At 35.9% G+C, this 144179-nt stretch overlaps 2 protein-coding genes across 4 annotated transcripts; one reads left to right on the top strand and one right to left on the bottom strand.

Annotated features, from left to right (window-relative positions):
* Window positions 1–7056: 7056 nt before the first annotated feature.
* On the top strand, window positions 7057–81906 carry POF1B (POF1B actin binding protein). The gene is made up of 17 exons (XM_028133611.2): window positions 7057–7099; window positions 7239–7562; window positions 24414–24488; window positions 26780–26860; window positions 35357–35458; window positions 41472–41654; window positions 52857–52987; window positions 56572–56599; window positions 58192–58266; window positions 64212–64304; window positions 65133–65246; window positions 66071–66223; window positions 66579–66698; window positions 68233–68361; window positions 69189–69271; window positions 78331–78445; window positions 80135–81906. The coding sequence occupies exons 2-17, from the start codon at window positions 7278–7280 to the stop codon at window positions 80138–80140; spliced, it is 1773 nt and encodes a 590-aa protein (XP_027989412.2). The 5' UTR covers window positions 7057–7099; window positions 7239–7277; the 3' UTR covers window positions 80141–81906.
* A 14832-nt stretch (window positions 81907–96738) lies between these two features.
* Window positions 96739–136618, bottom strand: ZNF711 (zinc finger protein 711). 3 transcript variants are annotated; one of them, XM_054720991.1, is made up of 13 exons: window positions 136537–136618; window positions 136219–136298; window positions 135478–135576; window positions 134764–134888; window positions 133638–133897; window positions 133173–133280; window positions 123866–124417; window positions 106635–106787; window positions 105834–105971; window positions 103680–103817; window positions 102013–102084; window positions 99964–100107; window positions 96739–99461 (listed from the first exon to the last, which is right to left on the bottom strand). In XM_054720991.1, exons 6-13 carry the CDS (start codon window positions 133252–133254, stop codon window positions 98284–98286), a joined length of 2457 nt encoding a protein of 818 aa, XP_054576966.1. In that variant the 5' UTR covers window positions 133255–133280; window positions 133638–133897; window positions 134764–134888; window positions 135478–135576; window positions 136219–136298; window positions 136537–136618; the 3' UTR covers window positions 96739–98283. The 3 variants fall into 3 exon arrangements, 2 of the variants coding, with proteins under 2 accessions (XP_054576966.1, XP_054576965.1); XM_054720990.1 differs by lacking the exons at window positions 103680–103817; window positions 133638–133897; window positions 134764–134888; window positions 135478–135576 and having other exon boundaries at window positions 102013–102060; XR_008556977.1 differs by lacking the exons at window positions 96739–99461; window positions 99964–100107; window positions 102013–102084; ... (3 more) ...; window positions 123866–124417; window positions 133173–133280 and having other exon boundaries at window positions 133420–133897.
* Between the last annotated feature and the right edge of the window lie 7561 nt (window positions 136619–144179).

Here is a 144179-nt window from a genome sequence, read left to right on the forward strand (position 1 = left end):
TTGCTCCAGTCTTCACCCCCCTATTGCACTGTCCATGTGCTATGCATATAAGTATGTAAGTTCTTTGGTTTATATCTTCCTATTCCCACATTTCCACATAGAGGTATGTCAGTCTGTTCCAAGCCTCCATGTTTCATGTTTTATTTTGTTGGTCAATTCATTTTTTTTTTCATTAGATTCCACAAATAAGTGAGATCATGTGATATTTGTATTTCTCAGATTGGCTTATTTCACTTAGCACAATATTCTCCAGGTCTATCCAGGCTGTCCCAAAGAGTAAGAGATAGCTCTTTTTTTACAGCTGCACAGTATTCAGCTATGTAAATGTCCTATAGTTTTGTATCCATTCATCTATTGATGGGCACTTGGACTGTTTTCAAATCTTAGTTATTATAAATAACACTGCTATGAATATAGGGGTGCATGCATTCTTTCTAGTTGTTGCTTTGAGGGCTTTAGTATATATTCCCAGAAGTGGGATCACTGGGTCAAATGGAAATTCCATTTTTAATTTTTTGAGGAAACTCCATACTGTTTTCCATAGTGGCTGCACCAATCTCCATTCCCACCAGCAGTGCACTAGTGTTCCCTTTTCTCCACATCCTCGCCAGCACTTGTTGTTTGTTGATTTTTTATGATAGCCATTCTGACAGGTGTGAGATGATATTTCATTGTGGCTTTAATTTTAATTTCTCTGATGATTAGTGACTTTCAGCATTTTTTCATGTTTCTTGGCCATTTGTATGTTCTCTTTGAAGAAACTTCTATTGAGGTCTTCTGCCTATTTTTAATTGGATTGTTATGCTCCCTTTGGTGAGTTGTATGACTACTTTATACATTTTGGATATTAATCCTTATCAGATGTATCATTGGAAAATATCTTCTCCCATAAAGTGGGTTTCATTTTCATTTTGATGGTGGTTTCTTTTGATATGCAGAAGGTTTTTATTTTGATGCAGTACCATTTGTTTATTTTCTCCTTAGTTTCCTTTGCTCTAGGAGATGTATTAGCAAAAATTCTGCTATGTGAGATATCAGAAATTTTACTGCCTATGTTTTCTTCTAAGATTTTTATGGTTTTATAGCTTACATTTAAGTATTTTATCCATTTTGAATTTATTCTTGTGTATGATGTAAGTTGGTGGTCTAGTTGTATCTTTTTGCATGTGTCAGTCCAGTTTTCCAAACACCATTTGTTGAAGAGACTGTCTTTACTCCATTGTGTGTTCTTGCCTCCTTTGTCAAATATTAATTGATCATAATGGTGTGGGTCAATTTCTGGGGTCTCTGTTCTGATTCATTGGTCTATATGCCCATATATGCTCATTCTTGTGCCAGAACCAGGCTGTTTTGATTATAATGGCTTTGTAGTATAGTTTCATATTCACTATAGTGATCCTTCCAACTTTGTTCTTCTTTCTCAAGATTGCTGCAACTATTTGGGGGTATTTTATGGTTCCATATACATTTTTGGAGTATTTGTTTTAGTTCTGTGAGTTATGCTGTTGGTATTTTAACAAGGATTGTGTTGAATCTATAGATTACTTTAGGTAGTATAGACATTTTAATGATGTTAATTCTACCAATACATGAACATGGTATACATGTCCATTTGTTTGTATCTTCATTTCTTTTTTCAAAGTCCTATAATTTTCCAAGTACAGGTCTTTTACCTCCTTCATTAAGCTTATTCCTAAGTACCTTATTTTTTGTTGTTGTTGCAATGGTAAATGGGATTTTATTTTTAGTTCCTCTTTCTCAGAGATCATTTTTGGTGTATAAAAATACCATCAACCTTGTTTATCTTTTCAAGGAACCAACTCTTGGGTTTATTGATCGTTTGTACTGTTTTATTTTTGTCTCTATGTCATTTATTTCTGCTCTGATCTTTATTATTTCTTTCCTTCCACTTCCTCTGGGCTTTTTTTTTTTTTTTTTTTTGCTGTTTTCTTTTTATTTAATTTCATTGTAGGGTTAGATAGTTTATCAGTGCTTTTTCTTGCTTCTTGAGTTAGGCCTGTAATGCTATGAACTTCCTTCACAGGACTGCTTTCGCCATGTCCCATGGATTTTGGGTGGTTGTGTGTTCATTTTCATTTGTTTCCAAGAAGTTTTTAATTTATTGCTTGATCTCATTGGTAGCCCATTCATTGCTTAATAACATACTATTTAGCTTCCATGTATTTGAGTGTTTTTGAGGGTTGTTTTTTTTAATTGTAGTTGATTTATAACTTCATGCCATTGTGATCTGAGAAAATGCTTGGTATTATATCAATCTTCTTGAATTTGCATAGACTTGTTTTGTGTCCCAACATGTGGTTTATCTTTGAGAATGTCCCATGTGCACTTGAGAAGAATGTATATTCTATTGCTTTGGGGTGAACTGTTCTGTAAATATAGGTTAGATACATCTTATCTAGTGTGTCTTTTAAGGCCTCCATTTCCTTGTTGATTTTTTCTCTGGAAGATCTATCCAATGATGTCAGTGAGGCATTAAAGTCCCCTACTATGACTGTATTGCTCCCAGTCTTTCCCTTAAAGTTCATCAAGAAATTTTTTATGTACCTGAGTGTTCTTATATTGGATATATACACTGAGTGGCCAGATTATTATGATCGCTGAACACATAATAATCTGGCCACTCAGTGTATATCCTATATAATAAAAGGATAATATGCAAATTGTCCCCTTGACCAGGAGTTCGACCAGCAGGCAGGCCGGCCAACAGCCCATGTCCCTTCCCCCTGGCCAGGCTGGCTGGACCCCATCCATGCACGAATTCATGCACCAGGCCTCTAATATATATATACACATACACTGAGTGGCCAGATTACTATGCGTTCAGAGATCATAATAATCTGGCCACTCAGCGTATGTTTACAAGGGTTAAATTTTCTTGTTAAAGCATTCCCTTTAGTATTATGCAGTGGCCTTCTTTGTGTCTTATTATGGCCTTTGTTTTGAAGTCTATTTTGTCATGTATGAGTATTGATACCACAGGTTGTTTTTTTTCTTTTCCATTTGCATGGAATATTTTTCCATTCTCTCACTCTCAGTCTGTGTATATCTTTTGTTCTGAGGTGGGTCTCTTGTAGACAGCATATATATGGGTCATGTTTTCTTATCCACTCAGTCATCCTATCTCTTTCGAGTTGCATTCAATCCATTTACATTTAAGGTTATTATTGATAGGTATTTACTGGCATTTTTATTTTCTTTATACCTGTGATCCTTTCTCTCTGTTTGTCTTACCACAGTCCCTTTAGCATTTCTTGCAGTGCTGGTTTGGTGGTAATAAACTCTTTTAGCCTTTTTTTTTTTTTTTGTCTTCAAAGCTCTTTATTTCTCCTTTAATTTTTAATCATAGCTTTGCTGGATAGAGTTGTCTTGGATTCTATCCCTTGCTTTTTATTACTTTGTATACTTCATGTCACACCCTTCTGATCTGAAGTGTTTCTATAGAGAAGTCAGCTGACATTCTAATGGGAATTCCTTTGTAGGTAATGTTCTGTCTCCCTCCTTTGCTGTCTTTAAGGTTCTCTCTTTGCCTTTAATGTTTGCCATTTTAATTCTGATGTGTCTACATGTGGGTCTGTTTGGGTATATCTTGATTGGGTATATCTCTGTGCCTCCTGAACTTGTGTGACATTTTCCTTCACCAGGTTGGCAGAAGTTTTCTGTCATTATTTCTTTAAACAGGTTTTCTGTTCCTTGCTCACCTGCTTCCCATTCTCATATTCCTATAATGCAGATATTGTTAAGTTTCATGTTGTTCCAGAGCTCCCTTAAGCTATCTTCTTGCCTTTTTATTCTTTTTTCTATTCACTGCTCTAATTGGGTATTTATTTCTACCTTGTCTTCCGAATTGCTGATCTGATCTTCTGCTTCATCCAATCTACTTTTAATTCCTTCCAGTGTGTTCTCGATGTCAGATATGTTATTCTTCATTATGTCTGATTCTGGTACATGGTTTCTATTTCCTTTCTCATGATGCTATACTTCCCACTAGGTTCCGTACAATTTGTACTAAGCTCCTTAAACACCTTTAGAACCATTACTTTGAACTCTATAGCTGATAGTTTGCTTGCTTACATTTCATTTTGTTCTTTTCTTGGAGATTCCTTTTTCTTTCATGTGGGGGTTGTTTCTTTGTCTCCCCCATTTTAGCTATCTCTTTGTATTTTCTTCCATGTATTAGATAGCACTGTTATGCCTCTCAGTCTTTGTGGGATGGTCTTATGTAGAAAGTGTCTTGAGGGATCCAGTGGTGCAATCTCTTTGATCACCTGAACTTGATACTCTAGGAATGCTCCATTGTGTGTGTTATTCGGGCTCTCCTGCTGTAATCGGGGCTTGACTGTTGATGTCCCATTCATGGGAGGAATTTCCCCTCCAACTTGATGCCAGTGAGGCTCAACCCCAATGTCATGTGCCAGCTGACAGAACAAAAGACACAATAGAACCAAACAAACAAACAAAAAAAAAAACACCATGAAAATTAAACTATGCAATGCAACAACAATAGGAAAGACTAAGAAGGAAAAAGAAGACAAAGCAAAGCAAAGATAAAATAAAAAAATACTAAAAGACATGTGATCAAAGACTAAAAGGGATATAAAGAAAAAAGGAGAAAGAAGATGAAATGACTATATGAATGCAAGGAGGAAGCCAAAAGAAATAGTATAAGAAGAAAAAAGAAAAGGAAACATAACATAAATGAAATAATAATAATTAATTTAAAATTCAGTAATAATGGATATATTAAGATGTAGATAGGAAAAGTAAAATGGAAAAAATAGAAAAAAAGAAAATAAAATAAGAAAAATTAATAATAAGAATACACAAAAGTACAATAGAATCAAAGGAAAGAAATTAGAGATATGCAAGCAAAAAAAGAAATAAGAAAAAAAGGAAAAAAAAACCAACAAAACCAAAATAAATACACACACACACACACACACACACACACACACACACACACAACCACACACACATAGTCAAAAATCTTTGGGTCTGCTATTTGTGGAGCTCACTGGATTTTCTCTGATGTTATTGAATCTGGTCCCTTGGTGTGTCTATCCTCGGCCTCCTCAGAGCTTCTGTGGTGCAGGTCAATCGGAGTCACTGTCCCTTTCTGGCCCTGGGCCACCTTATTGAGATGTGAGAGTTTGAAGCCCCTAGTAGTCCAGCTGGCAGGTACTCCTTAACCCAGAGGTTGGGTCTGCCTCAAGTCTCACGCCTTGATTGTCCTTGTTTGGAGTTCTATTCCCTTGTCCCATGGAGCTGGGCTCTGGGGGCGGGGGGGTATCCTGGTCTTGGCTGGGATGGTTTGATCAGGCTTGTGTTGGGGCTGGTGCCAGTAGCTGGTGTCGGGGGGGGGGGGGGCAGGCCCTTCCTCTTCTTCTAAAGCCTCAGCTATGCCTGGTTTGCTGGAACCTCCTCTCTGTCACCTGCAGAGACACAGATTTCCTGCCCCAGGCTGTTCCTTTTTGCCTCAGGTTACTGCAAGTTGGGTCAGAAGCAGATGTTTTGCCAGCGGGAAAGAGGAGACCTCCCCTGCATTCCAGGTGGGCAGGGCTGATCCTCCTTCCTGGACTTATTTCCCAGTCCCCTTTCTGCTCACCATCATGACTTCCTCCAAGAAATAAAGGGCACCCTAGGTTCAATGTTGGGTGTATCCTGAGCTCAGTGTAAGCTCCAGTGTAGTCTGGCCCTGAGCTCAGTTACGTAGCCCTTCCCACTGATCAGAGGAGCTTCCCAGGCTGCATGTTGGTGGGGTACTAGTGTTACTCTATCCAGGGACTCAAACCTCAGGCTTCCACTGCTGCACCGACTCTGCAATTTCCACAGCCAGTGCCCTTGAGGCCTCCTCTCTCAGCCTCTTCAGTCTCCTCAGGTCCTCAATTCTAGTAGGTCCTGATCAGGGGAGGCTACATCTACCTCCTGGCCTTCAGCACAGTTCCTGCCTCTGAGACTTGGTGGTGGAGCCGAGCAGCTCTAGGGCAGCGGGCGCAGCACAGTGGCAGTGACAGTGGGTGAGTACATCGCAGGGGCGAGAGTTCTGCCGGGTCAATAGAAGTCACACAACAGTGGCACTGCATCCAGGACATGGGTTCAGGCTGGGTGCATGGCAGGCCTGCAGAGATTCTGCCTGTGTCTGCAGCTGGTGTGGGCAGGGTCTGGGTTGTCAGTGCTAAGCATATCAGGTAAGTCAACCCTCAGGACTTGCCAAACCCTTAACTAGATATTTTGAAAGTAATCAAACTCAGTGTTTCCTAGGGAAAAATACAATTGAGGTACATTATTTTGTAAAAAAAAAAACAAAACACACACACACACACACACACACACACACACACACACACACACGGCAAAAGAATCAATCTAAATGTTAAAATGCAAAGCATTTGTGGAATTGTTAGGTTTGTTTTTTTTTTTTTTACCACTCCCCATGTATAAACAGGCATACAATCATTTAGACAAATCTACTTTAATGTAAGTTAGAAAGTCATACTAGGCTCGGAGCAAGATAAACAGGTCCATAAATTACAAAGAGTTGCCAGATGGAGACCCCATAGTAATTTCCCTTAACTGCAATTATCAGCTGGATTTTACAAAGAATCCAAATTTATCTGTGAATTAGCATGTCCCTAGGCTAACATCATATTTTGGTCTGGGACTCTAATGACAATAATCACACCTTTGCTAAGCTTCAAAAGAACCAGGTCAAAGCCACTTCAGTGTCATGTTTGTGACTTTTTGTTCTCTAATAACTTTTGGCATGGGCATGCCTTTGTCTGCCTGTTTACAGTTAAAGTGAATTTCCAAGCCCGTGGACTTGGAAGCTTTGGCTTCAGCCCTGAAATTCCACATTTCTGCTCTTTCCAAATTCCCTTATCTACTGGGCAGCTTTGTAGCTATCTCCATGGCAATGCAGGGCCTCTCCTGGCAGGTTAACCTGTCTGGTGAATACGCCCATCAGAGGCGTGTCAGTACCATTTCCTGGAGCAATCTCACAGGGTGGCTCCACTTTCCATTAGTGTTCAAATACTTTGCTGCCTCCTCTACAGCTGCCAGACCTGCTCCTGCTGCTGCTCAGGTAACTCTCATTTCCCCCTGGCACCACTATAGACAGAGGTGGTTGGTAAAAGGCTTGTACATGTACCTGCCTGTCTGCCTTCCTATCTTTTCCTTTCATGATCTCTCTGTCTCTCTCCTTTTCCCTGTTTGTTCCTTAGGGAGAGCATCTGGTGTGTACCTTACTGACCACCGAGAAGATGATGAGTTCAAGCTATTGGAATGAGATGAACAGCAGCAGCTGTGGGATTCAGCAACTCCCAGAGGTGCTGCAGTGCCAGCCCCAGCATTACCACTGCTACCATCAGTCAAGTCAAGCCCAGCAGCCTCCAGAAAAAAATGTAGTGTATGAGCGAGTGAGGACCTACAGTGGACCCATGAATAAGGTGGTTCAAGCCTTGGATCCCATCGGCTCCCAGGAAGTGCTCTCCCCTCTCAAATCTTCCTCCTCCTACCAAAATTTGGTTTGGAGCGACCATTCCCAGGTAACACAAAGAGAGCTATGTCAGGCTAATAGAGAGGGGAAATCTTGAACCTCATTTCGTTTTTTTTCAATTTAAGTTCTTTATTGTTTAATGTATTACATAAGTCTCCTTTTCCCCCTGTTGATCTCTCCCCAGCTCCCCCCAACCCCCAGCACATTCCCTTACCCCCACCCCATCTGTGCCCATTGGGTATGCTCATATGCATACCAGTCCTTTGTCACTTCTTTTCTTTCTTTTTTCTGCCTCTGTTATAAATAATGTTACCTCTCAGTGGAATGCAGCTACATATCCAATGTACAGTAAGTCAAAATTTCACCTCTTGGTTGTTCTTTCATTTACTCAAGCCTATGGTTGTTTGTAACCAGTTCCCGTAATTTTCATAATTTAACTAGAGCATAGGTTGGCTCATTTTTTTGTTGCATTTGATTGGAATATCTGATCTGAGGTAGTCTTTTTGCTCCTACCACAAAGCAATCCTCAACTTGAATATGATAATTTTTATAGAATATGTTTTTGTTGATTCACTTCATATCAGAAATAGATTTTTTTGTATCAAATATGATGGCTCAGGGTCAATGGCATGTATGGTGTGACAAGCAAATATTTGTGTTCAGCAAATAGTATGCTGTTCTAGGATAAATGACAGGCACAAGTCCTTATTTGAATTGCCATATGTGTTTCAGATTCTGGAAATGACACATGGCTCTTGCACAGCTAAGGTGAATAATTTATGAATATTGGTAAAAGAGTATTGAAAGAGTGGATATAGGATTAAGGAAGGCAAGATGTAAGCAATTGTTTATCTGAAAGCTAAAAAGAGTGGAACTCTAAGACACCCTTTAAAATTAAATAAATGTGTTTGTAAAGGGGTTATTTCAGCATCAAGATCTGTACTAATAATCATACCAATGAATGTATAGAAACATTGCAAGACTATATAAAATTAACAACTCTATGTTTTCATTCTTTGACCTTCTTTACATTGAATTTCCATGTTTTTAAACTTTCTGGAAACTTCTGTCCAAACTGAAATTATGTTTTCAAGATACAATTTGTACTGTAAAAGCTCAAAAAGAAAGAGAGATAAAAGAATACAACCACTGGGATATTATCCTATGTTGCATTATCATACCAATCTGGAATAATATGAATTATTTTCCCTAAAACCTCAATTTCTTGTCAAATTGATAGAAAAAGCAAGATGAATAGATAAAAATTAAAAAGCTGAAATTTAGCAAATCATAAATATTAACTACAGAATTTTGAGAATACATTTTATGGCATGTTCTTTAGTTCAACTTACCTTTGTAATAATCCTGGGACCAATTTAAAGTCAGATATAAAGCAATATTTCTCAAGTGTATAATAAAACTATTTTTAAATAATTTTAGAGAAAATATAGATAACAACTACAGGGGTTACAGTCTTACTCTTCTTTTACCCCTAGTTTAATTTGAGGGAAAAATACGAAGAAAAACCCATGATCTACTGTTAGTAATTTCTTAGTTAAAAAAAACTCCACCTATGTTGAATTCAAAAGGCAGAAAAATATAAAGATTAAAAATACTAGTGTGTATAAGTGATAATAATGCAAATGTACATTCCAGTAATCTATATTAGATGCTGATTAACAACTAAGTGGGTGTCACCTGTGTTTTTAAGTAGCTCCAAAACAATGGGGTCAAAGACAACAGTCACCATTATCATAAGAATGCTAAAACCACCCTACCTGTCATAGTTTTTTACACAATTAACCTCTTTTCTTGTCAAATTGCTAGAAAAAAGCAAGATAAATAGATAAAAAGTGAAAAGCTGAAATTTGGCAAATCATAAATATTGACTACAGAACTTTAGGAATACATTTTATTGGATGCTCTTTAGTTCAACTTACCTTTGTAATAATCCCAGGGCCAAGCTAGTCTAGTTTTTTTACAAGACTTTCCTTTTTTTTGTCTGATATTTGTTTAAGTGATCTTTAGGAGACTATCTTCATCCAGAAATGTAGTTCTCCATAGGGGGCTCTATAAAGAACCTTAGGGACCAAAAATATGGCCACAGAAACTAGGATAAGAGATTGGAATGGAAGTTGTTGTAAAGTCTGAAATTATTTGCAATTGAAAGGAAAGAAAAGGCTGGATGAAAATGGTTGAGGTGAAATTCTAGATATGTGGTAAAGTAAAAAAAAAAAAAGTAGCTTCATTCTCTTAGTGAAACAAGAAAAGAGAAAATTTGACAAAAATATTTAAAATTGAGTTAGATATCAAAGGGGATTAACAACTCCACTAAAATATAATTTGTCAAAAAACTTTTAGATAGTTGCCACAAAGAATGTGATTAGGAAGCTTTTCTATTTTATTTTGTTCTCCCTATTTATTGGAAAGGTGGTGTTGTATAAAGTAGAACCTCAATTTGATCTGAAATTACCTTCATGCTAACAAAATGGTTAAGATATGGCTGGGTAATATGTGGTGATAGCTTTGTTATGAATTATGCCAAGCACACGCAAGCAGTACATATTACTCAAAATTATTTTTTGTTTGTTTTATGTTTTAATAAAGTCTCTGCTTAATATGCTATGTTTCAGAGACATTTTGAGTTGGTATATGGCAATTATTCTGATGCTAGAATTTGTGACCATGTCACCTAAGGAAATGGTTGGTCATCATAAATTCAATTAAATTTTTACTTTATTTTTAGCATTTTGGTGTTTAGGTGACATTCAGAGAATTCATATGATTTTTTTAAAATATATAATTGCCAGTAGTAAAATATGTTCTTTTTGAGAAACCAAAATTGATGCTACTCTGCTTTGCTTCCTGAATTTTAATTTTAGCTTATATTTTTAATTTTAGTTTTAACCAAATGTTTTTTTGCAAGATTTTAGTATTTTCTATATCTGGCTTTTTAGTATATGTTTTTCCTCTATCACCTTCTTGTGCACTAAAATGATGTTTATAGATGTAAATGTATTTTCAGTTTCTCCAGATATAATGTTGCTTTCTTTCTTGCCAATAATTGGTCAGCTATATTTTATGATTCTCTTGGTTATTATTTTGTCTGATAGACAGAGTGTTCCTCAGAGAAATTTTAATATAGAAACCAGTTACTGGTGAAATATTCAAAATTGATAGTAGAATTAAATTATCAGGTTTATTTATATGAACAAGTAAAATCAAACACGGGTGCAATAAAGGTCATAGATGCATTTAAAACTGAATATGATACTGTGAATAACTGTATTTCTAAAAAATTACATAAAACAAAATAAAAAAAAACTTCACAGCTCAACCTTTTTAAAAGCTTAAATATTAATCTACCATCACAACTCAAAATTACATACTGTCTCAAATTAGTAGCATTGATGTTAATTACTCACTAGACATGTATTTTTCCATTCCATTAATTTAATTTTTCATGAAGTTCAAGGTATTTTCCATGTATTCAGAGGAACTCCGTGGTATGAGAGAGAAATAGATGAAAATATATTTTTAATACTAGTTATTCATTGAACAGATATTTATTAAGTGTCTATTATGTAGAAAGCACTGTCATTATCAGGATAAATACCATTTGCTCATCTAGGGAGAGGCCATATTACAAACAGATATACAGGACCTAGACTTTAGGTATCCCATATATCTATATTTCATTTTTAAATATTATTTTGTGTTTTGGCCATCAATCATCTTATTGAATACACCAAGTTTGGGTGAAAGAAGGAACTTCTTTATGTATATGGTATATGGGTTACCGTTCTTTTGAATTTGAAACTTGTAAACAAATTCAACTCTAGAGAGTGGCCCAGGGGAGAACGGGTGTTTATAAATGGTCTCTGCTCTCAGTAATTATTCAGCTGGGCTTATTTTTGTTATATTATTTTTTCCCTTTTCTTTTGTTACAAAGATTGTGGATAGCTCACTTATTGTGCTGGGATTTCTATACTCTATCAGAATTTTTCCTGTTCTGTGGGGAGGGACATGGTGCTTTGATAAATTGTTGTTCAAGGGTGTGGTTTGTTCAAAGGTGTGGTCACTAAAGTGAATGATTGTTCAGGGAAGTAGGTTGCCTGAAAAAGGAATGAGGTCATAGGATAAAGAGGCACATGTTTTCAGCCTTGGTCATCCCCTTTGTGTTTACAATTAAATTAAGCTATAGAAATCGTGAGTGTACCTAGTTGTTGGATGAAATTGTCCATGCCAGTTGTCTTTGCCTTTTGTTTAAGGGAGGTCTGATAAATTTATAGGCCTGTTTTTAGTCAATGGCACTCACATATAAGCTGTTAGTGTGTGTGTGTGTGTGTGTGTGTGTGTGTGTGTGTGTGTGTGTGTGTGTGTGAAGGTGGGGGACTTGAGACAAGGGGAAGGGGGGTGAACTTGTCCTTTAACTGTCTAGATCCAAATTTATTTTCTTGATAATTCATGTTAAAACAACTGGGAGATTTGTCATGCTTTTAAACCCCATTTAAAAGTAAAAACCTTTCTTAATTAGTCTATTTGAGCTAACTTTTTCTTCATACCAGAAGCTATTTCAATAGCGATACTTTTTTGACTTCTAGTGGAGCATATATACTTCTCATTTTTTAAAGACAAAAAGCATGTACTGCATGTATTTTCTCTCCTAGTTTCCTGTAGGAAAAGAAGAGAAATTATCCTGGAATGAGTCTCTTAAATGAGAATTACTATTGGAGGAAAGGAATGAGGGGAAGTAGTTCTATTACTAGTATTCTAGTAATTTCTATTGCTTTCTTTACATGAGAACAGAATCACAGACTTTAAATAAGGAAGTGTTTGTTTCATCTACAGACAGATCATTGTAATTTACAAGTTTCTTCCTGTACAAAGTTCAGAATAACATCTCAACAATAACCTAAGGCAGGTGTTTAACCACATCACTGGCTTTGAAAGGTTCTAACAAAACATCTCCCATACTATTCAGGGAATTTATTCAAATGGAAGTTTATCTTGGCAAATTTTGTCAGCATAAATGTCAGGTGGTTTTTAAACATATTGCCTATTTGGAAACTGTTCAGCCTAGGATGTTCCCATTATTACTTTCAGTGACTCTCAGTCATTAGGACTAATGGCAGCATCCACAAGGCTCCCATGACTTTCTTCTTGGAACATTATGTTATTTACTAGTTTTCAAGTAAAGTTTTAAAATTTTAATTAGACAACATGAAAAAGTTCCATGTTCATTTCAATAAGCTTCCAAATATTTAGAGAACAAAGTCCTGCACTATGTATGTAATTTCCTCTGTTTCTTACCTAATTCTCATTCCCAGAGGTCTCACCATCTCTCCTGCATCTATTGCACCAAGGTCTTGAACTCTTAGATCAGAGCTATCAATAGGAAAATGAAAACCAAAAGTTATTTACTGAAGAGGTTCATATTTTGCAGAGACTACAGATCAGTCACAGATAACATTGTGTGTAGAAAATGCCCATACAAGTGAATCTATGTGAAATATGTCTCAACATGTGTCTCTGGAGAGCTGCAAATAATAAATGTTCAGTGGTGACTTTGGCAGAAGCAAACTATGACACTCTCTAGTGTAATGGCTAAGAGTGTAGGCTTAGGTTTTAAACTTTTTGGGTTTAATTCCTGGTTCGAGGGCTTGCTAGCTATATGCCTCAGTTGCCCCATCTATAATATGGGGAATTAATATCTAATTCATAGTTTTGTTGTTAGAGGCAAATTTAATAATGTATGGTGAATAACACGCAGCACAGTGCCCTGACACATAGTAAGTGTTAATGCTGCATTACCTAGAATAAATTACTTGACTTCTCAGGGCCTCAGTGTCCTCATTTGTAAGGTGAAGACAATAATACCTTCCTTCAGAGATGTAGTGAATATTGAAAAAGATAACATGTGAAGATGTCCAACACAATGACTGGCACAGAGTTGGCACTCAATAATTTTTCCATTGGTATTATCTTATAAAATATATCCAAAAAAGCCCCTACCTGCACAGGCAAAATAAGTTAATGAACTTAATGACTAGACTATAAAGTAAGAGTTCCTTTCACACTGGAAAGATGAGGCAAACATATATGCTTGAAAAGCTTATTAGGGCTCTACTAGCTAAGAAAGACTAATAAGGAAAAGCATTAAAGCAATTTTCTAAAATTCATGGTATATAATAAAAAGATTATAACAGTAGGAATGTATTTATAATATTTACTGGCATAAATATCCTTTAGAAAGAGTAATTTGGGAGTTCTCATACTCTTAAGAGTATGAGAACTTGAACCTTTATATTTGAAATAGAGTTTTTACATCTGTTTTTTTTTTCTTTTTTCCTTTTTAAATCGTAGTGACACTGAGCATGAAAGCTTGCTTGCAGTCTGCCTCTTACCTAATGTTTTCTGTAGAATTGGACTTCCAATAGGGTAGAATGTGACTATTTATATTTCAATTAATTAGCATCAAATAAATTTAAATAGTATTCAGTTCCTCAGTGGCACTAGCTACATTTTGAGTGCTCAACAACCACATATGGCTAGATGGACAGTACAGTTAAAGAAAATTACAGAGAGAGAAACCAAGATGGCGGCATAGGTAAACACCTAAGCTGCAGCCTCGCAAAACAATTTCAAAAATACAACTAAAAGTCAAAACGGACATCATCCAGAACCACTGGAAAGCTGGCTGACTGAAACGCCCACAACTAGAAGGAAAGAGAAAATCACAAGGAAAATCAGAGGAGCCATAAAAGCTTGAGGTACAGAGACACAGGCACGCGTACGTGCGGGGAGGATGGAGCCGGAGAGGACGGGCGGCTGAGTGCCTGGCTGGCGTTCTCTAGCGGGAAGGAGTTAAAAGCTCCAGATTGCTCTGAACCCCAGCTCTGACTGCACTGAACCCCAGTTCCGGGCAAGACCCTGGGAAGCCAGGCTCATACTGGGGGAATCTGGGCTGTAAGGCAGAAACTCAGGGGAGCGGCGAAAGGCAGAGCTCCGGAGGCGCGCATGGGAATGCACGCAGAGGACAGACTGTTGACTGTGCCGCTGAATTGCCTTAGCGGGAAGGAGACAAAAGCTCCGGACTGCACTGAGCCCCAATTCCGACTGCACTGAAACCCAGTTCTGGGCAAGAATCTGGGAATCCAGATTCATTTGGGGAGAGACTAGACTGTTTGGCAGCAGGCGAAACTCCAGGGCGCCTTTCTCTCAGAGGTGCTTGCAGGGAGTACAGAGGGACACTGAGACCCAGGAACCTCATAGGGCGGGGCTGTCGGGAAGCCAAGGCTGTAGGCCCCACCCTGAAACTCCGCCCCATCCAAGCTGAGCACAGAGACTTTTACAATTTTGCAAGTCTAGTTGAATAAGGCTGTCTCCTGGCGGAGACACAGCTGATCCTCACAGCCAATTGGACTGGAGGTCAAATCCTCTCAGTGTACCAACAGCAATCAAGGCTAAGCAATCAACCAACACTAAGACTTTGCACTCAGCCCACAAAGGGGGTTACCAAGAGCAACCACTTAGGGAGATTGGGGAAGCTGAGCTACCAGCCCCTATAGGTCACTGACCACACAAAGCCACTCCATCAACACAGGGAGGCAGCCAAAATGTGGAGACATTGAAGCAGGTCACGAATAGAAGAGATGGAGGAAAGTAAACTAATGGACGACACAGTGTTCAGAACCACATTTATAAGGTTACTCAAGAATCTTCTAAAAACCGCTGATAAACTTGAAGAGAACTTCAAGGACCTTAATGAGAATACCAAAAAAATGGAAAAGGACCAATCAGAAATTATGCATACACTGTCTGAAATAAAGAATATACAGAAACTCAACTGTAGATCACCGTACCCCAAGAGTCAAACCAAAGATCTGGAACATGGGGAAGCAAAAAACACCCAACCAGAGAGGCAGAAAGTAAGAAAAATCCAAAAGTGTGAGGATAGCGTAAGGAGCCTCTGGGATGGCTTTAAGCGTACCAACATCCGAATTTTTGGGGTGCCAGAAGAAGAGAGAGAGCAAGATACTGAAAACCTATTTGAAGAAATAATGACAGAAAACTTCCCCCACCTGGTGAAAGAAATAGACTTACAAGTCCAAGAAGCGCACAGAACCCCAAACAAGAGGAATCCAAAGAGGACCACACCAAGACACATCATAATTAAAATGCCAAGGGCAAAAGACAAAGAGAGAATCTTGAAAGCAGCAAGAGAAAAACAGTTAGTTACCTACAAGGGAGTACCCATATGACTGTCAGCTGATTTCTCAACAGAAACTATGCAGGCCAGCCGGGAGTGGCAAGAAATATTCAAAGTGATGAACAGCAAGAACCTACAACCAAGATTACTCTACCCAGCAAAGCTATCATTCAGAATTGAAGGTCAGACGAAGAGCTTCACAGACAAGAAAAAACTAAAGGAGTTCATCACCACCAAACCAGGATTACATGAAATGCTGAAGGGTATTCTTTAAGAAGAAGAAGAAGAAAAAGGTAAAGGTAAAAATTATGAACAACAAAAAGACATCAAATACATACTTACCAACAAGTGAATCTAAAAATCAAGTGAATAAAAAAATCTGAAGAACAGAATGGACTGGTGAATATAATAGAATCAGGGACATAGAAAGGGAGGCGACAGACAATTCTCAGGGGGAAGTGAGTCTAAGGGGTGCAGGAAGAGATTGGACAAAAATCTTACACCTATGGATGAAGACAGTGGCGGGGGGATAAGAGTATCGGATGGGGTGGGGAATCAAGTGGAGGGGAGCTATGGGGGTGGGGGAAGAGGAACACCTGTATAATCATCTGAACAATAAAGATTTAATGAATTAATTAATTAATTAATTAATTAAAAGAAAATTACAGAGAAGTCTACTGGACATGGCAGATCTATATATTCAAGCTGCTCATTTGAATATAAAAATGCCTCTAAGATAATCACATTCAAAGAAATTCATGGTGGTACAAATATGTGATCAAAGTGCTGCCAATTTACACAATCAGCTATAGTGGGCACATAGGAATGAAACAAAAAATGAAGGCACAAATTCTCAAAGTATAAGTTTAGAGCGACTATTTCAGTAGAGGAAGAATTAACTTAATAAACCTTCAATAAAAAGAACTTGAATGAAAGATTTTTATGTATGTATGCATATATCTATACTTTTGTCTGTCTGTGAATTTTTCCCAGAACCTCACTTTTTGACAGAGCAGATGGTTAAAAAGAGGTATAAAATTAAAAATATCCCCTCCTAAAAATTCATCTTTCTTTCTTTTCTGACTATGAAATGTGTTTCATAGTCTTTCTGAAATTGCCTATCTCCCTTAACCTATTGAATTTTTAAACTTCAGTAAAAGTTCAAATATCATAACCATTTTTATAAGATCAGGTAATCAAGGCACAGAGAAGTTATGTGACTTGCTCAAGTTCATACAACTACTGTATAGTAGAACTAGGATTTAAATCTAGCAGTCTAGTTACAGATATGTACTTGTAACCACAACAGTATACTGTGTATTCCTCGTCTACACATTTGACTTTTATCTATGTTATACAGTCTCCAAAATCTGATTCCTATTTATACTTCAGGATCATTTTCTTATAGGTGCTCCCATTATAAATCACTTAAAATCTTTTGGGACATAAGCTTGGGCATAAATAAATAATGTAAAAGAACATTTCAATTATTTTAAAATATTATGTTATTTACCAAAAAGGCAGATATTATTTTTGCTGTTCAGGATTTTTATATTATTCTCATACATTTTATTGATTATTTTGTATAAAAATATACAAAGCTCTATCACTGGATAATAACGTAAATCTCATAAATTCTTTGAATCTCATAAATTCAAAGCTCTATCACTGGATAGTTACGTAAATCTCATAAATTCTTTGGCAGCACTTTAATAGAAATAATATGAAGAAATAAAATTGGCTTGTACCTTATTGTAAAAATTATGATCTCAGTAATGGCATTTGGTTTGTAATTCAGAATCTTTAAAAATATTTGATAAAATTTAAAAATTTTGGTTCCTGCATACAATTATTTTCAATGAAAATGAAACTTGATCCCTCTTTCCTTTATGATCAGACCATGACATAAGAAAGATAATATGGACTGGGGAGAGCGGCTACAGCGTTCAGACAGGATCAAGCCTCAGACTGACTTGTGGCAAAGCCACATACAAGTCCCAGCTTGGAGGGCAAAGCCCTCCCAGCACAATTATAGCCAAAGGGCTATGGTTGTAAGCTTGACCTTGTAGTCCAAACCTGCAGTCCTAGGTAGCTAAGGGATGTGGGCTGCGGGGAGGGGGGGGGGCGCAGAAGAGGGATGGTGGTGGTGCAGCAAGTGCTGCCTAAACAAAGCTTGATAGAGTTCAGAGAATGGCAACAACAGGAAAGAAGCAGATTTGAAACTCTCAAGAACATTGTAAACATCTTGCTCTTGTTTTGCTTTGTGTGATCTGACTATAAAACAAAGCTTTGGCTTACAGGCTGTGTCACTGTTTCCTTATCCAGGCACAGTGATCCACCTGGTCCCCCGCCAAAAAAAAATCTTTGATGATCAAGTTCCAAAGTTAGGTTCAAACTCCTTACTTTGATGTTAAAGGACCTCTTTAGGATAGTTCCATCCTATTTTTACACTCTTCTCTCACAGTATCCAACTCCTCCTACCTGGTGCTCCAGATACACTATACTACTCTCAGTTTCATAAATAAACTGATGATTTTGTTTCCTTCCTACCCACCCCATTTTGTTCATTCAATCCCTTGCTCTGGCAACATTCACCCTTCCCTCATATTTCTGCTGGAATTCTACCTCTCCCTCAAAATCCATCTGGAAAACTGTCTACTTTAAGTTATCTTCTCCAACCCTGAATCTTCTCACCCTATCCTCAATGCAATACTCCACTTCCAAATTTATTCCAGGTGTGGTCTCCATTTTAAAGCGAGTATCACTTTTAAACATTTAACTATATGTACTTATATCAAGTATTATAATTTCTGTTGATATTTTTTAAAAATCAAAACACAAACACAAATCAAAATAAATGTTTGGAAGAATAGAATGGAAATTCTCCCTCTCTGCTTGTACCCCTCCCTTCCCTGCTCGCCCCCTCTCTTTGTGATTAAGGCTTGCAAAAATGTATGAATATGGCTATCAGCACTGGCTTTAATAAAGATATATGACAAGAATTATTTGTGGGTTTCACTCTTCAATTCCCTATTTTTGAACTGAAAATGGATAGTAGGACACAAATTGTCTCTTTATAAAAGTAAACAATACATTAAACATAAGGAGCTATTTAAAAGTCAATTAGTATTCTATTCTGGTTCTTGTGTTCCTTTAAGCATCTGGATTTGACTTGTTTATTTTTTATTTATATGTTCCTTATGGACAAATATTTATGATTACTTATTTTATCAATGCTTTAAAGCGTTAGTGATTCTGATTTCCCCTGGATTTGCTGTGATACTTCCTGTAAACAAATTAGCTTGAAGGTGTTAATTAATTTGCTTATAAAGACAGTCCCTCTACTTCCCCTGCTATTGAAATTCTAAGTGAAGTGTTTTTATTTATTGAATCTTAACTCAGTTATCCTGTAATTGATTTAGTTATGTGCTCCAAAATTCCCTCATAAAAACTACTAATACTGTTCAGTACTTGTTCACACACCAAAATACATTTAGAACTTTCCAAGGAAATATTTTTGTCCTCAAACATATTTATCTACCTATTTCTCTTCTAACACAGGCTTCAGCTTGTTGCATAGGTTCCTGCATACAATTATTTTAAAATCTTCACAAACGTAGTTACATCTAAGAATAGTTCTCTAGAAAACTATCTCTTAGCTCTCAGAACTTCCATAGTAAGTTCTGTATAGTTCTTTTATATCTCTTTCAATACCATTACATAAGAAATATTGAACAAATAACTTTGTTGCACATGTAACCAATCCAGTAAAAATAATGCCTTATATAAATAGATGTATGTTTTATTTTTCAAAATTCTTTTACATACATTTTTACTATAACTCCAAATATTAAGTAGAAAAAAGCATTATTACAGCCACTGTACAAATTGTACAGTATACAAATAAAAACACGCATTGTATGTTATTTGCCTTGGACAAATAAAGGAATCAAGGCTCAAATAGCTCAAAATAAATTTTCCAAGTTATACCAGCTAGTTAATGAATGCCCTGAGTTTAGAAACTAGCTCTTGATATTTCTACTGTATCAGCTATCTCACTTAACCTTACTAAAGTATTTTCAGTTTAAACAAGTTTATATTTATTCATTTCAGCAAATCATTTGATGATTACCCTTACTGTATATTTTTTTCCACACCAATGTTCCATTATTAGGGTAGAAAGTATAAAAAATATATTAGAGGACAAAAATAGTTTCTGATCTGACTTTTATGGTCTTACCCTGAAATAATCATGGCATTTAGAATATGTGCTGTTTTTAATATTTTAAAGGAGCATGTGGCTAAGTTTTTAAGGTGTGAGCTACTCAAAAGCTCTCTCACTGAGGTAAATAACAGGGAAACTTGCTCCATTTCCGTTTCATATGATTTTCTAACTCTGAAAAAAATAGCTGTTTTAGAAAACAGAATAGAGATAGTATTGTGACTAGTTGTGGTTTAGGGTATATCAAGGTATGGACAATTATCTCGAGTGACATAATGAAATTATCCCCAAAAGCAGACTGTTTTCAATCCATTTTGATCTTAGAATTAGTAATTCCATATGTAGTTTATACAAGGAGGAGGAGGAGGAGGAAGAGGAGCAAAAAGAGGAAGAGGGATGCTACAACTTTCCAAAGCTGAAAATCATTATTTTAGGCAGTATGGGAAAATAAGACCTGAATTTTATACTAAAGCTGAGCCCACCCAATTACAAACAAAATTATTTTTCACTATACCTCTACCAAAAGAAAGTTGCCAACAAGACAATATTTATGTGTTTAGCAAATCTGAGGCATGGGAATAAATAACTGAATGCTATGCTGAATATTCGATTTAAAAAAAGTAGGGCCTTACTGAAAAATGGAAGGACTTAAGTAATATGAGTACTAAGTAAATTTTTTTTAGTTTAGAGGCTTCAGAGTACCTGCTATAAATATATGGCACAGTTTATAAAATCTATTGGATTTGTAGTAGAAGTTAAAATATTTAATCAGAGCCATTCTCTCACACAGTCACTTTTGGATGGCTCTCTTGTTTTCAGGCATCCAAAAGTTGCCTTTGATAGTAAATAATAAAAAGGACAAATATCTACCCCCTATTATAAGCACTAGTCAAATTTAACAGTAGAATTATGTTCTATAATTTGAAAAGCAGAAAATATAATGACATATGCTATATATGCGGCAAAGTATAGTAATTAAGAGTGTGAGTTCTGGAGTCATGGTACTTGAGTTTCAGCTCCAGCACCTTAGTATTAACATTGTGATCTTCATCTGGTTACTTAAACAATCTCTGTCTAGCTCTATTCAGATATATAATAAGGGTATAGTAGTATCCTCCTCATGGGGTTGTTTTGAATATTAAGATAATCTGTGTAGCCCTAGCTGGTTTGGCTTAGTGGATAGAGTGTCGGCCTGTGGACTGAAGGGTCCAGGGTTTGATTCTGGACAAGGGCACATGCCCAGGTTGCAGGCTCGAACCCCAGTGAGGGTCGTGCAGGAGGCAGCCGGTCAATGATTCTCTCTCATCATTGTTTCTATCTCTCCCTTTCCCTTCCTCTCTGAAATCAATAAAAATATATTTTTTAAAAAGATAATCTGTGTAACATTTGTCACAGAAAGCTTTTAGTAGGTGTTAGTTGTCATCATCATCAAAAGAAAAGACTGACTAGTTTAAAGGATTTGAAATTGTTTTGTCTCTATGGAAAAATACATTGGGAATTATCTGTCTTCACAGAACATTAGAAATATAAAGGAGAGTTTAAGATCCTCTAATCCACACTAGCACACACCTACATACCATTTCTCACACGAGGAAACTGAAGCTCAGGGAGATGATGTGAGTTGTTTGATATCACACAATTAGCTAGTAGTATAACTAGAAGTAGAACCCAGGGCTCCTGACTCCATGTATAGGTCTCTTTCCACTATATTATGATAGTAATCACCACTCACCCCTTCCCCAAATTTTAATTATTTTGTTAATTAAATAAAAGGCACCCCAGAGGCTGTGTCACAGAAAGCATAAGAACAAAAGATATAACTTTTTTTTAATTTAATGATTTCAACATGAAGGATTTAGGTAAGCTATATACAGATCAGGGACACTTAAAATTAAACACACTGATACACGTTGTCAAGAGGGAGAGTTAAACTCCTATTCCTGTGGTACCTTTAAAACTAAGGCATCCTCTTCATTCACATTTTTATCAATTCCTATAGAATGGGCAATAGTTATTTGAGGGATGACTTGCTGCAATTCTGCCTAGAGCTAGATATCACTGAAGTGCCTTCCATTATCAAGACAATGCTCATTTTAGACATTTACTCAGACCATCATACCTAATTCTGTAGATTTCCAGGGAAAAGAATTTTCTTTAGCAAGTCTCTCTGGAATTAATAAACTTTATATTCAGATTGCTTTTCCACCTTATAATCAGCTTAATATTGCTACAGTTTTTCACACTGGTCAGCATCACATGTCTTAATGTTCTTTGATGTATATCAATCTACCACCTTTATATTTTACTTTTTGTAGCTTTCCCATTTGTCCTGTTTTTATGAGGATTGCAAGCCATATTTGCCTAGATCAATTCTAATAACAGACTCAAAATAATTAAGTTACAATCTATAGAATTAATGTGTCAGCTTTCTAAATATAATAAATTTGGATATTTTATTTTAGGATCAGGCTAGTCTTTGTGCAAATGTACCAATTCCCCTTTCAAATATTTACTAACTTAGCATCTGAATAAAGTAACCCTGCCTATGCTATGATAAATAAATGTCCTAAAGCTATGCTTTACACTAGTAGATAGATATAGATATGGATATTGATAGAGATGTGTATGTGGGGTTTGTTGTGTGTAGGCCTACTTGTGTTAATTTCTGAAAATTTATAAAACTTCACAGCACACTCTTTTATATTAACCGCTTGGCCAGTAAGTTTTGTTCTGTTTAATGTGCTGATGTCATCAGATTTGAATTGGTTAAAAAGAGGGGGAAATAACTACCATGAGTATAGCCATTTGGGATTTGAATTGGGCAGTATCTGTTAAAACAAATAGTACACATACTCTGTGCTCCAGCAATACCACTTCTTTGTGGGATTTAAGAGAAATAATCACACTGCACAAGAATGCTCATTGCAGTATAGAGAAAACCCAGAAATAATTTAAATTTTGATAAATAAGGTAACAAGCAAACATTATAGAACATTACATATTAAATTAAAATAATGAATTGGAAAAAAATAATGAATTGAGACATATATTTAATCTATAATACAAGATATATTGTTTGGTTAATGTTGCAGAATAATAAATTAATAAATGCAATATATATATATATATATATATATATATATATATATATATATATATAAACATGCACCTGACAATGATGGTTACTTTTGGGTAAGGGATTTGGACGCAGGGAGCATGGTTAAGGGAAGGTCTTTGACTTCATGGAGGAAGATCTGTATATAATTTTATGTTAGAATGTGTCCATGTACTATTGCATAACTAAAAAGTATCCCCTTTGCCCCCTATCTCTCAGAAGCTGCTTCTATTAGATCTGAGAGCCAAACCCACCTGAACTTAGCTGTATTTGTAACCATTTTCCCAAACTGAAGAACATGTACCTGCTTGATCTGCTATCTTAAATTTTCTGCCTTTTAAAGCAGTTTCCTCAGCAACCAACAGGAAATCTGGGAACACATTCAAAGGCTTCCTTGTAACATTAAGCTTGCATTATTGTTCTTGATATAGCAGGGAGAGGGAGAATGAAAATGTTGCAAGTTGAACCAAAGGAAAATAAAAAGAAAAACCATGGTTTGCAGAACATTTGGCAGATTGAGTAAACGCATAGATCTGTTTTAAGAACAGCATGTCACACCTAATATTATTGTACGTCCATATGATTCTGTCAGTATTTCCTCTGTAAGTCCATATTCTGATATTCAATAGCCTCCTTGTTCTAAAAAATACTTTTATCGTTATAGGAATGTATCCTGGAGTTGTGTCAATTGGTTGAAAATTATAGTAATATATGAAGAGATTAAGTAATACTATCAACTCTTTGCATATTAAGAAAGCTATGCATCCTTGCTGATTTGAGAAATATCAAGAATGTTGATATAATCAATAGTATGACTTTCATCTACTCATTATTAAAATCATATTCTCCACTTCCATGGATCCTTTTTAAACATTAGAACCTACTCTTTGAAATTAAACCAGAAGCAGACCAAATAAAACATAATTAAGGGTCAGCTAGAAGGAATCTAAGGGGAGTAGTCTTAGTTGAGTTTGCAAAGGGAGTTTCCTATATTGGTTTGAGAATTTTTACATTTAACATTTTTATTGATAAATTTTGCATATTGTTAATTGCAGACATAGTATACATTGGGATGTATATTAACTGAGTTTTTTAAAAAAAAGAATGCAACCTAAAAGTACAAGAAGAAGACATTATCATGAAAGCACTGTTGAAATTTTCTTATTAGGTTACATGCAAAGTTGACAAATGAATTCAGTAATGCGCTCTTTGGATAGCTAGACATCATCTAGGAAAGCATACATTCTTATTTCTGATAAATTGGGTTATAAAAATAAAGAAAATAATGCATTCAAATGACATGGATCAGTAACAATTTCTGAAATCCCCCCCACTTTTTTTCTCTCAACAGGAACTCCATTCTCCAACTCTAAAAATATCTACTTGTACCCCAAGCACTCTACACATGGCCCCAACTACTGAGCAGGTAAAAGATTTTATAGATTAGATTTTATTATTTTCTTTTAATGTAAGCCTTGCTCATATGTTTAAACAAACTTTAGACCCTCATAGGGTTTTACACATTCAAAAATGTCGGGAACATAAAACTAAAAAGGGAATTCTCACATATGAGCATCAGTTCAGCCCATCAAGGAATGTGAAGCAAGTGTTTAAATAATCTCTGTGAATTGGGATTTTTCAGTTTCATTGTCTACTCAATCTGATTGCTTTTAGTTTGAGTGCAGTTTATTTTTAGCCAAGGATCTCCTTTTGATTATGTATATTTTAAGGGTCCATGATTTGAGCACAAAAGAAGTACACAGATCTTGGATTGATTGAGGACCTAACTGTGTGAATGTTAGTACTATGAGTGTACATTCAGAGACAATAACTTATAGGTTCAAAACTAGCCCTTCTCAAAAGTTTGTGCTTTAAAAGACACACAAGGATCTAGATTCCTTAGTATTTATGACCTAATACCCATTTTTAAGATTGTTCTTGAGCCTAAGCATTAGATCTTTAAAAGACACTATAATAATAATGAAATGCCATATTAACAAATATATGTTTAATGAGCTAGTCACCATATCTCAAAAAGTAGATTCCAAGAGCATACAATATAAAGCATCCAAATTGTGTTACTACATAGTAGGGGAGTATAAAGTGTATGGGATTTTGAGGATAAGAGAGAAAGACGAGGTTTCAGGGTGTGAACTTGGACAGTATAGGCACAGATGGACAAAAACTGGTCCCTAGAACTTGGGTAAAGTAAGGAAAAGGTGATATTATGTAGAACTAAAAAGATTATCAAAGAAAAGTTTACCTACCTCATCCCAATTTGGCCTAACCTGGAGCTAGGTCATTTAGAGTCATGCATTTATTCAGTAAACATTTGCTTAGTGCCAAGTATGTACCAAATATTGCACAAAGAAATTAGACCCCATCATTATTCTCAAAGAGCTCACAGACTAACATGGGTCACATACATGACAAAACACAAGACAGTGGGATGACGGCTACAATTGAATTTAAAATGGAATCCTATGGGACCACCAAGATATAATTACCTCAGAAAAGTACTAAGTCCACTTAAATCACAGTGCTGTTCACTATATTCAAATCCTGTCAGAAAATTGCATTCACTGATATTTCTCATAATAAAAGGGCTTTAAAATTGAGTTTACTGTATGTTTTATTTCTGACAATAAAAATATGTTTATTGTAGAATTGTGGCACTATAAAAGAATATGAAGAAGAAAAAAATAAAGCTCATTCATGATCTCCTCCCCTACCCAAAGATATTACTCTGAGCATTTTGTTTCCTTCCATTCAAATAAAACATTGTGATCATGCCAAATATGCAGTTTTATAACTTCATTTTCACATAATCTTATATAATATTGTGAGCTCTTTTCATGTAAATTTTTATTACCCAAGGTGGTTATTTTGATGGCTACATATTTTTGCCTATATGTGATTATTTAATCTTTCCCCTCACCATAGGAAAGTGCTTCTGCTACTGCACCCTATCAACATTATTATTTTAAAAATTTCTCCAGTTAAAATATGGTGTTCTTTTGTTATGTTTATTGATTCCTAGTTTGGTTGAATACTTTTTGTTATTTAATAACCATTTGCTTTTCTTCTATTATATGCCGTTTGCTCATTTTTCTATTAGTGTGAAAATTTTCTTGTTACTGAGGTATAATAACTCTCATTGTATTAATAATATTGACTCTTTTTCCTTCAAAAGTTTGCAAATTACTTTGTTTTAGTGTTTTGTCTCCCTTTTAATGTTATTTATGGCCCTCCCCACCACTACACTAAACATTTAAGTGTTTAAGTACACACACACACACACACACACACACACACACACAGTTTTGTCTTTGCATCTCCTTCCATTTAAAAAAAAATATAGGATGTCTTTTCCAAACAGATATAATTAATAAATATTATGCTATATTTTTCAAATCATGTGGAAGCATTTACAATGAAAGAAATAGTTTGAAACTCTCATAAAATATAATTTAGAAGGTGTGATGAATTTACCATGAAATTAGTATAATAGAAATACATAGCACAGTGCTCAGCACATAAACATATGCTTTCACACATGTTTTTGAGACTGAAATTAACTACAACACTAAGTCAGATGTCATCATTTATGCAAGTGACTAAAAATTTTACTCTGAAAATTGCTCCCTATTATTATTGATGGTTCCAAGGTCACTAAATAACTATAATTATATGAATTTTTTTATCTTCTCTTTACAGGAACTTCATTCTCCAATAGTAAAAGTCACTACATATCCACAGACCACTATTAGGAGATATATAGTACAAAATCCTGAACAGGTAATCCATGTCACACAAAAATCTTATCTCAAACTATAATTCCTTAGAAGTGTGAGTCAGTTACCATATCCCTAAAATCAGATTGTTGGACTTTCTTCTGGTTATAAATTTAATTCCTAATCACCATAATTCTAGACAATCATGTGCCCATACATTCTGACTCAGAGCTGCAACAGTTCCAAGAAGTATATACAGTAAATCATTGGGTTATAAAGTCTTTCTACTTCAGCCCCACCCCTGTGACACAAAGGATTTTTGTGCACTTTGAACAAAAGAAAAAAGGGACAAAGTTCTTTCATAAGCTTCATATAAAAGCTATCAGTTGTTCCCTAGCCAGTTTGGCTCAGTGGATAGAGCATTGGCCTGCGGAATTAAGGATCCCAGGTTCAATTCTGGCCAAGGGCACATGCTCGGGTTACAGGCTCCATCCCCAGTGCGGGGGGGGGGGGGGGGTGCAGGAGGCAGCCAAACAATGATTATCTCTCATCATTGATGTTTCTATCTCCCTCTTCCTTCCTCTCTGAAATCAATAAAGGAATATATATATACCTATCAGTTGTTAATTCAGGGGTTGGAGTATTTAGTATATTTAAATATGCCATTGAGAAATGGGTTAGGAAGAAGAAAATGAAAATCAAAAGTTCAAAAGTGTCCCCATGCCTTCGTTGCATATGGTATATGAACTTTTGTTCCCATTGATAGGCTCTTGAAAACTACATAATTATATAATCTACTAAAACATATGACCTTATATTTTACAAACTAGGATATTGTTATCTGTCTATTTTGAGGATAAAATTAAGAAAACTTTACCCCCTCAGTAATAAGCCTTCCTCAAACACACCACACACACACACACACACACACACACACACGTGCGCACGCATACAGCCAGACATGGCCCTTTAGCTGCAACAGGAGGGTCTCTTATTGGGTTATAAATACAAAAGCATATAACACAGCTGTTCTTTGCTTTGCTCTTTATTGTGTATCTCCATTATTGAGGAAACAACCCTTCTCTTTTTCACAAAATAAATTTGATCACTTGCTTCAGCTGAGGTGAGCAAAGGGTTAAATTAGGTCAACATACTTGGTACTATTCTAGATAGTTTGTATCAATTTCTCCTCTTTTTTCTTTCTTTATTTTTAAATCATTTTCTCATGTTTCTTTAGCAAGGTAGGCTGTTAGTGTGTGTGTGTGTGTGTGTGTGTGTGTGTGTGTGTGTGTGTGTGTGTGTGAACCTGTGAGCATGCAGTCTCTGTGTTGGGGACGATTGTCAGGTATTTGCTTGAGTTTCCATATATTTGTGTAAATATCAAAAGAGAACTGCTTGTTCCTTCTTTAGCAGAATCAAATGTTTAAGCAACAAATCTGAAAATTGTGTCAGGGAGGAGGCCATAGGGATAGCGTGGAAGATGAGAGTGCGCCTCTTTTGCACACAAACTGGAGAATTTGCATATTAGGATGCATATTTTATTTGATAACTCTGGCTTTCAAATTATTAATTCCAGATAGTGCTTTTTTCATAATGTGAGAATTGCTGTGTTTGCCTAGGATATATTCACAGAGAGATTTAAAAAATGAAATCATTTGAATTCCACCCACTTTGCCAGCAATTCTTATGTGACTTAAAAAAATTATCTTTATTGTTGAAAGTACTAAAGATGTCCCCTTTGTTTTTTTCCCCATTGACCCCTTCCACCCTGCACCGCCCCTTCACCACACTGTTGTCTGTGTCCATGGGCTACGCATATAGGCATATAAGTTCCATGGTTAATCTCTTCCCCCACCCACTCATCCCTGCCTTCCCTCTGAGATTCATCAGTCTGTTCCACGCTTCAATGTATCTGGATCTATTTTGTTCATCAGTTTATTTTGTTCATTATATTCCAACATATGAGTGAGATCATATGATACTTATCTTTCTCTGACTGGCTCTTATGTGACTTTGGATAAATTATTTAGTTAATGGGGAAAGGGAAGAATTAATGTTTATTTGAAGTACACTCCCTGCTAGGCAATTTACATATTTTATCCCATTTAATCCTAAAAAGGTGAGAAAAAAGAAGCACAGATAAATTAGAAGTATGTACGTAAGTGTGTAACATATTTGTAACACAGCATCTGCTTATTATTATGGCTATGTTCAACTACAAAGAAGCAAATAATTTCTTTGTGAGAAGACACAATAGAGGGTTAAAGAAAAAATAATTTAATGCTTTTAACTATTTCCATTATTGAGGAATAAAACAAATTTCAATCTGATGCTTTGTAAACAAAAATAATCTAACCGGTTTTACAGAGCAGCTTGAAAATCCTGTCTAGATATATTCTGCATTTCATTTATCTAAATGTATGCTTTTCTGTTTGTTCTTTTAAATTTCCCCAGGAATAGATTCTGTCTTAATTACATTATTTATAATAAGCCGAGCCTCCTAAGTGGCAACTTTATCCTCTTTCACCTCCCAGTTTCTCTAATCTTTACTTATCCTCCCTGTAATTAAACTGATAACATTTCACTTTTCTCAATATGATTTCCTTCAAATTCTGGTCAGCTGTTTTATGTTTGGTTGTTCCTGACTTTCTTTACTCCTCATTTGTTGTCATAAGTCAAAGGATTTATGCATTATGGTATATAACTTGACCCAGAAATCAGATAAGTATTTTTGTTGCTTTAAGTAGTCAGAGTCCTATTGATATTACTCAGTTTCATTAATTTTCCAGTGTGTAGATCCTCCTGTGGAGAGGGCACTGTACGGCCTTCAAATAAAAAAAGGGAAATAAGACATGGTTCCCAAACCAATGTAGCTTACAGTTGTTCTCAGGAAGGGAAATAAGATATAGCCACAAACAGCTATGTAAAATACATGGTGATGTGCATGATAGATGCCATGAAAGAAATACAGATGAAGTCTTATTGAAGCTTAAAGTTTGGAGATAACGTATTTGTTTGGGGGGTGGGGGAGATCAGAGAAGGATTTATTGTGGTATTTAAGGCATTTTTACAATTAACATTGTTATTAGTATTATTTTACTAATGAGGGAACTAAAGCTTAAATAAGTGTGACTTGCTCAGGTTTTTTTTTTTACTCCAAATCTATCACTCATTATATTTTTTCACAGTTATTCTTGTCAAAGTAGTTTTGACAACATTTGATCATTTATATTGGATATGGGGTTAAAAGAAGAACAGTCAAACATGATCATAAGCTTTTCAATTTTAGATACTGGGAGTATGGTAGCCAATTTAAAAGATGAGAAGTTAGGGGAGAAGAAGCTGGTTTGGGAAAGGGGGAGATTTGATATTTGTTTGAACCAGTGGCATTTGAGGTGCATGGAATAGAAGATGCCCAACAGACAGTTAAAATGACTTGGAGAAAGGTCCCATTTGAAATAGAGAGTTATTCCTCTTAAAATTATTATTATTGTGGCTGTGGGAATGGGTGAGATAACTAAGGGGTAATGGAGAGGGTTGAGATTTTAACCTTGAGAAATTCCCACTTTGAGGGAATAAATGGAAGGAACCATTTACACAGGCAGAGGATCTGTGAACAGAGGGAGTGTGAACACAGAGTAACTGAAGCAAGTTCAGAAAGGAGGTGATCATCTGTCTCAAATGACAAAAAGGCCAAGGAGGAGGATGTTTAAGAATAGTTTGACCATTAAGACAGCAGTGGTGACATTTGAGAGAACATTTTTGGTGTACCTATGGAGGCAAAATCCAGATGTAATAAGTTAATGGGTGAATAGATCAAGAAGCAGGTGAGGATTATTATTCTGAAAAAGGTATTGGTCAGAGGAAGAAGAGAAGAGATAGTAGCTAAAGAAGAAAACAGAATTTTGGAGATATGAGAGATTTGTAGGCAGAGGGCAAGAACCAGTTAATAAGGAAGACTAAAGATGCATCAGAGAATGGGGACGATTGGGATAAGATTCTGGAAGAAACATGAGAAGATAGGATTCCAGGTAGATAGAGAAGTGAGTTCAGGGGTGGGGTGGGGAGGAAAGAGGAGTATGTCTTTCTCTATAATGAGAGGAAAATGAGTGAATCTCATTGGATAGATTATCTTGGTTTTCTCAATAAGTTTAAGGAAAATGAGGGATCATGAGCATAGAAGATTGAGGAAAATTAAAATATTTTAACCATAATTATAGATAATTTGAGAAATGCAAGTATGACCATAAAGGTTAGGAGGGTCTCTTAAATTTGGATAAATTGAATTTGTATTGAGCTTAATCAGCCAATCTTTTTTTTTTTTTTCTCCAGCAAGGTTTCATGACCTTGGAACAGTAGAGTAGATGTTGGGGATTATGGACTTTGTTAGATGTGAGAACTATTGCCAGAGGTCCTAAAAGTAACAATTATAATGATAAAATCAGCCATCTTTGAAAACACCTATTAATTTTTAGGGTGGATCTGGCACCAATTCAAATGTACAGGTAGAAAAAAAAAATAAGCTGACAAAACAGTAAAATTGTCCAGTAGCACATCTGTGAGAAATCTATGACTTTAAATTTATTTTGCTAACCTGTTTTACTCAGAATTATGTGTTCATAGTATCATTTGGTTTTACCTTCTTTTCCATTTGGGGAAAATAATAGTTCTCTAAATTTGAAAGTTTTTTTTTTTTTCAGTAACTCATTTAAAATAATAACACCAACACTTATTTCAGAGAGAATCAACACTGTCACCACCTAAACCATTTTTCTTCTTAAAATAATAATGGTTCAACATTGAAATTTAGTTCACATAGAACATTTCATTATTTTTGCTATATTTGTTTTTTGCCTCTTAGGAAGATGCATATATCCTTAAGATAAAGGTTCAGCTCATCCCTTCTCATTCAATCATCTGTTCATTCGCTATGTGGTATTCAAGATGGATAAAGTCCCTGTACTCAATAGGTCTACTTTAGTATATTTTTTAACTTGGTATCCTAGAAAAGTTTTAACAAGATTCTCATAAATTATTTTAAATCAGTATGGATTTTAAGTATTATATAATTGCTAGAGGCCCAGTACACAAATTTGTGCACCAGTGGAGTCCCTCAGCCTGGCCTGTGGGATCGGGCCAAAACCAGCTCTCTGACATCTCCCAAAGGGTCCCAGATTGCGAGAGGGTGCAGGCCAGGCTGAGAGACCCCACCAGTGCACCATTGATCAGGGCCAGGAAGGGACGAAAGAGGTTGGCCAACCGGGGAGGGACTGTGGGAGGGCTCCAGGGCATGTCCAGCCTGGTCTTGCTCAGTCCTGATTGGCAGGACCCCAGTAGCAAGCTAACCTACCAGTCAGAGCATCTGCTTCCTGGTGGTCAGTGCACGTTATAGCAAGCGGTTGAGCTGCCTTAACATATTATTAGCATATTATGCTTTGGTTGAACGGCCGACTGGACAACCAGACACTTAGCATATTAGGCTTTTATTATATAGAATAGTTTTTAAAACTATGTCATTTGTATATTAAAATTATGGATGAAAGGTTCTTTAAAATATATTATTTTGCTTGATATAAAGTACCCTGCATTATTATCCCTATGAGCCTCAGAGAAGGAAAATTACTTGCCTAAGTTTCCACAGCAAGTATGTAGTATATACAGGAATGAATACAGGTTTTATGACTCCATAATTTTTCCCATTACACTTGCTGCCACTAATTTTAGTACAAATTCAATCCACTTTGCAATTCTCACCTGTTAAGTTTCTGAATTTTTTATACCTTCATTCACCTTCCCACTGTTTCCCTTTTTGTTGTATATTAAATTTATTGGGGTGATATTAGTTAATAAGATTATATAGGTTTCAGGTGTACATTTCTATGATACATGGTCTGTATAGTGCATTCTCTTCTCTTGGTTTTATGACATTTTTCTTTTCTGATTCTCATACTCCTTAAGACTTGTCTAGTTATGTGTTTGATCTTCACTTACCTTTTCAACAATGGCATGCTTTTACTAGAACTTATAAGCATATGATTCTAAAATCTAAAACTGTAGCCATGAGATCCTTATTCAGTTCCAGACATGTTTTCAACTGTGTGCTGGACATCTATATCTGAATGCCCACCTGCACATTTTTGTAAAAGAGTCTCTTTGCTAGTTCTTTGTAATAATTTAACACATGCTTAATTGATTACTATGTACTTTATACCTTATTAAGTGCTATGAGAAACAAAACCATGAATCAGACCTGGATTCTTAGGAGCATATGAAACTCAAAATGTCTAAACTTTTTTCTGTTTTGTTTTTTTCATCACTGATTATATAATATATTCCTCATGTTCAAGATCAGAGTCATCTTTGAAAAGTACTGTCCTTAATGATTTAGGATAATCTGCTAACTGTTCTCCTCACATGTACCCTTTCCTTTCTCCAATTACTCTTCCCAAAGTTCACCTCACACCCAAGCTTCTCACTTCTCACTACTTGCTGAACCAAGCCCCATCTGCCAAGTATGTTCCCTAAATACAACTTACACTTTTCCAATGTTGGTGCCTTGACTTATTTCGTTTTCTTCACTTGGAATACTATTTCTTCCATTTCCTCATATCCAAAGCATACCTTAATCTTCTCTCAAATGCCATCTGATCCAAGTAATGTACCCAACCATCTATATATATAAAAGGCTAATATGCAAATTGTCCCCTGGGGAGATTGACAGGGAGACCAGGAGTTTGATCACTCTCTATGATGTGTGCTGACCACTAGGGGGTGGTGCAGAACAAAGGAAGGCCCTGGCTGGCAGCCAGCAGCCGGGGAAGGAAGGCCCTGGCCGGCAGCTGGAAGGCCCCGATCGGCCCTGATTGCCAGCCAGGTCTAGGGACCCTACCGTGCACAAATTTTGTGCACCGGGCCTCTAGTTGCTAAATGAAATTCCATTTTGTCTCTTCTGAATTCCATTCCATAAGTTATTTCTCTGTACCTCTTACACTTATGACTTTCTACCTTGTATTATAGATATTTATGTTCATATATCATCTAGACCAGATATTAGCAAAACTTTTCTGTAAAGGGCCATATAGTAAATATTTTAGGTTTTTCTGGCCACATAGGGTCTCAGTCCTTCCTTTTATTTACAGTCCTTTAAAAATCTAAATACCATTCTTAGCTTGAAGACATCACAAACATAGGCTGCTGGCTATAGTCTGATAAATTCTGATCAACATTTAATGCTCCTGGTAATAATCTAAGTATGATTCATGCTTTATAACACTGAGCAAAGAATATTCTGCATAGTAACCTCTTAAGCATGCTACAATTATTGCAAATAACCACCCCAAATGCTTTTTTTCCCAAAAACAAACAAGTATAAAATAGCTTTTAGAGGAATTTATCTAAATATATCCATCTTTACATTTAGTAACTCATCAGCTAGTCAAATTTAATTACTTATATGCTTTTCTACCAAAGTATCCCAGGAACATTTAGTTAAAGCACTCTTTATTTAAACATGAATATAAGAAGTATATAGCTTTGGGTTCAAAAGTGTCATGTGTTCTCAGCAACCAGGGTTTTAGTTCTATTATTCTAAAATATATTACAATAGCAGACTACAAAAATGCTAGAACCTTTTGTTGGTTTTGAAATGGTCCTAAACATGTTAACTGGTAACAGGCTTGGCCAATCCCTTTCTAAACTGTTCCCCTGTGTCCCAGAACAGATCAATGCAATTTTTGGTTTGTAACAAAACAACTCCAACTTCCCATCTACAAGTTAAAGACTCATGAAAACCAAAAGAAGGGAAAGAAATATATATAGTGCACATTACATTTATTTTAGACTCCAGATATGAATCTTATTAGCTCTTTCTTGGTTTCTTTTAGATCTTGAACATGTCACCAGCCTTTATTTCACTGGCTGACATCTTCTAAGATAATACTACATCAATTTAGTTGATTATATGGAGATACAGTGGCCCTTAAAACCTTTACTCTGTTCTCAGTATTCAAAACATATTGTACTGAGAGCCTTAGCTTTGATTATCATCACAAATAAGAACTGTACACTTCAAGGGTACCCAGATTGAGTTCCAGAAACAAAAATTATGTAATATAGTTCTACATACTTTATGGTTCAGTGGTGATGAATTATGTTTATTTTGCATTTCTCCAATAATACCTTTACATGGAGCGAAACCTGCCAGAGAACCAAATTTAAATGAGGTTGACCTCATGCCTGTCTACTTCAGAGAAAACTGAGAAAATTATACCTTGCCTTAGGAACAGAAAAAAATTCTCTTTTCCACCCCTTTATAATTTCCCCAAAACACTGTGTTAGGCCTAGTTAAATGTAGTAGGAGAGATTCAGATTTTTCTGTTTGAGAAAATAGGCTATCTTTATTACTATTTCTTTACATATCTCAGACCTTATTGAAATATCACTCCACTTCTATAGTTTGCCACTACCTCAGAGTTTATTAAAGACTGGATATTTACTTAAGTTAATATTTCACTGAAAAGGTACCTTTCAAAGCACAACACAGTTTTTACTGTCTTTATAGGAACCACTGTCTCCGTTCCTAAGAGGAGGCCATTTCTTCCCAGGAAACAATGTTATTTATGAAAAAACAATAAGAAAAGTGGAGAAGCTAAATATGGATCAGGTATGTAAAATTTATTTTAAGGCTTATTTTGTAAGTATACACTTTTGAATTATGAATATTTTAGTAGAGCTTAAATGACATTCAAATGTCAAGTGCTAGACAAGACCTCTATGAGTCATAATATCTTATTATGTCTGCAGCACTTCATATCATCCTTAACACTTTCATATCCATTTCCTCATGTGAAATATTATTGTCCCTGTTACACTGAATGGGAAACTGAAGTAAAGATGTCAACTCACATAGACAATTAATGGTAGAATCTGAACATAATATAGATATCCCGTTCTTTGTATGTTTCTCTTAAACTGGTCTCACAAAAATCATAATTTAAAACATTATAATTTTATCTTAATTCGTTTAACATAAAATAAAATGTTAAATTACTGTATATGGAAAATATTGTATACTGTAAAAATTCTAGAAAACGAAAGCTTCAAGTCACACTTTTAAAATTCTGTTAAACTTAATTGAGAGATGAAGTACAGCAAGCATGTCAAACTCTCAGCCTGCGGGCCGCAGGCAGCCCACAATGAATATTTTTGCGGCCCAGCCAATATAACGGTATGTAAGAAACGCTTTAATAAAAATTTTGTAACTTAATTTTTACAATATCCTGTTATACATAATTATTAATAACGAACTACAAGATTCGCTAATGATTGATTACTATAATCGTGTTGCATTCATTTCCCTTATGCACCTTATGCGCAGGCGCACCATTTCTCTCCACTAATACTAGCAGCGAATATTTTAGCAGCCAATTGCCACATCTACAGTCTTAGACTGACTTGTTTGGTGTGCGCAACAGGAAATATTTCGCTTTCAGAGAACAAGAAAAATAGTTGTTGTTTTTGCGTTATGCTTATTAATTTGTACAGTTATCCAGTGTCTGATAAGTTAATGTTCAAGAAAAAATATTAATTTTTATTAAAATGTTCTATTTTATGTTAATGATTACTCATTTATTTCAGCCCTTTGTATTCAGCATGTCTCTATCGAAATAAACCTACGTTTCTATGAAAATTGAAGCTTTTGGTTTTTTGCAGCCCATGTACCATAAACTTAAACCTTGTTTATTTGGCCCGTGTTAGCCTTTGAGTTTGACATGCTTGAAGTACAGGGTACAAAACTGCAGCTTTGAAGGTCCAGTCCTTCAAAGCAGAGTTGTTACTGTAACCTACAGAGGTTTCCACATGACCTGCTTGGTGGATTCAAGCATGCCTAGCCCACACAAAGCCTGAGTATCTCCTGGACATTCTTGAACTAAACAGTGTGTTAATTTCTTAGGGTTGCTGTAACAAACTACTAAACTATGGATGGCTTAAAACAGAAATTTATTTTATCACAGTTCTGAATGTTATAGAGTTAGGATATCTCAGTGTCGGCAGGTGTCAGGGCCAACCTGACGGGTTGAACCGGGCTGAGGTAGGGAGGTGGGATTTGAGAAAAGAAAGAAAGACAGGACAGCGGGATCGCGGAGGTCTACAAGTCATCGAGAGATTGTAGCGTGTTTTATTAACTCTGTAATGCCTTTTATACACAAATACTGAATAGGAGGTCTGTGAAGAGGAATGTACTCTTTGTTCCTCCTAATCTCTAAGGGAGAGACAGAGCAGAAGGACAAATTTTCGGTACAGTAAATCAGGCAGATTCTCAGTAAATAGTTACAGATTTCTTGGCAAGCCATGAAAGGGTTGCTCTCATTCTATTGATAACCGCCATCTAAATAAGTCTGGGAAAACTGTGTGGGTAGGGGGCCAGCCTTGCTAGCCCCTTCAGGTGTCAGCTTACACCCGGTCTCCAACAGGCAGGGCCATGCTCCCTTTGAAAACTTTAGGGAAGAAACTTCCATACCTATCTTCTAGATTCTGGAGGTAAATGTTCCTACACTTATAGATGTATAACTTTAATCCTCGATCCTTAAGCGGCATCTTCCCTGTCTGTCTTCAAATCCTTTTCCCTTTGTGCATGTCTGTCCCTTTATATGAGGCACTAGTCATGTTGGATTAAGATCCATCCTAATGACTTCACTTTAACTTGATTATACCTCTGTTTCTTAATAATATCACATTCTAAGACTTTAGCATATCTTTTAGGGGGAGCAAGGAGCACAATTCAGCCAAAAAACAGACAGTTAAATAATACTGAATGAATTTCAATCACAAAATATTTTTTTCATATATGAATGAAACATTAAAATATACCAAATTTTTCTTTTTAATTTTCTTGGTATGAGAACACATATTATTTTTCTGAGCATTTATGGGCAGTTGTTACCATATTTATAGGAACTAATGCATATTACTTAGAACTAATGCATATTACTTATTGTAATGCATATTACAATAAAAATGAGATAGAGTAAACTCAGATTTATAAACATTTAAATCTTTAAAATTCTGGGCTGCTTGTAAAACTGGATGTAGTCCAAAGGGTATAGTACACATATCTTCCAAAGAAACAAGCAAAATATTTCTGAACATTATGATTTCAAATAGAAAAATTTCATCAACTATGTCAGTTCTTCAAGGGGTACTTTCCTCAAGCTATCAAATTATATCATTTTTCTTTTATCCAACTGAACTGCCAAAAAAATAAGTTTGGCACATTTTCAACAGCAAGGAATGGTTGAGGAACATCATTTCATGCTGCATCCAAGTTCTTGTTTCAAAGAGAATAAATAAACGTTTTCTAAATTTTTGTCCCTAGAGGAAAGTATTGAACACGTTGTACATATTATTGCTTTGCACCTGGATTAATTAAAGAAGAACCCCTTTAAGAGAACACTGCTACTACTTACTATTAACTTATATATTTATATTTATAGTTCCACTTTTCTTATGAATGACTTAAATGATTTGGGAGTTTTGGAACTACCATGGAGATTGCCCAAGGTAAAAGGAGCCATTCATATAGGACAAACTACAACTGCTTTGTCGTAGTTGAGTTTCCTCAGTGATAGAAATACAGTGAGATGAACTGGATAAAGCCAGAATCTGTACAAACCTGTTTAATATGACATGAGACTAATTCAAATAAGACTAGCTCTTAGGAGATGGGACCTGTCCAAGAAAGAGGTCTTTGCATTAGAAGGTTGTTAAAATGGTACCAGTTGCAAGATATTATCCAATTCATGTGAATTGTATTCTATGCTTTTCCTTCTATCAAAGAAGACAAAATATATGATAAATCAAAAGTGTTTGATCTCTTGTAGGTTAAAAACTCAGCTTATAGTATGCTTCAAAAGTATGAGTGATATATGAATATCTTGCCTTGGAACAACAATTTTAGTAGTCATGTGTGAGAATTGAAAACTGAGTACCTGCTAAGACTTCAGTGGTTCCAATGAGTGGGTAAGAGGACAAATAGGTTCAGGGAAACCACAAGGCACCCCAGATGGAGAGGCTATTCCCATCCTATTCAAGAGGCAACAGATACTTTAATAAAGGAAGATGAGTGAGAAATGGGTTTTGTTTTATTATTCTTTATTGATATGTCCTTTCAAAGTGTTTCCTAACTTGTTTTTTGAAGAAACACATATTTTTTTCAGGAGAAATTCTATTTCAGTAGTGTACGAGCTTCCCACTGAGTGAAAGTTTTCCCAGAGTTCAGACTTTCACCCTGACTTTATCTTAATCCAATATATGAAGGTATTTTGTAACATAAAAGAACAGATAATACATTTATCCCCTGAATTTGTGTAAGAGTTCCTGATTAGCATACAGCCAGACTTCTAAACTATAGACATCTTAGTGCTGGTATATTTGTAAAGTAAGTCATATTGAAAAAGAGCCTATAGAAAATGATTCTATGAACTGATTCTATGATCTTTATTATCTATATGTCTACCAAGGCAGTTTCTATCTGTAAAATGTGTTTCTTTAAATATTTTCTTTCTTACAAAATACTTTTTCTATAATGAGATAATTTATACACATAGTTAAAAACATCAAAGCATAAAATGTATTAAGAGGCACAAAAAAAGTATAAAAAGAGAATAAAAATGCATACGGTGAATAAATAGCCTATCTATCCTGATCCTCTTGTCCCTCAGTTCATTTTCCCTGGCAGCCACTCTTAAAAGTGTTTTGCTCTGTGCATTTCAAAGCCTTCATATATATTTGTAAATATACATATGTGTACATTTTAAAAAATGTTATACAAAGGGAGCATACTATCTTCATTCTTACACATCTTGCTTTTTCCATTTAACATAGTTTAAAATTGTTCCATACAAAAATTGAAGATCTGAAATGTTTTCTTTTATTAATACAGGTGAGCTTTCCACAGTCAAAGGAAATAGAGCACTGAATTTATACTTTTACAGTTCATTGTATGTGCATGAATATATCACTATAAGTCAAAAAGTATTATTTTTTTTCTTTGAAAATTGCCTGTTGTCAAAGTAGAACATTCACAAAAAATGCAGGAAATTTAAATAAACCTGAAAGCTCTCAAACTGAAATAACCAGATATCTTTTTTTATTCTGTGCTCTATACTTATGAGGGTGAAAAAACTCCATGACAAATGAACAAGCAGATAGCAAAGATTTAATTAAAAAACAAGTTCCAGAACATTTTAAGGGCAGTAAAAATTTAACTTAATGTTCTGAAAGAACTCTGATATAGAAATCATGAGTTCCAGTCCTAATTTTGCCACTGATTAGTTGTGTAATTTTAAGATAATCATCCATTAGTTCATTTATTCTTCATAGCAACCCAATGTGACACATATTGTTTCCACTTTTACAAAGGAGGAAACTGAGGTTAATATAGATTGCATATACAGTTTTTCAAGATCACACAGTAAGTGATAAAGTCAGACTTAGAATCCATATTTCCTGGATCTGAATTTTCAGTCACTGTTTTTGAATATTTTTCTTAATTCATACTCAATTTTCAGAAGCGTAAGAACTTTCTCCACCCCCACTGTAATTTCTAACATTGAAAATCACTACATTATATTATTTTCTAATTTTATAATCCATCTACAGTTTCAGAACTATAGTATTATTAGGTAATTATGTGCTGAAGTATCTGTTGAATCATCAAAAAAGTGGATTTAACAGGCAGAGAAACATCGATCAGAACCTCAAACCTCAGGGAAGGTAGGGTAGGGTGGGGGAACCTCAAACCTCAGGGAAGGTAGGGTAGGGTGGGGGTAAGGGGGAGAGATCAACCAAAAGACTTATATGCATGCATATAAGCCTAATCAATGGACACAGACAACAGGGGTGTAAGGGCATAAATGGGGGGGTTGGGGGTAATGGGGGAATAAGGATACATGTGTAATACCACAATCAATAAAGAAATTTTAAAAAGAGGATTTAATATTAATATTCATGATAGTTTTAGTGATAACTATTAGTGGAATATTAATTTAATCAGAACATGCAAGTCCCTGACCCATTTAGGTAAGTATTTGGATAGTCACAGCCACCTGATCAAATAAAAATAGAATTCAATAAAATTTCCCACAATGGAATACTTTGAAATTGATCAAAATAAATAAAATAGAAACAGACCCATAGGCACAGAGGAGAGGAGTGTTGGGGAACTGAGTGAAAAGGGTGAAGAGATTATGTAAAAAACAAAACAAAACAAAAAAAAACAACAAACAACATCACAGACACAGACAGCAGTATGGTGATTGCCAGAGAGAAAGGGGTGGGTGAGGTTGAAGGGGGTAATGGAGGGATAAGTGGTGACAGAAGAGACTTGACTTGGAATGGTGAACACACAATACAATATACAGATGATGTATTATAGAATTGTATACCTAAATCCTATATAATTGTATTAACCAATGTTACCTCAATAAATTCAATAAAATTTAAAACATAAAAGAAAAGAAACAGAAAAAAAATCACTTAGTAAACCTACAAATCCTAAGGCTTCAAATATCTTGTGAAAGAACACATTAAAATTTTAAAATAGTTTCAGTTGTGTTTTTCTTGATCAGTAATTTTTATTCTCAATTACTCTTTTTTGGCATATGTATGTGTTTTAGGAATTCTATCCTCAGGTTCAGTGCCATCATCACATTGTCCAACAGCCCCAGATCATCCACTCTCCGCACTGTCAACAATCCCATTCTAGCCAGCAAATCCAAACTATCACAGGAGGTGACTCAATATCTACAAGCATTGGAAATGAACTTTGCCATGGTGAATCAAGCCATATACATGAACAGGTAAGTTCAATTAACTGATACCTTACAAAATTGAAATAATACCCTTAAACACTTCTGTACAAGTACCCATATTAAATTTTCATCAAAATATTGAAGAATTATGTAAGTAGTATTTGTATTTTGCTACAGTATTTTTAAAACTAAATTTCCTTTTCCTCTCAGAAGACAAAATATTTCAGGTCTATTAATGAATTAAATTTATGAAGGAAGTCATGAATTGATTAATAAACTCCTGATTTATAGCTGATCCTCAGGTCTAAATTGGGTCTAATGGTTGTAAAACATTAAATATTTTTAAACATAAAATACTTTCATGAGATATGGTATTTAAATGAACAGTAATTTGCAAATGGTATTATTGAAGATTATTATAATGGTTTCATTTCACAGGCTGGTAATTACTTCTTATATGTCTTCTTTGAAAATATGGTATATTAATGGACACAGATAACAGGAGGGTGAAGGCATGAGTGGGGGGGTATTGGGGGTAATGGGGGAATAAGGACACATATGTAACACCTTAATCAATAAAGAAATTAAAAAAAGAAAATATGGTATATTAAGTCAAGTTAGAATGTATACATTTTATTGTATATTACATAAACAAAATAGAAACTAAAATTTAGTTGCTAAGCATTAATCTCTTGGAATATAATTGTCAGTGACTAATTTATGTTCTGAAAACTTTGGAATCTTGTAAACATCTGTTATGTAAGTGTTAAAGGAAAAAGTATTTGGATGGTCACAGCAACCTGATCAAATAAAAATAGAATTCAATAAAATTTTCCCCAAAGGAAAAAAGATTTTCTTGTATCTTGATAAAGTTAACAATAACAACTGGAACAATGAAGAATCATCATCATTTCTATGTTTTCAGATGTCTTTTCTAGTAAAGAATAACTTGCTCAAATTGACCCTTTCATAGGCAATTCTTAGTAAAAGACAAAAGGAAATGAATAAGAAAAAATAAAGGAACCTGTCCACATAAGAATTTGATTGTTTTATATTAAATATACATGATATTAATTCTAAGGGCTGTGAATTTGAAATATGCACTTTATCTGTATTTGTCAAAAAGAACCGCAATTAATTTAAAAATCCATCTTTTTTCAATCTATAAAGGCCTAGAATTATATTTTCTCTGAACTATCTTATTAGATTAAGTCACTTGAAATATAGTTAAATCTTATAATTTGCTTCAGTTTCTTCATTTTAAAATAAAGATTTTACATCATCCATTTCTTACAAGCTATTCTAAGAATAAATTATATTTTGTATGTTAAGCACTTACCATAGTTGAGTGCCATTGGTAAGTACTTAACAAAACAGTAGTTCTTAGTTTTTAGTAGCAATTATTATTTATAAACATTAAATCTTCATGCCAGGTACTATGAAAAATATTAAAGTGGGTAAAGCATTATCACATTTCTTATAGGTGTTTACTATCTAATAGAGAAATGGCAAAGTTAAAACATAACACAAAACTAAGTGTCTTCTGTCATAAAAAAAGGAACAAGCAATGTGCTTTGAGAACAGAAAAGAGAAAAAATTAATTTCAGCTAGAAGGTCAAGGAAAGCTTTGTTGTGGAGGCAGGAATTGAACTGGGCTTTGAAGAGTGAGCCAATTTTTATATGTGGTATTATGGTGTGGCATAGAGTTGACATCGTAAGAGGGAATTACATGCAAAAGGTTATAAGTTTGGGAATTTACATTTTGGGCTTCAGGAATCGGTTTTCATTTAGTGGTTTGGTTTGTATGGAAAGGAAGACAGAATGAGGAGTACTAGATCATGAGGCTCAAATGTTAAGTTTAAAATGTTGAACTTTATTTGGTAGGCAGTGCAGAGTGAGTGAAGGTTATTACGTAGGAAAATACTGATAGGTGTGCTTTAGGAGGTTAATCCTAGCAGCTTTGTACAAGACAGATTGGCATACTGATTAATTTTATTCTCACAGTGATCAGATGAAGAAGGTGTCATGACAGTAGGAAGGGAGTGAGGAGCAGTTATCAGAGATGGGAATAATATGCTAGGATTAAGAATCTTGACTAGTGGCAATGGTGATGCTATATTCTTTCATTAGCTCAGTACAACTAATAATGTATTTGACCAGACCAGATATTGTCTATTTTAAAAATGGGTAGAGTTGGGTAACTAATATATTACTTTCTATTTTATTATTCATACTTCAGTTTGAGATTTGTCAAATGCTGGTGGCTTTTTGGTATAGATAGCATTTTTCTAGTTTTTCAATAGCTTCTGATGATCAAGTTGAAGTGCTGCTAAAAATAGAACAGTGCCCTAAGAATCTTAGATGTGGTAATTCTACTTGTATGGGGTTACATAGGATTGGATCCATTCTTGGTCAGAGTGAAGAGTAACTTGGCTGTGCAGATCCCATGGACAAGGGATGATAGGGAGTAAGTTGTCTCACCTAGGTTCCTTGGTGTTTATATGTCTCTTCCACATGGCAGAAGAGTCTCTTTAAGGATTAATAGAGCAGAAGTAAGTTAGGCTCTTTTAAAACTAAAAGTTGGCCCATTTTTAGTTTGTGTTTAGAGTTCAATTATAATTGGAGGTAGCATAATAAATTATGGACTTTAAATTCAATTATTTGGCGTTATAAAAGCCTGCGCTGTATGATCTTAGGTGTTTGATTTAACTGGACTGAAGTAACTGACTTAACTAAACTGAACCTCAGTTTCCCCATCTATACAAGAGGGAGAATCATACTTAATGTGTAGTATATCTACAATACAGTTCAATGAGATAAAATATCTAAAGTACCTGGCTTAGTGTCAAGCACAAAGTGTACTCAAATGAATGTCCAATTTTCTATCTTCTCCCTCCCCAAACCCTATGCCACAAATCTTTCCAAGCATAAATATAAGAAATTATATTGATATTTTCTCATTTTAATGATATTTTAAAATAAAACTAAAGTGCTTTCCACAAAGCAAAATATATTAAAATATTTTTGACAATAAGATGCGCAAAAACCTGGTTTCAAAATATTTTTTAGAAAACTAATCTATGTATGTTTTCCCTAGAAGCATCATCATTTTGGTTTCAAATTCAAAACATTACTGATCACATTTCTTTCCTGAGGACATTAAGAATAACACACTGTGATAATTTCCCTGCCATTTGCAAGAAATAGATAATTTCACACATGTTAGTGACAGGGGAAAACTCAGCTGAACTCATTTTACAAGTTGTCATACAGGTGGTGGTTATTAGGAAGACTCAAATAATTATGTATATCATATGTGCAACTCTTTTCCACTTGGCTCAAGGCTTCCAAGAAACCTTTAAGAGTCATGGGAGGATACACAAAGAACAGTCCTGATTACTTGGATAGTGTTATTGCCAAAGGAAAATACTCCAACTTGGATGCTTTTCATCTGAAAATTCAGTTTTTATCAATATCAAGACAGCATAGATCTTAGTGTCAGGTGTGTTTTGTTTTGTTTTCTGGAAAGTGTCCAAGCAGCTTTCCACAGTGCTTATTTAACATAAGTCCTTCACTAATGATGGAATCTCTGGGCTGTTTAGCTCTATAAACTCAGCAGCTCCCTTACTTATTAACATGTGACTCATATTCCTCTCCATATTAATTGCCTTCTTCACCCCTATTATTGAAAATAAATGTCTTTTGTCCAGACCTCTGTCCCCTCCTATTGTTTCCAAAAATTTAATTCCTATCTATGTTGAGCCCATCTTTTCCAAACACCACCCTTATCTGTCTCCTCCTACTTCCTGCTCTGGTGCTCCTTTGAACTCTTGTTTTATGGCAAACAAGAATTGTTATTTAATAGCTCTTTAAAATAGCTTTTATTTTTTTTTAATTAGAGTAATCCCTATAATGCTTAAAAGGTCAAATAGTAAAAGATATATAAGAAACAGCAATTTCCTGTTCCAACCTTCTTCATGCACACCTGATTCCCCCAGAGGCAATCATTTTCAACTCTTAGCTTTTTCTTCTGGTATTTAACTCCATACACCTAAATAGTATGCATATACTTATGCTGCTATTTCTTGATTTTTTGATGTTGTATGTTATCTCTTAATAACTCTGATACATAGAATTTAGTTCTATAAATCCCAATTTTTATCTAAATCAATATTCTGTGTTTGTTATTATTGACATGAAAGTATTGTTTGTTGCTGAACAATTTTGTGGTTCTTTTATTATTATAACTATTTTTTGCTGGTATTAATATTTTCCTATTTTTTATTTGTTTGGTTTTCTATGTAGCTTCTGCTAATTCTTTTCTCAATGCAATTTTATACTTGTTCTGGTTTTTGTTGATCAATTATCTCCTCTGTTTAAAACCCTGCAATCCATATACATGAGCCCTCTTGACTTGTATTACCACTATCTACTGACCTTCTAGCCACTCTCCCTATCTTTTCATAGTTTCATTGGCAAGCTTGCAATTTTCTCCATTTCCCAGTGACCCCTGACCTGGAATTATCTATGAGAACGTCACCACTCATATCAGTGGTATTTCCCATACTCTGTCCTCATGGTTCTTCATTACCTTCATTTTTTTTATTTCTACTACATCTTCAGCCCTCATAGACTGATACCAATCTTTTAAATATTTTTCTATCATTATTCCAATAACAAATTGTCCATATGCCTTAAGTTAAATAAGACCATTGCTTATATGATGGTTTAACATTTTACCTAAAGAAAAAAATAGTAGGTATTAAGTTACCTACATTTTCTAGTTGAGAAAACTGAAGTTCAGAAAGTTTAAGCAATATACTTAATATAAAACTAGGAAGTGGGAACTCCACTTTCGGCTCCAATTTCCATTCTTTTTTCACTTAAGCGCCTTGCTGCCTAGGTTTATTCATATAGAAAATTAAATTAGGGTTTTATTTCAAGTACAGAGCTGTTGTTAGGAGTAAAATCTTCATTTTAGAATTGTGATTGTTATACAGTACATTCAATTCAGTGACAACATTTGTTGAAAATCTGTGTACCATGTACCGTATAATGCAACATAGTTTTACTAAAATGTCTATAGCAGTGAAAATTTTCAGAACCTAAAATTCTGACATTTTCTCTAGCCACGATTTCTTCTTGTGGTACAAAATAGGACACTATTTTTTTTTACCCTATTAGCCAAATGACATTGTACCTAAAATGTATTTAATTTCACAGGGATTAATGTCTACTCGATTAACCATGATCTCAGTCAGTCTAACAGTTATTAACTGTCCCAAATCTAAGCAAAATAAATGAAGCAGTAACCTTATTTATCTAAAATGTTATCATATCATAGTGTGGTGAAAGCCTGGGAGGGGCGGGTGCAGGGTGGAGAGGTTCAGTGGGGGAAAAGGGGGACATCTATAATACTTTCAACAATAAAGATAAATTTTAAAATAAATAAATAAAATAAAATGTTACCATATCATTATGAGCTTTGGGGGGGATAATAAATCTATACATTGTAAATCTTTTATTAATACTGATGTTTTTTGTTTTTATGTAACAAAAAGTTACTACCCACTAAGGTCTAAGCAGAACAAACTTTGTTACTTAACATGTCCATGACCTTTAAGAGGAGTAGGCATTTATGTATGATACCTTTTCTATAACATGGCATTTTAAGCACTTTATAATCTGCTGAGCAACCCTTCTAAATAGGTGAAAAATGCACACACTTAAGCCAGTTACCTAGTGGTAATAAATTTAATTAAGCCAACACCCTATACTACTGGGTTGTGACTGTATCTTGCTTACAAACTATCCCTAGTGCTGAGCAACATTTCTCACAAATGTGTGCCATTAAGTTTGAGAGGAAGGAGCAGGCAAGAATATTTAGATAGCTCAGCCAAAACCTGTAACTATTCTGTACCTACTATCTGCAGGCCTCAATTATCACTACCATTAAACTTTGTAAATATGGTTGGTCAAAAGTATCATCTTTAAATATCAAAGTTAATATAAAGTAAATGGTAGCAAGAAATTCCACTCCTGGAATATCATAGACCACAAATAAGAAATAAAACCCCAAACTGGAACCAGGACAAGAACTTCCAAGGCAATAGTGAGGTGAGGCCCAAGTTTTCTCTTTACAAAGTACTTCCTTTCTACAAATTATCTGAGAAATGATCACTAATTTATGTCTGCTTTCATACCTAAATATTGTTGCCTTGCCTTAGGTTTGTGGCAGCAATTCTAATCAAAATTTTTTGAGGGTTGTTTTTTTTTTTTTTTTACCTACAATCAGAGACAAGATGTTGGATTGCTTGGCCATTATTATAGTCAAATAATTATCTAATTAAATAATCTTTAGTTTGTTGTAATGTTTTGAGAAATATCACATTTTGCATATTTGGAAACAACTGTTCTTCAATACAGTTTGTACCTCTTTCCTGTTTATATATAAAAAGTTAAATCTATTATCCAAAATTGACATTCAAAATAGCTCTCATTCCTTAGGCAGAAGAGTAGATATGTGGTATGCACATATCTCAAATACCTTATCAACTCACTATTATCACAGAAAGAAAACCTCTACCCATTTTTCTACCATTATTCTGACCCCAAACTCAAGTTGGCTTGGGAGGCTCCCTATATTGGCTTTTTAAAGGTAACCAGAGGATGGCTCTTATTACTCTCAGTTTGTAGATTACATTTTCATGGTGTCATGTTATTTTATTATAAATTTTTCATTATTCCTCTTTGAGAATTAAAAAATGTGTTAATATATATATGAGCATGACTTTGAGCAAATTCTAAAAGACATCTCAAAACATACCTACAAACAGTTAAAATAAAACTAAGAAGCTCTAAAGACCTGTGATTTAGTAAATGGAAAATATTGTGAACTGGCACATCACAGTTCATGGTTAGAAAATGTCATCTTATTGTTGAGCATAGTCCAGTCAAAGATTTAACAGTAGATTAGAAGCTGACTTCTGCCTGTCCTCTCTCCTCCAAACTTTTGAACTCAGCTGTTTTTTGGATTTTACTGAGTGTTATTCAAATGTTATTGTAAAGTGTAAGTTGTACAAAACTGAGAATGAATATATACACAAAGGAGTGAAATTGTGTTCTCTTCTTTTCCACCTTGACATGTCTTTTGCCAAAAGAACTAATTATTTAATTCTAATGCTCTTACCTTTTCTCTAGCTGATTAAAATTTATTATTTGAATTTCAGGCATACTTAGCATAGTTTCAAACTAATAAAATCAAACAACTAACCTCCAAAATAACGCAGTTAGGAAGATTGGAATTGCAATGAAAATAAACAGAAGAGGTCATCTGGGGAGGCAATATTGTTTAGTGGTTACAAGACAGCATTACTTCGTTTAATATTTACACAAAGTTTACAGCACAATGCCTGGCACATGGTAAGAGATTAATAAACAGTAGTTATTAATATAATTTCTCAAAATAAAATCACTTACCTTTAGTAACTTTTAACACTGCTTTCTAAATATGAAACAAACACAATGTTAATGTAAATCATTCCTTGTCCTGAGCTCTGTGATTCTCTATTTAGGTACCTACATTTTCCACCACATCGAAGTCACATTGAGTAAAAGTTTTAGTAATGGCATTAAGATTCATGTGGGTGAAGACTTATGTACATAAAAGGTCTACTAGTATGAAGTGCAATGCTAGGAAAATATTTGTGCAAAAAGAAATAAATATTTCAAGACAATTTGAAATGATGGAAGTACTATGTCAAATGAATCAAACTTGAAGGAAAAAAGGAAGAATTTTCACATTATGATGAAGGGATTATAATCCCCTATTAGAAAAAAATGTGCAAAACACTAAACATATCAAATTAGTTGTTTGGAGATTCTAACAGGGGAGCTCAGTACTTCAATATCCTTGGCTAAATAAAATCCTTCTACTTGGAAAACTTAGTTTTAGAAGGGGTAGGAAAATGGTATCTATTTGGCCAGCAACACCAAGGATCAATGGAATGACATTGACATGATAGCTAGATTTTCCTCTTATCCAGCTAAGCTTGATTTTTTTTTCTTTTAAAAAATGCTTTTTCATTGATTTCAGAGAGAGGGAGGGAGAGGGCAAGATAGAAAAATCAATGATGAGAATCACTGATCGGCTGCCCCCTGCAGGCCCTCAACTGGGGATGAAGCCTTCGACCTGGGCTTGTGCCCTGACTAGGATTTGAACCTCGACTTCCTGGTTCATGGGTCCATGCTCAACCACTGAATCACAGCGGCCGGACTTGACTTTTTTTTTTTCAATTACAGTTTACTTTCAATATTATTTTGTATTGGTTTCCTGTGTATAGCATACTGGTTGGTTAGACAATCATATACTTTACAAAATGTTTCTCCTGATATTTCAAGTACCCATCTGGCCCCATACATAGTTATCACAATATTATTGACTATTCCCTATGCTGTACTTTACATCTTGTGACTATTTTTATAACTACCAATTAGTACTCCTTTATCTCTTCATTTTTTTCACCCAGTTCCCCAAGCCCCTTTGGCAACCACCAAACAAAATTGCAACAGAAACATAGAGAGCAGACTCAGTTTGGTGACTATATAGATGGTCCATAAGGGAGAAATGTATGAATGAAATATAAAATCAGAAGTATTCATGATTACTCTGAATACAGATTTGCTTAATTAGACCTTTGTTTCCCGTGGGGGCCTGTTGTTAAGAATCTGTCTCCCAAGATCTAGAAACCTAGGTAGAACTCAAATATCAGTTTCCAACTCTACAAGGAGTTCAGGTTAGTTGCTATAATTACTGAACTTAGGGAAATGGGTAAAAGGGATTACTATGATATTGTTGAGGAAATGTTGCCTATGCTCTTTTATGCCTTTTTTCTTTATCTTTTCTTTTATTCTTAATCATTCTTAGTTAGCTGCTTTAAGAGAGAAACCTGCAAAAAAAAAAAAAAAAGAACTTTTTCCAGAATCAGCTAGTATCTGGGGTCACTTCTAACCAGGTAGATGACTTTCAATTTAATAAGTACTTAATGAGCAACTATAGAGTGTTCAATAAGTATTGTGCTAGATACTATGGGATATACCAAAAATATGATTCATTCTTTTACTCTTAAGTTTGCTTATTTCTTTTAGGTAGGGAGAGGGTGCTGGGAGAATAAGATTTACATGTGTAAAATAATATGAAAAAATTCATAACAAAAACAGATCCAGAGACAGAGAAACATTGATCAGACAGTCAAACCTCAGAGGGAAGGTAGGGGAGGGTGGGGGGTAACGGGGAGAGATCAACCAAAGGACTTGTATGCATGCATATAAGCCCAACCAATGGACACAGACAATGGGGGGGGGTGAGGGCATAAGTGGGGGGGATGGGGAGGCTAATGGAGGGATGAGGACACATATGTAATAACTTAATCAATAAAGAAATTTAAAAAAAAATTCAAGATATTTGAGTACAAAGAGCTAAATTGAATTATCTTGTTGGCTAGAATAGTTTCAGTTTTCATGGTGGCAGTGGATCTTGAGATGCATTTCAAAGGATGGGTAAGATTTGGATACACAGCAATTGTTGAAGAGTATTCAAAGTAGCAAAAATGTAAGTCTAGAAGCCACAATAATGTGATGTATGCCCTGGAAAGTGTAATCTACTATTGCTGGAACAGAGAACATGTTGGGAAATAGAATATATTATTATGGTCATGTAAACTTTTAAAGGTTTTATATTGAATACATATAACTTATTAATTCTATGACATTTTAATATACTGTGTAATGAAGACTACTCTGTTTAGGAAATAATCATTACTTCTCTAAGAAAGTAACTTGAAAGGGTACATGGACAAGATAACATTGTAATGTATTCATTCAGACCTTTAAAAATGTGAAAAATGTATATCTTAATACAAACATGATCATACTATACTGTGTATTGAGTATGGCTTTTTCCCATTTATCTTTATTTTATAAATGGATTATAATATCACAGACATAATTATGAATGCTCATCTTTGTTTATTTTGCAATCTTTCCAATTGCCTCAGCATGCATGATTTTTTAGGGTCTGCATCCAGAGGATGGGTTGAAAAGAAAATATCATTGGTCAAACCTGAAGTATATTTATCATACATATACTTAGGAATATGTGTGTTTATAGGGCACCTTTGGTCCCACATGCAATATCAAAGATAGTCTGAAATGCAGCCTAAGTTATTAACATCCAAGTAGTGTTGTTTTAGAGGTCAGAGGCAAGGTGGATAAAAATGTAGAAAAGATTGGGACCAAACAACATAAAGTTATTAAAATAGATCTTATTTAGGATATTACTCAGAGTATTTTGTGTTTAGGATTTCAAAAGTGTCCTGGGTCCAAGAATTCTCTACATTTGGCCCTATGTTACTCTTTCCAACGTCAAATTGATTGGCTTTTCAATCCAAATAATAAATGGAGGGACTCCAATAAGAAATACATAAAAACACATTACATTGAGCCGAAACCGGTTTGGCTCAGTGGATAGAGCGTCGGTCTGCAGACTGAAAGGTCCCAGGTTCGATTCCGGTCAAGGGCATGTACCTTGGTTGCGAGCACATCCCCAGTAGGAGGTGTGCAGGAGGCAGCTGGTCGATGTTTCTCTCTCATCGATGTTTCTGGCTCTCTATCCCTCTCCCTTCCTCTCTGTAAAAAATCAATAAAATATATTTAAAAAAAAAAAAAAAAAAAAACACATTACATTGAAAAGGCTTATTTAATCTAACTTTAAGATATACTAACAAATCAAACTTTCACTGAGAAGATGCAATTCCAAATGAAATTAATTCTTCCATAGTCAGTATAATTCAAATAGTTCACATTTTCTTTTCCAAAATGGGACAGATAGGTAAGCCATGTGGTGATAATGTGCAATTCAGAGATTTTTATTTACTTGTTTTACTGCTTTACTTAAGCATCTATGTTCCAGAATTTTTATATAAATTATCCAAGTTTTGCATTTATTAGGTCACTTAGACTTGTATGAAATGAAATTTAAAATGTTATCACAATGTTGCTTTACTTTAAATTCATCCTATATTTAAAAATGTATACCCCAGTGCAAAAAAAATTGTGGCTTGATTCATGAGATGACTTTGTAATTAGTTACTTGTATTAATAGTTATTTCATGTTTTTCATTTCATATCAAAACATCTGTGAATTTAGAAATACTTAATATTGTTTATAATTGAGGTTGATGTTTTCTTCAGGTGATAATTCAGGACGATGGCCCTGAAAAATTGGATCCCAAATATTTTGGAGAGTTACTTGCTGATCTAAACCGCAAAAATGCAGATCTATATCACTGCCTGTTAGAACATTTGCAGAGAATTGGAGGAAGGTATGGTTAATATATTATTTGCCTTGATAATGTACCTAATCAAACATTTATAATACTCTAGTATTTTTAACAGACTATTTTTAGAGCATTTTTAGGTCCACAGCAAAACTCTAGTACTTTTAATGGAGAAACAGCACAATTATATATGCAGATATAGCAAATGTTTCATTTTAAGAGTTAATTTACTTTATGAAAATCATCAAAGAGATCACATAAGCCCTTCTAGGATCAGTAAAAAATTCTATATATGTTCTTTTGTAATGTATTTTGATGGCAAATGCAGCCTCTTGGGCAAGCAGCTCAAAAAATTCATGATAAACTATAACTTATTTTAAGATATTACATTGATGGTACAAGATCCAATCCTACTGCTAGCACATGATTCCCATCTTCAAAGCTATGTGTTCATTACTGTTTATACTAATCAGCACATTCTCTGATTACCCAAACTACTGTTTCACAGATTCATCCATTTTTATAAGTCACATACCTTAAAACCTTCCCCTTCACTCTGAGTAGTTAATTATTTATTGTCTACTATGTACTACACTCTGTGCTTTTTAAATATTATCTAATTGACACAATTACCCTAGAAAGTTTCAAATGAAGACTCAAAGAGAGAAAGTTATTGACTTAAGGTCACATACCTTCTAAGTGCTTGAGATGAATTAAAACATTTTGAGTACTCTTTAGCTATAAATTATGACTTAGCTTTTCTACAAAGTCTTCCTTAGATATTCATTTTGGTTTTGGTGCTCCCCTTCTGTACATTAATAATGTCCTGTGAATGTTTGTATCAAAGCATCACATTATCAAATCAAGAGCATATAGAGACATAATCTTAAGTACCCTGATTCTAGATCCAGAGTTCATAGGTTGAGCTCACATCCCAGCTTTTGTTACATATTAAATGTGTAATAACAGGTAATATGTTTAACCTCTGTTTCTTGGTTTCTTCATTGGTAAAATGGGAGTTATAATAAATAATTCTTATCGCATAGATTTCTTATAAGCAATAAATGATGCAAGACATATACTTACAAGCAGCATCTGCATCATGTGAGAGCTTGGAAACAGACCTACAGAATGAGAAACTCTGAGGGTAGTGCCCAGCAACAAGCACCCCAGAGGATTCTGATACATTCTCAAGTTTGAGAAGCATTTGACCTGGGGCAGCATTTTCAACCAGTATGCCGCAAGAATTTTCAAAACATGCAATACCTGACTGTTTAGTCAGGAGCACTGACCTCTTTCCCTTATATTGTCAAAGAAACACATATGTAATACCTTAATCAATAAAGAATAAAATAATTTAAAAAATGACAACAACCAACACAACAGTAGCCATCCAGTGTGAATGAATCAAAATTATACCTATATTTTTGTCGGAAAGGCAGAAAATAGAATATATATTTTTGGTGTGCCACAGAATTTTAGTAATTAGTTTATGTGTGCAATGAGATTAAAAAGATTGAAAATCGCTGACCTAGGGCTACAAAAGTGGCAAAATCTGGGACTAGTACCTATACTCTGAGAGCCTTTCTCTTTGGGCAAATCACTTAACTTTTCAATACTAGATATGTATTCCAAAATGTTTAAAATATTGCTGAGAATTTTAAGAAATTATAAAAAATTTGAATCATCAAATTTCAAATGTCACAGAATTTAGACCAATTTTATGTTGTGCAAATTTTGTCTTGAAACAATTATGTTTGTATAAACTACAAGATAATACTTGTGTTTTGTATTGCCCCAAAAGAGTTCAGAGCATGTGGCCTTGACAAAGTCTCTACTAAATAAAGATTTACAGAATTAGAGTTCAATATATTCTAAATTTATTAGTCTCATACTAAATATAAGTAGAAGAAGTAGCTAGACAAGGAAAGTTCAGTTATTTCATAATAATCATCCAGGTAAATTTTAATCTGAGGTCTTTAAAGAACTTTCATAAATATACGTGGATGACCTAAATGTGTAATTAAAGACTGCAAAACTTTTAATTTAATTCCTAGAGTAGCTAAAAATAACAAAAACAAAATTGAAAGCTAGCATCCACAACATTAATAAACTCTCCAAGATGGAGAGGTGTTTATATGTTTCTGTTTATCTTAAGGTTGTCAGTTTCTTTCTCTTCGTTCTTTCCCTCTTTTCTTCCTTCCTTTCTCTCTCTCTCTCTTTTTTTTGTTGTTGTTTATTTTTCCATGTTACATTTCTTTCTACTTAGGAGATGAGATGGTATAAAGTGAGTGCCATTCTATTCCCCCCACCCCCCGCCAGTGTAATTCTAGACACCAACTCCCAGTGCTGAATAGAGATGTAATCCACAGTGACCTTTCCACCTCCCTGCTCTGCTCTTTTTCCTTTCTCCCTCCCTCCCCTTTTGTCTCCACTTTTCTTTCCAAATTACAATTCAGCAAGGAGTGGGCTCCAGGGTCAAAATTAAGGAAAGCTGTCTCATGAAACCATTCTGGTTACTGTTTAATATTCCAGTGCTTCTTGCTTTATTTCTTTGTATTATTTTCTTATTTGTAGAAAAAAGTAAGGGACTAGAGACCTGTGTACTAGTTCGGCATTGGAATTGCAATTTTAATAAAGTGGTGATTCCAGTTATCAGTAGTGCAAGACTACTAAAACTGCATTGTGATTCATATTTTAACTTGTTTTACCTTCCAATATATGCATGTGATTATTTTAGCAAAACATTAAATAAGTAGAAGATACTTCATTTTGTTTGGCTATGGCCTCCCCACAATTTCTATTTTGGAGGGCAACAAAGGAAATACCACATGCATACATGTATACATACATGCATATGATTGCACATATGCAGTCATGTCTTGGGAAATGGAATCTTCAGTTCTTCTCCACATTAGCTTGCATATTTTTCTAAACGCATGTAAGAGGTTTTGCCCAATGAGTGACCCATTTATTTCAATTAGCAATATATTACTCATAAGCTAATGTGAGTAGTTGTAATATAAAATTTTAACTTTAATATATTAATTTTAATATATTAAAATATAATAATTTTAATTATAAAATTTTGGTCATGTTGCTTAAGGTCTGTCCCTATGAAAATATTCAAATACCCTTTAAACTTTGTCTCTGCCATTTATACTGTAATGTATATTGAATAAATTTCTCAATCTTGTTTTGCAAGTCTGGATTTTGATAAAACTTGAAATCACTGGAATCAGCATTGAAAAGGAGCAATACAAAGAGAAAGGGGAGGTTTAAATAGAGAACAATTATTATCATTATTTATTCATTCAGGCAGTATTTATTGCCATCCAAACTCAAACAGACTGGTGTTAATGATGGTAGTAACCAATTCTGCATATTCTATTGGTTTGTTATTTGGGTATTGTTTATTTTTAACAGATTAGCTAGTTACAAGAAAATTATCTTTACATTTGTGAAGTGACGTTTCAGTTATTTAAAAAAAATTTATTTGGACTATAAATTGAATTGGTACTATTATGATATATTGAAAAGTGAGATAAAGTAATTAAAATATTAGCATTTATGTATGATCAGTGTATATATTTCCCTAAGGTTGTCCATCATTTTTTTCATTCTTGCAGCAAACAAGACTTTGAGTCCACAGATGAGGTAAGTGTAAAAAGAGTTAAACATCAAATATGGAACAAGAAATAATGATAATTTTGCTTTTAACATGAAATAGTCATTTATATCTTTGTAATGGCTGTCAAAGCAATAATCTTAAATAATTCACACAAAAATGTTTTATCAGCTGTCACTTTATGATTTAATTTGTCTTTGCTTATCAGAATATTTAAAATTTAATTGACCACATATTCTCTGCTTTATAAAACTAAAATCTACATTAACTAAATAAATAGCAAATTCAGTTTTAATGTACTTTGAAACCTTGTATGTTATATGACAAATAGCAGCTAAAAGCATTTTTTCAAATATTACTTCTCTTATATATGCACATTTTGTTAATAATTACTTTTAATAGAATAAATCATAAAATAGAGAACGAATAGATTTCAATGTAACAAAGCACAATGGCCTCCTTTGTGCTAATTTTTATCTTTGTTTCCAATTTATTGATATACTGTATTTATTTCATTTTTTTTTTAGTTAGCTTTAAATTGCCTTTAAAAATACCTACTTTAATACAGCCTCTCACTTAAAATTAGTTGAAGATTCTCATTGTTGCTGTGGCAACGTCATCTTTCAAAAATCACCACAGCTCTGTGTAAATTTTCATCAACCCTTAATATTATTTTATTTCTCCAAATTTTCATTGTTTAAAATTACCCTCTAAAATGTCATATCTAACACACAACAAAACTTCCAGAAGGTTTTAGAGAGGTACTGAAGTAAAGTGTTTAATGGGATTTAAGAAGCCATCCTCTTATTCTGATTTTTTAAATTTTTTTATTTTTTAATCTCTCACCCTAAGATATGTTTCTACTGATTTGAGAGAGAGAGAGGAAGGGGGAGAGCGAGAGAGAGAGCGAGCGTGAGAGAGAGAGAGAGAGAGAGAGAGAGAGAGAGAGAGAGAGAGAGAGAGAGAGAGAGAGAGAGAGAGAATGAGAGATGAAAGAGAAAAATAGATTGGTTGCGTCCCATATGTGCCCCAACCAGGGATCGAACCCGCAAACTTTTGGTGTACAGGACAATGCTCCAACCAACTGAGACCAGGACCATCATCTTGTTTTTAAATTGCTCTTTTGAAAAAATAACAATGGACCATTTGGTTGCCCAAAGCTTTTCCCTAAAGTGCCTGAAATTGAGGATTCTTCCCATGGTGTGTGTAGTATAATCTATTTTTAAAAATATTTTTATTGATATCAAAGAGGGAAGGAGAGGGAGAGATAGATACATCAATGATGAGAGAGAATCATTGATTGGCTACCTCCTGCACCCTCCGCCCCCGCACTGGGGATGGAGCCCACAACCCGGGCATGTGCCTTTGACCAAAATTGAATCCGGGACCCTTCAGTCTGCAGGCCAATGCTCTATCCACTGAGCAAAACTGGCTAGGGCTATTTTTTAAAAGTAAGAACTGATAAGGCTAGAAATGAAATTTGTAGCAACTATTACATGAAAAGTGAAGTTTTTTGATGTCCCTAAAAATAAGCCCAATGCACAAGTCTGTGGACTGCTGACCCTAAGATTAAAATAATAATGTGTAACTGTTCAATGGATAAGATTCTCTTTTCTTACAGTCAGAAGACATTGAATCCTTGATTCCTAAAGGATTGTCAGAGTTTACAAAACAGCAAATTCGCTATATTTTGCAGGTGAGATGGTGTCAAGAGTGGGTATGAGAACAACACTAACAAACCTTTAGGTTAGAATGGTTCTCTTAATTAATAACAGAAATTTTCGAATAAAAATCCTTTTTCACAAGAATTGATTATACTGTATTTTTATTTTAAAAGGATTATATTATATTTTGATCAGATCACAAACGCGAGTAGAATATGACTAACATATAGGAAAGCATTCAAGAAATACAGGGTGGGGCAAAAGTAGGTTTACAGTTGTGAGTATGTGAAACACAGAGTTTATTCTTATATTATTATTTATTTATTTATTTATTACTGTATTATTTTGCATACGAACAACTGTAAACTTACTTTTGCCCCATCCTGTATTACTCCTCAATGTGGAATGCCTTTAGTCTCTCCTCAGTGCTGTAGCAAAACCTGACTTATATCTGTTGCCCTCCTCTTCTCCATTCTGCTTTCTATTCCTCCCCACTTTACTCCTTCCAGTGAGAGATGGAAAAGCAAGTGCCATGCTTTTCTTAAATTGTGGAAGGCTGGAGACCACTGGAGTAGTAAATTCCAATACAATGAAGGGAGAGAGAGACCAAGATAGATGCTGTGGGACTATGACTAAAAAGAATACATGTGTTTACAAAAATGGGTTCTGAAGACAATATCTAAATTTGATAGTTGGTCTCAAACTTTTGTTTATCCAAATTTTGGACCTGATGTTATATTTGTAAAAATTAAACGAAATATTATTTTTAGTGGTACACATTCTGTATAATAGACAGTGGTATGGGGAACACAGATGCTCTGCAGAACCTGAATCTTGGAGACATTCTTAATATTATCTCTGGAGGTGAGATGCTCATCTAAAGTGCATTCATGATCTATTTCTGAAAGAAAAAAAAAAACACAAAAAACAACTAAACCCCTTCTGTGAATTTTTGCATCTAAGATTATGAGAGACATTGGTCTGTAGTTTTCCTTTCCTGTATTATCTTTAGTTTTGTCGTCAGGATAATAATAAGACTAGCTTCATAAAATGAAATGAGGAGGGGTTCTTCCTTTTCTATTTTCTAGAAGATAGTTATAGACTTGGTATCAAGTTTTATTCTATTTATTTTTTTAATTTATTGTTGAAAGTATTACAGATGTCCCATTTGTTTGTTTTCCCCACTGACCCCCTCCACCCCACACCCGCCCTTCTCAGGCCTTACCTACTCTATTGTCTGTGTCCATTTATGCATATAAGTTCCCCAGTAAATCACTCCCCACCCCCCAACTCCACCTTCCCTCTGAAATTCATTAGTCTGTTCCATGCTTCTATGACTCTGGGTCTATTTTTGATCATCAGTTTATTTGGTTTATTAGATTCCATATATGAGTGAGATCATGTAACACTTATCTTTCTTTGACTGGCTTATATCACTTAGCATAATACCCTCCAGTCCCATCCATGCTGTTACAAATGGTAAGAGTTCTTTCTTTTTTTGCAGCTGCATAGTATTCCAAATGTGCCACAGCTTTTTCATCAACTCATCTGCTGATGGGCACTTAGGCTGTTTCCAAATCTTAGCTACTGTAAATTGTGCTACTATGAGCATAGGGGTGCATATATTCTTTCTTTTTTCATTCTTTATTGATTAAAGTGTTACATGTCTCCTTTTTCCCCCATTGACTTCTCCCCAGCCACTCCCACCCCCAAGCACATGACCTCACCCTCTACTGTCTGTATCAATTAGTTAAGCTTATATGCATGCATACAAGTCCTTTGGTTGATCTCTTACTCCTCCCCATCCCCTGCCTTTCCTCTGAGGTTTGAGGGTCTGTTCCATGCTTCTCTGTCTCTGAATCTATTTTTGTTCATCAGTTTATGTTGTTCATTATATTCCACAAATGACTGAGGTCATGTGATATTTATCTTTCTCTGACTGGCTTATTTCACTTAGCATAATGCTCTCCACATCCACCATGTTGTTGTGAATGGTAAGAGTTCCTTCTTTTTTATAGCAGCATGGTATTCCATTGTGTAGATGTACCACAGTTTTCTAATCCACTCATCTGCTGATGGGCACTTAGGCTGTTTCCAAATCTTAGCTATGGTAAATTGTGTTGCTATCAATATAGCGGTGCATATATTCTTTCTGATTGGTGTTTTGAGTTTCTTAGAATATAGTCCTAGAATAGGGATCACTGGGTCAAATGGCAGGTCCATTTTTAATTTTTTGAGAAAGCTCCATACTGTTTTCCACAGTCGCTACACCAGTCAGCATTCCCACCAGCAGTGCATGAGGGTTCCTCTATCTCCCCATCTTCGCCAGCACTTGTCGTTTGTTGATTTGTTGATGATAGCCATTCTGACAGGTGTAGGGTGATACCTCATTGTTGTTTTAATTTGCATCTCCCAGGTGATTAGTGACTTTGAGCATTATTTTTTCATATGTCTCTTGGACTTCTGTATGCCCACTTTGGAGAAAAGTCTATTTAGATCCTTTGCCGATTTTTTATTGGATTGTTTGTTTTCCTTTTTTAAAGTTGTATGAGTTCCTTATATATTTTGGAAATTAGCTCCTTATATCAGATATGTAATTGGCAAATATATTCTCCCATGCAGTAGCTCTCTTTCTTATTTTGATGTAGTCCCATTTGTTTATTTTCTCCTTAGTTTCCTTTCCCTTAGGTCCTAGGAAATGTATCAGTAAACATATTGCTATGAGAGATGTCTGAGATTTTGCTGCCCATGGCTGCTTCTAAGATTTTTATTGTTTCATGACTTACATTTAAGTATTTTATCCATTTTGAGGTTATCCTTGTGTATGGTGTAAGTTGGTGGTTTGGTTTCATTTTTTTTTTTTTTTGCATGTATCTGTCCAATTTTCCCGACACCATTTATTGAAGAGACTCTCTTGACCCCATTGTATGCTCTTGGCTCCTTTGTCAAATATTAATTGAACATAATGGTTTGGGTTGATTTCTGGGTTCTCTCTTTTTTCAAACATTTGGTAGAATCCTTCAGTGAAAATATCTGGACCTGAATATTTGTTTAGCAGGAGTTTTTAAAACTCTAAATTCAATGCCTTAATAGTTATAGGTCTATTCAAATGATCTATTTCATATTGGTTTAGTTGTGGTAACATGATTGTCAAGGAAATAGTCTATTTCATCTAAATTGTCGAATTTATATTATTATAGTTGTTCACAGTATTCCCTTATTAGCCTCTTGATGTCTGCAGGGTCTGTATTACTATCCCTTATTTAATTTCTGATACTAGTAATTGGTGTCTTTTCCCTTTTTTCATTGTTAGTCTTGCTGGAGGTTTATCATGCTTATTGATTTTCCCCCCAAATAACTAGGTTTTAGTTTTTTATCTCTTCTACTATTTTCCTATTTATGCTTCAATCGATTTTTGCTCTTGTCTTTATTATTTACTTCCTTTGCTTGCTTTTGCTTTATTTTGCTCTTTTATATCCAATATCTTGATATAGGAAGTTAAATTATTGATTTGAGACCTTTCCTATGTTCTTTTTTTAAAAAAAATATTGGGGTGACATTGGTTAATAGGATCATATAGGTTTCAGGTGTAGCTCTCTATGACACAAATGTATATATTATACTGTGTGCCCACCACCCAAAGTCAAATCATCTTCCCTCACCATATATTTGACCCCCTTTACCCCTCACTCATTTCCCTCCTGCAAGTATTTAGTGCTATAAATATCCTGTCATTAAGGCTTTAGCTATGTCCCACAAATTATGATATATACTTTTATTTTCTTTCAATATATTTTATTGGGGTGACATTGATTAATAAAATTATATAGCTTTCAGGATTTTTAAGTTTATCTTTAGTTTTAAGAAATCTGACCAATTTATCTGGGCATGGGTTTCTTTGGATTTATTGTATTTGGACTTTTCTCAGCTTCTTTAATATGTATGTTTCTGGCTTTTGCTAATTTGGGGCAGTTTTCAGACATTATTTCTTCAAATATATTTTCAGCTCCACTCTTTCTTCTTTTTTTCTAGGACTTTGATGACATGAATGTCAGATATGTTTTATACTCCAACAGGTCTCTGAGGCTTTATTCAAATTTTTTAAAATCTATTTTCTCTATGATGTTCAGATTCAGTACTTTCTACCTTCAAGTTTGCTGATTCTTTGCTCTGTACTTCCCTTTATTTTCAGTCCATCCACTGAGGTTTTTATTTTTTAGTTACTGAGCTTTTCAATTCTAAAATTTCCATTCATTTATTATTTATATTTTCTATTTCTTTTCTAAATGTTTTTTATATTATTGCTAAGACTTTCTATTTTTTTTTAATTTGTGTTAAGCTTGTAATTTCTTGTTGAAGCATTGTTATTATGTTTGTTTTCAAATTCTTTTTAGACAATTCTAACATTTCTATTATCTTGATGTTGACATCTATTACAGTTTTTCTTATCAACTTGAGATTTTCCTGATTCTTGGCATGATGAGTGATTGTTTAAAATTTAAACTTGGACATTTTGGTATTATGTTATATCTTTGGATCTTATTCAAATCTTCTGTAGTAGCAGCCTTCCTCTGATATGGAAACAACAGGGGAAGTGAGGGTACTGTCTGTTACTGCCAGTTGGGGGTGGAAGTCCAAGTTTCCCACTTAGTCTTTGTTGACACTGATCAGGAAAATTGCTTCTTCTTACTCCAAAGCAGGGGTAAGAATTGTGACCCTCTCCTAGGCACCCACCTTTTTAGGACCTGGTATAGGTAGGAAGGAGTACCTCATCACTGTTCCCACTTGGCTTCCACTGACACTGCAAGTTAAGTGGTATCATTTCCTTACTCTCTACTAAGCATCCTCATACATCACCCTAGTAAGGACGTGGAGCAGTATCTCATTACTGCTGAATAAGGTGAGAGCCTAGGTTCCTTGCATAGTCTTAATTGATACCACAGTGCTTATGATCTCATTTTTGCCCATTGGGGATGAAAGTTCCATCTTTCCACCCTACCTTTTCTCACACCAATCTGGTGTTGCACCTTTTTACGGCCTGGTGAGGGGGAAAGTGTAGGTTTCCTTCCTGGCTTTTGATGGTTTGGGTAGGAGTAGAGTTGTAGGTTTTTTTCTATGGCATTTAGCTGGAGTAGAGTTATTATTATTTAAAAGTTCTTCACCTCACTAGGCTGCCCTTTTCATGGTCCGTTGGCTACAGAGAACAGACTTTTCTAAGGACTTTTGTTATTTGTACCCATTTGTGTTTCTGGGTTATTGATTTTCACAAAACCAATCTGTGATATATGAAGCAAGAAGAAAACCCAGGAACTCATTTCTGTATCATTCTTCAGGTCCCAATGTTCCTAACCAGACTTCTTTCTTTTGTCTTTTTAGGGTCTTTTTGTACATAATGGCCAGGGCTTTAGTTATACTTAGCAGGAAAAAATAGGGAAAAGTATTTCTATGTCATCTTTCCAGAAATGACAATTTCATTAAACATTTTTTTTCCTTTGAAGAAAGTAATTTCTCCTAGTAAAAGGGCTTTTCTACAACTTCTTTAAAATTTGAGATGTTTCTATACTTTAAGGTTAAACTTAACTAGCATTATTTTCTTCTCATCTTAGACAAAATCCATGCATTTGGCAGCACACTTAGGAAGGTGTATTTTATTATTTGAAGGTTGACTTGCCTAATCTTTTCTAATCTTTAAGTAAAGAATAAAAGTAAATTTGAGAATTTTCTGATAAATTTCTGTCTTATGAAAAGGGTGATACTTCATCATGGAAAAAAATAATAGACCCTGTTCTAATTACATAGCTATGATTGCTTCAGGAGACTTGCTTGAATTATTTATGCATGTTATTAACAATATTGCCATATCAAAAATAAAGCTGTTAATAAGTTTGCTTATAAGAAAAGAAAACTAGGATCACTATCACTGATATTGCTTATTTTTAAATGCTAGTAAAAATAAATTATTGTTTTCTTCCTCCAGATGAGGGGTATGTCTGATAAATCACTCCGGCTGGTGCTGTCCACATTCAGCAACATACGGGAGGAGCTTGGACATCTTCAAAATGACTTGACAGTAACATTTATTTTGATTTTTCTTTCCGAAGTTTTTCTAGTTCCTACCTTCCTAACTTAGAAATCAAGGCACTCAGTCTACCTTTTAAAATTTAGTAGAACACAACATTATACTTATCCAAAAGTAGTTATTTTCTGGAAACACTTAACTGAGTCTGAGAGGAGAAAAGAATTGCCCCACTAAAAAGGAAGAAAGTTGGGAATGCACTTATTAATTAGTTTACCACTAAAGTAATTTACTGCTTAAAGCCAGGGAGTAGCTTGTAAAATTAGAATAAACTGACTCATTGAATGGGAATTTCCCCATTTTCTGTAATAATAAAGCATACTATGAATTTCTTTGAATACTTGAAAACTTCTTTTTCCAAGCATTTAGCCTTTTCTATTTTAATTTGTGTTCTTGGTGCCATCAGCTAGATACATTCACAATGCTTTTCATACAATGAATAACTGCTTGAGGACTTTGAAATGGAATTTTTTGTTTCTGGGTTCCGAGGAAAACATTTAAACTTTACTTTGAAAATTCACCACCTGCTAGGATTAATAAGAATTCTTTTTAGATTAAGGCAAAACATTAAAATCATTCAGAAGTTTTTGTTTCCTTGCACTTTGAATTATCCAATCCATCAAGTTGTCTCTTTCAATATGCAGGTTTTTAAAGTTTCAATAATTTTGTATCTATATTTTGCTTAACTTTTAAGAATTCTGTTTATTAAGTAACTACAAATGAAAAGTATTTATTTAAACCTGCAATGTAAATAAGTCTTTGTATTATGTAACTTGGAAAAGTTTTTGTAATTCTGGATCATAACACATAATTTTGTTTTAGTCGCTGGAAAATGACAAGTTAAGACTTGAAAAGGACTTGGTTTTCAAAGAAACTCAAATAAAAGAATATGAAGATCTCTTGGCATCAGTGAGAGCAAATAACCGTCAGCAGCTGGTAAATAGACATTTTTATTGATGATAAACTAGATTGAAGCCTTTTCCTATTACTGGCACATTGGAGTTATGAGGTCAATCCAGACACAATTAAAATCTGATGGAATAATTTGTTCCTATAAGGATTGAATAGATTTGGCTAATTCTAATGACTAAAAGCCTCTCAGAAAAAGATAACTGTATGTATTTTAGATATAAAGTTTATACAGTCCACATTTATCTATGCTGGTGGGTGACAAGAACTGCATAAATATTGAAAATCCAAGTTCACTCATTGATTTAATATACAAACATGTCATTAAAAACATGTGGGTTTTTTTTATATCTTAACATGTGTTTGTTCAATGAATAAAAGAAAGAGTCAACTCTAGAAGTGTTTTCCAGATGTCTGAGCAGAGTTGATTCCTAGGAAATTGTAAGGAGTCTCTAAGGCTAATCCCTTCCTAATCTTTACTCCCATGACAGTCCCAAATTTTTGTTCAGCTTCCATTTGTCACATAAATAATTAGGCATATGGTTATTTTTGGCATCTACTAGTTCGCAGGTATAGTGCTGTCAAAGAGTAGGAAGTGTCAGATTGCTAAATTGGTACAATGAAATTTCATCTAGTCTTGATTCCTTCTCACTCAAGACAGGTAAGTCAGAATAAGGGCAATAATCTAGTATTTTACATGGCTGATTTAACTTACAATTTAAGGACCAATATTTAAGAAAACTAGACATGGAAAAATATTTGCTTTATTTAATAGAATTAATCAAGTAAAAGAGCACTCTTTCCCCCAAAGTAGAAACCATTTGTCTTATTTACTTGTATATTCTTTACAGCAAGGACTTCAAGACTCCACTTCAAAATGCCAAGCATTGGAAGAAAGCAATCTCTCTCTTCGACATACACTATCAGACATAGAATATAGATTAAAAGAACTGGAATACTGTAAACATAATTTAGAACAAGAGAATAAAAATCTTAGAATTCAGGTATTAAAACTTTGTTCTAAATATATGTTATTACCTTAGTTATACTATTGTGATCTTAGCATTGGCAAACATATATATTATATATATTTGTAATTATATTGTGTATATTATATACTAATATATATATATATATATTCCTATTAATTTTGAGAAAATACATGGACTGCTTTCTGATGTTCTTGTGTGCAGTTAGGTCTTATCTCACTGCCATTTGGGCTGTATAATGCAATTCTTAAAAATGCTCTCATTTCAATTTTTCACTTAATCATGTGATTTTCATGTAATAAACCTTGTAATATAATATCTATTTCCTTCATAACAATCCAATTACAGAAAATTATGTTGTCTTGGGTAGGTTTCTGAGACATGCACAGGCCCTATGCTACAGGCTAAAATGGATGAGATTGGCAACCATTACATGGAAATGGTAAAAAACTTAAGAATGGAGAAAGATAGAGAGATCTGTAAGCTAAGGGTAAGTTGATGCTACATTGCATAAATTCACAGATCAACACAACATTTCTAATAAGATAATGATGGTTTCACATTGAAAGCTACAAGGAAAAATCAAGTGAAGGTAGAGTTTTAAGAATATGCCATAGAATCTTTTGTTTAAATACATATCACTGTGTATAGAACATTGCTAAATTGTTCTCTAATTTAGCTTAATCTTCTCTAGGAAATAAAAAAATATATTAAGTTTAGGCTTTTTGTTTTTAATTTTTATCTATTTTTTATTTGATAGCAGGAAGACAGGACACTTTGTGAGCTTGCCTACAGCATGCTTATGCAGGCAAGAACAAATTTGAGATTATCTAGCAAAGCCACAGTGGGATTCATAAAAATCCTCACTTCACTTTGAGTAACGATACATAGCAAGACCCTTGTTAAGCACAAACATAAAAGCAGTGTTGAATTATGTACGTGTAACTGGCATAAAAATTATGATATTATGATGATATTTATGAGAATAAATATACATGACCTTATCTTGTAATTTTAGGTCAAGTTGACTAACTCTTAATTTAGTGATTCCTAAATGTAGCTAAATATACTTAAATATTTTAATAAAAAACTGACCACAGGTCTTTCTCTTCAAATATCACTGTACAATCCTGACCAAAAATCAAAATGAAACAAAATATAATTTGTTCAAAAGTCTAATGATTTATCTAGCAAATTTCCTCAACTAGTTTCTTTTTCATCTCAGCATTACTAATAACACTTCAACCTAATAGCCATCTATGCAGACATAATATACTAAAGAGGAAAACAGGCAGGATTTGGAGTCAAAAGATCTGTATTAGAGTTAGTTGCAGCTATGTTTCTTATTAGCTGTATAACTGTGTCATTTAACCTCTCTGGATCTCATATCTCTATTTTGTAAATAAATATTATAATAATACTTATTTCACAGGGCTGCTGTGAGAATTGAGATAAGTCATGCAGGAGGAATATTTTGTGAATTGCAGATAATGATGTAATATTCACTATTATTTTTGAATTTTCCTTAATTGGAATTTGAAGCTTTATTTTAATAATTGTAGCCTAAAAATGCTACTTACATAATGCCTAGCCCTAAATTTAAAGGCACTTTTAAAAAGACAAGAAATCTGCCCTGGCCGGTGTTGCTCAGTGGATAGAGCGTCGGCCTGCGGACTGGGGGGTCCTGGGTTCAATTCCGGTCAAGGGCATGTACCTTGGTTGTGGGCACATCCCCAGTAGGGTGTGTGCAGGAGGCAGCCGATCCATGATTCTCTCTCATCGATGTTTCTGACTCTCTATCCCTCTCCCTTCTTCTCTAAAATGAATAAAATATATTTAAAATAAATAAATAAATAAAAAGACGAGAAATTTCTAATTTGCATTTTAATTCATATTTTATATTCATAAAGCTCTTCATTTCATAGCTAGCTATATGATTTTATGTCACTTAACCTCTCTAGAATTCAGTTACCTATTTTGTAAATGAGAATTATAATCGTTCTTATTTCTTTTTAAATTATTAGACTCAATTAAATCAGTATCAAAAAGATGTTTCAAGAAGAGAAGGAAGTTGCAGTGATTTCCAATTCAAGATTCATGAACTGACAAGCTTGCTGGAAGAAAAGGATTCCCTTATAAAGCGTCAGTCAGAGGTAAGAAAGGAAGGGATAGGGTACAGAGGAACAATGCAACTCAGTCCTGTAGGATAAATACTTCCCATGCATTAGAGAAGGACACATTTCTAAGACTCACTTTATTAATGAAGTAGAATGTGAGTGCAAAGAGGTAGAAAATTCATATTTCAGGAGAAATAATTCAATGAAAGCTAGAATTGAAGCACAAATAAGTGCCATTGTGCATTTAATATTAAGACATTGATTTTATTATCTTGTTAGCAGTAAAACTCCCAATAAGACTGTGAGCTCCTTACTAGATTATTAGTTGCTTCAGCAAGGGACTGTGTTATATTTTTATCTGTATCTGTAGCATATAGCCAGGATCTGTTATAAAATCAGTACCAAAGGAAGGAACTACCAAAAATGGTGGCTAATGTATTGTTGTTATTGAACAAATGGTACTTGTAGTAACGTTCAGTGATTTACTTTCTGTTAGAAAACAATACCTGCTTCCATATCAAGGTTTCAGTACTTTCTCTTGTGGCTATACTTGTCAAGCATTTTAGGGCAAAAACTTTCACATCATCTTGAGAACTATGTCCATTCAATCTCATGTTATCCCTCAAATATAGAAATCCTCTACCAGTTAGTGGATTGCTACATGGACATATAATGTACCTTATTGGGTACCATGAAGCAAGAATCTGTAGTATTCAACAAATGGGATTAAAACATTTCACCTAAAAGTTAACAAGGAAGAAGAACAAGTAATTATTCTTAGTAACCTTGTTAAATGATCGAGCATACTTCTTACCTCATGTTTCTACTGTTTTCAAATGATTATACTACCTTTTATTTGTAAGGAACTCTCGAAGTTGAGACAAGAGATATATTCATCACATAATCAATCCTCCAGTGGTGGAAGGACTACAATTACTACTAAAAAGTAATGTATTTTAATGAAATTTAATATGACTTTGGTTATTTATAATCCAAGTTATAGCATTATAATTTATATATAAATTACATATGCATATCCCTATCTCTATTATCTATCTACCTATCTATCTACCTATCTATCTATCTATCTATCTATCTATCTATAATTTACCTATCTATCTAATCTATCTATCTCTATATCCCTAGACAGAGTTTGGTGTCTTCTGCAGGCCAGTAATTCTACTAAAGAGTAAATATTCACAAAACGATATCACTATTATAGTTAATAAAATTCTGTAGAACACCTTTCCTGTATTTACAATATATTAAGTACAATGGGAGTGAAAAGAAAATAATTGGTTGTTTAACAAACTATATGAGTCAAGACTCTTTCAGTTGCACATGCCAGAAACCCAACTTAAACTGGGAGTTAGTTAATTCATTTAATTGGTATTGCTTGGTGTTTACATAGATTCTTGTGTTGAAAATACATTTTTAGAAAGCTTTCTCTGTCTCTTGGCTGTGCTCTTTCTTGTGTAGATGTCATTCTTAGGCAGTGTCTTCCTTCATAGTAGCAATATGACCATAGCATACATCCCAACAATTTAGCATTACCAAATAGAAACTGATCTTTTTTGAATAAACTAGGGGCCCAGTGCACGAATTCATGCACCTTGAAAGGAACTGTGGGCCACAAGACTGCGGTGGGCACAGGGGCAGGCCTCAGCCCATCCTCCATTCCCCCTCCTGCCATGGCCCCTGGTCCCCTCTCTGCCGGCAGCCCTGCTCCCACAGCCACCACTCCTATGTGCTGATGGCACTGGCCCTGCTCGCACCTGCTGATAGCACAGAGCGATTGGGACCAGTGCCTGCAGTAGATGCGAGTGGTGGCTCATGCCCCAATTACCCCTCAGGAGCAGGGGGAGGTGGAGAAACCCTCAGGGGAGATTGGGGCTGGCAGCCGCCAAGCAATTGAAACCAGCGCCAGGCACTGGCAGTGAGTGCGAGTGGGGCTGGCACCAGCAGTGGGTGCGAGAGGCGGCTGCCGGCCCAATCGCCCTCAGGAGCAGGGGGAGGTGGAGAAGCCCTGAGGGGTGATTGGGGCCAGCAGCTGCCACTTGCACCTGCTGATGGTGCCAAGTGATTGGGGCCAGCGCTGGGTGCCAGCAGCAGGTACAAGTGGGACTGGCACCAGCAACAGGTGCAAGTGCCGGGCAGGACCATGGCACATGGGAGCAAAGAATTTTCAGTAATCACCAGAGACTCACCCTGATGACAGCGACCTGTGCCCCGCCTTGGTCTGGTGCCCCCACTCACCTGCTCCACCATCCTGCCGTGGCCAACGCCCACCATGTTTCACGCTCTGCTGCCTGCTGCCGAAGCCCACCATATTCTGCAATGCCCCCCTGGTGGTCAGAGCACACCATAGTGACTGCCGTTCAGTCTATTTGCATATTAGGGTTTTATATATATAGATAGTTTCAGCAAAAGTTTATTTTGGATATTTCATATAAATGGAATGATACAAAATCTGGTATTTTATGAATGGATTCTTTCACTTTGCATAATGTTTCTAGGTTCAACCATATTTTATTATGTGTTTGTACTTCATTGCTTTTTGTTACTAAATAATATCCCATCTAATGAATATACATTTTATTTATCCACTTATCAATTTATGGACATTTGGGCTGTTGAAAATTGGGGGCTATTACAAATTTGTGTGGACATATATGCTCATTTTTTCTTTTTTAGTATAAACCTAGGAGTGAAAATGCTGGGTCACCTGGTAACTATGTTTACTTTCTGAAGAACTGCTAAACTGTTTTACAAAGTAGCTGTGCCATTTTACATTCCCACCAGGAGGATATGAGGACTCCAATTTCTCTCTATCTTCCCAAACTCTTATTGTCCATCTCTTAAATTATAGCCATCCTAAGGAGTAAGAAGTGGTATTTCATTGTGATTTTGAGCTTTATTTCTCTAATAATTAATGTTGTTTAATATTTTTCATGTGCTTACTGGTCATTTGTATATCTTCTTTGGAGAATGACTACTTAAATTCTTTCTCCATTTTAAACTTAGATTATTTGCTTCTTATTGTTGAATTCCAAGAGATATTTATATACTCTAGATTAAAAAAACCCTTATCAGAGATATAATTTGCAATGATAATTTCTCATTTCATGAGTTGTCTTTTCACAATCTTGATATTATTTTCATCACAAGTTTTTATTTTAATGAAGTCCAATTTACCTATTATTTTTCATTTCTTACTTGTGCTTTTGTTTTCATATGTAAGAAATCATTGCCTAATCTAAGGTCATGAAGATTTAAACCCACGTTTTCTTCTAAAAGTTTTCTAGTTTTATCTACTACATTTAGTTCTATGATCTATTTTGAGTTAATTTTTTATACGGTGTAAAGTAGGGGTCCAAGTTCATTCTTGTGCGTGGGGAGATCTAGTTGTCCCAGCATCATTTGTAGAATATGCTACTATTTCCCCTATTGAACTGCCTTGGTACCCTTGTCACAAATCAAATGATCATAAATGTAAGAGCAAATTTGTAGACTCTCAAGGAGATTATCAATTTTACTCCATTGATCTATTTGTCGGTCTGCATGCCTATATCAAACTGTCTTGATTACTATAGCTTTTTGTTAAGTTTTGAAATTAAGAATGATAGCCTTCAAACTGTTCTTTCAAGATTGCTCCAGCTATATTTGATCTTTATATTTTTCCATATGAATTTTAAGATAAGTTTGAAATAACTGTAAAAAATTCCATTGAGATTCCTACAGGAATTTAATTGAATATATAGAAAAGTTTGGGAATTACTGCCATAATAACAATATTAAGTTTTCTGACCCAGGAGCATGAGATTCTTTTCCATTTAGGTGCTCTTTAATTTACTTAAAAAGTATTGTGTAATTTTCATTGCACAAGTCTTGCACTAATTTTGTTAAATTTATTTCTAAGTACCATATTCTTTTTGATGTTATGCAAATACAACTGTTTTCTTAATTTCATTTTCAGATTGTACATTGCAAGTGTATAGAATTAAAATTTATTTTTGTGTATTGACTTAGTATTCTTTAACCTTGTTGAACTCATTTATTAATTATAATAATTTTATTAGATTTCTTTAAAATGTCTATATACAAGATCAGACCATTTGCAAATAGAGATAATTTTACTTTTTCATTTACAATCTTGATGCATTTTGTTTCAATTTCTTACCTAATTGCCCTAGTACCTCCAGTAATGTGAAAAAGAAGTGGCAAGACTGAATGTTCTTGTCTTGTAGTTTGTGTCTCTCAAGGAATTTGTGCATTTTATCTAAGTTATCACACTTTGGGGCATAAAATTGTCACAATTTCCTTTATTATGCTTTCAAGACAAAGGATGTCTCTTTTTAAAAATTCATTTAGATATGATTGACATAAAACATTATATTAGTTTCAGGTGTACAACATTATTCATTATCTGTATATACTACAAAATGTATAAATCTAAGTCTAGTTAACATCTTTCATCACACAGTTATAAATTTTTTTTCTTGAGATAATAAATTTTTAAAATATGATTTTATTGATTTTTTTATTTTACAGTAGTATTTTATTTATTTATTATTTTTTAAATTTCTTTATTGATTAAGGTATCACATATTTGTCATCATCCCCCCATTCCCATCCCACACCCCTCCCCACACATGCCCCCACCCCTTTGTTGTCCTTAACCGCTGGTTAGGCTCATATGCTTGCACACAAGTCCTTTGGTTGATCTCTCCCCTTTACCCCTACCCTTCTCTACCCTCCCTTTGAGGCCCGACAGTCTGACCCATGCCTCCTTGTAACCATTATTGCTTGTCTCATTTTCGGCTTTTATTGATTTTTAGAGAGAGAGGAAAGGAGAGGGATAGAGAGATAGAAACATCGATGAAAGAGAAACATCATCAATCTGCTGCCTCCTGCATACCCCTACTGGGGATCAAGCCTGCAACCTGGGCATGTGCCCTGACCGGGAATCAAACCACTGAACTCTGGTTCCTGGGTCAACTTGCAACCACTGAGCCACAATGGCTGGGCAAGATAAGAAATTTTAAGATCTACTTTTTTTAGCAACTTTCAAATATACAATACAGTGTTATTAACTATAGTCACCATGCTATACATCATATCCCTAGGACTGATTTATTTTATAACTGGAAGTTTATACCATCTTCACCCATTTCAGAGTCCACCCCTTAGCCCCCTCCTCTGGCAACTACCAATCTGTTCTCTGTTCTGTGAATTCATTTATTTGTGTGTTTTTTAAATTCCACGTATAAGTGAGATCATATGGTATTTGTCTTTCTCTGACCTATTTCACCATGTATAATGTCCTCAAGGTCCATCCATGCTGTCATAAATGGTAATATTTCCTTCATGTTTATGGCTCTATAATACTTCATTGTGTGTTTGTGTATGTATATATGTTAATTGCTGTGTCATATGGTAGATCTATTTTTAATTTTTTGAGGCACCTCCATACTGTTTTCCACATTGGCTATACCAGTTTACATGCCCACAAATAGTGCACAAGAGTTCCCTTTTCTCCACATCCTTGCCAACACTTGCTATTTGTCTTTTTTGATAATAGCCATTTTAATAGATGTAAGGTGATAACTTCTCTTTCTTGTTTTTTGAAAATTGTTTATTTCTGTCTTTGATAATTGGTTTGGTTGTAGCTATATCAATTTTATTGATGTTCTTGAAGAACCAGGTTTTAATTGGTTTTCCTCTACTGCTTTACCATTTTAAATTTCATTGATTTCTTATCTTTATTTTCTTTCTCATGTTTATTTTCCACTTAATCTTCTCTTTTCTAGTTTCTAACCTGGAAACATAGGGCATTGATTTTAAACCATTTCTAATAAAGCTTTTAATGCTACAAGTTCCTACTTAACCAGTGCTTTAGCTATATCCTCCAATTTTAAGTTGTAGTTTTATTTGCATTCAGTTCAAAATATTTTTAAATTTCCCTTTTGATTTGTTTTTGGGTTATTCAGAACTGTATTCTTTAGTTTCCAAATCTATGGGACTTTTCTAGATATATTTATGTTATTGATTCCAAATTAATTTTCATTATGGACAGAGAACATACCTTGTATTCATTATAATCATTTTAAATTTATTGAAACTTGTTTTGTGGCTCAGAATAGACTCTTGGTAAATGTTCCATGTTCTTGAAAAGAATGTATAATCTATTGATGATAAATGGAGCATTTTACAAATTTTACTTATCTCAAATTGGTTAATTCTGTTGTTCATAGCTTCTATATCTTTTTTTAAATTATTGTTTAAAGTATTATATATGTCTCCTTTTTCCCCCATTGACCTCTTCCCAGCCACTCCCACCCCCCCAGCACATGCCCTCACCCCCCTAGTGTCTGTGTCCATTGGTTATGCTTATATGCATGCATACAAGTCCTTTGGTTGATCTCTTACCACCCCCCATCCCCTGCCTTCCCTCTGAGGTTTGACAGTCTATTTGATGCTTCTCTGTCTCAGGGTATATATTTTTTTATCAGTTTATGTTGTTCAATATATCTTAACTGACTTTCCATCTCCTTCTAATATCAATTATCTTAGAAGGCATGCCAAAATGTCCGACTCATAATGTGAACTTGTTTATTTCTCCATTAATTTCTATCAGTTTTTGTTGCATGTATTTTGACTTTCTAGTAGGTGGTGCATAAATATTTAGGATTGTTATGTCCTATTGAATAAAAATTAAGGACTGTAGTATTTTGTGGATGAATTGACACTTGTATCATTATTAAGTGAACTTCTATGCTTCCTGGTCTGAGGGCTACTTCATCTGATATTATAACTACTCTAGCTTCCTTTTGATTACAGATTGCATGATAAATATGTTTCTATTCTTTTTAGTTTATTCTATTAATTTGTTTACACTTAAAGTTTTTTTTTTTTATAAATAACTAGAGGCCCAGTGCACAAATTCATGCACTGGTGAGGTCCCTCGGCATGGCCTGTGGGGAATCGGGCCAAAACCAGCAGTCCAACACTGCCTGCCACTCCTGCTCATCCTGGTCCAGTCAGTCCCAATTGGAAGAGGCTCAAGCCTCTGCAGTGGCACTCACCAGCCAGCCGTGAGCCCTGTGTCTGGCACCCGTAGGTCAGCTGAGCAGCACTCCCACTGTGGGAGCACACTGACCACCAGGGGGCAGCTCCTGTGTTGAGCATCTGCCCCCTGGTGGTCAGTGTGCGTCATAGCGACCAATCATTTGGTCACAGACTTTTATATATGTAGATACACATAGTTGGATCTTGTGTTTTTATCCTAAGTAGTAATATTTGCCTTTTGGTTGGAGTGTTTAGAACGTTTATACTTAATGTGATTGTTATGTTTGAGTTTAAATTTACCATCTGGAAATTTGTTTTCTATTTATCCCATATTGCCTTTGTTCCACTTTTTCTCTATTCTTTTTTCCTTTTAGATTAATTAATCTTTTTTTTCATTATTGCATTTTATCTATTTTATTAGCCTATTAGGTATACTTCTTTTTTATAATTGCAAAGGATTAAAGTATTTTTTATTTCATCACAGTCCACCTTCAAATAATATTATTATTATACCTCATCACATATAGCATACAAACTTTATGATAGTATACTTCCATTTCCCTTCATGATCTTTTTTTTTTTTTAATTCTCACCTGATGATATTTTTCCATTGATTTTTAGAGAGAGGGAAAGACAGAGAGAAATATCGATGTGAGAGAAACATCGATTTGTTGCCTCCTGCAGGAGCCCTGACCAGGGCCGGGGTGGGGAGGAGCCTGCAACCGAGGTACATGCCCTTGACCTGAATCAAACCCAGGACCCCTCAGTCCACAGGCTGACGTTCCAGCCACTGAGCCAAACCGGCTAGGGTCTTTTTAGTATTTTTTTTTTAATTTTGCTTTTTTTTTTTTAATATATTTTATTGATTTTTTTACAGAGAGGAAGAGAGAGGGATAGAGAGTTAGAAACATCGATGAGAGAGAAACATCGATCAATTGCCTCTTGCACACCCCCTACTGGGGATGTGCCCGCAACCAAGGTACATGCCCTTGACCGGAATCGAACCTGGGACTTTTCAGTCCGCAGGCCGACGCTCTATCCACTGAGCCAAACCGGTTTCGGCAGTATTTTTGACACACATATTTACCTTTACCTATATTATAAACTCCCAAAACAATTGTCCTTTCAATTGCCAATTATTTCTAAAGAAATATTAATAAGAAAAATATTCAATCTTGTTTTAAATTTACCCACTTTTTTTTTTCCTGTTACTAGTCATTCTTTTGTTTAGCTCCAAATTTCTATCTGATATCATCTTCCTTCTGCCTGAAGGACTTCCTTAAACATTTCTTGTCATGCTGGTGAAGATTTCTCTTGTGGGTTGTTTTTTTTAAATATCTGAAAACCATCTTTATTTTGTCTTTATTATTCAGTTATTTTTACTATGTATAGAATAGTAAGTCAATAATTATTTTTTCTATCAGTATTTTAAAGATGTCATTCCACTGTCTTCTGACTTTCACTGTTTGATAAGAAGTTAGCTGTTTATCTTATGATTATTTTCCTCTTTGAGTAATGTTCTTTTTTTTCTCTGGCTGCAAGAAACTTAATCACTGGTTTTCAACAATTTGATAATAATGTGCCTCTCTGTTTTGATCTTCATTGGTCTTTTCTTTGATATCCATTGAGCTTCTTGGATCTGTGTGTTTGTAGTATTCAAAAACTTTAGAAACAATTTGTTCACTATTTCTTCAATTGTTTTTGTCTACTGCCAATCCTTCAGGCCTTCAATTACACACATTGAGGGAACCTGATATCTTCCATAGTTAACTCATATTCTATATTTTTCAGTGTTTTTACTCTCATGTTTTATTTTGGATAATTTTTCTTGATATCTTCAAATAAACAGTATTTTCTTCTGCAGTGCCTAAATGGTGTGAACCCCATACAGTGTAACTTTCATGTAAAGAAGTTCAACGTATATCTTTATATCCTTCATTGTTCTCCTCATATTGTTCATGCCTTCCTCTATTTTTTTTTAGTATAAATTTTATATTCCCTTGCTATCTTGTTTCTTTTTTTTCTACCATTTCTTGGTCTGTTTCTACAAATTTATTTTTCTGTTTATTATTAGTCATATAGTCCTGTTTCATTGCATGCTTACTAATTTTTCATTGAATGCCATATATTGTGATTTTACATACTGGATTTCTGAATATTTTCATATCACTTTAAGTATTTTGTGGTTTTATTCTGAGATAAAGTTAAGTTACTTGGAAATAGTTTAATAGTTTCAAGTCTTGCCTTTAAACTCTATTAGAACAAACGATAGTCTAGGACTAATGTCATCCCACTACTAAGGCTAATCTCATGTAGTCTCTGCTTGTTTTTCCCCATACTAGTTTTTTCTACTCGAATTAGTGGAACAAACTATTCCCATTACTATGTGAGTTCCAGGAATTGCCATACTACTCCTTTCCAGTGGTTCTTTCCTAAGTCTGGGTAACATTTTCACATGCTTACAATGATCCATACTCACTCAAAGACTTGTGGCCAACCCTCCACAGGTCTCCTGACCTCTCTCCATCTATGTAGCTCTCTCCTGTCTATTATTCTGGCTGCTTTGGCATGTTTTACTTGAAATTTTGTTACCTCAACTTGGTGAGACTGCTAGAATCTGTTTGGCTTCCCTTTCCCTATGCTGTGATCAAGGAAATCGCCAGGCACTTTCAGGGCTTATGTCATTTGCTTCCCTTCTTTGTTATCTCATGCTGCCTGTGGTCCATTATTTCCAGAAATAGAAGTACCTCCCCTTACTCTTTTTAAAATAATAGTTGTAAATCTTTGTACATTAACAGGGGATTTTAAAAAAGAAAACATTAAAAGTCTTGCAGAGAAAAATGAATTTAATAAGGGGAATCAAATTAAGAGTGAATAAGTAGGAATGAAAGTTATTTTCATGTGCAACTTGTAAACTAACTTTTTTTTTCTGTGTAGGTACAGGACACAATATCCAATCCTAGGACTCCTGTATGATGACTATGAATATATACCACCAGGTAGTGACACACAGACAATTGTGATTGAGAAAACAGAAGACAAATGGACCTGTGTAAGTTCACTTTAGTGTATCTAGTCCCATTAGTACTAAAATTCATGTATATTCTTTATATATAACAGCCTTAAAAAATTCTGGTAAAATATCAGAATGAACTAAAATTTTACAGAATTTGTGTGTTTTTTCCTCTTAATACTTTTCCACATTCCCCTTACTGATATATAGTAAGAGATAAGAAACTTTGATCCAGAACGTATGGAGCCCCAGTCATTGAGCAGGCGCTGCTGAGACAGGGTTGAGCCAAACAGACACAGGGGCCTGTCCCCGCAAAAAAAAAAAAAAAAAAAAGTAATGGGAATGTATGATATTCCTCAAGTGCAATGGACAGAAAAAAAAAGCTGAGAATCCTAGCTTGGGAACAATACAGTATCTGAAAATGACAGCCTTTGCTTTGTTAAAATTTGCTTAGGTACTAAAAGCCGATAACACTAACCTCTGGTTATTAAACTCAGGCAGTGTTTATCCTTGAGGATGGGTACTTATTGAAAGTGAGCATAAGGAAGACTACTATGGTACTAATAGCATGCTGTTTTTTTATCTGGGTGATGGCTGCATGTGCTCAGTTTGGGAAAATTCATTTAGTTGTACACTTATATGTGTACTTTTTTCTACATGTTTATGATACTTCAATAAAAGTCTTAAAATGCTTAAATATGCTACAAAGTACAATAGATAAAGAGATAAATATATAAATGTCAATCATTTGCAGAACATTTTGAAGAAAATTTAAAATTTATAGTTATTGGCAGTTTAGAGGCAGATTTATAGTTCATAAAATACTATATTTGTATAGTTAATAAATAACTGCAGGTGTAGAGTTAATAAAATTAAGCATCTATTAAATAACTCCTTTTAAAAATTACCTTTTGATTGAACAAACTCAACTATTTGATTTAAAAAAGAATTTCAAAATTGTTTAGCTTTGAAGCCCTTTTCTAACTACAATTAAGCCATCAATCTTGTATAAATGGTTGTCTATCATTAATAAAACAATCAACATTCAGTAACCCAAAAATAAAAATAATTTGAGCTTTGACATATATTGTGTTTCTTAGGTCATTAATTAGTTGAGAGTTACTAATTACTACTTCTTAATTAATAAAGGGTACCGGATAGCCCAAGAACCACATGAGCAGCAAGGGAAAGTCAGTATAGGATTTAAAATTTGTCACTGAGGATTATTTGATGTTGAAACTTAAGACTGAAAAGCAATTGCTGCTACTAACTATATGTGCCCCAGGGGTTACATCAATGTGAAGATCTGTCAAATAAAGGGTATACAGAATGGTAGTCATTACTACTGTCACCATTAAAAATGTGTAGCAATAAATACCAAACTTGACATCTTAAAGGACTAGATATTGATAGTTCAAAATCTATATTTAACAGTTAGATACATTTGGATATATTTAACCTCTAAATATGACACCAAGGAAGAACTCTACTGAATCCTCCATCTCTAATGCTTAAAGTAATTTGAAATATATACCTATACTAAAGTCAGACAAACCACTGTATTATTAAATATACATATAAAAGAGCACCACAAAAACATAGTGCATTTCCTTTGGTTTTATATCTATCAATTTAAATCATTTTTCAAAACTGTGTTCATACCATGACAATGTCTAAAATTAATTATTAGCCAGTTGTAAACTAACTTCTTTTTTTTTTACTTTCTAGCCATGAATGACTCTCCAACTCAGAAGAAGTTTTTTGGGGGTTTGCATCAGTACTTTAATTTTTCCATAACAAAAGGCCAATCAAAATTTTGAACCATGGCACAATCCAGTGAATCAAATGGAATGAATTAGTCCTGGAGATGAGTTTCTCCAACCATTTATGAGGCCTGAATCCACATTCTTGTATTAATATAGCAATATATCATTTATTTAAACTTCCATAGCAGTCATAGAACATAATTCACTATTTTTCAATAGAATGCTTCCTAGGTACTGAATTAATTTGTTGGGATAGAGATTTTACAAGTTATTCCACTAGAAGATTTTCTCTGATATTAGATATGCAATTCAGCTACAAGGATTGATACTGTTTATTACCAAAAAATAGGCAAAAGACTATTGATTTTTTTTTAAAGTTTAGTGCATGGTCTATATAGTATATATTTGTTTTTCTCACATTGAATCTTATGACTAAAGCAGCTGCTTCATTACATGCTATTTATACCTCTTAGAGACATAACTAAATCAAGGGTGATGGTTAGCTTCATTAAGTAGGGAAGTGGGATAATATTTTTTAAATAAATAAATCCACTAATTTGCACACTGTACTATTATGGTTCCAAGTACATATCAATGGCTTGGCAAATCTGTTCTTTCAAAGCATATCATCCCCAAAATGAGCTCACCCACTTCCTTGAAAACATATAACAATATATTGTAGTAGTGAGTAGAAAGAATGTAGACATTTTTATAGGAAAATATATAATGTGACATTGAAATATTGCATAAAGGCTTAAGAAATAAAAAAAGAAACAAAAAATTATTGATATCTGCATCTAAATTGGGATAAAGAGCTTTTATAGTAATTACTAAACTTAGAAGTTGGTTGATTAATTAGGTTCTAATGACCTTACAAAGTGAACAAAAGTATTTTCTAAGTATATTAGTAGATAGGAATGAAATTTCTTAATTTCAAGCCCTCAGCTTAAAGTTAAGAATTAGCAAAAATTAAAATTTTTGCCTTTGACAAAATATAGATTAAGGCAACAAATATATTTGGGTTACATTTGAATAAGGTTTTGCACTGAAATATCTCTGCAAATATCTAGATAGAACTTGTCATGCTTTATAATTATACTTTGATAATTATTCATTATACTATGTTAAGATAGGATCAGATGAGGCACTACACTAAATCAAACCATAATAAGAAAGATGCTTTTAATACTCATAACTTTCAAATAGGTTTTGATACCAAGCTAAAAGCCTTATTTTGTTATCTTAATCCTTTGACTAAAAGGTCAAGCTCTATAAAATGGATTGTCACAATTCCAATTTTATCAATATTTTGTGATAGAAAATGTTAATATTTTTCATGAGCTATATAGTCCTTACATTTTTCCCCTTGGTTTGGGAACAACAGGGCAGTTTCCCTTCTGTTAACTACTCATATATGTAACTGTAAGAAAATTATGCCATGGTATCTATCTATTACATATGATATAAATGGAAGTTTTTAGTAGCCTAATAGAAAACTGCCACCATAACTGTTTGAAAATTAGAACTGAACTGTAATTTTTCCCAAATAACAATCCATAACTCCAGGCAGTTAAGAAGTCAGTATGTCATTGGCTTACTTGATCTAAGCATAGTGATTGAATGGAGTTGTCATAACAAGGTACTTATTGCACTTAATAAATTTAAATGTATGTATTTCTTTTCCAATTTGTGACTAAAATCAATAAAAAAGTAGTGATTTCTTTTCCCTCACAAGTTTCACACAGCTTCTCTCTGAAACTTGCAAAAAAAAAGCTAGGTGAGAAATGCCTATTATCTAATTTCTATTCGAGTATGTTTCACTTTAGATGTCAAATAAAATGGAGGCTGCAAGAAATGCAAGACAAGTTATTTAAGTGTATAAATAAAATATTTGAAATATCTGTATGGTCTTTGTAGAAGTTCTAGTAAGAAACATGCAGGATAGGTTTTTAGCTTAGCTATACATTTTTGTCAGGAAGTTGCTAACATGTGAATATTTATGTTAGAACTAAAAGTACCCCTCTAACTGAAAAAAAAAAAAAAGGCCTGATGTGAACTATTAGTGACAACAATTCAACATAGTTGGACCTCTGATTGTTGCAGGTTTCTGATTTAAAAGCCTAGTCTTACAAACCTAGTCTTCTAATTTTCATAACTCACTTATTGCATATATGATTCCATAAAGTATTCTTCCCATCCCTGTAATAGTATTCTTTACTCTAATACCTTTCTTAACACAAACAGTACAAAAGGATAAAAATAAAGTTTAAAAATGTTCATCTTACCCCCCAATTTGGATTACCTAAACAAAAAGCCATTCTCACTTCTTTCTTATTATTGTAATCTACAAAGATGTGTAGACATAATTCTTTTGCAAGTAAGAAAACTTCTCTACAAGGTATCTTTCTACCATCACACACCATTATTAAATTTATTGGATTTTATAGTACTTTCTGTTTAATAAAAATATAAAGTATTTCATACTGATACCAGGATATTTAACTTAAGTTTTAAATTAAATAATATAATAAATAATTCCATATTTTAATAAAATCTTTAATATTTAGTGTCAAAATAAGACATTCATCTTTTGAGTCTACAAAGGAATACTAGAATTGCTAAATGAAATAATTATATGATAGCCAGGCAGTCTTGGTAACTTTCTTGGATTGGTCTCTTGTAGATGAGATGTTAAGAGCAGGGTCTTTGGTTTGGTTTCCCAACCCATTACATTAAAATAACTAGAGGCCTGGTGCACAAAATTCGTGCACAGGAGTGTGTGTCCCTCAGCCCAGCCTGCACCCTCTCCAATCTGGGACCCCTCAAGGGATGTCTGACTGCCCGATTAGGCCCAATTCTGGGAGGATCGGGCCTAAACAGGCAGTCAGACATCCCTCTCACAATCCAGGACTGCTGGCTCCCAACTGCTCACCTGCCTGCCTTCCTGATTGCCCCTAACTGTTTCTGCCTGCCAGCCTGATCACCACCTAACCACTCCCCTGCCAGCCTGATTGATGCCTAACTGCTCCCCTGCCAGCCTGTTTGCCCCTAACTGCCCTCCCCTGCAAGCCTAGTCACCCATAACTGCCCTCCCCTGCAGGTCTGGTCCCCCCCCAACTGCTCTCCCATGCAGGCCTGGGTCCCCCCCCCAAATGCCCTTCCCTGCAGGCCCGGTCGCCTCCAACTTCCCTCCTCTGCTGGCCTGGTCACCCCTAACTGCCCTCCCCTGCAGGCTTGATCGCCCCCAACTTCCCTCCCTTGCAGGCCTGGTCCCTCCCAACTGCCCTCCCCTGCTGGCCATCTTGTGGCAGCCATCTTGTGTCCACATGGGGGCAGCCATCTCTGACCACATGGGGGCAGCCATATTGGGTATTGGAGCAATGGTCAATTTGCATATTACTCTTTTATTAGATAGGATAGAGGCCTGGTGCACAGGTGGGGGCCAGCTGGTTTGCCCTAAAGGGTGTCCTGGATCAGGGTTGGGGTTCCCTTGGGGCATGGGGCAGCCTGGGTGAGGGGCCTGTGGTGGTTTGCAGGCCGGCCACACCTCCCGGAAATCCCAAGCAGAGGCCCTGGTATCTGGGATTTATTTATCTTCTATAATTGAAACTTTGTAGCCTTAAGTGGAGGCCTTGCAGGAAGCTTGGCTTCCTCCATTGCCTGGGAAACCCAAGCCTCCTGTTCACTCCTTGGCCACAGCCATTTTCGTTGGGATTTATTTATCTTCTATAATTGAAATTTTGTAGCCTTGAGCAAAGGCCAGGGCAGGTGGAAAGCCTGCTTCCTCCATCACTGGGGAAATCCAAGCCTCCTGCTCGCTCCATGGCCATGGCCATTTTTGTTGGGATTTATTTATTATCTATAATAGAAACTTTGTAGCCTTGAGTGGAGTCCAGGGCCCGCCAGAGTATGTGGGGAAGCTTGGCTTCTTACATTGCTGGGGAAAGCCAACCCTCCTGCTCGCTCCATGGCCATAGCCATCTTGGTTGGGTTAATTTGCATACTCACTTCTGATTGGCTGGTGGGCGTGGCTTGTGGGTGTAGCGGAGGTACAGTCAAATTGCATATTACTCTTTTATTAGATAGGATTTTTTGTTATTAAATTTTATGTTCTAGAGATCCTCTATGTTAAGGAATAGCTTTTGCAATATAATGCTGTGATTCAATATCTGGTTTGCTAACACAATCAGTGTTGGATGTTCCTAGCTCATGTGTGCCAAGATATAATAAGTCAGACCAATTTCTTAAAATAGGAGAATATATAGGCTTTATGAGGTAGTTCCCTAAAGGAGTCTGATGAGCCAGCCATGTTATGAATAGTTGTTATTGGACCTAGGATGACAGGGTTTTTGGGTCAGAGAGGTGGTGATTGAGACTTACATATGGGTAAAATGGGATAGTTTAAATATTGCCAATTGGTCCAAAATTTAAAATGGAGCAGAATTCTCTTTGAAATAGTTATCTGGGTAATGTTCAAAGAGAAAGACTAAGCAACTAGAACAAAGCAGGTGAAAATATTTTTCAATAGGATTATCTAGTGCTACAGTCTTGACCCTAAAAGTGTCACAATTTCTTTTCCAGAGCCTCTAAACTGCCAATAACACTAGCCAGTTCTTATCTAGGATCCAAGGTTCTAAGAGACCTTCTTAAACCAATATCAAATTTACAAGCTAATTATTTTGAAAGAACAGAATGGAGCTGAACAAAGTTGGAAATATTCTCTAGTCCAATGATATTCGAGAGCACTGATTTAGTTCTGTATTTTCTCCAAAAGAATCCCTATTAAGAGCCAAAAAACCTTATTGGATAGAATTAGGTCAGATTTTTTTTTCATTCTCACCAACATATCTGAACAAGATATCTGAACAAAATATCTGAACAAGAGGATTATTTTGTTCCTCTGACTTTATGTGAGATGAATCTTTTTTTTTCTGTAAATAGGCATATTTAAGAATTTTACTATATATTCTTTCAAAAAATGTCTGGGATTTACTTCAAATTAAACCAGTGAGATTAGGGGGCTTCATAATAAATCAGTCAGGTAGATGGGTACAGGGAGGAGTGAGGAAGAATATAAACGAAACAAAGTTGGCCACAAGAGAAACCAAGATGGTGGCATAAGGTAAACACCTAACTGTTGCCTACCACAACAATTTTGAAACTACAACTGGAAAACAGAGCGCACACCGTCCAGAACCACCGGAAAGCTGGCAGAGTGGGAAACCTACAACTAGAGAAAAAAAGAGAGGGGGACTCTGAGCCTCAGGAGCTGTGGAGGTGCGGAGATCCGTGAGTGCGGAAAAGGCGGGCGGCTGAATACGTAGCAGGCTTGCTAGCAGTGCGCAGAGAGGGAGGGCAGCAGACGCTGCATGGCTAGCTTTTTCGTTTGGGAGAAAAATAAAACCTCCGGTCTGCACTGAAATCCAGCTGCGGTTGGGGAGAAATTGGTCTGTTTGGCAGCGGGCGAGGCTTGAAAGCTGCCTTCTCTCAGAGGCGCGCAGCCATTGATTAGGGCACGGAAAAACCGACCCTCTTAGGGCGGCGCGGACGGAAACCAGGTTTGTCTGCGCCATTCTGAGACTCCGCCCCATCCAAGCTGAGCACAGCCCTCCCAGTGACTGGATTTCTCGTTCGGGAGAAAAACAAAACCTCTGGTCTGCACTGAAATCCAGCCTCAGCTGGGGAGAAACTGGTCTGTTAGGCAGTGGGAGAGGCTCAAAAGCTGCCTTCTCTCAGACGCGTGCAGCCATTAATTCGGGCACGGAGAAACCGCCCCTCTTAGGGCGGAGGAGACGGGAAACCAAGCTTGTCTGCACCACCCTGAGACTCTGCCCCATCTAAGCTGAGCACAGAAGCTCTCCCAGCGGAGACACTGCTGATCCTCACAGCCAACTGGCTTGCAGATCAATTCCCGCCAGTGATACCAATAATCCCAACCACTCTGAACTCCAGTTTCTGGGGACACGCGGGGGACCCAGACACCTACGGGACTCTTGGCCATTGGTCGGAGATTGAGAGTGACTTTTCTGTCGGTGTGGACGACACCAGATTTCAACCACTCTCATAAGGGACACATTCAAGAGGCAGACTCAGTGAGCACCAAAGCCCTACTGTGTCTCCAGCACAGCAATTCTTCCGTTATAGACACAGCAGGCCCTCACAACCAATTGGACCAGAGGTCAATTCCTCCCAGTGTACCAACAGCAATCAGGGCTTTTAACTACATCAAGACTTTCCACTCAGCCCACAAAGGGGAGTATTAAGAGCGACCACCTAGGGTGATTGGGGAAGCTGAGCTACCAGCCCCTATAGGTCACCGACCACACAAAGCCACTCCATCAACACAGGGAGGCAGCCAAAATGTGGAGACATCAAAGTATGTCACAAGTAGGAGAGATAGATGAAAGCAAACTAATGGACGACACAGTGTTCAGAACCACATTTATAAGGTTACTCAAGAATCTTCTAAAAACCGCTGAGAAACTTGAAGAGACCTTCAAGGACCTAAATGAGAATACCAAAAAAATGGAAAAGGACCAGTCAGAAATTATGCATACACTGTCTGAAATAAAGAATATACAGAGTAGACCACCGCACCCGAAGAGTCAAACCAAAGATCTGGAATATGAGGAAGAAAGAAACACCCAACCAGAGAGGCGGAAAGAAACAAGAATCCAAAAATTTGAGGATAGCATAAGGGGCCTCCGGGATGGCTTTAAGCGTACCAATATCTGAATTTTTGGGGTGCCAGAAGAGAGAGAGCAAGATACTGAAAACCTATTTGAAGAAATAATGACAGAAAACTTCCCCCACCTGGTGAAAGAAATAGACTTACAAGTTCAGGAAGCGCACAGGACCCCAAACAAGAGGAATCCAAAGAGGACCACACCAAGACACATCATAATTAAAATGCCAAGGGCAAAAGACAAAGAGAGAATCTTACAAGCAGCAAGAGAAAAACAGTTAGTTACCTACAAGGGAGCTCCCATACAACTGTCAGCTGATTTCTCAACAGAAACTATGCAGGCCAGATGGGAATGGCAAGAAATATTCAAAGTGATGAATAGCAAGAACCTACAACCCAGACTACTCTACCCAGCAAAGTTATCATTCAGAATTGAAGGGCAGATAAAGAGCTTCACAGATAAGAAAAAGCCAAAGGAGTTAATCACCACCAAACCATTATTATCTGAAATGCTGAAAGGTATTCTTTAAAAAGAGGAAAAAGAAGAAAAAAGTAAAGATAAAAATTATGAACAACAAATACATATCTATCAACAAGTGATTCTAAAAATCAAGTGAATTAAAAATCTGAGGAACAGAATAAACTGGTGAACATAATAGAATCAGAGGCATAGAATGGGAGTGGATTGATAATTCTCAGGGGGAAAGGGGTGTCTGTGTGGGGGGTATGGGAAGAGACTGGACAAAAATCATACACCTATGGATAAGGACAACGGGGGGGGGGGAAGCGGTGATGGGGAGATATGGGGGGAAAAGGAGAAATAATTGTAATAATCTGAACAATAAAGATTTATTAAAAAAAAAAAGTTGGCCACAAAATGATGACTGTTGAAGTTGGGTTGTGGCTACATACTGTAGAAGTTCATTATGTACTTCTATTTTTATATATGGTTGAAAATTTTCTGCAGTAAAAGTTATATAACATGTATCTATCATACTATATATTTTTTCTCAATCCTCACCCGCTATCATACATATATTTTCCCTCAATCCTCACCCAAGGACATGCTTAGGAAAAAGAAGGGGGTGGGGGAGAGAGAGAGAGAACCGAGGATTGAAACCGAAAACGAGGTATGTGCCCTGGCCAGGAATAGAACCATCAAACTAGCAACCTTTCTGTGCACAGGATGATGCCCAACTGACAGCTATCCCAGCTGGGCTCTATCATATGTATTTTTAAGGGTAGTTCAAGTTTCAAACTGGTGGTTGTCCTATATAAGCATGAGTTGAATTTAAGAGCTGTACCTGAATAACAATACCAATTGACAGGTAACAATATTTTCCTCTCCATCATGGTATAGGCCATTTAGAAGTGGAAATCAGTAAAATCCATTTCCACAAAATGGCCCTGAACTGTTCTGGGAAAATGCTTTTAAAATAATTACCAAGTTATTTCTTATGATGGTACTTTGACCTTTATTGTTAGGGTGAAATCTGTTTTGTCTTAAGACAGGCCTGTGCCAGTAACATTTGTATTTTTAAGACAATTTTCTGTTTGTAACATAAGCTAAATTTTCATTTGTTCTATCTTGAATGAGGTTTTCTAGACCCAATTTATAAGTGAAAGAAAATCCATCTATTTTTCTCCAGCTCCACTGTAACCACAAATAACTGGAATAATCTCTTTATATGGCCCTCTACTTCCTTCGGCTCCTCTACAAAGAGTCCTTACACAACTTCCACAGTGATCTTCAAAATGTAAATCATGTTACATATCCCCTTCCTTAAAACCGTCCAATGGCTTTCCATTTCAAATTCTCACAGGTTTCATCTCTCATCAGTCCCCCTTATCATGATCCAGCAAAAGCTGGTCCGCCTCAGGTTATTTGCATTTGTATATTTCTCTGCCTTGAATGCTATTCCACAGGATATTCATATGACCTGGCTCTTCTTACCACTCAAGTCTCAGCTCAAATGCCATGTCCATCACTATCTGTTTAAACAAAGTTGCCAAAGTGTACCAGAATCACACTGGGGATTTTTATCTTAACACCTTATTACTCTTATGGAGCTTACTAGAAATGCAGAATTGAAGGCCCCATCCCACACCTACTGAATCAGAATAAGTATTTTAATAAGATCCCTAGATAAACTTTATAGATATTAAAGCTTAAAAAAGCACTGGTCTAACATGTAATGACTAACATATTCTTTTTTGTTAGTGATCATTAAAAGACAATTAACCAAACTGACAGTCTTAAGCAACAGTGCTATACAGTATATTTAGGTACATGAATTCTACTGAATAACTAGTTTGAATATAGCAGATTATTTATGCTCATTTGCAGAAATCTTTCCCAAATATTTGATTTAATAGTTTTCCTTTAAAATGTATATTGCGGGAGAGACAGGAAGATGGCTGCCGATGGGAAGGCAGACTGCAAGAGAGAGTGTGAGTGAGAGAAGAAAGGGAGAGTGTATGGTCACATGGGGAGTGTTTGTTGGCGAGTTGAGGGACAGCTATACTCCAGGAGACTGTGGGGGATTGCTGGAAGGGGTTCCCTTGACCAGGCAGCCCCCACTGCTACTGGTTTCCCTCCTGGAGCGACAGGCTCAGATGCAGAGACCACACCATCTTGAACGGGAAAGTGGATGTTATCAGAAGCCTGCAAAGCCTAAGAATCTACAACTACAGCACCCAGCGAACAGCTGCGAAACCAAAAACACTGGTCCCCAAGTGGCGCAATCACACAGATTCAAAGGAGCTCTGCACCCCCTCATGAAAAGGTCAGATTTTGTCTGGGATAGTGAGGCCTGTGGTCCCAGCAGGAGAGAGGAACTTGCACTACGGGAGCTGAAGGATATGGGGAAGTCTGCGCCTAGAAAACTCTGCGGCCGTTGGGGCTGGCGTGATCCGTGCTTGTGGAAGGGGATCCGCAGGGCTGCTAACAGAAGGGAACTCTAAAAAGCAACCCATAGCTGAACTGGGTGCAAAAGGACAGCCTACAAATTTTAAAAGTGTGCTGGCTGCTTAGACCCAAGGGGAAAAAGACTGCACAGGCTTGCACGCAGCCCCGAAGTTTGCACACTTACTCTGGCTTTTTTGTTTTCTCTTTAAATCATTGCTTTTGATGACTAAGCCCAATACATAGGATCACCCAATTGGGAACACTCTAAGAGACTGCAGGGGAAAGTTGTTTTTGTGGAACCTGGGGATCAGAGCGGGGAATAACGATCAGAGAACCAGCTCTGGGGCAGCCCATTCCCCAAACCAGTATTAAGTGCCACAGGGAAAACAAAATCTAAACACTAGCTAGAGAGGATTCTATAAACCCGGAGGTCAATCCAGAAACACTGCCACCCACGGGTTTAATCACAAATTGACTCTTATGTAAACACAAATAAAGGAGTATAAGAAATAAAGACATACTGCCAGGTTGAAAATCAGGACTGTGGCTTACAACACTGAGGAGCAGTGGAATGCAGGGAACTTCAATATTATCCTGACTAGGAAACAGGTGTGCCAAACAGAACAGTAGAAGTGAATGACCTTCACTACTGCACATTTTTATTTTTATATTCATTTTTTACTTAAGAAACTAAATGGGTTTTTTTCCTCACTTGATTTTACCTTTTTAATTATTACATTTTTATTTTCAATCAGTATTATTACTAATACTATTTTACCTTTTTTTAAAAAAGTGTCATTTTATTTTCTCTTTATTTTCCTTTGGTTTAGTGTTCTACATTCTATTTTCATCTTTCCTTTAGCATCATTTTACTCTATCTCAAATTTACCTTTATGCCAACACTGTCTTCCTCACTTTTCCCCTTTTGTTATCCTGTTTCTCCTACTCTATTCCTGCTTTAGATTTTCCCTATTCCTTCTTTTTACCCCCTATTAACATTTAACCCTACTTATATATATATAATTTCCAATCCCCTGCTCCAAGTCCACATACACCTCTCTCTTTTCTTTCTTCACTATCCAAATTTTTTTCTCTCTGTCCTTTTGTTGTTGTTTGCTCGATTGTTGATTATATCAGTTTTTTTATGCTTGTGAGATTGTTTCACTTTTTTTGTTTTTTGCTTCTGTTTTCCCTCGCCTCGCTTAATAATAGTGGTTGTTTGTAGTTAGAATTCATCTCTGCTTATTTGTTGTTTGCATTTGTTGGGAATAGTGGCTGTTCTATTGGAGTTTTCTCCACATATAAATAGTTTTCTCCCCCTCTTCTTTCTTATTCTCTTTCTTTTCTCTCTTTTTTTTTTCCTTTTCCCGATTTCATTTTTCCATTCCTTTTTTTTCACTTCTTTTTTCTTTCTTATCCTCTAATTCGCCTTTCTCTGGTGGTCAACTTTATTGGGGTTATTAATATTGTGAATACATTTGTGTTCAGTGCCTTGTGCATCATGCCTTGTTGTATTGTATTTTGTGTCTTTAAATCAATGCAGGAGAGAGAGAACTACATAACCAGACAACCGGAGAAGAGAGATCATGGGGGGGGGGGGGGAGAGACAAAGAAACAGCCTGGTATGAAAGAAAAGCAGGCACCACCAGAAAAGGAAGTAAAGGAAATGGAGGCAAGCAACATGTCAGGGAAAAAATTCAAATAAACAGTCATAAGGTGGATGAAAGGAATGGAAGACAAATTCAACAATATGTGTAAGAACCAAGAGGAAATGAAGAACCAAGAAGAAATGAGAAATGACATTGCTGCTGTAAAGAACTCAATAGAAAGCATCAACAGTAGACTAGAAGAAGCAGAGGACCGCATCAGTGAGCTAGAAGACAATGTAGGAAAAAACACCCAAGTAGAGAAACTTTTAGAAAAAAAAAATTAAAAAGCAGGAGGAGAGTCTAAGGGGACTTTGGGAGAACAAGAAACAAAACAACATCTGCATAAGAGGGGTGAAAGAAGGAGAGGAAACTGAGCAAGGAATAGAAAACCTGTCTGAAGAAATAATGACAGAAAACTTCCCTGGCATAGGGAAGAAAAGCCCCACACAAATTGAAGAAGCTCACAGAGTCCCAAACAAAATGAACCCCAAAAGACCGACACCAAGGCACATTGTAATTAAAATGGCAAACACCAATGACAAAGTAAGAATCTTAAAAGAGGCCAGAGAGAGACAGAAAGTTACCTACAAAGGATCCCCCAATAGACCAGCGACTGATTTCTCAACAGAAACACATCAGGTAAGAAGGGAATGGAATGAAATATACAAAGTCATGCAAAGGAAGGGTCTCAATCCAAGAATACAGTACCCAGCAAGGCTATCAATCAAAACTGAAGGTGAAATCAGGAGCTTCACAGACAAAAAAGGACGAAGGGAGTTTATTACCACCAAATCAGCAATGCAAGAAATACTAAAGGGTCTGCTGTAAAAAGAAGAAATAGGAAGTGAAGAAGAAAAACAGGGGTAAAGAATAAAAATGGCGACAAACAAGTAACCTATCAATAATAACTTTAAATGTAAATGGAGTAAATACCCCAATCAAAAGACATAGGGTAACGGACTGAATAAGAAAGCATGACACATATATCTGTTGTATACAGGAAACCGGCCTCAGAAAAAAAACATGCACACAGACTGGGTGAAGGGATGGAAAAAGTTTTTTCAGGTGAATGGAAATAAAAAGCTGGGGTAGGAATACTTATATCTGACAAATTAGATCTCAAAGTGAAGGACATAAAAAGAAATAAGGAAGACCACTTCATAATACTAAAGGGAGCAATCCAACAAGAATAAATAATTCTGGTAAACATATCCGCACTGATACAGGAGCACCCATATACATGAAAAAACTCCTGGAGGACATCAAGGGAGAGACTGAAAGCAATACAATCATAGTAGGGGACTTTAATACCCCACTATCACCATTGGACAAATTCTCTAAACAAAAAATCACCAAAGAAACAGCAATCCTAAATGACTCACTAGACCAGATGGAATTATTTGACATCTTCAGAACATTTCACCCCAAAGCCACAGAATATACATTCTTCTCAAGTGCACATGGGTCATTTTCAAAGATAGACCAGATATAGGGTCACAGGCAAAGTCTCTTCAATTTCAAGAAGATAGAAATCATATCAAGCATCTTCTCAGATCACAATGGCATAAAACTGGAAATCAACTACAATAAAAACAATCCAAAAAAATCAAACACATGGAGACTAAATAGCATGCTATTAAACAATGACTGGGTTACCAGAGAGATCAAGGAAGAAATAAAAAACATCATGGCAACAAATGACAATGAAAAATCAACAATCCAAAATCTATGGGACACAGGGAAAGCAGTCTTGAGAGGGAAGTTCATAGCTCTACAAGCCTACAGCAAAAAAACAAGATACAATAGTAATAAATTACCTAACCCTACAACTCAAAGAGAAAGAGAGCAACAAGAAAAGCCCAGTGTAAGCAGAAGGAAGGAAATCATAAAGATCAGAGCGGAGATAAATGACATAGAGACCAAAAAAACAATACAAAAGATCAACAAAACCAGGAGCTGGTTCTTTGAAAGGATAAAGAAGATTGATGAACCTCTAGCCAGGCTCACCAAGAAACAAAGATAGAAGACACAAATAAACAAAATCAGAAATGAAAGAGGGAAATAACAACAGGCCCTACAGAAATACAAAGAACTGTTAAAAAATACTATGAACAACTCTATTCCAATAAACTGGGTAACCTGGAGGAAATGGACATATTCCTAGAAAAATACAACCTTCCAAAACTCAATCAGGAAGAATATAAATATCTCAATAGGCCAATAACTATGGAAGAAATTGAAGCAGTCATCAAAAATCTTCCAACAAACAAAAGCCCAGGGCCAGATGGATTTACAGGGGAGACTTACCAAACATTTAAAGAAGAACTGAAACCTATCCTCCTCAGACTATTCCAAAAAAATTCAAGAGGAAGGAACATTTCCAAACTCATTTTATGAAGCCAGCGTCACCATAATACCATAACCAATGAAGACAACACAATGAAAGAGAATTACAGGCCAATATCTCTCATGAACATAGATGCCAAAATGCTCAACAAAATTCTAGCAAATCGGATAAAACAGTACATCAGAAAGATCATACACCATGACCAAGTAGGATTTATCCCAGGGATGCAAGGATGGTACAATATCTGCAAATCAATAAATGTGATACATCACATAAACAAATTTAGAGATAAAAATCAGTCATATCAATTGATGCAGAAAAAGCATTTGACAAAATCCAACACCCTTTCTTGATAAAAACTCTCAGCAATGTGGGAACAGAAGGATCATACCTCAATATAATAAAAGCCATATATGATAAACCTACAGCCAACATCATTCTCAATGGTCAGAAACTAAAACCATTTCCCCTAAGAACAGGAACAAGACAGGGATGCCCACTCTCACCACTCCTGTTCGACATAGTACTGGAAGTATTAGGCATTGCAATTAGACAAGAAGAAATAAAAGCCATCCAAATTGGAAAAGAGGAAGTAATACTGTCCTTATTTGCAGATGTCATGATATTGTATGTAAAAAAAACCTTAAAGTCTCCATCAAAAAAATTTAGACTTAATAAATGAATTTGGTAATGTGGCAGTATACAAAATTAACGCCAAGACATCTATGGCATTTCTATACACCAATAATGAACTTACAGAAAGAGAGACTAAAAAAGCAATCCCATTTACCATGGCACCAAAAAAATTAAGATACCTAGGAATAAACTTGACTAAGGAGGTAAAAGACCTATACGCGAAAAACTACAGGACACTGAAAAAAGAGATAGAGGAAGACATAAACAGATGGAAGAGCATACCATGTTCATGTATTGGTAGAATCACCATTATTAAAATGTCCATACTACCCAAAGCAATCTCTAGATTCAATGCACTCCCCATTAAAATACCAATGGCATATTTCACAGACATAGAAAGAACTCTCCAAAAATTCATCTGGAATGAAAAAAGACCCCGAATAGCCACAGCAATCCTGAGAAAGAAGAACAAAGTAGGTGGGATCTCAATTCCAGATTTTAAGCTGTATTACAAAGCCACTGTTCTCAAAACAGCCTGGTACTGGCACAAGAACAGACATATAGACCAATAGAATAGAATAGAGAACCCAGATATCGACCCAAACACTATACTCAATTAATATTTTACAAAGAAGGCATGAACATACAATGGAGTCAAGACTGTCTCTTCAATAAATGGTGTTGGGAAAACTGGACAGATACATGCAAAAAAATGAAACTAGACCACCAACTGACACCATACACAAAAATAAACTCCAAATGGATACAGGACTTAAAAATAAGATGGGAAACCATAAAAATACTAGAGGAATCCACAGGCAGCAAAATCTCAGACATATGCTGAAGCAATTTCTTCACAGATACCGCTCCAAGGGCAATGGAAACTAAAGAGAAAATAAACAAATGGGACTACATCAAAATAAAAAGCTTTTGCACAGCAAAAGAAACCATCAACAAAACAACAAGAAAGCCCACTGTGTGGGAGAGCATATTTGCCAATGTTTGTTATCACTGATAAAGGTTTACTCTCCAACATTTACAGGGAACTTATACAACTTAATAAAAGGAAGATAAATGATCCAATAAAAAATGGACAACGGACCTAAATAGGATCTTTTCGAAAGAAGACAGAAGGGAGGCCAAGAGACACATGAAAACATTCTCAAAGAAACTAATTATCCGAGAGATGCATATAAAAACAACAATGCGGTACCATCTCACACCTGTCAGAATGGCTATCATCAACAAATCAACAAAGGACAAGTGCTGGTGAGGATGCAGAGAAAAAGGAACCCTCGTGCACTGTTGGTGGGAATGCAGACTGGTGCAGCCACTGTGGAGAACAGTATGGAGTTTCCTCAAAAAACTGAAAATGGAACTCTCATTTGACCCAGTGATCCCACTTCTAGGAATATATCCCAAGAAACTAGAAACACCAATCGAAAGGATATATGCACCCCTATGTTCATAGCAGCACAATTCACCATAGCAAAGATTTGGAAACAGCCTAAATGCCCATCAGCAGATGAGTGGATTAGAAAACTATGGTACATCTACACAATGGAATACTATGCTGCTACAAAAAAGAAGGAATTCTTAGCATTTGTATCAGCATGGATGGATCTGGAGAGCATTATGCTAAGTGAAATAAGCCAGGCAATGAAAGAAAACTACCACATGATCTCACTCGTTTATGGAAAATAAAAACCATTATAATGTGATGAACAAAAAGATAGATACAGAGGCAGTAAAGCATTGAATAGACTGTCAAATTACAGCGGGAAGGCTGGGGAGTGTTAGGAGTGGGGGAAAGAGATCAACCGAAGGACTTGTATGCATGCATATAAGCACAACCAATGGACACAAGACACTGGGGGTGTGGGATGAGGGCATGTGACAGGGGGGTAGGGGAGCCTAGGGGAAGGTCAATGGGGGAAAAAAAGGAGATATATGTACTACTATATATAATACCTTAAACAATAAAATAAATAAATATATAAAAAATAAAATGTATATTGCTCTATTAGGAACATAATTTTAGATTCATTTCTCAGGATTGTGTTACTTAAGCAGTTTAAGAATATTTCGTTGTCTCTATAATATTAAATATCAAGTCTTAAGATGGGCACTTTTATAGCATTCTGTCATAGTTTTATCAAAAATTTATGTTTTTGAGGAATAATCATGTCATAATCATTACAATTCTTTAAATTCTTAACTTGTATTGTTGCTAATGCTCAAAATTCTACATGTTAATCTGCAGATCAAATGGCCTAAGAGCAACTTTAATTGAAAAGTCTCTTAATAAAGAATGAACATTACAGCAATAAATTTTACAACCTTGAAGTGCAATAAATGCTTTTTATTGTATGCTCATTTCAATGAGTAACATTTAGAAATAATCCCACGTAACAGAGACAATCTTATTTTACAGCGTGTACATCATTTACAGTCACATAACACACAATTTTAGATTTTCCAAATTTAATATTCTGAAGTTAAGAAAGATAAAAAATTTATTCTCAAGAAACTGATTCTTATCTGGTGCAAAAACAGAAAGGTGAACATTAGTTGAAATACAAAGCCACAATATAGCATGAAGTAAAATTACATTTTAATAATGTTGAACAGCTGAGTATAAACATGAAGCAACTAAAACTTAAAAGTACACATCATATGCAATACATTTATGAACAGAATTTCATTAAATTTCCTTAAACCAGCTTTTTATATTAAGCGCCATTTTGATTTCCAGCATGCTAACACAAAGCGTTGTTAAAGGGATGCATATTTTAAGTTTATACACTGTAAACTGAATATCCACTTCTGAATTCTATTGGCAGCACAGTGTTTTGTTAAATATTGCATAAACACTGCCTCATATTGAAAATGCATGTTAATTATATGGTATATATATATATATATATATGTATATATATATATATATATATATAGATTTTAAAAATCAAAATTTTCAAGAATGGCATAAAATTGCACCTTTAAACATTAGAGCAAGTAAGGCTAGAACCATCACACTTGCTGTCCTAAAAAAAACACACACAAAAAAAACCACTAAACATTATCATCTTTAAGAAAACTGTTCTCTCAATTTAATCTTTAGATCATTAAGAAATATAGTGCTAACTTTGCAACACTACTGGTTGCATTCGTTTTAGAAAGCCATATTTGACTCAAATATATGCTTGTCATATCTGCCATACTGAACAATAATCAACTCAAACAGCATAAAAAAGGGAACTTTAATCCTTAGACTTCAGCACAGAATGCTATATTTTAAACATCCTATCCTGTGATAAAATTTTAGCAGCTCTGAAATTCTTTTTAATATTATTGAAATTAATCTAATCTGATTTTCAATGAAAGTTATTTTAATGAATAGATAAACTTTTAGATTTCTGAAATTCAATTTCCAGGTACCATATAAAAGGCTCAATGACAAAATGCCTGATGGATGACTGCATTTTATTTCCCACCCCATTTCTAAAATTGCATAAAAGTGAGGTTTGTCATAGCAAAGCATTGCTAAACTCCTAAATTATATAAGATTTTTTTCAGAATCATGTCTCTAGTATGATCAGCCAAATAAAGTCATCGTCTTTGCTCTTCCCTTCTGTAGTTTATGCATAGAATCCTATTAAATTGACACTTAATAGGTTTTTCTACAATCATTCTATGGTACGTCTTAAATTCTTTAAGTAATTTTCAAAGGGTTATGGGATACCTTGTCAATTCAAATGTTTTTAATACAAAGAATGTAAAGTTATGATTTAATATCAAGTTCGTAACCAGATGAAAAAGTTTATGAAGTTTTACTGCCATGTGGCATATCATATTTTCCAGAGTTTGTTTCTTTATATTGGTCTTATTACATAAGAGCTTCCTTGTGGTGCCTCATAATATGCTGATTTTTTTCTGATGGTCTTCGGAATCCCTTTTTGCAGAATTCACACCTGTGCGGATAGTCTTTTGTATGTATTGATATCACATGTCGTTTAAAGCCAGATGCATCTGTTGTACTGTACTCACAATACTCACATTGGTAAATCTTCCTTCCAGTGTGGGTCTTCATATGCTTTTTAAGCTCGTTTTGTTGTCTGAACCCTCTCTTGCACCTTTTACACTTCAATGACTGATCCTTAGTATGAACTGAAAGGATATGACCACTAAGAATAAATGGATCTGATGTTTTAAAGTCACAGTGCCTACACTGATGAATCTTCCTACCCTTATGGATATCACTATGCTTTTTGAGCTCAGAAGGACGATGGAAACCTTTATCACAGACCTCACATTTGTGAGGAAAATCCTTAGTGTGGACAGATATGATGTGCCGCTTTAGGTCACTTGAGTTGGTGCTCTTATGGTCACAATGAGGACACTGGTGTGTCTTATGTCCTTGAAACAAGTCCAGATGGCGTTGAAGCTCCCTTTCATCACCAAATGCTTGGGGACAATGCTCACATTTATATGGCAAATTGTTACCATGCTTAGACTTAATGTGAGTTTTCAGATTTGATTGATCTGCACACCTGAAAACACAATACTGACATTGATATGGCTTCTCACCAGTATGGGTTCTCATGTGTTTTTTGAGTTCAGAAGGATGTCGAAAGCCCTTCCCACACTCAACGCAAACATGTGGAAAATTCTTGCTGTGAACAGCCAGTAAATGTCTGTTTAATAGTCCTTGTTCTGCAGTTTCATAGTCACAGTATTTGCATTTGTGCATCTTCGGCTCCTTATCTCTTAGTATAAGTTTATTTGAACTCAGTGGACTAGCCTCTCTGTATCTTCGTGTATATTCTGTAAATTCATGGGTTTTGTCAACTTTGTTTATAAGCTTATGGCTTTCTAAGTGGTTATGGAAACTCACTTTCTTGTTAGTTGTAAAGTCACAATCTGTACACTGATATTTTTTTCTCATCAAATGATCAGGATGATTCTTCATGTGTCTTTTCAAGAATCCCCTTGATTTAAACTTTTTTGTGCAAATATGGCAAGGGTATACTGTCAAGGGCTGTCCATCAGGGCCTATTATAACAGCTAGATTAAAAAAATAGGGAAGTTGTGACATTTAGCCAAACTGTTTAAAAATATTTTACAACAAAACACCAAAATTAGCCAATAATCATACTGTGAGAACTATACTAGTGGGATAAAATCTTCTAAGATAAAATGCACATTAAAAGCAATTTATGATAAAGTAGCCCACTAAAAATTAATGAGCAGCACTCTGCTATATATTATTCATCTGCCAAAATACTATATCACATGCATTTGTAAACTAGAAACAGGCACCCTTTATTGTTAAACCAACCTGACAATTCCCTTTCAAACACCATTTGGGTAAAGAACAAACAATTATAATTTTATTAAGTACAAGTCAAACACATTTAAAGAAACACAACTATTTAGATCAAACACAAACAGGTATGTAGGAGTAGAGCTATACCATATACAACTGATATTTTCTTCAGTTACAAAAAAAATAACTCCAATTTTCAAATTATTATAATATTAACAAAGCAAAGTATTAGTATTTTACCTGTTTGCCACTGCCTCATTTCTCCTCTTCTCCTCTTCTTGGCTTTTTGTTTAAGTACTTTATTTGTATTAATGCTATCACAAATTTGAAGGTACTGTGCTGCTGTACTACTTCTGTTTTCTAATGTTGAGTCCAAAGTATTTCCTGAAAAATTGATACACAATTAAACTACATATATTTATACATTTTTGGATTTTGTTAGATGAATTACAAGAGATGACATGGCATCAAGTTGCCCTTACGGTACTGAATTTAACACTGTGGTATTACATTTCACAAAGTATACCTATGCTATCCTCTTTTACAGTCTTACATAAACACACAAGCTTATGCAAACACTTTAAATAAGATATTACATGAAATTAATTTTAAAACATCCCAATTTATTATCCTAAAGGAATAAACTGATAAGGTGAATGTAATATAAAAAGTTGTTATGACCCTAAACAAAATCTTGGCATCAGATCAATTTATCACCAATGAAGGCTGATGAAATTAAAGAGATTTAGAAAAGAAATACATGTGTCAGTGAACCTATATAGACATGGTGACTATGTGTAACACATAACAAACACCTTTTATATATAAGCTTTAGAATAGTTTATTTGATGTGAAAAGTATTAAAATGGATTTTAAGATAGCTGTGGCAGGCAATTTACCACAATGTCAGTGTGATCAGTGTATACAGAATAAAGCACTGAATAAAATCTCAGTTCTCACAAATCTGTTGTGTTATGCAATTTAGTTTAAAAATCTAGACCTACAAAACTCTTTAGATTATATGCTGTAATTTTTGCCTCTCATCAATTCCTCTGAAATCTACATTTCAATATACTCAAATACCACCTAAGGGTAAAAATGGAATAGACATACACTTTATCATAAGAAAAAGTCTCTTTGCTTAAGAAAAGAAAATGAACTATTAACCATGGTATAACACTACATAGAGTGTGTTAAAATAACAAAAAATTAAGCTGACACATGGGTTTTATGTAACAATTACATAAATCTACTGGCTGTGATAAAAAAATTTGAAAATAGTTTTGCCCCAAAGAAGATATTAACAAATAGTTGATATCATGGACAATTTTTACACTTCTGGCAAAATAAGTTATATATTTTTTCCATAGCAGTCTTTTATAAAGCATGTGGTAAGTTGCCTGGTATTTGTATTTTAAGTAAATGTAAATTAACTGCACTCACAGAATAATACAAATTATTTATTTATCTAATAAATAGGCAAATTCCTATGTAACTAATTAGATATGGTCAGGCAAGTAAAAGCCCAAAAAAATGTCTGTACACATCTATACTAATAATAGAAGAATATGCAAATTGGCCAGGATGCCGTAACATAACAACCGAACAGCAGGGACCTGAGGCTGCATGGCGCCTGGCGGGGGACCTCAGACTGTGCATCCCCCCCCCCCGGCCCAGCTGGGCTTGACGGGGAACTCAGGTCATGCCCCTCGCCCAGTGGGGCTTGACTGGGGACCTCAGGCCACGGCCCCCGCCCCATTGCCGGGCCGAGGGACCTCAGGCCAGGGAACCTCAGGCTGCGCCAAGGGATCTGAGGCTACACCCTCCACCTGGCGGGGCTTGACGGGAGCACCTGAGGCTGCACCCCCCACCCAGCACCGGGCCGGAGGACCTGAGGCTGCACTCCCAACCTGGAGGGGATTAACAGGGGTGGGGCCAGCCAGGTGAGTCTCACCCAATGGGGGTGGGGCCGTTCAGGTTTGGGACTCCTGTGTTTTCGAAGCCCGTGTGGGTGGCGGGCAGGGACTTGACTCTAGGTCCCACGGGACACCCCAGACTCTGGCAGGAGGGAGATTTTCATATACATTTTACTAATTTCCTTTCATCTCTGACAATTATATTATAGAGAAAGGGCAAATAGCAATATTAAAATATTTTCTCTAATTAATTCCCTTTTAATGTGCACGAATTTTATGCACCGGGCCACTAGTAAACTAATAACTCTTCATCTGCCAAATAGTATACAAAATTGGCTATTTGACTTACAACTCACATATAAAGCTCTCTCACCTGATGCTTGACAATCTTCATACCTTCTTGAAACTCTTCTTTCATCTACTAAAAAAAAAGAATAATTAAAAACTGATATGTTGAATATAATAATTACTAGCAGATCACATCTTAATCTACAAAATCTTACTCTGACCACCATTCCTTGAATTAAATTTTGTTGTTTACTTCTTCCACTCCCATAGATTAGATAATTTCACAGACTGAAAATAAGGCCTGCTGTCAGCATCCTTGGAACTGTTAATGTCCAGAAAAATTTTACTTTCTAAATAAAAACTGGTTAGATAATTCTGCAGAGTACCCTTAAAATTGAAGATTTTCAATGAAAGACTCTTGAATGAATAAACCTTTAGAAAAACCAAGTTAAGATAAATTAATACATTTGAACAAAATTTTTCAGAATATACATGGACCATCTTGTAAATTAAGTAGGAACAAAATAAAATAGAAGAAAAAATAACTTGATAAATTTATTTTATTACCTGGACTTTTGTTCTTTTTCAAAACCTCAAAATCTTATTATTTGTGGTGTTAAAACATGAAAATACAATTTCCAAAATAGGAAGGATCAATTTTCAAAGGCTATCCCTATTTTAGAAAAATTAAAAAATTTTATGGCACTTACTTATATAGGTAGGACTTAAAATAAATTGTGCTATTTGAAAAGCACAATGCATTAAGCAAAGTTTGTTTTAAATAGCACAATATATTTGGTAGGAAAATCATGTAGGTAACTAGAGATGAATCAATCTAGAGCAAAACATCCTATCTAATAAAAAAGTAATATGCAGATTGACCATCACTCCAACACACACGATGGCTGCCCCCATGTGGACAAAGATCCTGCCCCCATGTGGACACAAGATGGCCACCACAAGATGGCCAGCAAGGGAGGGCAGTTGGGAGGGACAAGGCCTGCAAGGGAGGCCAGTTATGGGTGATCCAGCCATCAGAGGAGGGCAGCTGGGAGGGACCAGGCCTGCAAAGGAGGGCTGTTGGGGGCGATCAAGCCTGCAGGGGAGGGCAGTTAGGGGCGACCAGGCCTGCAGGGAAGAGCAGTTAGGCATCAATCAGGCTGGCAGGGGAGAGCAGTTGTGGGGGACCAGGCCTGCAGGGGAGGGCAGTTAGGGGTGACCAGGCCTGAAGGGGAGGACAGTTAGGCATCAATCAGGCTGGAAGGGGAGTGGTTAGGGCGTGATCAGGCTGGCAGGCAGAAGCGGTTAGGGGCAATCAGGAAGGCAGGCAAGCGAGCAGTTGGGAGCCAGCAGTCCTGGATTGTGAGAGGGATGTCCTACTGCCCGTTTAGGTGGGATCGGGCCTAAATGGGCAGTCGGACATCCCTTGAGGGGTCCCAGATTGGAGAGGGTGCAGGTTGGGCTGAGGGACACACCCCTCCCCATGTAAGAATTTCGTGCACCGGGCCTCTAGTCTATAATAATAAAAGTGTAATATGCATATCGACCAAACGGCCCAACAGCGGAACAACCATTGAGATGAAGTTGGGGCTGCAAGGGCTGAGCCCCTTGCATGAATTTCGTGCATTGGGCCTCTAGTTTTATAATATAGCCAATTCATAAAGGGTATTATCACAGCATATTTAATGACTTAAAGGCTGATCAAATAGATATGTTATGTACTTATCAGGTGAAAAAATGCCAGTGTCCTACCATATGCCACAGCCCAGGCAACAGGGGCAATTGTTTTATTAACATCAGAGTCCTCAAGATCAGTTTCAGGGAGATAAGTTCCTTCCTCTTCCCCTACAATGACTTCCATATAAACTTCATCTGCTATTTCAGCACAACCTAAATTTTAGAAATAACTGCTTGTTTATAACCCTAAATATTTAATAAATGGGTAAAAATTCCAAACAATTTAAATCCTTTAAATTTCATTATTTCAATTTGGTTAATTTAAAAATTACAATAGGCAATTTAGAAACTAGTGCCACTGGGAGAAAATAATTTATCAAAATTAATTTTATCCTCTTAGAACCTAGTCCTATAAAAATGGCTTTTAGATTATATAAAATATGTGTGCTTGAAATATACTGACTGATTTTATAGTCCATTGGCATAACTATATTAAAAAGATTGTATTCCATAATTCTGCCTGATAGTTCTTTGGAACTCAGAAAGCATTTCCCCTAGCATCAATACTAGAAAAGTGGTCCGTGATATCTCACATATTGCAACTCACATACGGTACTGTATATTCAATGAAAAATGGTCAAAAATATTAATAATGAAAACATTTTAAAGTCATATATATAAAACATATTACATGTCATATATATATTGTTGGTGCTCAAGAATATGTGGATGCCCTTTAAGTCAAAAGACAGGATTTTCTGAGACTTTATTAAAGGAAAAAAGCAATAAATGAGATTCATTTTTTAAAATATAGTATTGATGTAAAAAATTTAAACTAAGAAGGTCAATTAGTATATTTTATGTGAAAGAATCCATTTATATTTAAGCTGTTAAATAGAAAATTGCCTTGGATTTATGCTTTTCCTTTCATTCACATAATGAGATCTTCTATTCACTATAGAAGAAACAAGGGACATATGTGGGGGAAAAGTGCTCCTCTTCTTCTCAGTTTCTGTTCTTTCAATTAACCAGAAAGAGTCACTGGTGTAAGTTACCCAGATTCCCATGGAATTCTGCAATCAGGTAACCTAATTCTCCATCTCCCACCTTCTACTGTGCCCCTTTACTTACCAATGATGAAAAAATAAAAATAAAGAATTTAGAGACAAAATAGAAATTATTTCATTTAACTCTCTACTTCTCCAATCAAATACTTTAGACGGATTTGTTTTAATATTTTCAGGTGTAGTATATTATTCATTTTTTGGGATTGGAATCCAGGTCCCCATGGCTTTTAAGGAAAGGAAATTTGAGGAGTGGGGATCAAAATGCAGTATAGGTAAAGATGGGTACTGTCAAGGTAATGCACTTAAGTGGAGGCTCTTGCCCTTCTAGGGCAAAACAAAGTAGTTTTTGTCTCAGTATGATAAGAAGACAGAAGAAGCCTTAGGGAAGGGCTGCATTCCTACAAAGAGGAGAGGAGAAAGTAGGCAAAGAATAGAATGTCTTCATAAGAAAATGGCAGGAAAGGAAATCTGAGGATCTTTTATCACTCTGTGGTACTCAGCCCTAATAAGCCTTAAGTAGCAACTACTTGGAGACTATCAAAGGCATCATAAGTAAAGATCCTGGCAGCTTGACTTGGAAAAATACTTACTCAACTAATCCCTCAGGGATAGTAGGCAAACAATCAGTTTCCCCTTCCACTGCTAAATCCAGATAAAGGCCAAGAACACTGGTAGTAGAGTGATAGATAGGAATTCAAATCATACCTTCCTCACTTAATATTGGAAAGACCTTGGGTAATTACTTAACTTCCTTGAACATTTTTTTCCTGTATAAAATAGGGATAATACCACCTACTTCATAGATGAGGTGTGAGAATTAAATGAGATAATATACACATGACATATCCATTAACACAGAGAAAGTAGATTCTCCGTAATTCCCTGTATCTTTGTGGGTTCTACTGAAGCCAGCAACAGTATATTGCTGATCTCTGTATCCCTGGTATCTGGACATAGTATTTCATATTTGCTAATTTGAACAATACATGTATGCATGAATGGTCAAAAGGACCCTTCCCATTTAAATTATTTTAGCAAAGGGTCTAGCTTATTTTAGTGACATTTTTTCCTATATAGTGCTTGTATTCCTGGGAATACTTTATTTTTTAAAAGAATGTATAATGGCTACTAATAAGTTACTCTAGTGCTCTTTTGTTCTTACTGATATCATCTTCTTCTTGAGAAGAATCTTTAACCGCCATGTAAACCATCTTCTCCCGTTGCATTCGGCTCTGGTCAAGCACTCCAGCTACAGAATGTCCATTGGTGTACTCACTCTCTGTGACAATTTCTGTTCCACCTTAAAAAATTAAAACACATATCAAAATAGAGAAGTATCATGGAATAATTTCTTAAATTAATAAGGAGAATATAATAAATATTTTTCTTTAGAAAAATATTCTTCCAAAATATTCCAATATAAGTTTCTAAATGTCAAGAAAATTTTCTTATAATTTACAGTTTAACTTTTTATACATCACTGACAAGTAACAAATACAACACATCACACCTATACGCCAAGCATTCTATAAGATATTTACATGCATTTACCCATTTAATCTTCACAAAAGGCCTATGAGGTAGTTATTATCATTATGGCTTACTTTATGGATGAGAACACTAAGGCAGAAGGAGGTTAAGTAAATCACAAAAGGCCACTCAGCTAACTGGCAGAACTAGCACTGAAATCCAAGCAGGCTACCCTTAAATACTCATTATAATTTTCACCAATAAACTAAATCCTCTCCACTCATTTGTTTTAATATTTCAACTGTAATATTCTACTGTTTGAGAGTCTAAGTATGATATATTCTGAATTCGTTTTATATTTCATACACATTTTTATATTCCATCCCCAAAGAAACCTATAAAAAATCTGTACTTCAGTCAATTTTAGTATAGTTTCTAGAAAAGATAATAAGTTCTAATTATTGAATATTAGAGCAACAAACTATCTTTGTACCTATTTCAACATCATCTTCAGCCTCAGCTTTAAATATATACACTTTTATTACTTCTGAACCAAATCCATCTTCTTTAACATCTTGTGAACCATCACTGCCGATTTTTAATGGTGTGTTCCCCATATGCTCCAATTTTCCCCCAACATCATCCACTGTAAAATATAAAAAGGTATAGATCTCAGTCAAAAAGTAACACTGACATTGAGTGGGTGTTAAGCTTAAGTGCAACAAGAAATAGCATGTTAACCACCTACCCACTGTATTCACTTAATGACCTATTATACAACCATTAAAAGTGGCATGTTTCATGAAAAAAAGGTGTACAACAGATATATTGCATGGTGATCACAATTATATAAAAACCTATTCACAGATTTCAATTTACATACATATATATATATATACATACATATATATATATATACATACATATGTATATATATCCTACCTAATAATAGACAAATATGCAAATTGACCGCACCTTTGCTACACCCAAGCCACGCCCACAACTAATCAGGACCAAGTATGCAAATTACCCCAACAAAGATGACGGCTAATTTGCATATCAAGACAGCATAGAAAGAAGCCAAGAGCTGCAGAAGGGAGCAAAGCTGCGGAGAAGCAAGCAAGCCGGGGGGGTGGTGGGGGAGGGAGGAGAAGGGAGGAGCGGAGGCGGGGCTGGGGGAGAAGGGAGAAAAGCAGGCTGGCTGGCAGAGAAGGCAGGCTGGGGGACAAGGGAGGAGTGGAGGCGGGGCCGGGGGAGAAGGGAGAAAAGCAGGCGGGCTGGGGAATAAGGGAGGAGCGGAGGCGGGGCCAGGGGAGAAGGGAAAAGCAGGAAACCCTATTGCAGGATTTTTCCTGCAACGGGAACACTAGTATACATATAACATTCAATAACTATATAGCTTTAATTAAAATGGTTTGGGAAAGATAAAATAATCTTCCTTCAAATTCAACATTTTAAGTTAAATTTAATAACATAAAAGTTAGAACATACTGATAAGTGTGAGGTGATACCTCATTGTTATTTTAATTTGCATCTCTCAGATGATTAGTGACTGAGCTTTTTTTCATATGCGTCTTGACCACCTATATGTCCACTTTGGAGAACTGTCTATTTAGGTCCTTTGCCCATTTTTTAATTGTTTGTCTTCCTTTTGTTAAGTTTTATGAATTCATTACATATTTTGGAAATTAACTGCGTATCAGATGCATCATTGTCAAATATGTTCTCCTCTGCAGTGGGCTCCCTTTTCATTTTGTCAATTTTTTTTTTCCTGTGCAGAACCGTTTTATTTTGACGTAGTCTCATTTGTTTATTTTCTCCTTAGTTTCCCTTGCCCTAAGAGATGTACTCTGTCAGAATGGCCATCATCAACAAATGACAAGTACTGGTGAGGATGTGAAGAAAAAGGAACTCTATTACCCTGCTGGTCGGAATGCAGATTGGTATAGCCACTATGGAAAACAGTAAGGAATTTGGTCAAAAATGTAAAAATGGAACTGTCATTTGACCCAGTGATCCCACTTCTGGGAATATATCCTGAAAAAAACATGAAACACCAACCAGAAAGAATATATGCACCTCTATATGCAGCACAATTTACAATAGCTAATATCTGGAAACAGCCCAAATGCCCATCAATAGATGAGTAGATTAAAAAAGCTGTGGTACATTTATACCATGGAATACTATGTAGCTGTGAAAAAGAAGGATTTCTTACCATTTGAGGCAGCATGGAAGGACCTGGAGAGTATTATTTTAAGCAAAATGAGCCAGACAGAGAAATACAAGTATCATATGACCTCATCACATGTGGAATCTAATGAACAAATTAAACTGATGAACAAAATAGATCCAGAGACACAGAAGCATGAAACAGATTGACGAATCTCAGAAGGAAGGCAGGGGTGGATAATGGGGTGAGATTAACTGGGAAACTTATATGCATATATGCATAGCCCATAGACAGAAACAATAGTGTGGTGAAGGCCTGGGAGGGCCAGGTATAGGGTGTATCAGGTCAATGCGGAGAAAAAAGAGGAGGGGACATCTGGAATACTCTCAACAATAAAGATAAAATTTTAAAAAAGTAGTGGTCATAAAATATGCTCACATAAAAATTCCCAAATCTAAAAAGCTGTATTTCTAAAACCAACTAACATATGAAATTTAGGATTGGAAAACAAGAGGGAACACAGAAAATACCTGAATGATTTTATAAAAAGGGTTTTTCAGAAGTCATTACAAAATAAAATCTTAGTACATATCTTAATTTTTGCTGATTCAATGGAAGGCAACTTCAAACCAGAAATTTGGTACATTTCTAGATTTACCAACATATGCTATACTTCAAAATCTTATACATAGGTAAAGCAGTATTATTTGAGAATATTACTTACATTTTAAGTATACTTTAAAAATTTGATTCTTTGCTATACAGCCTTTTAAAAATATTAGTTTCACATGAATACTATGCACAAATTGTGCAATGAACATAGCACTAAAAACAGAAAAGTGACACTATAAATTTTTCAACACATTACTCTTAATAAATGGAGATCAACCTTATGTTCCTTGTTTCATGTAGTATATTTATTTCTCCTTCATATTTAAAGGATAATTTTGTTGGATATATTATTAGTGGCTGGTAAATTCTCTCTTTTAGACAATTGAATATTTGGTTCCACTCTCTTCTGTAGAGTTTCTGCAGAGAAGTAGGATGAAATTCTGATGGGTTTTCCTTTGTAGGTCACTTCTTTCTTTTCCCTGGTTTTGAGAATTTTTTCTTTGTCAATAATTTTTGACAGCTTCAATAACAAATGCCCTGGAGAGGACCTCTTTGGATTGAGGACAATAGGTATTTGGTTTGCTTCTTGGATTTAAAGATCTAGTTCGCTCCATAGGTTTGGAAAGTTCTCTTCCACTATTTGTTTGAATAGACTCTATTCCATGTTAACTCTCCTCCTCCTCCAGAATGCCGATTATTCTAATACTAGAGGCCTGGTGCACAAAATTCGTACACAGGGGTGTGTGTCCCTCAGCCCAGCCTGCACCCTCTACAATCTGGGATCCCTCGAGGGATGTCCGACTGCCTGTATAGGCCCAATCCCAGTAGGATCAGGCCTAAACGGGCAGTTGGACATCCCTCTCACAATCCAGGACTGCTGGCTCCCAACTGCTCGCCTGCCTGCCAGCCTGATCAGCCCCTAACCACTCTTTGCATATTACTCTTTTATTAGATAGGATTGCTTTTTTGGATGGAGTCAGATAGTTCTTGTAGGGCCCTTGAATTTTTGATGCTCCAGTCTCTCTCTTGTTAAATTCTAGATTCCCATCTTTGATATCACTATTTCTTTCCTCCATCTGGTTGGCTGTTTTCTATGCTCCGTAGTTAACTCTTTTTAATATATATATATTCTAGAGGCCCATTGCAGGAAAATTCCTGCAAGAATAGGGCTTCCTCAGGCCTATTCCTGCAAGAACAGGGTTTCCTGTGGTTGGAGTGAAGCAGAGAAGGGAGCGAACCTCTGCGGACTTCACTCCCGTCTCTGCTGCCTCACTCCCTCCCATCTCCGCTGCCTTGCTCCCTCCCGTCTCCGCTGCTTCGCTCCCTTTCTGCAGCGCTTGGCTTCCTTCTAGGCTGTCTTCAGTCTTCACTGTGTGCCTGCGTATGCAAATTAACCGCCATCTTTTTGGATTAATTTGCATACTTGCTCCTGATTGGCTGGTGGGCTTAGCAGAGGGACAGTCAATTTGCATGTTTCTTTTACTAGTGAAGATATACCTACACTAATAAAAGAGAAACATGCAAATTGACTGTACCTCCGCTACATCCACAAGCCACACCCACAAGCCAATCAGAAGTGAGTATGCAAATTATATATATTCTAGAGGCCCATTGCAGGAAAATTCATCACTCCAAACCATCACTCCAACCAAGATGGCTGTGGCCACAAAGCGAGCAGGAGGCTTGGGTTTCCCTGGCGATGGAGGAAGCCAAGCTTCCTGGCCGGCCCTGGCCCTGACTCAAGACTACAAAGTTTCAATTATAGAAGATAAATAAATCCCAACAAAAATGGCGGTGACCACAGAGCTGAAGCAAGCAGGAGGCTTGGGTTGTCCCCATGGATGGAGGAAGCCAAGCTTCCTGGCCTGCCCAGGCCTCCTCACAAGGCTACAAAGTTTCAATTATAGAAGATAAATGAATCCCAGATACCAGGGCCTCCACTTGGGTCGCCAGGGAGCATGGCCAGCCTGCAAACCACCACAGGCCCCTCACCCAGGCTGCCCCACACCCCCAGGGAACCCCCACCCTGATCTGGGACACGCTTCAGGGCAAACCAGCTGGCCCCCACCCGTGCACCAGGCCTCTACCTATCTAATAAAAGAGTAATGTGCAGATTGACCATCACTCCAACACACAAGATGGCTGCCCCCATGTGGTCAAAGATGGTTTCCATGTGGACACAAGATGGCCACCAGAAGATGGAAAGCAGGGGAGGGCAGTTGAGAGAGACCAGGCCTGCAAGGGAGGGAAGTTGTGGGGGATCAGGCCAGCAGGGGAGGGCAGTTGGGAGGGACCAGGTCTGCAAGGGAGGGCAGTTAGGGATGACCCAGGCCTGCAGGGGAGAGCAGTTAGGGGCAATCAGGCTGGCAGGGGAGTGGTTAGGGGGTGATCAGGCTGGCAGGCAGAAGCGGTTAGGGGCAATCAGGAAGGCAGGCAGGCAAGCAGTTGGGAGCCAGCAGTCCTGGATTGTGAGAGGGTGCAGGCTGGGCTGAGGGACACACCCCTCGTGCACGAATTTCGTGCACCGGGCCATATATAGATATTTTTTTTACGAGGGGAGAGGGACAGAAAGATAGAAACATCAATGATGAGAGGGAATTGCTGATCAGCTGCCTCCTGACCATCCCATTACTAGGGATTGAGCCTTCAACCCGGACATGTGCCCTGACCAGGATTGGAACTACAACCTCCTGGTTCATAGTTCGATGCTCAACTGAGCCATGCTGGCTGGACTCAGTAGTTTACTCTTTTTTTTTTTCTTTTTTTTTTAAAAATATATTTTTATTGCTTTCAGAGAGGAAGGGAGAGGGAAAGAGAGATAGAAACATCAGTGATGAGAGAGAATCATTGATTAGCTGCCTCCTGCACGCCCCCTACTGGGGATCGAGCCCGCAACCTGGGCATGTGCCCGGACCAGGAATCGAACCCAGGACCCTTCAGTCCACAGGCCGACGCTCTATCCACTGAGCCAAACCGGCTAGGGCAGTAGTTTACTCTTAAAAAAACATTATTGTTGAAAGTATGACATAGATCCTCCTTTTTCCATTAATCTTTTCCAGCCTGCTCCTGTCCTCTCCCCTGCCCTCCAAAGTAATTTACTCTTAATCTCCTTAAGTGCATGCTTCATTTCCAGGATTTCTGATTTCTTCTTTAAAGTTTCAATCTCTTTGGTAAAGTACTCATTTTGTTCATTGATTTGTTTTCTGAGTACATTGAATTGCCTGTGTGTATTTTCTCACATTTTATTGATTATTTTCAGAACTGCCATCTTGAAATCTCTGTCATTGATATCACATATAACCACATGTTCCAGTTTGCTTTCTGGAGTTCATTTTCTTTCTGATCATCCTCATTACCATGGTTATTCATGGTATTTGAAGTTCTTCTTTGCCTAGGTATTTATATCTGTCCATATTAGTGAAGAGGTTTTTCTCTTTTCTAGTGGCACTGAATTGCAAGATTTTTTCTCTCTGTGGTCTCCCAGTCTTGACCCCCACAGCTTGGCTCTGTTGACTAATGAGTTTGCTGATCACTGTACTAGCAAATCAAATACAACACTGCATCAAAAAATACAATAATACACCACAATCTAGTGGGGTTCATTCCAGGGGCACAAAGATGGTTCAACAACACAAATCAATTAATATAATATACCACATTAAAAAAAGTATAAAATAATATGATCTTATCAATAGATGCAGAAAAAGAATTTGATAAGATACCTCTTATTTATTATTAAAACACTCAATAAAGTAAGAATAGAAGGAAAGTGTACCTCAAGATAATAAAGACCATATATGATAAACCCTCAGCTAATAACATACTCAATGGCGAAAAACTGAAAGCTTTTCCTCTAAGGATGGAACAAGATAAGGATGTCCACTCTCACTACTCTTATTCAACATAGTGCTAAAAGTCCTATCCAGAGGAATAAGGAAAGAGAAAGAAATAAAAGGCATCCAAATAGGGAAGAAGTAAAACTGTCACTTTTTGCAGATGACATCATTCTGTGTATAGAAAACCCTAAAAATTCTACCAAAAAGCTATTAGAAACAATAAACAAGTACAGTCAAGTTGCAGGATACAAAATCAATGTGCAAAATCCATTGCCTTCCTATATTAACAACACACTTCAGAAAAAGAAATGGGGAAAAAAAAAACCTCCTTTTGCCATTGCAAACAAAATAATAAAATACCTAAATATAACAAAGAATAAACTTAACAAAGAATGTGAAAGACCTATATACTGAAAATTAAAAAAGCATCATTAAAAGATACTGAGCCCGGCCGGCGTGGCTTGGTGGATAGAGCGTCGGCCTGCGGACTGAGGAGTCCCAGGTTCGATTCCGGTCAAGGGCACATGCCTGGGTTGCGGGCTTGATCCCCCCGTGTGGGGCCTGCGGGAGGCAGCCGATCAATGATTCTCTCTCATCATTGATGTTTCTCTCTCTCTCTCTCCCTTCCCCTTCCTCTCTGAAATCAATAAAAATATATTTAAAAAAAAGATATTGAAAAAGATACTAAAAATAAAAAAAATCACGTGTTCATGGATTGGAAGAATCAACATCGTTAAAATGGCCATATTACTGAAAGCAATATACAGATTTAATGCAATCCCCATCAAAATCCCAATATCATTTTTTAAGAAATATAATGAGAAATCATCAGATTTTTATGGAACCACAAAAGACCCCAAATAATCAAAACAATCCTGAGGAAAAAGAATGAAGCTGGAGGTATCATGCTAACTGACATCAAATTATACTAGAGCTAAGATAATCAAAAAAGCATGGTACTGGCAAAGAAACAAACACGCCGATTAATGGAACAGAATAGAGAGCCCAGCTATAAAAACACATGTATATGGACAGGTAATTTTCGACAAAGGAGCCAGAAACACACAATGGAGTAAAGACAGTCTCTTCAATAAATGATGCTGGGAAAACTGGAAAGCCATATGAAAATGAATGAAACTGGATTACATTCTGTCCCCATTTGTAAAAATTAATTCAAAATGGATCAAAGACCTAAATATAAGACCAGAAACAATAAGTTACATAGAAGAATATATAGGTACCAAACTTATGGACCTTGGTGAAAGAGAACATTTTAAAGAACATTTTATGCCTCTGGTGGAGGCAAACCAAGGGGAAGAAATTTAAGGAGCTGCAAATCAAAACTACAGTGAGATACTGCCTCACACCTGTTAAGAGTGGTCATTATCAACAAGACAAGCAATAACAAGTGTTGCAGAAATTATGGAAAAAAGGGAACCCTCTTTCACTGCTGGTGGGAATATAGACTGATACAACCACTATGGAAAGCAGTCTGGTGATTCCTCAAAAATTAACAATAGAGCCACCATACAACTTAGCAATTCATCTCCTGAGTGTATACCTGAAAAACACGAAATCATGTATTCACAAAAATATATACACCCTATGTTCATTGCAGCATTATTCACTGTGGCCCAGATATGGAAACAACCAGTGTCCTATACAATAGAGGACTAGATAAAGATGTGGTACATATATACAAAGGAATACTACTCATCCATAAGAAAGAATGAAATAGCACCATTTACAACAACATTAATGGATGGATGGACCTTGATAATATTATGTTAAGTGAAGTAAGTCAGTCAGAAAAATCTAAGAACCATATGATTCCACTCGTGAACACAAAACTGAAATTCGTGAACACAAACAGCAATGTGGTGGTTGCCAGAGGGAATGGGGTAGGGTGAGGGGGTCCTAATATATATTGACTGGAGAAGATTTGACTCTGGGTGGTGGGCACACGGTGCAATATACAGATTTTGTAACATAGAAACCTACACATGAAAACTATATGTTCATGTTGATTAATGTCACCTCAATAAATTTAATTTAAAAAAAATGAAGTTTGGGAAGATCTAAATGGGTCAAAGTCTAAATTTTCCCTACCTCACTTTGAAATTTTATACATACGTTTTCAAAAATAGTCCTTTTGCCTTTCAAAATGGTGAAAACAATAAATTTCAGAAATTCTTTTACAATGCAAAGTTTAACTTTGTGATTAAATATAAACTTAATACTATTTAAGTATTCAAACTGTTTACTGTCTATGACAGAAAGCACCAAAACGATTAATATAAGCAAGCTAAATATTTTCATTCCTTCCTAGCTTATAATTCTGTTACTTCAATTTTGGCAAATATTTTTGGGAAGCAATGAAACAGACTCAAATAAAATAAAAAAAGATGATGAAACCTGGCTCGCATTGCTCAGTGGCTGAGCGTTGAGCTATGAACCAGGAAGTCATGGTTCAATTCCCGGTCAGGGCACATGCACAGATTTTGGGTTTGATCCCCAGTGTGAGGCATGCAGAAGGCAGCTGATCAATGATTCTCTCTCATCATTGATGTTTCCATCTCTCTCCCTCTCCCTTCCTCTCTGAAATCAATAAAAAAAGATGAAGTATATGATATTATTGGTTTAATAGCTTCTCTTTCAAAATAGAGTGTATTATGCTCAGTAAAATAAGTCTGTCAGAGAGACAAATACTATAGTATTTCACTTATATTTGGAATTAAAAGAATAAACAAATAAAGTTAAAATAGAATTACAGACACAAAGAATGAACTGGGCTTTCTCAGAGGGGATGCGGCTTGGGAAACTGGGAGAAAGAAGTGAAGGGATTAAGAAGTACAAACTGATAGTTACAAAATAGTCACAGGAGACGCCAAGTACAACAGCATAAGGAATATAGTCAATATTGCAACAACTATTTATGGTGCCAGTTTATTTCCGGGCACTCTATTCCATTCCATTGATCTTTGTTTTTACGCCAGAACCAAGCTGTTATGTCCTTGTAGTATAGCTTGCTATCAAGTATTTTGATAACTCCAACTTTGTTCCTCTTTCTCAAGATTGCTGAGGCTATTCGTATTCTCTTGTGGATACATGTACGTTTTTGATTATTTGTTCTAGTTCTGTGAAATACACTGATGGTGATAGGAATGGTACTGAGTCTATAGGTTGATTTGGTTAGCATTGATATTTTAATGATGTTAATTCTTCCTATCTATGATCACAGTTTATGCTTCATTTGTTATTTTCTTCTATTTCTTTCTTCAGTATCTTACAATTTTCCAAGTACAGGTCTTTTACCTCCTTGGCTAAATTTATTCCTACATAATTTTTCTTTTTGATGCAGTTGTGTGTGAATGGGATGACATTACTTTCACTTTTTCACAATTCATTATTGTTGTGTAAAAATGGAACCAATTTCTGAATATTAACTTTGTACCCTGATAATGAATTCATATATCAGTTCTAGTTTTTGGTGGAATCTTTAGAGTTTTCTATATACAGTATCATGTCATCTGCAAAGGATGACAGTATTACTTCCTTTCCAATTCAGATGCCTTATATTTCTTCTTCTTGTCTGCTTGTGGCTAGGACTTCCAGTACGATCTATAATAATAAAAGTATAATATGCTAATTAGACTTTCCTTCCAGACAAAGCCAGGGCTGCGAGGAAAGGCCGGGTCCCAGGTGTCAGAAGAAAGCCGCTCGGTGGAAGGACGATCTACTCTTGCACAAATTTCGCGCATCGGGCTCTAGTGTTGAATAAGAGTGGTGAAAGCAGATATCTCCGTCTTGGTACTGATCTTAAGGAAAACATGTTAAGTTTTTCTTCACTGTGATCTTGGCTGTGGGTTTGTCATAAATTTCCTTTATTATGTTGAGGTATGTCCCCTGTATTCACACTTTGCTGAAAATTAACATAAATGGGTGCTAAATTTTACCATATACTTCCTACATCTATTGATATATGATTTTTATCCTTCATCCTGTTTATGTGGTGTATCATGTTTATTGATTTGCAGATATTGTTCCAACCTTGCATCCCAGGAATAAATCCCACTTGATCATGGTGTATAAGTTTTTAAATGTATTACTAGATATGATTTGCTAATATTTTGTTGAGTTTTTACATCTATGTTCATCAGGGATATTGGCCTATACTTTTATTTCTTTTTAGTGTCTTTATCTAGTTTTAGAATTAGATAAAGCCCCTATTTTATATGCTGGCCTTATAAAATAAGCTTGCAAGTCTTCCCTCCTCTTGAATTTTTTGGAATACTTTGAAAAAAAAATAGGTGTCAGTTCTTTGAATGTTTGGTAATATTCACCTGTGAAGCCACCTAGTGCAGGACTTTTGTTTGCTGGGAATGTTTTTACTACTGCTTCAATTTCATTAGTTTTAATCAATCTGTTCAGATTTTTCTATTTCTTTTGTTTTAAAAAACTGATTGAATTTATTCTGACTCAACTGTTTTTTTTTTTTATTTAAAAATTTTTTAATGTTGACATTATTGCAGGTGTCCCCCTTAAACCCCATCTTTGCCCATCTCCACCCTCTCCGGCAACTCCCTTCCTTGGCCTTTACCAAATTATTGTGCATGTCCATGGGGAATGCATACTGGTATATGTTCTTTAGCTATTTCCTTCACTTTTTTTTTTTAACCAGTCATCACCCACCCTGCACCCCTTGGGCACCGGCCAGTGTGTTCCATGTATTCATGCTTCTGGTTCCATTTTGTTCATCATTCCACATATTAGTGAGATAACCTGTTTCTTCTTCTTTGTTAATCCTCACCAGAGGATATTTTTCCATTGGTTTTTAGACAGAGTGGTAAGGAGATGATGAGAAAGAGAAAGCGAAACGGATATGAGAGACACATTGATTTGTTGCCTCTTGCATATGCTTTGATTAGGGCCAGGGATCAAGCCTGCAACCTAGGTACGTGCTCTTGACAGAAATCAACGCAGGACCCTTCAGACAACAGGTCGAAGCTCTATCCACTAAGGCAAACTGGCTAAGGCTATTTCTTCTTGAATCATTTTTGGAGGATTGTATGTTTCTAGGAATTTATCCATTTCTTCCAAATTATCTAATTTCTTGGCATATAGTTGTTCATATTTTCTTATAATACTTTGTATTTCTGTGACATCAGATGCTACTTCTCTTTCATTTCAGATTTTATTTGGGTCTGCTTTTTTTCTTAATGAATGATTAAAGGTTTATCAATCTTATCAAAGATCCTGCTCTTGGTTTCATTGATTTTTGTATTGTTTTTTAGACTCCCTTTCATTTATTTCCACTCTGATCTTTATTTCCGTCCTTCTACTAACTTTGCCTTTGTTTGTTGTTCTTTTTCTAGTTCCTTTAATTGTAAAGTTAGTTTGAGATTTTTCTTGCTTCGTGAGGTACATTCAAGGTCAACTGCCACCCACTGGGTGCTCTCAGACCTTTGTGGTAGGGTAGTGTCTCAAGTAGTCTTTAGGGTGAGGCCAGCAAAGATCATCAGGCCCAAAGAGATCAAGATTTGGCCATGAGTAGGGAGGACTCTGAATAGGAATGGTGGCAACAGTTGGAAGTGAGAGGGGAAAATGGACCCCACCCAAGAGCCACACAATTCATTTTTTCTCAGAGTATGCCCGGACTTCCTTGAATATGTTCTGCACCTGGGGACCAGGCTGGCCAAGCTCACTGATAATACTGCAGGGTCATCAGGAGTTGGGAGGGTAGAGATAGTGGTTCTCCTATCGTTGAGCTAGTGGATCTCCCTTGATGTGGGAGTCACAGCTGCCCTTGCATGCCAAGGGGTGCTCTGTTGCTCTGGCAGAGGTGCAGGGAAAGGGAGATTGTGGGTGGCAAGGGTTGGGGAAGGGGGTCCTCTGCTCTGGCAAAGGAAGTGAAGAGACAGCAACTCAGTGGTGTATGTATGGGGGAGATGGTGGAGGGGGTTGGGGGAAGGGGCTCTGCTGTTTGAGGAAAGGGGAATAGACAGGTGCAGCAATTCTTTGTGTGTGTGTGTGTGTGTGAGTGAGTGTGAGAGAGAGAGAGAGAGAGAGAGAGAATGGCAGCATGATGGAGGCAGTGTGGTGGAGGGGGATGCTGCTAGCAGTGGGGGGAAAGGGTAAGGTTGAGATGGTAGTGGTGGCAACAGCTAAGGCACTGCTTCCTGCTCTATTACCCAATACACATAGGGTGCAGTTCTTGGCAATCAACAACTTTATAAATAGATCCTCAAAGACTCCTCTTAATGCATTTAGTATTCAAAATACCCCAAATTCAAACTTAACCTTTTTGCTTGTTATAAGATTTACAATATTCAAGTCTCACAGTGCTGTTTATCAACTCATATGCCATTCCACTCAGCAATAAGCAGGTGACATTACATACACAACAGAATTCTGTTGGCACTAAATATAACCTAAATGAGTAAGGTGCACAGTTAACCAACACTGTAAAGTGTTAACATTCAATATTCTTTTATAAACCATTGACACAATATGATTAAAATTTCATTTTAGCAAAATATACAATATAATATTCCTTTTTAAAGCTAAGTAGGCTTTTTACTGTACCCTTTTTATGTTACATCCCAAAATTATATGGTGGATATGATATTATCAGTATACAGTATATTGATGTACCACAGGGATGGGGTCAGGATATGTGTAAAACATTTGTATTTCACAATGCTGAAACAAAAAAAAAATTAGTGACATTTTATTACAAAAGTATTCTATACCTAGGTATATACCCAAAAGATCTGAAAATATATAGTTGCACAAAAATGTGTACATGAATATTCATGTTGGCATTATTCATAATAGACAAAAAGTAGAAACAAACCAAATGACCATGATTTATCAAATGGATAAAATGTATATCCATATAATGAATATTACTTGGTAATAAAACTGAAGTACTGACATATGCTACATAGATAACCCTTGAAAGCATTATGCTAAGTGAAGGAAGCCAGACACAAGAGGCCACAGAGTATATACTTCCATTTCTATAAAAATTTTAGAACAGGCAAACTTATAGTGACAGAAATTGAAGCAGTGGTTACCTGGGGGTGGAGGGGAGGGGGGTTTGACGTGGAGGAGGTGACTGATAAAAGGTATGGGGTTTCCTTGTGGGGTGAAGAAATATTCTACAATTGATTATGGTGACGGTTGTGCAATTCCTTGAATATATTAAAAACCACAGAACTGCACATCTAAAAGGTAAATTGCATGGCATATGAATTACACCTCAACAAAACTATTATATTAAAAAAATTATAATAGGTATTTACTTTTTTACCCGTAAAACTGATGAGGTTGATGAGATCTCCCCTAATGGCCCTATCAAGATATTGTGCTTCATATAAAAATATGCTACTGAAAGAAATATAAACTGATTTTATAGGTCAAAACTAATTTAAATACAGCATATTAGTTCATCATTTAAAGGAATTTTCCTCCTTCAGTGATGCTTTTTATAAAGGAAATCATCACCTATAAATGTCTTACTGCGAGTTTGGTATTTTAAAGAAAAACAAACCTAGAGTAACTTTGTCTTAGATCAAGTTATGCTAGTAATATCCAAGTTACTTTTATTTTATCTTTATTGTTGAAAGTATGATAGACTAGAGGCCCAGTGTACGGATTCGTGCACAGGTGGGGTCCCTCAGCTTGGCCTGCAGAGATCGGGCCAAAACTGGCCCAGTGCATGGATTCATGCACCAGTGGGGTCCCTTGGCCTGGCCTGTGGGGATCAGGCTGAAACTAGCTCTAACATCCTGAGGGGTCCCAGCTTGCGAGAGAGGGCACAGGCCAGGATGGACCCCACCAGTGCACGATCAGGGCCAGGGAGGGACCACAGGAGGGCTCCAGGGTGTGTCCGGCCCATCTTGCCCAGTCCTGATCGGTAGGATCCCAGCAGCAAGCTAACCTACTGGTGGGAGCATCTGCACCCTGGTGTTCAGTACACGTCATAGCGAATGGTCAAATGGTTGAACAGTCGGACACTTAGCATATTAGGCTTTTGTTATATAGGATGGTCCCCTTTTATCCCCATTGACCCCCTCCAACCACTCCCACCCCCTCCCCAGGCCTTCACCACACTATTGTCTATGTCCATGAGTTATGCATATATGCATATAGTTCTTTGGTTAATCTCTTCCCGCCCCCTCCCTTCCCTCTCGTATACATCAGTCTGTTGCATGCTTCAGTGTCTCTGGTTCTATTTTGCTTATCAGTTTATTTTGTTCACTAGAGTCCACAGATAAGTGAGATTATGTGATACTTGTCTTTCTCTGACTGGCTTATGTCACTTAGCATAATACTCTCCAGATACCTCCATGCTGTCTCAAATGGTAAGAAATCCTTCCTTTTTACAGCTGCATAGTGTACCATTGTGTAAATATACCATAGTTCTTTAATTCATCTACTGTTGGGTACTTGGGCTATTTCCAGATCTTAGCTATTGTAAATAATGCTGCTATAAACATATAAACATAGGAGTACATATATTCTTTCTGATTGGTGTTTCAGGTTTCTTAGGCTATATTCCTAGCTGTGGGTTCACTGGATCAAATGGCAGTTCCATTTTTAATTTTTTGAGTAAAGTCCACACTGTTTTCCATAATGGTTGTACCTGTCTGCCTTCCTACCAGCAGTGTACTAGGGTTCCTTTTTCTCCATATCTTCGCCAGCATAAAATAATAATAATGATGATGACGATGATGATGATGATGATGATGATGATGATGATATCCAAGTTACTTAGCGCAAGTGGAAGAACCTAACCATCTAAGATAAAGAATTTGTGAAGTGTGGCCTGAAAGCAGAAAAAGTTCAGATGCACCTCAGATATAGAGAGAAGACAAACTCTTTACCTCTAAAACTCAGCTACTGACAATATTTCCTTATAGGATTATTCAGGGATTCAGGAATAAGACAAAGGTCTGTTTTAAGTTCTCAACTTTATCTCTTAGATATTTTGAAAATCTCTATCTTGGAAAAATAAACAAAGAATTTAACATTGAATCCTTTCAACACAATTTATTCTTGAATTCCTAAAAGATTCAATGGCCAACAGAAACCAAGAGGTAAACAAAATGAAGTAAATGTTGAGATGGAAAAAAAGAAAAGCTATATAAAAATATAATAAAATAAAATATATGAAAATGGTAAGAAAGAGTACTTAAGTCGTATTTGTAACCTTTATAAAATATAGTCTAGGACCTGGGTTGTGGGAAAATGGAAGATATAAAAAAGACTCATTATTTTGCTAATTTATAATTCAGTTTTATATAATACTATACTTAATTTTTGTATATTTGTATATCCTGCTTTCCAAAATTAAAAATTGCTTTAAGTTTTAAAGGGAAGCCGAAACCGGTTTAGCTCAGTGGATAGAGCGTCGTCGGCCTGAGGACTGAAGGGTCCCAGGTTCAATTCTGGTCAAGGGCATGTACCTTGGTTGTGAGCACATCCCCAGTAGGGGGCGTGCAGGAGGCAACTAATCAATGTTTCTAACTCTCTATCCCTCTCCCTTCCTCTCTGTAAAAAATTAATAAAATATTTTTTTAAAAAGTTTTAAAGGGATTTTTTAAAATGTTGCTGTTTCTCTACTAATGAATAAGGAATTCATTAATCCCTCATTTAAATTCCTCTTAGAATGACCCTGCTGCAGTTCCAATATTATTCAAGCAATATGTTTTTTTTAAATAATTTTCAGTCTATTTAGAGTAGGACAGAAATTCTCTGCATTTGTCAATACAGTAATATCAAGAGAAAAATAGAAACTAAAAATATTCTAGAAACTTAAAAAAACCCTTTTACAGAATCAAATTATAGATGATATGTTAAAGGATGACTATTTACAATATATATGATATTTAAATTTTAGATCATGTTAACACTAAAGAGTTTAATTTGACAAGTACCCATTTAAGGGCATATTGAATTTATGTTGGTACAGAAAGACTACCAACTTTGCCATACCATGTTATACAAACATAACCATAGGTTTTTTTTTATGTAAGGTTAAATGTAAATATGGAGCTGCTTTAGTAATCCACATTAATTTAAAAAAAGATAGTAACATTTGCACAGTCTTTTAGTAGCTTGAATCATTCCCTTAGAAACAATGTAAATATTCAAAATTGCATATAGAGGAAAAAGTTAACACACTAGACTTGCTAATCATATTTAAAATTAATCTAATTTTTTTCATTTTAAATTCACTGATACACACATATAACAATCACCGTATACATACATACATACATACATACATACATATACTCTAGCTCCCAATCAACCATTTCGTAATTTTATAAAGAACAAAAATCCTCTATGGAAAAGTGAAGTCTTTACCTAAGTTTTACTACTTCCAGCATTATCCCTTCAAATTTATAATGTATGGACCCACTTCTATCTCTAGCTCCATCTATAACTTATAATTAGATTTTGATTATTGTTGCTATTCAGGCAAACGCACCACTTAGAATGAGAACAAGATATTTCTATCTTCCTCCTCCAGATAGTGTCTTAAGGACATCGTAAAGCAGTCTGAAATAAACACACATATTTACACAAACAGAAAAAAAAACACACAGGGAAAATTGTAGAACACAATCTGAGTTTATAATTTACTTTTCAAGTATTGCATGAAAAACTAATTATACATTTCTGAACATATTATGCTTAAATTACTAAGCAAAACTGAACTAACAACTCCAATACCTGCCATATTAAAAATAAAGCAATGGCTACCTAAAATAAATTTCCCATTTTAAAATATATATATCTACCATTAAAATTTTGTATCAGTTACTATTCTTGCTGTACCTTCCAAATCTATATTTCTGTTCTAAGATATTACTAAATTATGGTATTTTATTTTGGGTATGAATATTCATTGAGTAAATTAAAAATATGAGCAAATTCAAAAAAGCATGTCAACAATAGTTTTGAAAATTTTCTTTTTAAAAAAACTACTCCCATGATTTTTATTGAATAAATCCCTCATCCCACAAAAACTTTCCAGGTTATATATAAATCAATTTCTCAAGTAGTTAATGAACTTTATGTTCCACTTACATGATATCATTAAGTAGTCTTCAGAAGTGCTCTTGACATCCTCCTCTTCCTCATCATCATCATCTTCAGTTTTAATAGTAACTGTAGATCCAGGAACACCACCAGCTGTTTGAATCACAGTTTCTGTATCTGAATTAGTTACAAGAACCTCCTCAGATACCATTGTGGGAGAGTCAACTCCTGAAACACAATCTTGGACCACATGTTCTAAGTGTCCATCAGGACCAGTAACAATGTCAGCCACAAAAACCTGGTCAGGTACTCTAACGGTTTCTGTAATTAGCTCAGAAGTCAAGATGTGATCACCATCATCTTCCTCGATATCCTCTTCAATAGCGACATCAGCTTCAAGTACAGCTTCAGGAACAATTACACCTTCTGTTACTACATCGGTCTCAGTGATGATATCAGGCCCATGAACAACTTCAGCTGCAAGGCCATGATCAAGAGTTATCCCATCATCTGTGACAACATCAGAAACTAATACAGCCTCAGGAACTGAAACAACAATATGGTCTCCATCGATATGCGCAGTACCAGCCATTCCAGCCACTATAATATAAACAATTATCCAAAAAGTAGTTACATTATTAATTAAAAGAACTGTAAAAAATATTTTAAGAAATAGTCCTGGCCAAACTATCACTTAAAAAATTCACTGATAATTGGAGTGTAATAAAAACCATCACCAATCAGGAAGGGGGTGAAAACAATGTTCACAAAATCTAAATTAGAACCTTAAAATTATGTATTTTATTTTTAAGTAAATCATAAAGTCACAGTGATATATCACTACACACCAATTAGAACAATTAAAATAAAAAACAAATAACAGGACAGGTGGTGAGGATGTAGAGAAATTTGATATCTCATATGTTGCTGGTGGGAATATACAATGTAGCAGACACTCTGGAAAATAGTTTGGCCGTTTTCATAAAGCTAAACATGTATTTACCATACAACCCAACAACTGCACTCTAGGGAATTTTCCACAGAATTATTAAAACATATGTTTGTACAAAAAAACTACACATAAATATTCGTCACAGCTCATAGTAACTATTCATAGTAGCAAAACATTGAAAATAATCCAAATGTCCTTCAGCAATGAATGGTTTGCTAAACCAACTCTGGCACATCCTTACTATGGAATACCACTCAGCAATAAAAAAGGGACAAACTATTGCTACATTCAACAACCTGTATGAATCTCCAAAAAATTATGCTGAGTTCAAAAAGCCAATTACCAAAGTTTACAATACTGTATAATGTATAAATGGAATAACTTCTATGTCATTCACAAAATAAAAAAACTACACAGGGGAATAGATTAGCAGTTGCCAAGGTTGGGTATGTGTGTGACTATATTGGCATAGCATATACTAGAGGCCCAATGCACGAAATTCGTGCAAAAGTAGGCCTTCCTTCCCTCAGCTACTGGCACCGGCTTCCCTCTGACACCCGGGATCCGGGCTTCCCTCGCAGCCCTGGCTTTGTCCAGGTCATCTGGAAGGTGGTTCGGCTATTTGGTCTAATTAGCATATTAGCTCTTTATTATATAGGATATGGTAATGGGACAGTTTGTATCTTCATTGGGGTGTTGTTTAAACAAACTTGATGTGGGTTAAAACTACACAGAATTATACACACGCACACACAAACCTAGTTATAAATATATCACCATTGGAAGAAAATGAGTAAAGGTAAATGGGACCCTATATATTATTTTTCTACTTCTGGTGAGTCCAATATTTTCAAAAATTAAAATTAACGCAAAAAAGACACAAACATAAAAAGTGCTAGCTCATATGTTAAATTGGTGAGTTTAAAATGACAAGCTTATTATAAAGTATATAATCCAAGCATAAAAGTTCCTAAACTTCTTTATCTTATCCTATATAATGAAAGTGTAATATACAAATCAACTGAACTGCAGAACGACCGGCCGCTATGACGTGCACTAACCACCAGGGGGCAGATGCTCAACGCAGGATCTGCCCACTGGTGGTCAGTGCGCTCCCACAGGGGAAGCTCTGCTCAGCCAGAAACCAGGCTCAGGGCTGGCGAGTGCAGCAGCGGTGATGGGAGCCTCTCCTGTCTCCGCTGCTGACAGGTGGTAAGGAACGAGGGGTCTAGGACTGCAAGAGGGCGCAGGCCAGGCTGAGGAACCCCCTCCCCCACCAGTGCACGAATCTTGTTCACTGGCCCTCTAGTAAGAAATAAAGCCTCTTTTGACACCTGATTTGGGGGGATAAAACAAACTGATTTCACACAAAGTTTTGTTTTGATAAAATATTATACATATGGCCCTAGCCAGTTTGGCTCAGTGGCGAGTGTCGGCCCGCAGACTGAAGGGTCCTAGGTTCGATTCTGGTCAAGGGCATGTACCTCAGTTACAGGCTTGATCCCTGGCCCATCAGGGCGTGTGCGGGAGGCAACCAATTGATATGCCTCTCTCAAATCAATGTTTCTCTCTCTCTGTCTCTCCCCCTCCTTACCACTGTCTAAAAATCAATGGAAAAAATATCCTCAGGTGAGAATTAACACAAAAATTCTACATATGGACTCCAAATTGTATTAAATTCTAAATTAATCTGTAGGGAAAAATGTTTAAATAACTTGGGCACCATGGTAAACATCAACTCCTCCTTCCCTGTGAGAGTGTAAAATTCTCCTTCATGAGTTCTGTTAAATTATGCCTCCCTCAGTAAACAATTTAATATAAAGTCTGTGGACCAGATTATAACAAATTATCTGTAAGAATCCAGTACAAATCTGTTTCCATATAATGATCACTTTCTATAAAGTAACTAGAGACCCGGTGCACGGATTCATGCACCGGTGGGGTCCCTCAGCCTGGCCTGAACCCTCTCATAATCTGGGACACCCCCCCCACCACCACCAGGGATGTAGTAGTGCGTGAAGCAGCAGGCGCCAAGGAGGAGCCCAAGCCCAGGCCTGGCATTGCTCCCGCTCATCCAGACCCCGCTGCTCAGTAGCACTGCTGCAGAGGCAGGAGGCTCATGCAGTGACCACCAGGGGGCAACGCACTGACCACCAGGGGGCAGCTCCTGCATTGGACGTCTGCCCCCTGGTGGTCAGTGCGCTTCATAGCGACTGGTCAACTAGTCATTCAGTTGCTTAGGCTTTTATATATATAGATACCTGAAAGAGTACTATCTGCTATAGATTATTCACTATTATAAACCAATTAATTATGGCAGTTAGTTAACAAGTTTGGTTGGAGATCAATGGACACTGTTAATACCTTAATCCATTAAAAAAAAGTGAGAAGGGAAAGCTGCCTTTGAGGATAATCTTCCTTTCTTTTTTTATTTTTAAATATATTTTTATTGATTCCAGAGAGGAAGGGAGAAGGAAAGATAGAAACATCAATGATGAGAGAAATCATAACGGACTGCCTCCTGCACACCCCACACTGGGGATCGAGCCCGCAACCTGAGCATGTGCCCTTGGCCAGAATCGAACGGGGGACCCTTCAGTCCAAAGGCCTATGCTCTATCCACTGAGCAGAAACCTCTAGGGCAGGATAATCTTCCTTCCAACCCTTCTGTATCCATCTCACTATTCTCAAACTGTCACCTAAATCACCACATTACCCTAGAACAGTGGTCGGCAAACCACGGCTCGCGAGCCACATGTGGCTCCTTGGCCCCTTGAGTGTGGCTCTTCCACAAAATACCAGGTGCGGGCGCGCATGTACAGTGCGATTGAAACTCCATGGCCCATGCGCAGAAGTCGGTTTTTGGCCTGGGCGTGTCTATTTTGAAGAAGTGGCGTTAGAACACTCAAGGGGCCAAAGAGCCGCATGTGACTAGCGAGCTGCGGTTTGCCAACCACTGCCCTAGAAGAACAGAGCCTCAATCTTGAAATCTAGTAGACAAAAGGAGTGTGTATACAAGTAGTTCTTTCTCTTCACTTATTACTCCAGGGCCATTTTGGAGACAGGGAGGGCAGGTTTCAAATTTAGCATTCAACCACACTGGCAGTATCGTTTTTTGCAAGGACAATTTAAATGTTAAGTCTATAAAATTAACAGCATGAAAATTCTATGTATATAAACAACAAATTAATATTTTATAAAACTTCTTCACAATTCAAACTTAAATTATAGGAAATTCCATTTACTTTAGAACACTGCTGGAGGTTAGTTTTGTTCTTGAGAGTAGACACTAGGAAAGGATGGTAAAATGCAAGTGCTGGCCTGAGTTCATATTAACCTGGTTGGGAAGATTCTAAAACAGATGGAGTAAGTGTTTTTCTGTTCACCTAGCCTCTACTTTAATAGGAACTTACAGGTCAAAATAAATCATATCTAAACCAAAAGAAATCCAAATATCCTTTCTTACCCTGAACTAGATAATCTCAAAGAGCTTAGACTAAGAATCAATGAGCTTTCCACAGGGTACTGGCAGATTACACAGACCAAGATCCAAGACTCCTATGAAATTTTGCTCTTACAACCCATCTGTTAGATTCCACTGAATTTCTAAACAGTCACACATTTAGCTATACAATAGCTATATTTATTGATCACTGACTATGCACCAAGCAACTTGCTAATGCTTTTACATATATTATCTCACTTAAGCCTCAGAACAACTGTATAATAAGGTGAGTTGTTATTATCCCCATTTTAAATATGAACTATGGTTAAGAGGGGTTAAATAAGCTTGCCCTAGGCTCAAGCTGGGAATTAACCTGTTTGCCTCCAGACTGGACTTTATTTTTTTTAATATATTTTTATTGATTTCAGAGAGGAAGGAAGAGGAGACAGAAACATCAATGATGAGAGAGAAACATTGATCGGTTGCCTCCTGAACTCCCCCTACCAGGGATTGAGCTCACAACCTGGGCATGTGCCCTGACCAGCAATCAAACCTTGACTTCCTGGTTCATAGGTTGACACTCCACCACTTAGCTACACTGGCCGGGCTGGAGTTTATTTTTATACTTGTCTAAAAAGAGAAGAAAATTTATTTACCCTAAAGACTTTTTAAGAGATTTTATAGGATTAACCAAGTGAGTAACTACTATAGGAATAGTTTGAGAAAGAGTAAAAATATTGATCATTTAAATTTCAAAGCATTTAGTAAGCAGCATTAAAGGGCATTAATAATTTGTCTCACTAGGTAACAAAATTATATACAGTAAGAAAAAATCATTTAAAAAGTATGACATAAATTAGATAACCAGGTAACAGTAAGAAACAAATAATCACTTTAAGCATTTTCCATTTACCAAAGTTATCTCATTTAAATGTGAATACTTGGAATTTCACTATGGGGTAGCATAAAATTTGGTATTTGTTAGGTCTATCTTGGGCCATTATCTAAGGCTGTTTTTCTATGTAAAGCCCCAAGCAACATAGACTTTTTGCAGCAATAAAATCTTAAACAATATTAAATTCAGTAGCACAGATTCCAAGGGCAACCATTCTACTGAAACATGACAGTTATTATATAATTTGTTGTAAATTTTAAAATCTCAAATATTCTTTAAAAACTAGTGTAATTAAAAGACTAATTTAATTTCTGAATTAAATTCATGTTTCAGATTCTTTTTTCCCAAATAAAAAAATGTTAAACTCTTCTATATAAAAAAAACAAAACTGCAAAGTGGGGTACTTATTTAAAACTAAAGACCCAGCCTGTACCCTCTCGTAGTCCAGGATCCCTCTCGCAGTCTGGGACCCCTCGTTCCTTACCACCCGCCTGCTCACTGCTCCTTACCGCTCAGCTAGCTGTTCCTTAGTGCTGCCTCGGAGGCGGGAGAGGCTCCTGCCACTGCCACTGCGCTCACCAGCCGTGAGCCCAGCTTCAGGCTGAGCAGCACTCCGGTCGATTTGTCTATTAGGGTTTTATTATATAGGATTTGCAGCACAAAACAATATTGATCTTATGTTAAAAAGCACTTATGTATTTATTTATTTATTTTTTATTTTTTTATTTTTATTGCTTTTTTTACAGAGTGGAAGAGAGAGGGATAGAGTTAGAAACATCAGTGAGAAACATTGAACAGCTGCCTCCTGCACACCCCCTACTGGGGATGTGCCCGCAACCAAGGTACATGCCCTTGACGGAATCGAACCTGGGACCCCTCAGTCCACAGGCCAATGCTCTATCCACTGAGCCAAACTGATTAGGACAGCACTTATGTATTTATAGTAGCCATTCCATCCCAACCAAGAATCTTAAGGAATTTAGAGATCTTGTGCCACATAGTGTATTTACTTGGCTAGCTCTACCTGTGTATGCTAAACTCTGTTTCACCAATATCAACAATTTATGTGATTGCAAATATCTAAGTTTTTATGTTTGCAGAAATTTAAAGAGAATGTATCTAATTTCTAATTAAATTTTAGAATTAGGAAAGTTTAATGGATGGAGGAAAGATTAAATAAGGGAGGCTGTTTTCAGAAAGAAACCTAAATTATCAGAGCTAAAATTTCCATTGTCAAAAATCCTACCAATAAAGGTCCCTTTAGGTTTAGACTGGTTTGCATTTCTTAAAATAACATATAAAAAATGAAAAGACCCACATGAGTTCAGAAGTGCAGATCAAAAAATAGTTCCTTTCTATCTTCTAAGACTTCAGAATTTACTAAGGACGAATGGAAACCTAACTTATACTTTAGGTCAACATCATCCCTAAACACAAACGAGTGAACATTACCCATATTAGCCATTTCTGATCTAACTGGATAGCCAACAAAATAATTTAACAAAAAAATGTAAAAGCAATTTAGTTGCCATCAATTTTTGTCTAGATTTAAAAGAACATAACATTAAATTAAAAAGGAATTTTAAAAGAATGCATCATTTCAAAAACCAATAATCACAAAATTCTACTAGGAAACTGAATCATGAACTGTATAACAAAAACTGTGGCTTTAATTTTGTTATGGTATAAGTAAGTTGATTTACTCTATTAAATTCATTTTAGAAGGGACTCTAAATTAAAGATCTGGAAGTAGTTCTCAAATTTGCCCATTTTATTACTCATAAAAAGTAAGGGTATAATGAATGAAATTTTGCTTTCTATCCCATAACATGTTTACATGAGTATAACTGTGTCTATGTGTCTTTTCCCCAATTCAAATAAAGGTACTGTTTTGATGGGCTGTTTATCCTGTGGTTTCATGTACACATTGGCACATTCCTCAAGGGCATTCATTCTCCAGTCTGAGATGCAAAGCTTTAGGTTAAATACAAAAGGATTCTAATGCATTAAAAAATATTTTAACAAGTCAAATGTCTGCCAACTGATGAATAGATAAACAAATTTAGCTTACCCATGTAGTAGAGTATTATTTAGCAGTAAAAAAATTAAGTATTAATACATGCTACAATATGGATAAAACTTGAAAACATTATGCTAGGTGAAAGAAGCCAAACACAAAAGGTCACATATGGTATGATTCTACTTATATGAAATGCCCAGAACAGGTAAATCCATAGGCAGAAAGTTGGGGGGGCAGGGCGAGTAGGAAGTAACTGCTAATGGGTATGAGGTATATTTTTACCATGACAAAATGTTCTGAAATTAGGTAATGGTGACAGCTGCACTTTGTAACTATACTAAAAACTATTGAATTGTATTCTTTAACATGGGTGAATTGTATAGTATATTAATTATATCTCAATAAAAATAAAAGAATGTACATAAAAATATGTCAATACACATATTCTACTTCCCTAGCAATTAAAAGGAAATAAGGTATTCGATGTAATAAAAGATTAATTTGCCATAAAAAAATAACAGGAGGAGGAAGGAACAATGAAAAGGAAGAGGAACACCAAATATTTACCAGTACTGATCAGATATTTTTTTCAATCTTTGAAGGGAAATGCTACATTGTAGGTAACATTTTGTATTAAGTGAAGAAAATACTATATTTCTTCCATTTTTAAAATATCTATTATTAAAAGGTAACAAATTAAAGTTGGCATTTCAACCAAAACGTATTTAACATATTGAAGTTCATGTGTTCCAGTATTTTAAAAACTATCTCTAGCAAAGAATTCACAAAATTATTTGTGAAATCTTACTCTTCAGCCCTTTGCCCTATCTCTAAAATTTATTCCTGTACTTTTTTTCACCCCAAACCACTTCTAATTTGTTCATTATCAACACAATTCACTTCTGACTCCTAGAATAAATCCATGATTTATTTCTATTTCATCAATGAACTACACAGTCATCTTGATCTCCAACACATTTGCTCTTGAACTACACTCTGTACATTTAGTCATCAGGCCCACACTGTACCTTTAGTCATCAGGCAGAAATATCAAGGAGTCAAAGAATTAGAGAATACCTTAAATGTTATCTTGTCCAACCACTTCATAAAAGTGAATTAAGTAATTTGTCCAAGTTTACACAGATAGTTAATAGGACTGGCAAGAGTGGAATTAATTTTTTTCTGGGGTTTACAATGGAACAAAATAATTCATTCAACCATATTATCTAAAAACAGTAGTATTTTCTTAATTAAGCAAAAAGTCTCCATCTTTAATTTCATCTTTGACAATTCCATAATACCTGGTTTTGTTTACTTTTTATCCCAATTTACCATGTCTTTTTTACACTCATACTCTCACTGTGAGCTTTTCTTCAACTGCTACTACTCTATCCCTACATCTTATACTTCAGATACCTCTATCTTCTATCATTCATATTGACCTTACCCAAATTCAGTTTCTTTGTGGACTCTCAATGGAGTCTTCACATTTTCATCAAAATTAAGAGACTACTGAAAAATGTTTATAAAAATAAGGAATTTTTTTTTATTTTAAAAAATGTAATGCTATTAATAACAACTTTGAGAATACAGTATCAGAATACAATTGATCATTGGCTAATATGGGTAATAGTGCACAATTTTCCTATATAACTTTATAAGCATCTAACTCCTTTAAAATGACTTAAGTATTTCCTTCTCTAGCTTTATTAACAATTCAAATTAAAATATATTTTAGAAATCTAACTTAATATTTCCTACATGGAAGAACTGATAGTTACTTATGCAAATTGAGTTTTACATTTCCAATGGCATATTACTACTATATTCCAAGTTTCCTTACCTCAACTTTCCCACAAAATTTTAAGAATGGTTTTAAGTAGACAATAGACATATAGCTGTACTTTAATAAGTCCTACAAATGTGTTTTCCTAGCAAGAGAACAATATTTCATTGTAACTCTCCCCTTCTGCAGTGTAGTCTTGATATTTCATTTGTTCTGACTTTTAAAAAAGAAAAAGTACAACAAAGAAAATGCTTTACCAAAATCTTGCATAATCATGGTATGGGCCATTCTAGAGTCTGATGTGTACAATCCAAGACTGCCTCCTCCACCTGAATCCATACTTAGCAAAGTTCATTCACAAATCTCTGTAAAAGAAATAGTTTTTAAAATAGTTTAAAAGCATGTAAGTCAGTCAGTTGTTTTGAGAAAAAAAAAATACAATTGAAAACATGCCTTTCAACCAGGTGTGCAAATTTCATTACAAAAGAAAACAAAACAAAAACCTTGATTAGATGTTTTATGTGACAACCATAAATTACAGAAGGGCCAAGTGGAAGTAAACCAAAGATAATGGAGAATGAGACAGAGTAAGTGTGGTGAGCCACAGAGAAGTGAAAGAAGCAAGCAAAAGAACAAAACTGTAGTGTTGAAGTTCCAGTTAAAATATAGGTTATAAAAGCAGAAGAAAAAGAACAAGATGACAATAGTTGGGATATTTATACATTACTAGAGGACTCAGGTGTCTAGTATTAGTGAATTTCATCCAGTGGCTCTCATCCATTTCTTCCAGAACCAGATCAGCCCTGCAGCGGAGCTCTGCAGATAAACGTGTTTCACCTCTGGCTCCAGGGGTTTTACTTATAATGTAAAATGTTCTATCCCAGTTTCCCGGGAGTTCTTTGAGTCAGTAAGGACTTCTGAGCTCCCTCTACTACATTCTCTTGTCTCACAGTTTTGAGGACTCATGAAACATGACTGCTTCCTAAATATGGTAAAGATAAGATCAATCACATACAAACATTTTAGCAAATTGTTCTTACAGAATATAGTTTACTTGCAATTGTATGATGGATTTTTTCCATTAATGATTACTAAAGTCATGTTAGCCTCATACTAATTTTGAAAGCAAGGGATCAACATATTTCATTTCAGATGACTTATCTAAGATCACCAGATGGTATGAAACCTAAAGTCATGTGCTGTCACTCAACATATTTTTTTATAACTACTTTGTGTATTTCCTCATTAAACTTAAGATTCTAAGTAAATCTACCAAAAAATCTGTATATTTTATAATTATCTCCTTTTTAGATAGAAGTGTTTAATAAATAGGACTATACTGCACAAAAGATGAGACTATATCATTAATAAACATTTTAGAAAGCTGCCATGTAAACTAACTTTATCCTTAAGTATAGATCACTAAGATTTTTTCCTTGCCTTAAAGTTCTATAAATGTAGGAGAGTCTCACAGAGTAACCTCTATCAACATTTGAGTCATGTATATAAAAATCCTACAGCATATCAAATATTTTAGATAAAATTATTTGGTTATGTGTGAGCAAAATTACAAAGTTTTAGAAATTCTTGGCTGTATTTTATCTTTTTAAAAATACCACAATATTTTCTGCCTTCACAATGAAGTCAAGAGCATTCACAATAAACTGTGTGTTCAGAGGTAAGTTAAAATACCATGTGGACTTCTTAAAATTAAAAACATTGTACTATTTCAACTTTAATTAGAGCAATTGTTTTCTTTATTACTAACAATTATAAATGTCTTTAAAATGTTCTAAACAATTTTTTTTAGTTATTAAATAAGATAAAACACTATAATTTGTTAATCACCTTAATATAGAGTCTTGAAGAAACTGTAGATTTTTCTTACATTGTAAAATAAAATCTGCAGCAATTTCTTTTTATTTTTCCTTCTGAGCTATATTATTTTCTTTGGGGGAAAAAGTTTTCTTTACCTATTGTAAAAATACATTTAGAATTAGATATTTTAAAACATTTTAAACCAAAACTCTTACACAACTAAGAATTTTTCTTTACACTTTCAATTTGGGCTGATATGCTCAAATCTATTAATATAAAAAGCAACCATAGGGATTTCAACAGAAACGACTATCCACTACGATATAAGCAACATTATTAGAATTCGACCACCTGATTAAAACACATTTTAAAAATCACTACCAACTCCGTATTTTGGAAAGTGAAAGAGAACCAACCAAGGGCAAGCTTTATCCTTGCCAGATCCATAGAGAAAAAGATGCACTAGTGCTCAGTGAAATGTAAAAATTTGAACACCTAATGCAACTATTATGGGAAGTGCCATGCTGTATGAATACCAAATAAATTGGAGCACATTTAGTCCCATATAGGAAGTTTCAATCAGATCAGTAATAAATAAGGTAGGAGAACAGCCAGTAGGTCCCCAGGCTTCTGGGTCTTCCCAAGAATCTCTCTCACTCACATCCTTACTGAATGGAGGGAACCGCCAAGTACGCCTTAAGTAAACATCTTTCCAGCAACGTAGGGGAAGAAGAAATCACGTACACACACAAATGTTACTCTCAGCAATCTCCTCTAAACATAGCTTATTCAGGACCTAGCTTCTCGGTGATGTAAATTCGGCAAAGGGATGGAAGAGAAATCCTAAGATGGCAAAACAAGAGAATGTGAAAGTAGTATTTGCAGAGATATGAGACAAAGGAGCCCTGGCAAGTAGCAGTATTGCAGCTTTGGACATAACCCTCTTCCCGCATAAGTCTGCCTTTCCCGAGACCATGCCAAGTTTCAATCGTTTCGAGCAGAACGCACACACGTGCCCTCATAAAATTACCCATCTGACTGGATCCTTAACCGAACCAGAGCACCTCCGCCAACGAAAGCTGGAGACCGAAGAGACAAGAATACCCTTTCCCCTCCTCCCTTCTTTCAGTTGGTGCAGTGGTCTCCACTGCCCCTACGTTACCCACGCTGTGCAACCCAACCCCTCATCTTCCTCCCGCTCCCTCTGCCCACTACGTGGGAGAAGGCTGAGAACCAAAATGGTGGTGTGTTAGCTGAGGCGACACTTGCAGCACACGTCCCTCCCCCACTTCCCTGCTCTGACGGCTCCCTCTTGCCCTAAAATGCCCAATTCGGTCCCACCTCCTCACAAATGCCGCCATCCCTCGCGAATTCCAAGGTTACCATTCGCGGCGGGCGGGGGCGCGAGTGAAAGGAATAATTGGGGCGGGCGGGGGGGATGTAGCAGGAAAAAATGCCGGGGGGACGTCGCATTCTTCACTTCACCGTTTTGTTTTCCGCCATTTTCCCGTCACCCAAAACCACCGACGGCCTTCACGAGGGCTCTTGCCCCCAGGGGCTCTGGCCTAGGGAAAGAAAAGGTCAGCTGAGGAGGAGACACTTCCCTCAATTCCTCCAGCCACCACTGAGGCGGAGGATAAAAACCGTGCGCCCGAGGGGGAGGGCAATTTAGGGACTAGACGCCACTTCCATTGTTCCCTTCGCCCTACAGTACAAGCAGTACAAGCTCTCCTCCCCTCACAGGAGCGACCCTGAGCGCAGGGGCCCTAAATCCCTCTATTTTCTCCTCAGGAGTCTCCTTACCTGCAGATGCTGCCGCCGCCAGTAAAATTCTGACCGCGCTCCGAATTTCGGGGGGGGGGGGGAGGGGCAGGGGGTGGCAGCTGTGGATCAGTAAGGTCTTCACATTCGGGTTTCCGAGGTTCTGCAGCCAGAGCCAATCACAAGCTACTCTGCGTCTGGGAGGCGCGAGGCCCTGTCCTCCTTTATATTGCTGCCGACTGCTGAGGTTGCATTACGTCACGCTGCCGCTGCTGCAGGGTGAGGGGCCGGAGGGGGAGCCTGCGCAGGCGCGGGAGACCGGGAAGCTCTCGCTGGGTTTGGGCTTAGAGACCCCGCCGACCGGCTGTGGGGGCTGCAGGGCCGGGCGAGTACAAGTCCGCAAAGCCTTGATCTTGGCGAGTCCCTGAGGAGTTTCCTTGGGAAGATTTTCTGTTTTCCAGGTTTCCCAAGGGAATGAAAAGGGTAAGGGGGTGGGGCATTGTGGATCGGTGAGCCTCCTATAAGCTGTTGGACTACGTTTTAAAAAAAATCGCCCCTACCCTCCGAGGAGGATTCGGCCAATTAGGCTGACCAGAGTGATGAGGTATGCCTCTCCCCAATACACCAATGTGTGTTTTGCAGTTTTCATTCCTCCCTCCCTCCCTTCCTTTTATATTCCGCAATGGTAGACAATGGGTTGAAGAAAATAGAGTGAAGAAAGACATACAAGGGAAAGGTGGACAAGGGACCTAAATGCTCCTAAATCTCTCACTTTGAACTTGTGTCTGCACAAAATGGGAGAACTGAGAAATTCAGTAGTGACTGGTGAGGAAAAAAGTGATGAGATGTGAGTAAAACTTTGGATTTGAAGAGCCTTACACTGTATTCTGAAAATTTAGCTCTAGTACTATGAGCATTTGAAATAAATAGCCTTGTTTAGGCAGGGAGAAGATAGGACACTAAAAATAAAGAAGGTAACTCACTATCTTTGCCTAAATAATGTGAGTATTTTACAAATAAAACATGTTATTGTTCTCAGTTAGCTAGACAATTTCTCCGGGTCTCTGAACCTAATACACCACTAAAAGTTTTGAGAAAAATGGAGACATGATGTGAAACCCCTAGCCCAGTATCCTCAAGATTTCTTTATGCAGGGTCAGGTAGTAAATATTTTAGGCTTTGAGGGTCATAGTGTCTATGTCACAACTATTCAAATCCCCAATTATAGCACAAAAGCAGCCATAAACATTATGTACACAAATGAATATGGCTGTGTTCCAGTAGAACATTATTTAGGGACACTGACATTTGAATTTTATGTCATTTTAGAATGTCATGAAAAATTCTTCTTGGAAGATTTTTCAACTATTTAAAAATGTAAAAAACATTCTTAATCGCAGGCCATTAAAAAAGGCAAAAATAAAGTATAAACAAGAGTTAAAGAAAAACAGACAGCTATCCAGATTTGGCCTGTGGGCTGTACTTTGCCAGCTCCTATAAGTGTTATATATTTACACTTTTACTTTTCCTCCTAGATGAACAAAGGTATTTCTATGAGTGTATTTCTATACATGATGTGTTTTTATGTTGGATACTCTGGCAAGTCCTACTTGAAAGTTTCCCTACCCATGATAATTCCAATAGGACATTGATGGAAGAAAGCTAAGAAGGATGGGGAGTTTTTACATTAATAACGTTTGTGAATGGTACATTGTAGTAGGTAGTTTTTAAAACCTGAAAATCATCTTTGCTTCTCTTTCTCCAAACATCTGGTCCATCCAAATGTCTTTACAATTCTACTTCCTTAATATCTGTGAAAGTCATCCTTTTTTCCCCATTCCTAATGTCATTACCTTGTTCAGGTTCACATCCCTTCTTACTTGGATTGTTGCAACACCTTCCTAATTAGTTTCTTTTTTAATTTCTTTATTGATTAAGGTATTACATATGTGTCCTTATCTCCCCATAACAACCACCCCACTCATGCCCTCACCCCCCTGGTGTCTGTGTCCATTGGTTAGGCTTATATGAATGCATACAAACCTTTAGTTGATCTCTCCTCCTTACCCCCACCCTCCCCTACCTTCCCTCTGAGGTTTGACGGTCTGATCGATGCTTCTCTGTCTCTGGATCTGTTTTTGTTCATCAATTTATGTTGTTCATTATATTCCATAAATGAGGGAGATCATGTGATATTTATCTTTCTCTGACTGGCTTATTTCACTTAGTATAATGCTAATTAGTTTCTCTATGTCCACTTGTTCATCAGATCCTGAATTCAGAAATCACCAAATCATAAAAATATCTCAAATCAAGCCTCCCCACTACAATTTTATTTTAGCTGAGGCCCTCAACAAATGGGACTATGTAAAAACTTCCTGATTCATTTCTCTGCTTCAAGTCTCCCTTTACTCCAGTTGGTATCTTTTCTAGTGTAAAGTCTACACTACCACAGAAATCACTTACATAACAAAACAAACAGAATTTATTATCTCACTCCTCTGCTTAAACATTGCTGTCAATTGCCATTAGAAGTATAGGTTGATGCCCAGGCAAGGACAGAATGAGGCTTATGGGAATCCCAGCTGGGCAACAATGTGGAAGATCATCCAACCTGTGTCTTTTAGATATTTGGAGATATTGATTCAAAGGAGTGCATTGAATGCTAAGTTAAGGATGATTGTTTGTGCTATTATTTTAAATAGTTGTGTTTTTTTTACATCCCCTTCAGCGTTTTTGTAGTTTAACATTAGCCCCAAGACCAATAATATTAATTAGATGCCATAAGCTCTTTGTAATTTGTAGCTTGCTTTGTTTTGTAGCTTGCTCACTTCATTTCCCTCTACTCACTTCGGTAATCTTGGCTAACTAATAGTATTTTGTTATGTACATTTAGAAACCACATATTGCTCTCTTGTCATATGTTTCTGGAGTCAAAGTTTATTATGATATATATTCCCTTTAACTTCAAACTTTTCTATGAAAACTCTTAACCTTCTTACTTTATTAGTAACCTGATCATCTCCCAAGGAAATAATCTAAAATAAATTGACATAAGCACATTCTGGCTCATCAGACCACCCTATAACTGAACACTACCATACATTATCAACACTTACATTTGTATTTACAAGCACCCTGACACCAGATAGTACAACTTTAATTGTTTTGGGTTAAATTGAAATTGAGGAGTCAGACTTTGTATGTAAATTATATTATCCTCTACCAGGTGTACTGTATATAATACAATTACTTGGTAGTTAGAATAAACTGGTCAGGGAAGTAAGTCATCCCACAGTGTATGATAAGACAAGCTGCTCTTAATGTGCCATTGTGGAGTCACATTCATGTTGTGAACTGTAATTTAGTTTCAGCAAAACAATATAATGCATAATATTAAATTAATCCTGTTAATTTGTTAGTTTTGTTGTTTATTGTTTTGGTTTTATAATTGACTAGAGGCCAGATGCACAAAATCCGTGCAAGAGTAGGCCTTCCTTCCCCCAGCTGCCAGCACCAGCTTCCCTCTAGCACCTGGGACCTGGGCTTCCCTCTGGGCCAGCTTCCTCCAGAAGAACATCCAGTCTAATTAGCATATTACCCTTTTACTATTATAGATAAGCACTGTAAGCCTAAGGCACTTATTTATACATAGCTCTACTCTTGTTTATGTTTAAATAACACTATAATAAAACAATTTAAGTCAACATTGAGAGTACAAATTTTTTCCGTTTAAATTAGTCTGTAATAAACAACACAAAATAATGCACAAAAGGGCTCTAAATACTATCCTACATAAAAAATATTGAGACTATTAGGGGAGAATAGTTAATTCCTGAGTTGAGAGAGGAAATAAATAAGATGAGATTGTGTTATATTGTTGGGTCTGTGAGCAAGAAAATGGTCAGACCAACGGGATAATATCCAAAGTACATAGAGCATTGAAAAATAATAATAACTATAAGCAATTGATTGAAACACATTGAATATAGAAAAAATCCTGAGTTCATTAAGAATACTGAAAGAGGGGAATAGAGAAAGATCCCCCAATCCCAAAGAGAATAGTGGATATTATTTGAAGTAAGACTAACACCTTATTCTGACAATTAGCAATTAAAAGAAAAGAACTTAGTATTTTCTGTTTTTTCATGTACAAACTACTTCAGGTCAGCCAAATAGCCCCTGTTTGATGACAGCAAGTTACTTTCACAAGAAATGCAATTATTAACTGTCAAAATATAGAAATTAACATAAAAATAACAATCCTATAAACTGCTAATGAAGTAAAAGACCAAGCAGTGATCATGAGTGGGTGAAATATTAGATGTAAAACTGATGGAAGCTTGATAAAGGAGCTCATACTGTCATCACCTGACCTCTCTAATCAGTTTCTCAGCATCTTCACCAGTATTTGGTAATATCACTAATTTTTACTTCACCTGGTCTAATAAATATGTAGTGATTTCTCATTGTGGTGTTAATTTGCATTTGTCTGATAGCTAATTTTGATTTAAAAAATTTCATGTATTTGCCATAATCTCTTTGGTGAAGTGTCTGTTCAAGTTCTTTACCCATCTTTTTTTTTTTTAAATAGTCCTTTCATGTTTTCTTTCCTTTTTTTTTTTTTGATTAAGGTATTACATATGTGTACATATACCCCATTGCCCCCCCGACCCCACTCCCATACATGCCCTCACCCCCCTGCTGCCTCTGTCCATTGGTTATGCTTATATGCATGCATACAAGTCTTTTGGTTGATCTCTACCCCTTAGCTCCACCCTCCCCTACCTTCCCTCCGAGGTTTGAGCATCTGATCGATGCTTCTCTGTCTCTAGATCTGTTTTTGTTTATCAGTTTATGTTGTTCATTATAATCTGTAAATGAGTGAGATCATGTGATATTTATCTTTCTCTGACTGACTTATTTCACTTAGCATAATGCTCTCCAGTCCATCCATGCTGTTGCAAATGGTAGGAGTTCCTTCCTTTTTACAGCAGCATAGTATTCCTTTGTGTAGATGTACCACAGTTTTCTAATCCACTCATCTGCTGATGGGCACTTAGGCGGTTTCTAAATCTTAGCTATTGTAAATTGTGCTGCTATGAACATAGGGGTGCATATATCCTTTCTGATTGGTGTTTCTAGTTCCTTGGGATACATTCCTAGACGTGGGATCACTGGGTCAAGTGGGAGTTCCATTTTTAATTTTTTGAGGAAACTCCATACTGTTCTCCACAGTGTATTTGCCCATCTTTTAATGTGATTTTTCCTTATTGTTGAGTTTTAGTCTTAAAATATATATATATATTTTAGATACAAGTCCTTTATCGGATATGTGATTTATAGATATTTACTTCCCATCATCACCTGGTCTTTTTTTTATGGTGGCTTTGGCAGAGCCAAAGTTTTCCATTTTCGTTAAATCCAATTTATCAATTTTTTTCTTATATGGATTGTGCTTTGGTGTGTATTCTAAGAATTATTTGCCTATTTTCAGGTCACAAAGATGTTCTATTTTGTTCTAAAAGTTTTATTGCTTTAGGCTTTATATTTATATCTATGAACTCTTTTGAGTTAATCTTTATAAAGTGTGAGATTTAAGTTGTGGTTTAAAACAATATCCTTTCTCCAATGAGATTTTGCACCTTTGTAAACAATCAAATGCCCATATTTATGTGCTATATATTACACATAGGTCTGTGTATATCTATCCTTTCAACAAAACCACATTGACTTTTAAAAGGAACAGAACTTAGTCATAATCAGATGCTCATTGTAAAGGGAAATAAACCAATGAAAAAACACATATAAAGCGCTAGGGCTAAATTACTGAAAATTGTGCCTGAAATTGAGGTGTAATTAGGGATTTTATAATAATTCTTAAGTATTATATCATGTAAATTCTACTTTCAGCCAGTCAAACATATTTGAAAAAATGTTATGTTAGAAAAAGAGAAACTGCCTGTATTATATTGTGCTCCAGGAGGCCACATGGAAGTGCCACAGAGGCTAAGGTCAGGGCCAATGGCCAGAGCTGCAGGCCTCCCACCCCTATATCAGCTTTCACCAAAATAAAGTTCCTTTTCTGCTTTCTATTCTGGATTCTGAAAAGGATTTCTTTCAAAGAAAGAGTTCCCATGTAACAAAAGTCTGAAAATCACTGCCTTACCCTGATACAGTGTTTTTATATAGAGGTTCAGCCTTTTGAAGGGACTATTTGGCAATATTTGTTAAAATCTAAATATTCGTACTGTTTGACTCAGCAATTTTACCTTTAACAATTGACATTCAAGGGCACAAAGATATATGTACAGAATATTTATTGCAGCATTGTTCATAATAGCAGAAGATTGAAAGCAATGCAAACATTGTTAGCATAATGATATTCATGTATTGGGATTCTTAAAAGAATGAGATGGAAAGATGTCGAAGTATATTGCTAAGTGGAAAAGGGAAGTGATAAAACAGTATGATTCCATTTGTAGTTAAATAAGTCAATAGATAAAAGAAAACCATTGGCCTTGCTGGCGTGGCTCAGTGGTTGAGCTTCGACCTATGAATCAGGAGGTCATGATTCCATTCCTGGTCAGGGCACATGCCCGGGTTGTGGGCTTGATCCCCAATGTGAATGTGCAGGAGGCAGCTGATCAATGATTCTCTCTCATCATTGATGTTTCTATCTCTCTCTCCTCTCCCTTCCTCTCTGAAATCAATAAAAATATATATTTTAAAAAAACACATTGACTTGATTTGTAAAATTGGGGAGTGTGATTCTTTCAACTTTATTTTTCCCCAAAATGGGATTAGCTATTCTCATTCTTTTTTAGTACCACCTTGTCTATATCTATAAAAAATTCTGCTGAGATTTTGATTGATATTTTGTGAATCTGTAAATCTCTGAGGAAAACTGACTGTTTACTTATGTGAATTCTTTTCATTGATATAAAACAGTATGTCCAATTATTTAGGTGTTCTTGGTTCAGCATCCAGATTCTATACATATTTTGTTAAATGCATATCAAAGTATTTGATTTTGGGAACTATTGAAAATGTTTGGGATCAACTCAATTTCTTTTTATTAGTGTATTTATATAAGATAATTTTCAAAATTTGTGACATTTTTAGCCATCATTTCTTTAAACACATTCAGCACCATCACCTTTTTCCAGTCCTTCTGAGACTTTGATTGTATGAAGTTTACACATTTTGTTGTTGTTCTACCTAAGGCTTTGTTGGTTTTTCCAATCTTTTTTTTTCTTTTTGATGTCTAGAGTAAATAATTCCTACTGGTCTAACTTTAAGGTCACTGACTCTTTGTCATTTTTATTGTGCTCTGGAATCCAGAAAGTGAGGTTTAGTGGTATTTTTTTTGGTTATTGTGTTTTTCAGTTCCAAAATTTCCATTTGGTTCTTCTTTGTGTAGTCTGTTACTTTGTTGATACTTTGTTTTATTCTATTTTTTATACAGAGTTGTAGTTTACATACTGTTTTTCTTCTGTACTTTTATTCCAAAAGAAATGAATTTACTTTAAGATTAATAAATACACCATTGTTTTATAAAATGGAGCATTAATTCGACTGATACTTTATTTTAATGTTTGATTCAGGAGTGTTCTTAATTGCTTATTTGAGCATTTTTCTCATAGCTGCTTTAAAATCCTTGTTAGATAACTCCAACATCTTTG

This window comes from Eptesicus fuscus, chromosome 1, assembly GCF_027574615.1.
Source record: "Eptesicus fuscus isolate TK198812 chromosome 1, DD_ASM_mEF_20220401, whole genome shotgun sequence".
In the NCBI taxonomy this organism is placed as follows: domain Eukaryota; kingdom Metazoa; phylum Chordata; class Mammalia; order Chiroptera; family Vespertilionidae; genus Eptesicus; species Eptesicus fuscus.

Coding starts and splice junctions, on each gene's coding strand:
- POF1B (XM_028133611.2), top strand. CDS start 7,278: ATGATGAGTTCAAGCTATTGGAATGAGATGAACAGCAGCAGCTGTGGG. Junction 41,655..52,856: donor CAAGCCATATACATGAACAG/GTAAGTTCAATT, acceptor TGTTTTCTTCAG/GTGATAATTCAGGACGATGG. Junction 64,305..65,132: donor ATCTTCAAAATGACTTGACA/GTAACATTTATT, acceptor ATTTTGTTTTAG/TCGCTGGAAAATGACAAGTT.
- ZNF711 (XM_054720991.1), bottom strand. CDS start 133,254: ATGGATTCAGGTGGAGGAGGCAGTCTTGGATTGTACACATCAGACTCT. Junction 106,788..123,865: donor AGACTACTTAATGATATCAT/GTAAGTGGAACA, acceptor TATATTTTACAG/TGGATGATGTTGGGGGAAAA. Junction 99,462..99,963: donor AATGAGGCAGTGGCAAACAG/GTAAAATACTAA, acceptor TTTTTAATCTAG/CTGTTATAATAGGCCCTGAT.